General features: G+C 34.8%; 7 protein-coding genes across 8 annotated transcripts in view; 4 read left to right on the top strand and 3 right to left on the bottom strand.

Moving 5' to 3' along the window:
* Positions 1–704: 704 nt before the first annotated feature.
* Positions 705–5,544, top strand: LOC144351929 (histamine N-methyltransferase-like). Its single transcript, XM_085500156.1, has 5 exons — positions 705–837; positions 1,955–2,095; positions 2,636–2,828; positions 4,212–4,529; positions 4,751–5,544. Exons 3-5 carry the CDS (start codon positions 2,642–2,644, stop codon positions 5,098–5,100), a joined length of 855 nt encoding a protein of 284 aa, XP_085356282.1. The 5' UTR covers positions 705–837; positions 1,955–2,095; positions 2,636–2,641; the 3' UTR covers positions 5,101–5,544.
* An 18,763-nt stretch (positions 5,545–24,307) lies between these two features.
* Positions 24,308–34,879, bottom strand: LOC100375321 (derlin-1-like). Its single transcript, XM_002734672.4, has 7 exons — positions 34,327–34,879; positions 30,193–30,304; positions 29,828–29,892; positions 29,264–29,290; positions 28,133–28,281; positions 25,823–25,933; positions 24,308–25,657 (listed from the first exon to the last, which is right to left on the bottom strand). Exons 1-7 carry the CDS (start codon positions 34,480–34,482, stop codon positions 25,510–25,512), a joined length of 768 nt encoding a protein of 255 aa, XP_002734718.1. The 5' UTR covers positions 34,483–34,879; the 3' UTR covers positions 24,308–25,509.
* Positions 34,852–52,903, top strand: LOC100374316 (TBC1 domain family member 31-like). Its single transcript, XM_078009190.2, has 23 exons — positions 34,852–34,907; positions 35,029–35,238; positions 35,805–35,960; positions 36,562–36,677; positions 36,874–37,052; positions 40,338–40,486; positions 40,671–40,830; positions 41,556–41,756; positions 42,245–42,424; positions 42,786–42,868; positions 43,179–43,325; positions 43,874–44,007; positions 44,279–44,412; positions 46,030–46,209; positions 47,081–47,260; positions 47,904–48,109; positions 48,579–48,807; positions 49,197–49,337; positions 49,633–49,749; positions 50,636–50,713; positions 50,984–51,137; positions 51,559–51,705; positions 52,088–52,903. Exons 2-23 carry the CDS (start codon positions 35,162–35,164, stop codon positions 52,231–52,233), a joined length of 3,294 nt encoding a protein of 1,097 aa, XP_077865316.1. The 5' UTR covers positions 34,852–34,907; positions 35,029–35,161; the 3' UTR covers positions 52,234–52,903.
* LOC102807690 (uncharacterized) lies at positions 52,831–66,902 on the bottom strand. Its single transcript, XM_078009191.2, has 17 exons — positions 66,839–66,902; positions 66,055–66,186; positions 65,706–65,767; positions 64,451–64,525; positions 63,103–63,170; positions 62,356–62,439; positions 61,124–61,204; positions 57,178–57,224; positions 57,004–57,073; positions 56,581–56,623; positions 56,395–56,461; positions 55,675–55,741; positions 55,019–55,111; positions 54,482–54,549; positions 54,290–54,348; positions 53,934–53,962; positions 52,831–53,001 (listed from the first exon to the last, which is right to left on the bottom strand). Exons 2-17 carry the CDS (start codon positions 66,161–66,163, stop codon positions 52,968–52,970), a joined length of 1,056 nt encoding a protein of 351 aa, XP_077865317.2. The 5' UTR covers positions 66,164–66,186; positions 66,839–66,902; the 3' UTR covers positions 52,831–52,967.
* A 33-nt stretch (positions 66,903–66,935) lies between these two features.
* LOC100374470 (alanine--tRNA ligase, cytoplasmic-like) lies at positions 66,936–115,982 on the top strand. Its single transcript, XM_085500155.1, has 21 exons — positions 66,936–67,007; positions 68,708–68,863; positions 69,596–69,784; positions 70,068–70,213; positions 72,810–73,001; positions 75,467–75,611; positions 98,750–98,895; positions 100,264–100,372; positions 101,034–101,181; positions 102,152–102,276; positions 107,330–107,480; positions 108,334–108,503; positions 109,217–109,345; positions 110,687–110,824; positions 111,274–111,414; positions 111,631–111,743; positions 113,179–113,287; positions 113,478–113,603; positions 114,190–114,309; positions 114,926–115,126; positions 115,526–115,982. The coding sequence occupies exons 2-21, from the start codon at positions 68,717–68,719 to the stop codon at positions 115,697–115,699; spliced, it is 2,919 nt and encodes a 972-aa protein (XP_085356281.1). The 5' UTR covers positions 66,936–67,007; positions 68,708–68,716; the 3' UTR covers positions 115,700–115,982.
* Positions 115,983–118,966: 2,984 nt separating this feature from the next.
* LOC100374624 (N-acetylglucosamine-1-phosphodiester alpha-N-acetylglucosaminidase-like) lies at positions 118,967–135,192 on the top strand. The gene is made up of 9 exons (XM_085500784.1): positions 118,967–119,088; positions 120,552–121,040; positions 122,233–122,372; positions 123,719–123,827; positions 124,521–124,649; positions 124,975–125,180; positions 130,548–130,721; positions 131,210–131,344; positions 132,560–135,192. Exons 1-9 carry the CDS (start codon positions 119,003–119,005, stop codon positions 132,850–132,852), a joined length of 1,761 nt encoding a protein of 586 aa, XP_085356910.1. The 5' UTR covers positions 118,967–119,002; the 3' UTR covers positions 132,853–135,192.
* A 5,958-nt stretch (positions 135,193–141,150) lies between these two features.
* Positions 141,151–144,179, bottom strand: part of LOC146741865 (protein C19orf12 homolog) — a 7,355-nt gene continuing 4,326 nt past the window's right edge. Inside the window, exons 2-3 of one of the 2 annotated variants that reach the window (XM_085500153.1) lie at positions 143,925–144,106; positions 141,151–142,887 (exon numbers count right to left, since the gene is read on the bottom strand). In XM_085500153.1, the coding sequence (XP_085356279.1) occupies positions 142,628–142,887; positions 143,925–144,084 (420 nt within the window). In that variant the 5' untranslated portion in view covers positions 144,085–144,106 and the 3' untranslated portion in view covers positions 141,151–142,627. The remainder of the gene's footprint in view (positions 142,888–143,924; positions 144,107–144,179) is intronic. The other variant, XM_085500154.1, reaches the window with a different exon arrangement.

The raw sequence follows: 144,179 nt of genomic DNA, 5'->3' as shown, positions 1-144,179 counted from the left end.
TTCGACAAATTTAAGCAACACCCAACGATTTTTAAAATTACTGAAAATAATTACAATATAAATATAAAAAAATAAAGAATTGTTGCTGTATACGCACGCTAGAAAATACTTGCCATTCACCATGGCGACAACCCCTATGAAATAGTAATCCCAAAACCACGCGCCCGTCAATCAAGTGCTGCTTCTTGCTATATTTGTAGTATGAAAGCTATATACTAGTATATGTGGTTGCGGAATATGCCCATGCTTTTCAAAAAGCGTGTATTATAATTTGTCTGTCGCGCATTTTTACATATTAATTAGATGTAATACATTTAACGTTTGTAGCGGGCAAACATGTTACACATTAAAAAACATTGAATAGGTAAAATGTTATTTCTATTTTAATTGTTCATGTACACATATTTCATTCACTGATCTGGTCGTGTATTGTAATAACGTTGTCAGTCATTTAATGTTCGTTGTTAAGGTTTTTTTTTACTTTTTTTACTTATTTGATTATAATTAGTCTGCATTGATTTTAGATAAGGTATAGTAGCCATACTTTTCATTGGTGCAAATGTGTGCTATGGAAACAAGGTAATGATGACTATTCAAGTTAATGACCTGTTTAAGTACCATTGTTAGATACAAGGGTCAAACAGCCAGGTGACTCGTAAATAGGTCGGATTTGTTGTCAGAATCACCCTATCGTCCTTGAAGCTGTTTACAAAATATCAGGGTTGAGCATATGTTCATGAAGCTTATCGTTTATATGTGATGTTTATATTTAATCAACATATATTAAGTGATTGTCTATGTGGAGAAGATAACAAAGTGTGGTAATATTGAATGCTGGTGAGTGATATCCGACTAAGACTCAGCTTGAATATGCTTATTGTGTGTACCCATTTTGTATTGAAACTTTTGTTCATCTAGAAATCAGACCTCGTGCATTTCCAACGAGTGTCTCGAGACACGTTGCTATGAATGGGTCAATCAACCCAGTTCTGTAAAATTGTTTTTTGTGTGGAACTACTTGTGGAAATCTGGATTAGTTCATAATAAGTTATTAATTAATTACGTTCAATACTTTTGATCAGAAATTGCTATCAAGCATGTTGTTTTCTCTCCTACATTGACAGTTGTAAAAATTACAGTCACAAAATGTGGCAGTACATCAATCTTTAATTCATACTCCTGGCAGGTCAACAACCCATTGCTACGATTTATTAAATGTATGTACCACATATTACATTGTCAATCAATCAAAGTCCAAATTTGTTCTACGCCTTGTTTAGTCATCTCTTAAGAACAAATAGGTCTACCATATATACAAATTTTACAAGTGTAACGATTGTACTAGTTCTATGCGAACATTCTTCATGTCAATCATCTATTTCTGGCCTACATTTCTTGTCTACACATGCAAAATTTCACTTTACGTACTTTTTTCAATCTAATCACATTCTTGTTAACAATTCATTGATACAATCCATAAAATCTTAACAATTTTTAATCCAAGTAAAACTCAGTGTACCCATTTTTACTCTGAACAGAAAATAACTTTGTTTGTTTGTTTGTTTGTTTACGAAGGCGCCATTTTTTTATTACATCACCCATGACATCGTGTGATTCCATCAGCCATTATCCTTTTGCATCATGTTTGTCAATTTTTTTTTTAATTTCAAACCACAATTTACTTGCCACAACTGCTCAGACAGACTGTTGAAATGTCGTTCAGTCTACAGAATTCTACATATATTTGCCAAAATATTTGCAACCATTTAAATAGAAACATTCCCGCTTTTCTTCAATTTTTTTTTCGAAATCATGTAGTCTAACCCAGTTTTCATATGGGGAAGTCCTAATGGGACAAAGTTCAATCCAAATTTCTTGTGTCCTCGATATTGAATGTTATCGGTCTAATCGAGATAATTGTTGCCAAAACTTTTATGATTTTGTTTTAAAACAGAAACTCAGCCCAGCAGTTGCAAGGGAAACCCAGAGTGTAAAATAACCAAGAATTGGAAAGAATAGCCAAGGGTGTTTGCATTTCAGATCCAACACATATTGTATATATACAATTTGTACCACAAGAAATACGTTCATAGAGGTAACTTTTCAAAAAAATATTATGTAGATTCAGCTCAATCACGCTAATCGATTCAACAGATCAATGTATATTGTCACTATTGCAGGATAACCTGCTCTCTACCAACCATCTCCAAACCCTACCCCCTAACACTTCCAAATACATTGATTAACTATTTTTTCAAACAAAACATGTAATATTTTTCTAAATATTGTAGCAACCAGCCAATATAATAGTGTGACACTTCTCTCCTGATTACATTCACATACATAATTTCGTCGTCTTTTCATTTCCATGGATCACTACTTCCCCAAATCTCAATTGCACAGGTCTTTGAATATTACTGTGAAATTATTAACTTCTATTATACAACCAGTAGTTGCAGCAAACACAACTTGAACAAATTGTCAACTAAAATTTGTCACATTAAACAATTGCCGTGTGTCTTATGATTAAAAGCACATTTCAGTCACAATTGTAATCTGAAAATTAAGTCATTAGTCCTTATCTCGCCTTTTTGTTTTACTTTTCAATTTTGACTAATTTTATTTGTAAATTAAGGTAACCATGAAAGAGGCTGTAAAAACACTTACCCACTATCCAGAATATTACCATACTTGCTACGATGAAGTGAAAAAACGTGGATTCAAAGTTGACGGTGAGCAGTGGGCTAGTGACGCCAAGAAAGTTGTTCAAAGGTTGAATTTAGATCCAACACACGAACTGAATGTGATAACTGTTGGGTGTGGAAGTGGTAAGTTTTTTAGTCCCCGTTCGGACGAAGTCCGAAAACGGGGACTTATAATTCGGTCTCCGTCCGTGCGTCCGTCCGGAGTCGTATCTCAGAATCCCTTGGACCGATTCCGTTCATTCTTTGCATGTGCCCAGTACTTTATCTGGGACATATGCACATGCAGTGGTTTAGCGATTCGATTCAAAATGGCCGACTGACAGCCATCTTGTTTTTTGAAAATGTTGTATTTTGGACATGCTTTGTCAGTTTTCATTCAAATTTAGTACATCGATCATACATGTTAGGATACATGTCCCCGACAGTCCATGAGTTCCTGAGTCCGTCCGTCCGTCCGTTCGTGCGTCAGTCTGTCAATAGTAATATTTCAGAATCCTGTGGGTTGATTCTATTCATTCTTTGCATGTGCCTAGTACCTTATGTGGGACATATGGACATGCAGTGGTTTAGCGATTCGATTCAAAATGGCCGACTGGCAGCCATCTTGTTTTTTGAAAATGTTGTATTTTGGACATGCTTTGTCAGTTGTCATTTAAACTTGGTACATAGATTATACATGTTAGGTTACATGTCCATGACAATTTATTTCGCAATTGGATCAAAGATGGTCGACTGGCAGGCATCTTGTTTTTTTTATGCGGTATCTTGGAAGTGCTCTGTCAGTTTTCATTCAAATTTGGCACATACATGTACTTTATACATGTTAGGATGCATGTCCATGACAATTTGTTTCAAAATCTGGTCAAGGATGGCCGATTGACAGCAATCTGACTTTTTGGCCTTACTACTATATTTCCACAATTTATGTACCATTTTCATTCATATTTGGCACATATATCATACATATCAGTGTGTTTTATTATCAGATCAAAGATGGCCAAATAACGGCTGTTTTTATTTTCGGCAATATTACTACTACACGGAACACGTGTTTTGATGTAATTAAACAATCTGTTGTATATGCCACTTGGAACTCAAGTTTCAAGGACACGCTCGCGACAACCCCCCCCCCCCGCTTTAATATGACAAGCACAAAATTTAACGGGGACTGTGTCATTTTCAATGACTTGTTTTATATGAATCGTTAAAACAAAATGAAGTAAATAGTTATCTTGTTGAACAGAAAAAGTCGTTCCACCTGTTCACAAATTGATGTGCTCTCTGGGCAAATGCCCACAAATACCAACGATGAATCAGCATCTATCATAACTTCTGTGCAAGTGCAGAAGCACAATATGACGTCTTTAACCACTGACGTCAATACACAAATATATTACCAGCCAGTCTGATTGGCTGATAGGGCTATGAAGTATAATATTAAATATCGAATACCAATAATTATACACAGGATATCACTGCAATATGAACATGTATTCAATTGTATAGGTACTGTGGATAAGCCAATCATAGACATCTTGTTGACTATGTACTCAAGTATCAGATTCATAGCTATTGACCCTGCTGTAGAAGAACTGAATAAGTTCAAACAACTGGTGAAAGATAATGAAGATCAATGGAAGAATGTAGTTTTTGATTTCCATACTACCACAATTGAAGAGTATTTAGAAGTAAATGGAACGCAAACGTTTGGTTTCATTGTTATGTCGCATTCTGCTTATCACTTCAAAGATGTTGAAACAACTGTAGTAGACTTGTATAAGCGTCTGGTGAAGGGAGGAATGCTGTTTTCAAAGATGGTTGATGGTATGAGACTGCGATTGTTTTTCTTTGTAATCAGACACAAATTTATATTTACATGATGTAAATGTATATTTAGTTTACCTTATATATATGTCATACTTCTCTAATATTTCAAAAAGATTAGAACAACAAATCAAGGCATGATGGTCACGGAATGCTTTCTATAACTTTTTGTATGATGCATTTTAACATTATGTCTCTCTATGCTTTTTTTTTCGCAACAGGCGAATGGGAAAAGTTTTACCTGAAAGTTGGAGAGTATTTCACTGATCCAGAGTATAATTTCATTGGAGTTCACTTCGTAGAGGATGTCATCAAACACTATATTCCAAATGCTAGATATGAAACTAAAAACAGGGAATATATAATGGACGTGACTGATTGTTTTGACGAAGAATCTCAAGCTGGTGCACTCTTGATTGACTTTATAACACTCATCTACAAGTTTCGAGAAACCTGCAAACCCCAAATAAAAAAGAAATTATTAGAATATCTGGCTGAGTGTTGTCAGAAAGAAGGTGATAAGCTGTTATTGACTGGTGAAGAACGAGATTTAGTCATCTTCAAAGATTGATTTTGTAATCTTTAATTTGTAGCTTCTAAATAAAACCTGGCTATACTATGAGGTTATTACTCAGTACGCCGTGCATCAAACTTCGCTGGGCGTTGGTCGATACTCCAGCTCTATTGTCTTTGTGCATACTTTAAGGTATCCTCATAATAACCTTATTATTATACATATTTTCCTTTTTTGAATTCGCATTTCCATATATGATGAAAATACCTGTAAAATACCGCAAAATTACAGCACGCTGTAACTTATGGCGTTACAATGATAGATGTATAATAATACTATACAATACTAGTTTTATACTTCATGTTATTTTTTATGCAGTATGTTTCTTTAAACATTTGTTTGTTTTACCAATGTACTAATACTCCCGTAATTGATGTACCATTATACTTAGTTATAGTTATATTATCCTCGCTTTAATCAATTAAAATATCGTTTTTAAAATCTGGAGTTGGAGAGATATATCTGAGCATACTCGCCATGACTTGAATACCACTTATCACAGTGCATCGATTGTGAGTTGTCATAACTCGGACATGAACTAGTCACTGCACAAGAACACCCCAATGATTTTAGTACAACCTGGAATTCTGCATAAAATGCAATTTAAACTAAAATTCCCAGTGGACTGACGACTGGACAATCTGGATCTGAATGGTTAGAGTGACTTTTAGGGTTGGGTATGTCTTGGAGATAAGCTGGGCATGTACAAGGGGCGTTCAAACAGTAATGCCCCTGACCCATTTTCCATAGCAGGAGATTAATGAAACCTGGCACAGTTATTATTCTTTCTCTACATAGGAACCACCCAAAGTTATGCATTTCTCCCATTGTATGATGCAGCTCTGGACATAGTTTTTGTAGAACATCCCAGGTTGGTCCTCCAACCACGTCGTAACTTCAGAAATCCATAGCTTCTCTAAATTTCATCAAAAGTGAAGCGTAATAGGCTCCTGTAATTGTGGTGCCCTTTGCCAGGAAATCTGTCATCACTACTCCGTCCTGGACCCAGAAGACTGTGAGCATGACCTTGCCAGCGGAGGGCTGCACCATTGTCTTCTTTAGAGGTGGTGGGTCAAAGTGCTTCCACTTCATTGACTGGTCTTTGGTCTCTTGATCATAGTGATGGACCCAAGTTTCATACTGTGTAATCATCTTTTTGAAAAACTTTGACTCATCTTCGTGGTACATCTCCAAATTCATCCTGTGTGAGGTGTGAGCAGCCTGGGAATCCATCTGGCAAACACCTTATGTATATGCAAATCATGAATGATAGTTTCCACAGACCCTGTACTAATCTTGACCTCTTGGGCTATTGGCGAACAGTAATGCGTCGATCTTCCTGAACGGCTGCCTCAACTTGACGGACAGATGCCTCATCAATGACAGAAGAGGGATGGCCAGCTCTGGGAGCCGTTTCCATCGACTTCCGGCTATGTTTGAATTCACGACGCCAGTATCATATGAAAGGGCATATTCACCGTCAGTTTCTTTCACTTCATCCAAAGTGTGCATCCTTTCAAATACAAAAAACTGATCACTGTGCGACACTCAACTGGTTCCATTTCACACCTGACTCAGTTCAAACACCTATAAATCAGAAACCACAATTAGTTCAGATCTGTTTTTTGCAAAATAACCCACAGAGATGTAAATCATTACACATGCAAAATTTCATCTAGATCAGACAACTGGGAGTGGGTCAGAGACTTACTTATTGAACGCCCCTCGTATTATGGAATCCACTTTACCTTCCATTCAGTAATAAGGAACACATGGACTATGTTGATGTGCTACAAAACTATGATGTTTGCCTACCATAAGAAGGAGAGGCACAAAGTCGCACACAGTGGGAAACTCCCGGTATTACACATCAATTTAGCCTTTCCCATTTTCAGTACCTCAAATGTAGCGTTTATGTTTAAATTGGTAATAACCTTGTGACTTTCAAACTTCTAGGGTCATCACATTTTGTGTTCTACGATACAAACCACATAAAATATAATTTAATATATAATATAATTCTTACTACTCTTGTTCGAATGAGAATAAAAAATGAGAACTATTTGTTTAAATAAACTATTGTTTTTGTTCAACATCGTCCTTCATAACGTGTCAGATATGAGATATGAGACCAAGTTTTATTTGTCTGTCCACTTGCAACATGTTAACTTAATATGGGACTTTTTTTTATACCTTAACACTATGGGGAGCCTAGTTTTTACACATTTTTTCAGCTAACCCGAGTGGGACTCTATAAGTGTCTGTCTGAACATAAAGTTTCCATAGCTTGGTTGTTCATAAAATTAGTACCATGTAGCCTTTGATTGTTTTGAATATTTGTATCCTTCGAGTGGTAGCTGAAATAATATAGATATTTGTCCAAGTAATTATTCCAAAGCAGTACAAACACTAAGACAAGAATGATTTGTTGTCTGTCACACTAAATTATTGTTTTCCTGATCATATCAACTGTCACACCAACAGTTGTCCAACTAATGTATTCTGCATTATTATACATGTCGAAAATACACCAACCAACAACTGAATAATGTTCATCCTGCTGGGTATTTAAAATGCCATATTCTGTTTAAATATTGTTAAATGAGTGTAAAGTGAGTCATTCGACACATGGAAATGGCTTGAGTACACACTTTATGTCCACGAGACTCAGCCATTTGGTTGACATCCATCGCCAGTATTTACTATGCCATGTATCCATCTCCTGATCGATGTTTTACAACTACCATTTATCAGCTCCTGTTCTAACATAGAGGACTGAATCCACACCAACACTTCTTCAATGTCAGAAATATTGTGGCACAAGAAACAGATTCAAATATTACTAAATATAGTAATTAACCTAATAGTATATGGTGAAATCATATAATCAAACATAGAACTTATTTGTTATATTTGGTGAAGGATGCACACAATGATGCACTAGAACTGATCATATAGTCGACATCATTAATTAGTGACACTGTCACAGGCAATGCGTGTGCCACCCTCAAGCTTATAACTTCTATTCTGATTATAATTAATAGCCTTATTCTCATGTAAATTGGTTTTGGCTGCAAAACTTTATTTGTTCATATTTGTGTATAGTGATTTAACATTTTAATCTTTGTTAATGCATATAGTTTTGTATTTTGAGGGTCAGAATGTTATTGTAAATGGATCTTTTTATGAAGAACCCTAAAGTGTGTTAAAGAACATTTGGAAAGTTTGCCAGCCAGAGACAGAAAATCGTATTATCTTGTAAACTACATTTTATCTGTTGACATTCGATGGAAATGTGCGCGTTCCTGCAGCCTATTGGGCGTTACCCGATCATTGCTGCTTGCAGCTATTGTTGCCACTTGAGGTGACCCAGTTAAATGTGGACGCATGCAGAATATGCACCTATAAATGTTAGACATTTTAAAACTTGTAAATGAAATATTACAGATTAAATTAATATGGTAAGATGATATTTCTACTTTTATTGATTGCCTTACATTTTTGTCTCACTGATCGAACCTTGATTCCAGTCTTCAGTCAGTGTTTAATGTTTGTTACTGTTTTGATTTTGATTTTGATTTGATTATAATTAGTCTACATGGATTTTCCGATTAGTTATAGTAGCCGTACTTTTCATATATGTTATGAAAACATGGTTATGTTGACTATTCAAATGACTATTCAAAAAACATTGTTAATTACAAGGATCCAACAGACTTAGTACTGAGGATTTGTTATCTGCATACAACGATATCATGCCCAGAGTTGTGGAGAAAACATGTGAAATCAAGCACATTTGTCATAAAGCAATTTTGTATGTAGTATCTGGGGATTGTTTATTTGAAGTGGATACAAAGTGTGGTAATGTATACTGGTGGGTGATACCCAACTGTTAATATGAGGTTATTACGAGGATACCTCAAAGTATGCACGAAGACAGTACAGTGGCAGTACCGACTGACGCGCAGCGACGGCGTACTGTCTTTGTGCATACTTTGAGATATCATCGTAATAACCTTATTATTATACATCTTTTCCTTCCAAGGATGCATCATGGGAATGCCGAAATCCAAAATGTTTAAAACAGAATCAGCGAACTTCTCTGTGTGGAGTCCGAACAAACTCTGGTGGCAGCCATGTTTGTTTTTATTATTAGAGGACACTTACGCGGGTAATCATTCCATATTCGCAATTCGCATTTCCTTAAATGGTAGAATGAAAATACCCCGTAAAATACCGCAAAATTACAGCACGCTGTAACTTATGCCGTTACGGTGACAGATGTATAATAATATGTTTTAATATTCTTAAATATATATTAATATATTCATCTTGATCCAATCATTCAAAAATACGCTAGTATAATTCCAGCATTATGTTCCAACAGTCAATTAATTTGTAAACTAGGTGACTGTTTGTTGAAACCTTGAGTATTTTACACCTTTTTATTTGTGCTGTGAAACCTGGTGGTCTAATAGATATCGCATATATTGTATAAAGTTTATTGACACAAAACTTACTAAAAGCACTATAAATTTGATCCTTTTGACCACCGTGTTTGTTAGTGGTGATATGTTGCTTAAATCCTCGTGCATAAAGTTTGGTGTCATTGTTGGGACGAATCATATGGTAGTCATTCGTTTATTTTATTGTATAATTGCATCAACAAACTGGAGATTAGGACAAACTGTCAAATGGTGAAGACGATGCACATGTTTTGTCAAACACCAATAATGTTCTGTTTTATTTATTACAACAAAACAAACAATTAGACTTTTGAAATTAACGCCATCTGAGGTGCATCTGGTGGCTATTCGTTTATTTGATTTCCATTACAACAATAGACTGAGAAGTTAGAAGTGACTGAGTGAATTATGATATACACAAAATGTTCAACCCGGAAATTAAATTTAATTCTAAATTTCTTTTTCGCAGCAAGTCTATTATGAAAATTTCGTCCAAACCACAAAGACAATAGATACTATGTAAACGTGGGGAAAAGGAAACAGTGCGTTTTATGCTAATTAGTCAGAAGTGTAGAAAATAACATCATTGGATCATACTGTGATTACGATTGTAATAATATTTTTTTTCTGTTGTATATTATGATAGTAACATTCCCCTGTATGTTGAGAGGGCTCTGTCTGCTCTGAATCATCCAGTATAATTGTGATTGATACATTGAATTCAGGTTATTCCAGTGTACTATTGATATCGTGAACTAACAATTGAAACATCTTTTACGATATTACTGTGTATTTAATTGTTTGCGAGCAAGTCTGATATTTTAATAATCCACATAGCAGGCATCGGCTGGCTTGTTTCAATATTGCAATTGAAAATGTGTTAAATAACCCACAACGAATACTAAGATTGGGTGTGAGACACAGTAGTTAAGTACGAAGCTCGGATGAAATTGCATTAAAGCACTGGAGTGTTCTTATGTAGTGTACTAAGCCATCTCACATATAGATATCATTCCAACTACACTCGGTCATTAGTCAATGTCATGTGGGAATGGAATACTGGTTTGGTGTATACTGTAATCTCCAAGTACATCAGATGCTAAGTCAGATCCACTAGAAAGGTTCCCCTGTTGACATAAAAACACCAATGACCTGAGGTTGGATAGTATGTATTCTAAGCTACTGTCCCCACCAGTTGGAATGCCACTGCATTGAGTTGGGTTACTTCTACATTGTGAAAACAACCCTGTGAACACCGAGCAGAGAAGTCCTTGAAATGTGTACGTCATTCCTTCTTTTTACCCCCCCCCCTCCCCCAATTGGTTGGCTGTTTGAGTGCGTAGGTATGTGTGTTTAGGTATGCATCTCATTGTTTGACACGTTGTGTGGTAATAATAATTTTATTAACACTTACACATTCCCGGAGGGATTGGCAATGGTTACAAAAGTTTAAAAGGGAATAAAAGGTTACAAAACAGAAAATAGATAAGAAAAAAAAAAAAAAAAAAAAAAAAAAAAAAAACAATCTAAGCTAATACATTACAGATAATAGCTAGTATAAAATTATGATACTACGATAGATAGAAAACGAAAAGCAAAACTCAAATAGTGAGAGAAGGTTGTCACTGGGGTTGCTGTCTTATTTTAAAACACTTCTTTAGGTACTTTGCTACGGGGAGTGTTAGGCCACTGTTGTTTAGCAAGTCTATGAATTGAGTCTTTAGCGGCAAATTTTTAAAGTTTTGGATTTTGGTTTTTGCTATTTCGAATAGGACATTTCTTTCGGGGGTATATCTTTTACATGACATCATGAGGTGATACTCATCTTCTACTTCATTTTTATCACAAAGGTTGCATAATCTATTAGCAAGGGGTATTCCTTTGTGTCTGCCAGTCTCAATTTTCAAGTTATGGTCACTGAGGCGGAATTTAGTTAAATTTTCGCGCATATCAATGTTTTTACAGGGTAACAAGGTATGTTTCGAAAGCAAAATTGTTTTTTAATTCTCTGTATGTTCTTAATTTATTTTTTTCATTTTGTTTTGATCGATTGTCATTATGTAATTCACTTTTCCAAGTTGATATGAATGATGTTTGTATATTTTTGTTGATTTGTCCTAATTCCCTTGCAGTTAGAGTTTCATCGCTGTTGATCAGATAAGAATGGTTGATGTTATTTAAAAGGGAATCTATATTGGTGTACCATTTAATGTTAATTTCTTTATTTTCTTGGAAAGCTAGTTTTAGTAATGGATTTGACGAGTTCTTTATACGATTAAAATATTTTATCATTTGTTTTTCGATAAAAGTCTCCAATGGGTAACGTCCAAGTTCGCCGTATAAACCCATTGTTGTAGTGTTTTTGGATGTACCCAAAAGAAAACGAAGATAATTTATATGTACATCTTCAATTGGTGATTTTAGTGAAATTTCATCTCCCCATACATCACTAACCTACTAAACACTTAACACCATGGAATGTGGTTTAAAGAATGTGCTTGGAATGGTCAAAAGCTATCCACTATTATAGTGTTGACCATGGTCAAGTCTCATTTTTAAGATAATAATAGTTGATGTTAGACCATGGTCACGTTTGTCAAGGAAGTCTGTTAGCATTGCCTCGGGATGTTTGCCAGAGTGCATGTTATCAGAACACTTGATTCCTTTCACTCTGGAATTACTGTGATGGGGAACCAATTGTAAGATAAAGTGTGGGAGTCCGCCAAAATGACATGGCTTCGTCCTGGTCATATCTGTGTCGATGACGAGATCGTGTACGAGGTTGATGTCAGTGATTGATACTCACATTTTGATATCCAAGTCATGGCGTGTATGTTCAGTTATACCTCTCCAACTCCAGATTTATAGCGAGGATGTGAAATTTAATGGTGCATCAATCAAGAGAGTAGTTGTACATTGGTATTGCATTAACAAAATTAAACTTTTAAAGAAACATATTGCCTAAAACATAACAACATGAAATAAAACATTCTGGGGATTTCTTGTTAAGCTACAACAGCGACAAAATAACGATTACCCAATCAATCTTTGAAGATGACTAAATCCCTTTCATCGGCACTGAATAATATCTTATCCCCTTCTTTCCGACAACACTCAACCAGATATTCTAATAATTTCTTTTTTATTTCAGGTTTGCAAGTTTCTCGAAACTTGTAGATGACAGTTGTGGAGTCAATCATGTATGCACCAGCTTGGGATTCTTCGTCAAAAGAATCAACCATGTCCACCGTATATTCCCTCTTTTTAGTCTCATATCTAGCATTTGGAATACGGCGTTTGATGACATCCTCTATAAAGTGAGTTCCAATGAAGTTATACATTGGATCAGTGAAATACTCTCCAACTTTCAGTAAAAACTTTTCCCATCCGCCTGGTGAGAAAAATGTGCTTAATGAGTCATAATGCTAAATAGCATCAAAAAAAGTGAAAGAAAGCATTCCGTGAACCTTATGTTTTATTTTACAACTTTATCGACATGCTTCGGAAATATGGGGTATACTAAATGTAACCTGGTGTAAAAGTAAATTGATGTCTAATTACAAAGAAAAGCAAACGCTGTCACATACCGTCAATCATCTTGGTAAAAAGCATTCCTCCCTTCACCAGACGGTTATACAAGTCAACTACAGTTGTTTCAACATCTTTGAAGTGATAAGCAGAATGTGACATAACAATGAAACCAAACGTTTGCGTTCCATTTACTTCTAAATACTCTTCAATTGTGGTAGTATGAAAATCAAAAACTACATTTTTCCATTCATCTTTATTATCTTTCACCAGTTGTTTGAACTTATTCAGTTCTTCTACAACAGGGTCAATAGCTATGAATCTGATACTTGAGTACATAGTCAATAAGATGTCTATGATTGGCTTATCCACGGTACCTATAAAATTGAATGTTTATTACTATTACTGTGATATCCTGTGTATTACAGTTAGTAGTTATAATTAGATCATATATGTCATCTCAGCTCAGATTCATCTCTGTAAATTATTATTTTACGTGATAATGCAATTCTTCACCTATATTTAAATTGTTGTGTTACTAATGTAATGAGGTTGTTTAACTATTTATATAAGAAACTCACCACTTCCACAACCAACAGACATTACATTCAGTCCCTGTGTTGGATCTAAATTCAATCTTTGGACAACCTTCTTGACATCACTAGCCCACTGCTCACCGTCAACGTTGAATCCACGTTTTTTCATTTCGTCATAGCAAGTATAATAATATACTGGATAGTGGGCAACTGTTTTTACAGCCTCTTTCATGGTTACCTTAATGTAAAACAAAAAAAGCTAAAAAAAAATTGACTAATGACTCAATTTACAACTGGCTCTGTTCTGGTATTCTCCATATTAAATGTAAAAACAAACTTCTAATCGCAACTTTTGCCTGCTTAGTATGGGTTAACAATTTTCTTGTGAAATTGGGATTGAAGGTGGTAGTGATCTGAATGAGCCAAGAATTCATGTATGTGAATATAACCAGGGAAGAGGTGTCACGTGATTATATTGGTTTGTTGCTATACAAAAAATATTTTCCAAAATTTACTTAATCCAGGAGGATGAGTATGAAGATGTGTAGACGGCACTTTATCCTGTAATAGTGACAATATACACTGATATGTTGAATCGATTTGCGTGATTGAACTGAACTGATCTATACAATTTTGTTTTGAAAAGTTGCCACTATGAACATATTTCTGATGGTAAATTATTTTATATATACAATATGTGCTGAAGATGTTTTTTGAAATGCAAACACCCTTAGTTAGTCTTGCCAATTGTACGTCACTAAAGTTGTTTGAAAACCTGGCTTGCTCTTACAACTGATGGACTGAGTTTCTGTTCTAAACGAGAATGAAAGTTGGCGACAATCATCTGTCTTTGGCCTTGAGGTGTTGTCGCTCGGAAACTCAAGAGCGTTAATATTCACTGAAATTATTATGAGTGCTTTTTGATTTGTTGAAAATTATCCTAAATTTTAAAATGTTTACACTATATTTAATTAGTGGTAGTAATTGCTCAACCAGTATAATTATGATCAAATAGTTTGGCATATATCACTGACAACGAAAGACGCCCACCATAAAGTTTCTTGTTAAATAATGAAGTAGAAGTAGAGTTGCCTAAAATACACACTTAAAGAGAGAACGTTTATAACGTTTATTGTGTTTGGAGAGAACCCAAATTGATTCTGAGTAAAAGTATTGAAAGTATATACTAAGTGAAGGACCTACCGGGCATACTTTGATTTCTTCATAAAAATATACTCGATTTCACTTTTTTTTTAAATAGCTCTGAGAACGTTATTGTTATGCAGATAACAAATCCTCAATATTGGCGAGTCGTTTATGACTTTTTGACTCTTGTATCTTGCAATGTTATTTGAACGGAGCATTAATTTTAATAGGTAACATAATCTTGTTTCCATAGCATATATTTACACCAATGAAATGTGTGGCTACAATACCTAATTGGAAAATATATGCAGACTAATTATAATCAAATAAGTGAAAACATTAACAACAAATATTACACGACTGACTGAAGACTGAAAAGCATTTTACAATTCACGTCTGAGTCAAAGCAGGGTTGAATCAGAGAGACAAAACTGTGGAAAACAAGACAACCACTAAAGGTTAATAATAACAATATTTAATTAAAGTGTAATATTTCATTCACAAGTCAAATAGAGTGTCTAAAATACAATTTATAGGTGCAAACAAGCGCCTACCCATGAGTCTTTGCGTTTTAACTTGTGTTGTTATCGTCGCTTGGAACTCAATTCCTGCGCGTGCGCAGGTGACGACCCGCCCACTTTAAGCTGCATATTGCCACTAACAAATACGTAGGTAGGACAAACGGTTTTAATTTATAACATTTCTGGTCGGTGTTGTGCCAAAAGAGTGTAACCTACTAGAGGCTTCAACAAATAGTAACCTAGTTTACAAATGTGCGGTTGATTGACTCAGCAAAATACTGCTGGAAGTTTACTAGCAATTTTTGAAATAATGGGAGCAAAGACATCAAATATAGAATGGATATATACTAAATATATTAATGCTAGCTAAATAGTCAGGTATCATCAACCCAGATCGAATATTACCACACTTTGTTATCAATTTCAAATATACTAACATTTAATATAAGTTGATCAAATATGAATATGCTCGATTTTACTTACTCTGGGATTTTTTTAAACAGCTCCGAGGACGATAGGGTTATTCCGACAACAAATCCGCCCTATTTACGAGTCGTCTGAAACTGTTTGGCTCTTGTATGTAACAACGGTATTTAAATAAGGCATTAATTTGAATAGTCAACATATTTGCACCAATGAAAAGTGTGTCTATTATGCCTAATCTGAAAATCTATGCAGACTAATTATAAGCAAATTAGACAAAACAGTGACCACAAACTTAAACGACTGACTGAAGATTGAAATAACAATATTTAATTAAAGTGTAATATTTCATTCACAAGTCAAATAGAATGTCGAAAATACAATTTATATGTGCAAACAAGTGACAACATAAAAAATGAGTTGGCATATTCCCCATCCGCCCACATTCAGCTGGGGAACTATAAGTGGTAAATATAGCTGCAAGCTGCACTGATTGGTTTGCAGCCAATAGGCTGTATGGGCACACACACACGAACAAACTGTCATAAAAACACACAGCCATGTATGTAGTTTTCATGTTTCAATAAACAGTTATCTTTTCTGAAATTAATCAAAACAGCGCCCACAAACATTAAACGACTGACTGAAGACTGAAAAGCGTATTACAAGGCACTTCAATATGAGGTCAGATCAGCGAGACAAAAATATGAAGGCAACCAATAAAATTAGAAATATATATATTTGTATAAACCGTAATATTTCATTTACAAGTCAACACAAATGTCTAGGTGTCATATTATTCATCCACCCACATTCAGCAAGGTCACAACAAGTGGTAAATACAGCTGCAAGCTGCACTGATTGGTTTGCAGCCAATAGGCTGTAAGGACACACACACACCAACAAACTGTCACCAAAATGAAATCACAAACAGCCATGTATGTGGTTTTTATGTTTCAATAAAAAATATCTTTTCTGTCAAAATGTGTGTTGTAGTTAGAAAATAAATAATATGATTTTCTGAATAATACACGTCATTTAATGGCGAAAATTTATTAGGTAAGCCATGTACATTGCCAATGGAAACTCCCTATACATAGAAACCGAATGGTATGTGGTGCATGAAAACGAAATTGAGTTTAATTAAACTTGAATTAAAATGCAAGCTTGTATAGGAACGCGCTTTAATCAAATTCGTATCGTAACTATATTAAAAGTTAATTAAACAACATTAAAAATTAATCCAATGTGTGTCACAAAAATGGTATGACTTGAAGGTATGATAATGTTCTGTACAATGGATATTAACTATTAGTCATTTTTTCTGCCGTATCACAACCATGGTAGTTCATTTGGTTATTTCCATAGCAATTACAATTGTTATCATCTTGTTACAAATCTTATGGATGTTTAACTATATTCCTTACACACCAACTAAATAAGCAGTTGAGCTGGTGGTTTTTTTTTAAGAAGTGAAAAATACATTTTTTCACTAACATGACACAAATATTAGCTACAAATTGGAAAAATGTCACAACTTTTACCTACAAACTAATTATCAACACAATTGAGCTGGTACGCTTCAAGGAGAAGACAAATAAATTTATTTTTTAACTAAAAATAACAATATTTGCTGAAAATTCTTAGATATTAATTGTTACAAACTAAACATGGAACATATAAAAGAAATCGAAAAAGTAATAAAGAGGCATTAGAAGAACAATGGACAATCACCTATATGAATAGCTTTGCTCTGTTATCTGTGATGACAATGGAGCTAATAAACGGATATAGCTTCAAAACACTTGCCTGACACCAATATCAACACAAAGTAACATCAAGTGAGATTGAAGCAAAAATGTGTATGTACTATTCAGTATAGTATGATAGTATGGATAGTATGTAGTCAAGGTAACAGATTGTTTTCTGTTGTGCATCTATAAATTATTGCTGCATTCAATCATCGTGAATGTGTTACATTTAGGCAAACACAATACAATTATTGTACATTTATTTTAAAAATACAAATTGACAGCAAAATCATAGAACTATTTTAATTTATTGCGTTGATAAGATTACTAATTAAATGAAGCACTCATAAGAATCAAATGCTCACAAGTTTCATAATTGTTGCTGTAAATACAAGGTGACGTTAATGAACCACAATAATTTGTTTGTTTTTTCATACATTCTACAAAAATTATATCAGGTTGAATGATTTTTATGAGAAAACAAATATTTAATCTTCAGAAAATCCAAGACGAAGACAAAATCATGTGACTGAATCTTTGGTGATTGTATATACAAATTATCATGGTTATCGATTGAGAAACACATTTTGTTAGAAATCAATGATGTTCAAAACTGATGACTGATTGAAATTGTGTTTGTTTTCTCAATTTGATCAGCTAAAGCAATGGTAAGAGACACATGCTCCAATTCACGGTAAATTTTCCACAAATACAAGATGGTGGCCAAAATGTGTGACTAATCAAAATAATCTTATTTTTTATGCAAAACCTTGTTAATACATGTTATATACAAAACATCACGCCGATGTTTGAATCTATCATGAAAAACAAATGCTCAAACATTTTGTAATTTTAAAAAAAAATAGAAGCCTGTAATGTGAATGACCCGAGTTATTATACGTATATTAGATGAATGTGTTCAGTGGTTCTGAACCACATCATTTATCCCAGATTTTATTTTCCCTATCGTGGGATTCTTTCCTATTCTATTCTATTCTAGAAAGTCATGACATGTCATTGCATAAAATCACTGATAAAAAGAATGCTGATCTTGTGTATATTGCAATCCCATAGTACTTCAGATGCTAGGTTAGCTCTATTTGATACGTTCCCTTGTTGATGAAATAGCGGCATTGAGTTGGACTATCTCCTGTCAAACCTGTGAACACCAGAGGTACCGTGCAAGGAAGTCCTTGAAGTTTGTATGCTATTCCTTCGACTTACCCCAACATAGGTTGGCTGTGTGAGTGCCTAGGTTTGTGTAGGTATGCATCCCTGACACCAAGAGCCATCATGTAGTTGTTAATTGACACATGTTCTGATCAAGTGTGTGGTAAACCACTTAACACTTGGGTCAAAGGGTGTGCTAAGCATGAGATTAATTTGACAGGTAACTGACTATCAACTATAATAGTACTGGACCATGGCCAAGTCGCATTAATAAGTAAATGGCAGTTGATGATCAACCATGATCACGTTTGCCTTGGAGGTCTGTTATACTGAATTGCCTCCACCTGGAACCCCTGGTAATGGTCGGAAGACTGAAATTACCTAGGGAATGCAAGCTATAAAGGTTCTAATCTCATACATGCTGATCAGAATGATTGATTCCTTCCACTGTGCCACGACTGTGGAGGGGATACCAAGTCTGGGAGTCTGCCAAGATGACATGGCTTCCTCCTCGTTATATCTGTGCTAATAACGAGATCTTGGATGGGGTTGATGTCAGTGATGAATACACACAATAATGCACTGTCGTGTCCAAGTCACAGCGTGTATGTTCAGTTCTACACACCTAACTCTAGATTTTAAAAACGTTATTTTAATCGTTAGACGTGGGGAAACTAAGTATTATGTTTTACCAATTGCAAGAGTAGTAATCCATTGTAGAGAATAAACAAAACAATTTTTTTTAAATACTGCTTAACCATAATATAAAACATAAAATAAACATATTATTATACATCTGTCACCGTCAAGTTACAGTGTGCCATAATTTTGTGGTATTGCACTGGGTATTTGCATTCTAGCATATTAGGAAATGATTACGCTAATAATGAAAACAACCACAGTTATTTGTCAGGACCAACACAAAGAAGTACACTGAGTCTGTTATAGTATTGTTACTGGTGATTTATTCTGAAGCTACCAAAGCTACAAATTAAAGATTACAAAATCAATCTTTGAAGATGACTAAATCTCTTTCATCAGTACTTAAAATAATATTTTATCGCCTTCTTTCCGACAACACTCAACCAGATATTCTAATAATTTCTTGGGTAAGGCTAATTGAAGAATCAAGAATCAACGAATCAAGAATCAACGAAGAATACAGACAATACTCACAATGACTGTAAATGCACGTTCCATTCTATAATTGACCTTAGCCCTTATGTCTTCAATGTACCAAGTTCAACCCAAATCTGTCACAACAGATCAGATTCTGGTATAGTAAATATGTTCGATTTTGAAGGCTTAAAATTGCTGCCATTCAGCTGTCTTGAATCAAATCATTAAACAATGTTTGATGTGTGAAGATTGAATTTAGGCAGAGGGTTCTCAAAACCTGCCTATTCACATACATGTAGTTCATACTCATCATAGACTCCGGTCAGTCAAAATGACTATTTTGAACTGTAGGCATTAATCTGTGATTCAGCCAATGACAGAGAAATAAATCTAGGTCAGGGGAAGACCATGACCTCAAGATTTGTCCTCACGTCACGAACCACGAGACCAAGGCCATGAGGCGTAACCATTAGCCAGAGTCTATGGTGGCTATGAACTAAGTGAATAGGAGGGTTCTGCCAAAATTCACTACGTTCAATTACCCACCATAGACTCCAGTCAGTCAAAATGACTATTTTGAACTGTAGGCAGAGTCAGACGCCGATAGGTGGCGGGTTTCTGAGTAAACAGAAAGTGAGGAAAAGTGTGTCTTAGTCCGGGATAATGCTCTCCAGTAATAGACTACCACCTAGTTAAGACCAATACAGAAAATGGTGTCTTGCCTTGCCTGTGCCATCCACGGAGCAAGAGCCAAAGGCTGCCACGGTGACGGGGGTCGGTGTGCTCGAGAATGCTAGACCCCTAACCCCACTTCTGGGGTCACAAGCTTTAAATATAGGCAGAAACAGTTCTGCATGAGGGCATAGGCCTAAAGCGAGACTTGGTAATTCCAGGGGGTGCTGAAGATAGAATTCTGTCTGCAAAATTGCTGAGACTGACTTATCGTCTATGCGGTCGTTCGGGCTGGGTCAGCAACCAAAGTCTGACCTGCTACGACGAGAGCCATCCTGAAGAGACCCTCCTCAATAGATTGAGTATCTCTTAGCTAGTAGTTGATAAAGACGTTCTGCATTCTCCAGAAACCTGCCCTCAATAAATATTCGAGGGGAGCGCCTGACGGTAGTGCTAGTGAGTTAGCAATCGCACGGACCCCATGCGCTTGTACTTGCAGGAATCCACCTGGAGTTGGAAGTTTGGATGACTGGCCTGTCTTGCTTGCCTTGGCCGTAACACAAAAACATGTGCTTGGCACCCCGTCTCAAATCCCTAGTACGGTTTTTGTAGCAACTTTTGTGCTCGAACCGGGCAGAGAAGCAATTCCTCCTGATTCTCCAGGCCGACAATGTTTGACAGCCGGGGGATGATGATCAGCTATGGATCGTGTCCTGGGATTTGGTTCTTGGCAAGAACCTGATTTGTGTCTTTAGCATACAACTTGATTGTCCATAAAGGAAGTACATCCGTTCGAGAAGGACAATGCCCCCAGTTCTGATCGATGCCTACCTGAGGCGAGGCCAGTAGGAAGACTGTTTTCCACGTAAAAAATTTGATTGGTGCTGATTGGAGAGACTCAAAGGATGGTCTGCTTAGAGCTGACAACACAATCGACAAATCCCAGTTGGACGGTTCCCTTGTTCGGGGTCTTGGCCTCTGATTATGGCAGCAAACAGTCTCCTTATAATAGGACAATCAGCTAGTCTTGATCCCAAAGCATTGTCAATGGTGGGGAACAAGGCCTACCTGTAGCCAACTACCGCTGCATAGGACAAACCCACTTTGTCAACTTGTGGACAAAGGGGTCTGCTACCTGGCCAACAGAGGGATGGCATGGACCAATCTCCCTTTCGCTGTACCAATTGGTGTACACTTGCCATTTCGAGTCGTAAGCTGCTTTGGTGGAATCCCTATTCGCCCTGGCCAAAATGTTGGCAGCCCGCTCAGACAAGGCTTTCGTCTGTGTGAGTCTACTGAGAGCCTCTATGCGTGTAAATGATACACTGCTGGGCTCTTTGGTAGTGCGCCGTCTGGTTGGGACAGCAGGTCCAGTAAGCCCAGAAGCACTACTGGTGTTTCGACTAGCATTTCCAACAGAAGTGGAAACCAGGTATTGGTTGGCCAATTGGGTGCGATCAGTGTCAATATGCAGGTGTGGACCTGTCGAAGATTTTTCTGGTACCCAGTGAACTAGCGGGAAGGGAGGAAAGGTGTACGCATCTATGTGGGTCCACGGGATCGACAAGGCATCCCTGGCCCAGGCTCCTAAAGTCGGCAGGAGTGTTACGTACGTCAGGATTTTGGTGTTCCGGGGTGTGGCAAACAGGTCTATGTTTGGACCGTCTCACAGCCAAAACAGCCTGGAGGCTACCCACTGGGGTATCTGCCACTTCGTGTTCTGGAGACGGAGACACCTTGAAGGGCGTCTCCCAGACTGTTCCTCACCCCTGGAAGGTGGTGTGCGGTTAGCTCCACATTGTATTCCAGGCACCAAATGAGAATTTGCTCTGCTAGGACTGACACCAATGGGGAACGCGTCGATGTAGGAGGCCACCGCTGTGTTGTCTGTGCGGAGCAGGACTCTGCGGTCTCGAACTATGGGTAGAAAATGTGTTAAGTGCACTGCTTTCAGTTCGAGCCAGTTGATATAGCGGTCCCGAATCCAATGCGGGACCATATACCTTGGGCTTGTTCGTCCAATAGATGCGCTCCCTAGCCTTTGAAGGAGGCATCTGTTACTAGAGTCATGGCTGTGGTAAGTGGGTCCAAGGGGACCCCCTGCCTGAGGTAGGCCATTGACGACCACCTGGTCAGGGCTTCCTTCGCTTGGTCCAAGAGAAAACTCGCCTGTCAAGTTACCGTAGGTGTGCACGAGGCGGCTGCATAACGCCTGTGTCATGCATTTTGGCGAAACGTAGGGAGCTGTGCATAAGCCGAAAAAGGAGCACCTGAGATTCAAATACTTGGCCCACCTGGGCAAATCAAATGAGATGGCAACTCGCCGGTGCATTGGTATGTGCAGGTAGGTCTCGCGTAAGTCTAGTGAGGCTAGCCAGTCGAGACAGTGGATGGATAAAGAACGTTGCATGGCATCTCCATGCAGAAGCGATCGAGGAGCACGTATGTACTGATTCAGTCCAGAACTGGACGTCTGCAACCTGTAGATTTGGTACTACGAACACATTTGAGTAGAAGCCTGGACTTAATGCCGGCTGATCTACCTTGTGTATGGCACCCTTTTCTAGCAAACTGTCTACTTCCTGTCTGATTGTTTACGCCTTGCGGAAGTCCCCTGGCAGTGCTCCCAATGGGAGATGGAGATTTCAGCGGTATCCTGTAACCGTATGTCACCACCTGGAAAGTCCAGGGATCGGTCACCCACTGCCTCCAAACCGGAATACACAGGCGCAATCTGTGTGCGACAGGGATATGTGATCATGGGTTCGGCAGTTGTATGACGTGGGTGCTCTCTCCGCCCATGAGGAAAGTCCCCACAAGGCCTGAAGTAGACAATAAGTTGTGAGCTGGCTTCTCGCCGAATGTATGCCCCCCCCACTCCCCTGTTGCAGAGATAAGCTTCAAAAATGCTTACCCCGCTGCCGGGGTGGACGACCGCCCAAGGAGGATGTGGAGCCACCACCACCACCACCACGCTGGGGGCCCACTGCTGCTGCTGCTACTACTCCTCCCTCCCTCCCTCCCTCCCTCCCGCGGAAGGGTATGAGCCCCGAACCCTGCATGTAGTCACGACAAAAATAGCATTCAGATGCAGGATCCATGATGGTAAATTCTGATTATAACCACTGTACAGTTGCTTCAAAAATTGATGAGACAAAGAACAGCGGTGAGCCTCTTGTGCTGTCATTACATCTATCCATTTCTAAATACATTGGTAAAACATAAAAATGAACACGACATGCATGAGGGGAACGAATTACAGATGAAAGCTGACACAAAGAAAACAAATGCAGCGGTCAAATTTGCGTTGATGAGTTTTTTTCTTTGTTGTAAAAATTTACACACAAAAAGGGGCGACACAGGGGTGAAAAATAAGAAAAATCCTAGCAGCCATGCCGCTGTGTTAGCGACAGCAACCCAAGCTAAAACTCAAACAGAAAAAAAAAGCAGGCTTCCAGGCTGGACCGCAAAGTTTCATCCTGCATGGCGCGGAGAAAGAAACAGAGTGACGTATTTGGCCAAATGGCTATGCCTCATGGCCTCGGTCACGTGGTTCATGACGCAAGGGAAAATCTTGAGGTCATGGGGCTTCCCCTGACCTAGATTTATTTCTCAGTCATTGGCTGAATAGCAGATTAATTCCTACATTTCAAAATAGTCATTTTTACTGACCGGAGTCTATAGTGGGTAATTTTGACTGTCCAAGCTCGAGCAAGATACTGCTTGAAACAATTGAGCATGCATACAAGCAAAAACACACAATCCACAAAGCCCTGTTTTTGGAATAATGTCGAACAGGGAATAATATACAAGCTGACAGATTCAAATTCACTGAATACATAAGCAATGTGTTTACAATAACAATGAAATAATTAAAATCTGAGAATGTTTAATATCATCTATGGCAAAAAAAATACATAAACTTCTTTTATTAAATAATATGCAATGTATGTATCACACTAACTCGCTCACTCACATGATGTTACAAACTATATTATCATACAAGGTACTGTGAACAGTTATCAATTTTTGTGATATGATCATTTTAGGGTATTCATGGGGATGCAATTTCTAGAAAGCCGCCATGACCCCGACCTCCCACCAAGATTCCTAACATTTGATTTGCAGTTTACTGTTTTCTGATGACTCAAGTGAAGCACAGGTGTATTGTGGGCATTATCAACACAATGAAAATTGTTACAATTTAAAATGAACTCTTTTAGACTCGACTGGAAATTACACATTAGATCAAAACTTGGTTATTAAATGTCTTACATAGATCTGGCAACCCATTATTTTAACTTTGATTTAGAGCAGCAAGAAGGGGATGGGAGAATAGTGGGCGGCTACCTGAGAAAATATAATATAAAAGACAAAATAGAAAAAAAATACATGGAGATAATAAAATAGATTCCAAATTAAAAGAAGAACATTGTACAAAAGTGATACAGCTTGGAACAGTAGGAATCGAATGTCCTAACCCAACTGAAAAAACAAATATGGCCACTGTAATATAATATTTCATGATGGCTGATCATTATAGTGAATTTCTATTTACAATATTAAACTAAACAGATGCACACTCCAGGATACAAATCAATGGTAAAAAGAAACTCATCAATACCCTCACACTCCTCTTTATTGCATCCATTTAGAAAAATATTACTATTCTTAACAAGTACCGGTAGTTAACGAACCAAGCAAAGCAGGCATTAAATCTTGTGTCACACTGCTGAATTCAAATGACTCAAACTTGTTACAAGTCAACTACCTTTCAACTGTGAAAAAACAATTCAATTTCACTATTTTGATATTCTGAATCTTTCACTAAAACGAGTTCTATTGTAATTTTACAGAAAGATTTAATTTAGCAGATTTTACATAATGTGAGTTGATGACTTCACAAAATGTACAAAGAACAAATAAATTGAAAAATACATTTTAAATCAGTCCGTCCTTTCTTTTGCTTTCACACGCATACATGAAAAGTCACTGACTGGGTTTTAGGTTCCCAGTGAATAGCTACAAAATATTGTGAATTTCCATGACTTTTATAAGTCAATTACAGACTGTACTACATTCCACCAAGGGCATTGCCTTGACCCCAGTTATGGCGTCCCCCGCCGCCACCACCACCATTGTCATCATCAGGACGCCTTCGACTCGACGGTGCCATGCCAAATCCAGAGACACCACCACGGCGGTTTGGGAAGTACTTGTATCTGAAGAAAGAAGTAGGGACTTTTAGTTTTGATGTGAGAAAACAAGTGATCTGATGTCTAGCAATATTAGAAGTTACAAAAAATTGTTGAATGTTATGGACTGATACTCTGTGGCCCTTTGCAATTAAACTAAGTTTGTATAGCTGAAAGGCACAATTAACTTACAAAATTTGTGGAGTACTTAGAAAAGTTCTTCCGCCAAAATCTTGTGGGTACTTGAACATCAAAAAGAAATACAAGTGACCAACCACGATACCAATCAATTCACTCACTCCTCTGTAACAAATATATAGATATAAATTGTTATTCCACTGATGTAGAACATATATTTGCATTTTGCTCAGTGTTACTATACAACTTTTCTTTGAGTATGAAAAAAATTAGTCCTTCATTGCAGCCTCTGTAAACTATGATTATTGGCATTCAGCTTAGACAGGCCTCACTGCAGCAGTTTCAGTTTTTGCAGAAAAAAAAACAATGTGACCAGTGGTTTAGATGATATTTCCACAAAAGAAACATGAATGTGAAGTTGGGATCTGAATAAGATGCTGAAATTTACACGTGATTGTATAATCTGGATGTAAATTTGGGTTCTCAAACTGAGCCAGGGGTCTGAATCTAAGGTTTGAATTTTTATCTGATGCTGGAATCTGAATCTGGGGCTGGAGCTAGGATCTGGATCTGAATCTAGGGCTACAGTTGGAATCTGAATCTGAGGTAGGAATCTGAATATAACTGGAGCTGGCATCAGAATATAGAGCTACAGTAGGATCTGAATCTAAATCTGAGGTTGGAATCTGAACACAGGACACGAGTCTGAATAGGTTATAATTTCCAATAAAATATTCCACATGAAGATATTTACACCAATACAGTAACCAGGCAACACAAAATCAATTAGCTGGTAAAGTATTAATACTTAATTTGATTTTTGGAACATATAAATCATGTACATAGAGTTTACACTTATCAGTCATAATCAGATTTCATAAAGGAGAATGTGAAATGAGTTCTGTGCAGCTGTATTTTATAGAACAAAACTTTATTAAATAAAAAACGAAATTACAATGTACATGTATTGAGAAGCAACTCACTGTAAGTAGATACTGTAAAATACTTTATTTTCGCTTGGAATTAATTTTCGCTATTTTCACTGAAGGAATGATTCAGTGAAAATAAAATCAGCGAATATAACTTTTTTCTTATATTTTACATTCAACTCATCAAAAATCAGTGAACATAAATTCCATACAAAACACACAAAAAGTATTTTGAGAGAAAATTAATTCCAGCTAAAATTATTTTACAGTAGTACATGTACTATCATGTGTATGTACTGGCAATGCATTTGTTATTCACTGTTTTTTAATTTGACTATTTTTGCTGATAACTTTGCTAAATTAAATCCATATGAACATGTTATTCATTATATGAATAACAACAGAACTCATAGTCTCCCTGCCAAGTTCTTAAACTTAAACCCAGGTGAAATTGCTGAAAAATAGTTAAATTAAATGCCAGTAAAAATAGTTTTACAGTACCATATTACCAATGTGTGGAAAGGATAACATTGTCACAACTAGGGAGAATTTCAATGAATACCGTAGATCATCAATACGGAAATTTTGAAAAGTGGCTCATACTTTCTATCAACATTCTTTTATGTATAAGGATGTATAATTACCATATTCATGCAGATTACTGAGAACTATTCCTTGGTCTACATGATTTTCCTAATTTTTTTTTCTGGTTAATAATATTAATAAGGAATCTACAACACACATAATATTGTGGCTAATGTTTTTCTTTGAATACTCTATTTTCAAGATCAAAAATTGCTGATAAAAAGTTTTTGTTTCCTGATCCGTAAAATGGAAATGATTGTCTGGGAATTACCAAAACAATGCCACATGTAATTTACATAACTACCCAACTGTTCCTAAAGTATCAAAACTGTTTTTTTGAAAAGACTGCCAAAAACAAACTAATCTTTTCAGGGCAATGAAACAACGAAATACATCACTTTTTTTTAGAGCTGAATATCAAATGCATTGGATACAGATAATTTGAATGAATACTGTAAAATACTTAATTTTCGCTAATTTCGCTGAAGGAATGGTACAGTGAAAACAAATTAAGCGAATATACCTTTTTTCCTATATTTTATATTCAACTCGTCAGAAATCAGTGAAAATAAATCCTATACAAAACACCCAAAAAGTATTTTCTGCTAAAATTGATTCCAGCTAAAATGAAGTATTTCACAGTATCATTGAATTGAGTGTTGGTAGTAGCATCAATAAATGAAATCAAATTGTGATATGACAACAGCAGCTCAATATAAACTCTAATGAGCAAGACATTTCTGTTGCCAGTCACTAGTAAATATTCAGTCAGAAAATAGTACTTTCAATACTTGAGTCAAATCAAAAACACTGTGCGAAATTGATATAAAAACAATGTTGGAATACTTACGCTCCTCTAATAATCATATTAAAAGCCACCAACACCCATGGCAAGTACATGGCTTTAAACTGCGTACCAAACCAGAACTGTACAATCATATCTCTGTTGAGTTGACACCATACATACAGCACACTCAGAATCATCGGATCCATTAGAATCTGAAAATGAATATTAAAATATTAAACACATGAACATATTTCAGTATGTATTGCAATGTATGAAGGACCTTATTTTTAACCTTTTTATCGCCAGACTTTCTGACCCAAATTTTTCTGCACTTTTTTCCTTATATTCTCTAATATTTCTGGAAATGAACCCTAATTTTGGAGCCAACGAACAAAATTTAAGTGAATTTTTGATTTTCACTCAAAAAAATTGGCTATTTTTGACCAAATCTTCTGAAGGAAAATGCAGACTATAAACAGACTATTTTGTGAATTTGTGATGAAAAGAGAGAACTGAAGGTGAAAAGGTTAACAAAAGTTTGAAATTAGGCAGAGAGAGAATAAAACTAACATTTTAGAGAATTATTTTAATATAATGCTTCACATACACCTTACATATGAGAATACATACTGTAAAATGTTTCAATTTCTTTCCCAGAAATATTCACGATTTCAGCATTTTGTTGCATTCAAAGAGCCAAAACTACTGTAGAATACTATTATTTTAGTTGGAATAATTTTGATGAAAAGACTTTGGGTGTTTCGTATTGGAAGTTATTTTCACTGATTTTTGACAAGTTGAATGTAAAATATAGGAAAAAAGGTATATTCGCTGGATTTTATTTTCACTGAATCACTCACTGAATGCGAAAATAGCAAAAAATTCATAGCAAAAAGTATTTTACAGTACACTCTGTGCTGTAGAACGCCAGAAAAATTTGTGAATTTTACTGATTCACGAATATTTGTTTTTCACAAAATTAAGCAGCTTACATATACTGAGCTCTCCTGTAATGGTGTTATGTGCCACAAGATCATATTGATATATCAAAAGTACATAAGCATTAGGTGTAGTCAAAATGGTAAAATAAACAATAAGTCAATGGTGGAGCAGGGAAGGCTATCTGTTCTTTTTGATGTTTTGAATAGTTCCTCAGTCAACATATTACAAACAGATAGAGATAATACTACTTACCATCAAAGGGGCAATAAAGCCTATTATCTAATGGTCATGTAATTGAGGAAAATATTTTGCAATTTATCATTGTAGGTATGACACTGAAGCTTTGATACCTAGTAAATACAGACAGTCAAACATGTCTACAGAGAACCATGTAAACTGATACATCGTAGCAAACACATACTGAAATTGGCACAAATTGGTTACCAATATATGCCATATCCCACATATGGTTTATTTGATATGGTGGTAGTAATAATAATTTCATCACAGAGCCATATGAATTCAGGAATGATTTTACAATGAATTTACGGTAGGTCGTTATCTGATACAGCAGTGCCCTGAGGGAAATCTATATTATTATAATACAAACTAGTGTTACGGTATTCATCAACAGTTAATGCATCGCCTGTTGATGTCTCTTTTCCAATTGATTTGGTCAAATGTATGTCAGTTTTCAGCTACGTGTTAACCTGGTATCAAATCTGCAAGATATTTCATATTCCACAACCTGGCATTGCTGAATACTATACAGGATCCTGGCTACAGGGCTTTCTACTCATTTCTATAAAAGGATACGACAAGACAGATCCAGTTGAAAAGAAGCATAAATAAATAATCAGCTGGTTTCCCATCAAATATTCCTAGAGAAAAAGAACAAAAATATTGAAGAATGATTTGAATAATGAACCAGCAAAAAAACAAAAGATCAAGTTTGATTACACAAGTGGATTGCCATCAAGGTAGAGATCCTTATGAAATGGGTTCCTAACCACTTTGGTGATGGTATTTACTGTTATAAACACAAGGATCACTACTCTTCGGAACCGCCTTGTATTGTATGCAATTTTGGTTTTACAATAGTGATGTATTAACAATTTTAATTGCTGCTACAAAAAATTTAAAAAACACAAAAAGAAACAATATTTATAAATATAAATTACCTGTTTCAAGTCTTACTGAGTAGTTATAGAGAAAGTACAAATTGATAAGATAATGAAACCCTGTCTGTGGCATTATAGGATAGTAAAATAACGATGTTATTGGTCTCCATATCTGTAAGAAATATTAAACATACTGTGTTAGATTAGACATGATTACAATAGTAAATGCAGTCTAAACAAAACATTTGGTGTATAATTAAGACAGGCTTTAACTTCTAAGCCTAACTGACAGACACACTGAATGCAATGCACCTTCCAAACGCCATTGTCAAATCGTCACATTCTGTTAACAAATATACAGGACATCTAGTGTACAGTTTGGCTATTACTGAATTATTGATATTTGATTTGTAACGGCTATATTGGTAGTACCACCTGTACCGGTATGTATTTTTGAAAGAATTCAGTTTGTGTGGACATGTGCATAATAAACATAAACATAATAACATTTTTAAAAATGCAAAACATTATACACTTTTAGAATAATTAAGGACAAGGACAAAATGGGCCTGAACATGAAATGTTTTATTTTTTTTGTCTTGCAACTTTTGGATTGTATTGCGATTTGCACGACTTTTCAATTATTTCACCCTTGCATACTCTAATCTTATATAAATTCGTAATGGGCACAGATCTAGAAGCAGTACCTACACACGAATTGGTGACGTCATAAAATACATGACCTTCAATCGGGGTCGTTTCCTCGGTATATACGAATTGGTATATACAAATTACAATAAAGATACTTAAGACATTACACATAAGGTAAAACAAATCACGTGACAATATAATGATAATAACGGTAATAAATCCTAGCTTAACAGTTGAACAGAACGCTCATACAGTCAGTCGGGTGACGCCAAGGGTCACGAACTGTGTTGCAAAATGGCCGTGTGGTTGAAACTGGGTCATGGCGTTACGGGTGAGGAAGACATCATTAAACACTCAAAATCACAATAAAACGGGGAACTGGTTGCATATTACGGCGTAGCCAACATGGGAAATAAAAAAACGCCCAATACAAACGACATGGGTTCGAATCACACTAGATACACACTCACCAGAACCGAAGCAATCAGAAACCAGCAATCGTTTTGGCTTTTCCGTTCAACTCATCGGAACACTGGAGTAGTTAGAAAAATGAACACCACTTAACGACCAACGTCGTGGCGTGGTACACAAGCGTGCCATCAAAATAAAACAAAATTAGCTTGAAAAGACAGTGGGTTCGAGTCCCGCTCAGAGCTACCGTAAAAACGTAAATCAAATAAACTGAAATCTCTCAAACCGTAAACAAGTAAACAAAGAACGTCGCAAAAAAATAATAAACCTCACAAAACTCCACCATACAAAACTGAATGAATAAATAATAAAATAACTAACGTCTTAAACTGGACGACGCGCAATTTGTTCAACAGTTTCCAGATTGTGACAAGAGATAAACAAGACCCAAGTCAAGGTAAGTTTTGTTAAAGTGTCGATGGCGTTCCCTATATTACGAAAACAATTCAGGCAACAGACGAATATCTTCTGTGGTGTTGTGGAATTTATACCGTGTCTGCGGAATTGTTGATTGAGGGTTCGAAGCCAGCAGTTAACATTTTGTTAGAAAGTTTCACAATTAAATCAAATATCCAATGATACCAGTATATTTATTTCATTATTTTAACAACTTGCAATGGTGGAAGTTGGTCAAACACGAGTTCTTACACCTAAATAAGTATCAAATATTTGTCGACACATTTATTCTCTCAACCTTGTAGAGGTGGAAATTAATTAAACAACAGGTATTTACTCACAAATATAATGGTCAATATTTGTCCATACATTCATTCTGTCAATTTAAGAACTTGTAATTGTTGGAATTAATCAAATGAGAGTTGTCTACACCAAAATAAGTTTCAAATACTTGTCCACACATTTATTCTCTCAATTTAACAACTTGTAATGGTGTAAAATAATTAAACGAGAGTTGTCTACACCAAAATAAGTCTAAAATATTTGTCCGCACATTTATTCTCTCAATTTAACAACTTGTAATGGTGTAAAATAATTAAACGAGAGCTGTCTACACCAAAATAAGTCTAAAATATTTGTCCGCACATTTATTCTCTCAATTTAACAACTTGTAATGGTGTAAAATAATTAAACGAGAGCTGTAGACACCAAAATAAGTCTAAAATATTTGTCCATACATTTATTCTCTCACGTTAACAACTTGTAATGGTGTAAAATAATTAAACGAGAGTTGTCTACACCAAAATAAGTCTAAAATATTTGTCCGCATATTTATTCTCTCAATTTAACAACTTGTAATGGTGTAAAATAATTAAACGAGAGTTGTCTACACCAAAATAAGTCTAAAATATTTGTCCGCACATTTATTCTCTCAATTTAACAACTTGTAATGGTGTAAAATAATTAAACGAGAGCTGTCTACACCAAAATAAGTCTAAAATATTTGTCCATACATTTATTCTCTCACGTTAACAACTTGTAATGGTGTAAAATAATTAAACGAGAGTTGTCTACACCAAAATAAGTCTAAAATATTTGTCCACACATTTATTCTCTCAATTTAACAACTTGTAATGGTGTAAAATAATTAAACGATAGCTGTCTACACCAAAATAAGTCTAAAATATTTGTCCGTACATTTATTCTCTCAATTTAACAACTTGTAATTGTGGGAATTAATCAAACGAGAGCTGTCTACACCAAAATAAGTCTAATTGAGCAAATTATAAACAGGAACGTGTCTTGGCATTAGGGTTAGGGTCGGGCCAGGTATGGGTAACGGAATTATTAACAGGAACGTGTCTTGACATTAGGGTTAGGGTCGGGTCAGGTCAGGTATGGGCAACGCAAATGGCAAACACCCAATTGGCAAGATGTACACTAACGGGTTATGGCATGCATATAGTTTACACAAGTAAAAACACAAAATTGGCAATTTTTTGGACAATTGTAACTCAATAATAGAAATATGTTGTATTTCTATATATATACACACTATATAGTCTTATCAAATGCAAACACATCCAGTTAATCCATTGTGGTCTTGTGGGTCAGTTCTTTACATAGTGATCAGGAGGACCTGGGTTCAATTCCCTTGCCTGCCCATCTTTTTCTCGCAAACACCATTTGGCAATAAAGCTAAATATGACAACAAATTATTTAATTTGCATGACCACCCACATAGCTCAGTTGATTTGTACTATGTCAGCAATGTGAGCGATCGCTGGTTCGAATCCAGTATGTTTAGTTAGATTTTTGAATGCTAGTGAAGACAGTGCTCCTATGAATAGGACTTAAATCCTAACTCCTGTGTGAAGACACTCGTGGTACAGTGGACAAGACAGTGCGCTGGGAACTCAAAGATCGCAAGTTCGAATCACGGATTGGACAATCCTACAAAAGACATGAAAGACGTTAAAAACATAAACAGCGGATTCAAAAACTCAAGTCAGGAAAACAGAACACAAGAATACTACCCCACATGGAAGCCAGTCGAAGTCGTCGAAGAACGAACACAGTTGACAGCTGTAGGTCACGTGTAACAACAGACACGAGGAGCATGGCTGCTCTCCAAATGGGTCCCTTCTTTTGTATTGACCCCCTAAGGATTGCTAATCCCCCTTTCTAACTCTTCCCCCAAAAATAATATATCGCCCCTTTTAAAATGTATTGAGCCACAAATTAATGAATATTCATGAGCACAGAAACTGCTACGTCATGAATAAATTAGCATAATTTTAAAAAATTTGCATAAAGTGTAGGTACTCCTTCTGGAGCTCTGCCTCGTAATGATAATAAAAAGACAATATCTGAATAACTAACAATTAATGGATATTATTACAAAGGAATGTTAAATACTAGTACTATACGACATAAACACTATGCAGTATGCCTCGGACATGATTGCATTCAGGCAGCCATGATTATTATAGCATGATTCAGCATAACCATAAAGCTACAGATTCTCATTATAGCTCCATGGCACAACACTCTCTCTATCAAATGGTAATATAATTTGCACGGCACAGTCCATATATCGCTGGATAAACATCACGTGACATACATTTCGCAATATAAACTCAAATCATGCACGTAAATAATAAAATTTATATTTACCTGGAAATTGTAGACAACAAAATGAAAATTGAGAATTAGGTACATGGGATTTAAAAGTCCAAACTTAGCCAGGAGCGGAAGAACAACAGAGCCGGAGAACCAGTACCGTGTCATCTGCGGTATCCCGCGGTACCAATCGCCAATATCGTTCGACATGGTGATTATTTAGGATTGGGACTGATTCCCACCGAAAGCCCTTTACTGTAGCTTTGCTTTAGCGGCTATAACTCTGTGTCAAACCTACGCAATATTACAGAAACCACAAATTGTTCAAGCCGTAAACCTGACGTGGCACAAAGACGCAGAAACTAATGTTAACTTCCGGTTAGCCTCATTTCCGGGGTCGTTATTATTAGGGTTTGCGATTTAGAAAAAAAAAATAACGAGAACAATGCTTTTCCGAATCTTTCAGAGCAACCTAGTTTTTTCAGGACAATATTTAACGTCATCAAATTAAAATTTCGACGATATAACAGTACATCTGCTTTTCTTATGGTTGGCCTCGTTTTCGAATTTGTGACCTTTCCCGTCGTGCATCTGTGTGACCCTGGCGGCATTTTGAAACGGAAGTTTATGCCGAGGTACGTAAATAAAGTTACATGCTTGAAAGTAAGTTTTTTTTCTTCAAATAACTAACTCGACCCGACGATTTATGCATGGCAACAGCACACCTAATTATTCATACGCTTCTTATGTCCGCAGATTAAGCTCAACACTTCCACGACTCAGATTGAACGACCAACTTCAAAATTGACACGTTTGAAACAAGTCCTGATCTGTACTGTTTTGATCACAGCTTTGTTTTGCGACAGTCGTCGGTATTTGGTCTGAGAAAATGCAGTCGCTCGACGTTAATAAGAAAGATTCCGGCAAAATATGGCATCGTAAGCCGATTCCTTCAGGTGACAATGGGTGAGTGTTTGCTTTTTTTGTTGCTGTGTTATTAAAACTGTTGGCAGTAATAATGACAGCCAAGCTGTCTGGATTATTGACATAATTGATTAATTCTCTTGTTTTTCGTGTTCTTGTATATCATGTATTAAATATACAGAAGGTCTCTTAGATTCGGTATATTTCTTGTGGCATTCTTATATGAGAATATAAATGCCTTTCAATTACACTGCAGTGCTGTAATATTTCAAACATATAGATATTACATGTGTCATTTTTGCAGAAATATTTCTTCGCCATCCAACATGGCCAACACACTTTGGTATTACTATTAGGCAGTGAGGTTATGGGTTTCAACTGCTTGATGACTGTACAACTACTTGCTCATATCATATAAACTGTTATTTTTCTGGGAATTTTTTTTTATTCAGCATTCTGTTTTCTAATGTGTCAGTTCAGATATGGGTCCAAGTTCAGATCATGCCCATTTACTTTTGTGTCTACATGTACTTGAAACCTGTTAACTTAATATGCAACAGTAACTTTAGAGAGTATACTAAAAAACAAAACAATTTTCTTCATTTCAGGTTAATGGTAGAAATCCAACATGACACTTCAAGTGCATTTTCTCTTCAAAATCGCTATGTTAGGTTTTTACACGCAGCTTTTGACAGCACAGGAGATCGATTTGTTGCTGGAGACCACCAAGGCAACATCTACGTATTTGATCTTCTTAGAAACAGGTGAGATATTATTTAATATCTACATGTAGACTATATTAATATTAATTAAGGTAATTCGCTACCATAAAAACCCAGTAAATTATCAAAAATTGTTGTATAATGATTCACATGCTGGTACCTGCAAGTCATTCATATTTAAATCTTTCATGGAGTAAAAAAAGGGAGGTGTTTTTTCAAAAAACAAAATGCAAAACATTTCCTTATTCCATGAATAACTTTTACTAGTATTCAATTTTCGTGATAGCCATATGCAGCCATCATAACACTACATATCAATTTTTTTTAGTATAGGTCATCGAACACAATTTTGAGATACAATGGAATGTTTCTGCCATACAAGCCACTACTCAAAACATTTTTGATCAATTTTCGTGGATGTTTTGTAGAAAACTTAGTTTGGTGGCCAGGTATATTCATTTCAGACTTTTGAACAATACAGTAACCCAACCCCTTTTGCTGGATTTCAAGGATTTCTGAGTATGTTTTTTAATGGTAGCAGTCTTTAAATCCATAAATCCATGTTTTCAAGAACTAATAAAGTTGTACATCATATAAAGTTTTTAAGCTCTTTTGACTTTGTCATTTCTGTTAACCCGAATAGATTTCAGCTTGTTCAGAAAACTGGTACAGCATGTACAGCACTTGCATTCACGCTGCGAAGACGAACAGAGTTTCTAGTCGCTCTCTCAGATTGTTCACTGAAATGTTACGATACAGGTAAGTACATGCGTATTTAATAAAATATTTATCCTATGGAGTCAATTTCATTTTAACATCAATATGCTACCAGCATGTAAAAGTGTAGTTAATTGTTGTTTATGCATCGTCGAAATATGTATTAGATTTCTATAACTGGTTTTCTTCATTCGCAAACATTTTGTATACAGTACATGTATATATAATTTCTTTCTAGACACCAGGGAGTTGGTGAGCTGGATGAAAGGTCATACCACTCCAATCCACACAATATCTATCCATGCCTCTGGTCGTTATGCTCTTACAACATCCAATGATATAGCCCAACTATGGGATCTAGATACGTTTGAACGGAAGAGAAAATTAAATGTTCGCCAATCAGTGGGAATTCTGAAGGTACGTGACTTGATTGTCAATATCATTTCAGTGGGGATACCGATAAATTGCAGTAGAAGTAATCTATATAATTATAACACATCTACTCATCGCGTTTAAATCCAGCAGATTTGATGTATCAGGGATATTCACTAGGTTCACTGGGTTTTGAAGGAAACAATATATTGTATAATTTGTTAAACTTGATTATTCACTTGGTTTTAATTTAGTAGCAAAAATACTGCTATCAGCAAAATAGGCTGGATTAAAAAACAGCTAATCCTGTTTTATTGTTTTAAAAAACCAAATAGAAATTGCTTCTACAGGCTGGTACCCATTCTTTTTTGAATGTGACCCACACAGTCCAGTTTTTCAACTTGGATGCCATCATCTGCATGAAAATCCTTGAAAGCTGAATATTCTTGTCACCAATGAAAGATAAATATGAGTCATTCAATATATTTCTCTACAGGTATTCTTGTATACAATGATCATTGAAACATTGAAAAATTAAAATTCCTACGCTCACCAACCAGATACAATTTTTTTTGATAATATGAATATGTTAAAGCAAACCTAAATGCAGCCTTAATTTATAGTATAGTTGTGTATATTCTAAACTGTATTCGAAATAATATTGCAGTGGTTTAATTTTGTTTTAATAATAACTGTAGCTTGGATAGGCATTTGAAGTGCTTGCAATTAAACACCATGGAGGCCATTCATGGAGGGGAGTAAATAACGAACGAACATATTTAACATCCGGGTACTTTTCAAAGCTATGACGTTTTAGTATCTGATTGCATTCGTATACGCCATTGTACATAGCCGTTCATGCTGCCAAGCATTGTGTACTATTAGTATAAACTCGATTTTTATATGCACAATGTGCTTTTTAAAACTTGGGTTAGAGCATTATGTGTTTGAACCACAGTATTCTGAGAGTGGAAGCCCAATTGCGTTAAAGTACCGTACTTCCCCGATCGTAAGCCCCTCCCGAGTATGAAGCCCATCCTTCTATTTTCACTAGGTATTTATCGAGTTGAGGGCATTCCTGATTATAAGCCCAGGGTGTTTTTACTGGGCGTTGACGATATTCTTTAAAATATGCGTGTAAAAAGTGTGTCTCATTTCATAATAATCGTGATTGGCATGGTACATGTAGTTTGGTTCGTGCTTTTATGAGAAAACTCGCATTAATTTCAAAGTGTATGGCGAACGTACACAACGTTCGCATCCTTTCTATTCTGTCATTTACTCAGGATGAACCCCGATGTAGCAATACTGGAGTAATCCATATATCTTTGGGTCGTAGCTTTCGAAAAGACAAAAATGTGCTCGTTAAGTCGTGTACCTGGTTATTTGGCATGGTTTACTTTGAAACTATCATGAAAGGCCTTGGGTTTGAATGATGTGACATGTTGGTGACCGTGAAAGGTGTTTAAATTCTTCCTCCACACTCAGTTTACCCATGCTTACTATTAACCGTCATTTACTTTTCGGAAATTGCGAATCACCTGTTTTGAGGGGAGGCAATCATCGTTTTTTCATTGCAATTAGTGCTACAGATGGCATTTTAACATTGCGGTAATTCCCTTCCGCATTGCGTTAAAAAATCATCGTCAATAATCAGAAAATTTCATCATTACGACACATCATTTTGATTGGTTAATGAAAGACATGACCTGTTAGGTCAAAGAAAGTTGTTTCAGGTCAAATCGTGCTGAAAAACCTCATGGTGGAAAATTGCTTTGCGTCAAGAGTTTGCCTATGATCGAAAACATACCAAAACGAAAATAATGATAAATGTCTTAGACTGTTTCTCCACAGACCCTACCTATTATTTCATTAATTCAGACGGTATGTAAATCGTATTGTAATAAAATGTGTGTGTTTTTATGAACATGTTTGTTTCTTCATTGTAAGTGTCGTGGAAATCAATGACGCATTTTTTTTTTTCAAAAATAAGTATTATTTTTCTGAGCCCAGTGATGTGAACGAATAATTTTTTTGGATAATTTTTCGTTGTTAGCAAGATGGTTACAGTGTCTAACCCCAAAACAAAATACTCTTTTCTGAGTTGGTCCTCGAGTAAAAGCTCATCCTTTACTTTTCCTTTACGTGTTCATGCCTCCAGGCTTATGATCAGGGAAGTACGGTATACTGTGAAGATTCAGTTCAGTCCAGTGTGAGTGATGAGAGTGACAATTGTCCCATGATTTGCCAGTGCAGCCCTGTGAATACATGGACGAAAATGTTTCCACCACCACCCTACGAACTCAAGATTGCATACTTCAGCATCCAGACTTTAAAATAATTTGCACGCACAGTGCAGTACTAGAAACAGCATTCATTAGACAGTTAGAAAAAAAAAATGCCTGTCTCGATCAATCGCACACCCATAATGTATGTATGTTGATACGCTTGTAAGATAACGTTAACGAAAAAGTCGAAATAACCTAGACTGGAAGTCAATTCACCAGTCCAGCCAACTATGGCTCCCTAAGTTGTTTATATTTAATCAGATACTATTTCGTCATCATGCTTTGTTACCTTTCTCGTTTATACCTCATGAGGGCGTTTTTTATGGCAAGATGGCGCAAACGGAAGTCCTTCGCAGGTTGATTGTTTCTCATATTTAAATTATAACTCTGAAGATAATCATTTTTTTTTTTTTTTCAAATTTATAATCAATATACATAACTTGATAAATACAAACACCAAATTAGGCTTTATTCAGTTCCTTTAAGTTGGAAGAAAAACATGGACACGCGTAGCTGTTCACAATTGCATTTCTATCAGTATTTAGTACCTTTCTCAGCACAAGTTCAACTATTTTGTTTTACTAGTGTGAAGACACTTTTGCAACATTTGAAAATAGACAAAAAAAATTGTTCAAAATTATGCTACGTATCTGGGTCTCATTCCTAAACCCCTACAGCACTCACTGGGTTTCATTTTAGCAGTTTTTATTTCACAAAAGATATTTACTAGGATTCAAATTCACTGGTTTGTGAAGAAAACAACGCATACAACACAGTTTTAATATACATTTGTACAAGCAAGAAAATAAAACCCAGCAATTAAGTATATAATAAATAGTTAGCAATATTTGGTAATAATTTTTCTAAGTAACTGTTCAAAATATCTATGTAGCAATTAAAAATTTACACAATATTATGTTTATATTTGTTTTGAATCATTTCTACCTATCACTTGTTTCCATGGTTATTACACTGTACACTTTTATTGACTTTCTCTTTACAAGTGACAGTCAATCAAGTTTTTTTTTGTTAATTTCTCTAGGTGTTTTTCTTACCTTTAAGTAATACCATCATGACATGCTTTAAAGATGATTCTATCTTTGCTTGGGAATCAGACACATTACAGTGTAAATATCAGCTGACTATACCAGCAGGACAAAAACCAGCGTATAAATCGTTTGCAACTCCAAAGTAAGTGTCATACTGTAAACAAATATACCGGTACTGTAAACATTTAGAACATCCTTCTAAATTCTTTTTCATTATTCCATTGGATAAGATTTTTCGTGAACTGAATTAACGATATTTACTATGTAGTCTAAAGAAAAGTAGGTTTGATTTTGATTCCAGCGTTCTCTTAATTTTATTTCTGCAGAGATGGTAGATTGTTGGTGGCCGGTGGAAAATCACGATTCATACACATATGGGCTTTAGACACTAGAAGACTACTTAGGATAATAGAGTTACCAAATAAAGTCAAAGTTGTCAAACAATTGGAGTTTTTACCAGAAAGCTTTGATGGTGGATCAAGTCAGGTAAGATGGAATTGCATAGAGTGCAGCACATGATGTCTGTCGTCAAGTTGATTGCAGTGGATGTATGTTTAGTGTTTTTTGATGGATTGTGTTCTAGTATATAATACAACCAATCATTATTTCAGAGGTAGTAAATAATTAAAAAAATGATGTAACTGCTGCTGACTCTCCCCTCCCCTCAAACAAAGAAGCCGCCAGTTCCCTCTTTTCACAAATTCACAAAATACTGGGTAGTCCCGTGCACTTTGGTTGACTTTGGAAGATTGGGACAAAAATTGAGTTGTTTGAGTAAAAACTGAAAATTGACTCAAAGTTTGTCTGTTGGCTTCAAAGTTAGGGCTCATTTCCCGAAATATTGTAAAAATATTTAAAAAATGTTAGCGCGAGAAAGTCTGGTTCCACTTTGTATGTTGTATTATATATGTCCATGTTTAGTGTTGTTCTCTTACTGCGATTTTTATGCTTGCCATTTAAAATTTTGTACAAAGTATGAAAACTATGAATGGTGGGTTTTAGTGAGGATATATTGCATTGATAATTGACCATATTAATCATATCTGTACCCTTGACAGAGTTTTTTTTCAGTATATTTTTGATATTTCTTCATTTTTTAGAAAAATATTTCCAAGGCATATTTATTCACAATATTTGTACTGCATGCTGGTGTTATATAGCTGTCCTTGAATTTAAATAACATCTTACTGACTATTAATTACTACTTCCAGGTTGTCGGTGTACTCAGTCAAGATGGCATCATGAGATTCGTCAATGTGAATACCTGTAAGCTACTGTTTGACATCGGTACACTAGATGATAGGATACATCACGTAACTGTGAGCTCACATGGTAGATTTATCGTAGCCGTCACTGAGAGTGGAAAAACGAATATATACAGTGCACAAGCCCTGACTGCTGAACTGAATAAGGTAATTAATAAATGGCATTTAAAGTCCTTCATCAATTCATCTGGCCACATATGCATTGTTCAAATTTCCCAAGATTTCTTGAATCGCATATATTGCATAATATTATTTTGATTTCTTCTTATAGTTTTTTAATCCGGTCATCGCCCTGTTCTCCCCAGAGAAATAGCAAAGAGTATCAGCTAATTTGCATAACAATGTGCTATGTTAATCACCTCTATTTTATTCATTGTTATGCTGTTATTTTTTGTTTATTCAAAATTAAATAGTTGGGAATCCTTAATGCCCAGGGGAGAACACTGAATCAAATTTGTCCACTTTGACTAAATTGGTGGATATTACAAAAAATTGCATAAATTTGCCTTGCCCATATTTTTAAAACCACCCACTTTTGCAAAATCACGTCCAAATTATAACTCAATGTTCAATTAACAGTTGACCAAACTTTATGTTTTTTTTGTACGTTGTTTTAACTTCTTGTCTCATTTCAGCCTCCCCCACCATTGGTGAAAGCCATGTCCTGTAAAGATAAGTCAGCGGATTTGTCAAGATCCCGAATGTTGCGATCAGTCACACCTAAAGATACTGTAACTGTGACAACAAAAGACAAAAAAAAAACACGAATGATTGAACCGGGCATGAAAGTCAGAACCCCAACATTTGAAGATGAGGTGATAAATTTATTTATTATTCATTCTCAATATTAACTACTATAGTCAAGAGACCCAACATTAGGACACTAGTTTAACTGTAGTAGATTTGTAGGGATTTTCAAATCAAAATCAAATTGTTTACTGTAAAATACTTTATTTTAGCTGAAATTAATTTTCGCTGAAAAGACATTTTGGGTGTTTTGTACGGAATTTATTTTCACTGATTTTTGACGAGTTGAATGTAAACTATAGAAATAAACGTATATTCACTGGATTTTATTTTCATTGAATCATTCCTTCAGCGAAAATAAAGTATTTTACAGTATGACATGATCTTACGTGGGAGACTTGTACATCATTATTGCTTAACTCTCTACAGACTTGCGAGTTGCCTGAAGGTCTCAATATGGATAGACTTATATCAATACTGAAAGGTTACGGTGAATACCCATCCAAATATAGGTAATGGATTCCTTTTATACTTGACTTATTTATTTTCATTATAATTCTTACATACAATGTGCAGTATATAACTTTAATGTATTTATCTACATCTGCATCATTAGATCTTGTTCTGACCAATAGTATCACAGGACACAGATCAAACTCATTTGGAAAGCATTGAAACAGAAATAAATGTTGTTACCATCCTTTTTCTCTGCAGGTTATTGGAAAACTGATAGAGTAGTGACAATCAAGTAACCATTAAGACCTATAAGAAATCAATTAGAGGTCATTGTAAAATAATTGTTGAACACTTTTGTTCTTGTAGGATGTTTATTTGGAGATCTCTGTTAAGGCTTCCTGAAAACCATGCAGCATACAGTAGTCTCACTGATAAAGGTACTCACATAGCCTGGGCAAACGTACATGAACAGTATCCAATTAAGAGTAGAAAACTGCTGCGCGTACTTCAACGGTATGTATTCAGTCTTATTGATAAAGGTATTCACATAATATGCAGGAACACTATCCTAATACAGCAAGCACCAAAATAAGCTGATTATGAAAGCCGCTATCTGCCTGTCAATAACCCTTGCAACATTATATTATTCATAGGGACATTGATAGCAGTGTTTGTTTTAACTTCGACACTTTCAATTCGATAAGTTTGTGCTCCTGCATACAACCATTTTCAAATGGGATTTATGGAATCTGGATTCAAAATGAAGTCATATTTTGAGCGATAATGATAGTGAATTATTGAATCCTACAAGGGTGCTACATACAAACTCAGTGAATTATAGTACAGTTTTTGAGCTACCCCATCAAATATGGTGGGACTTGTGGATGAGTATTGCCAATTTCAAACTGAAATCAAAATCATAACAAAATTATGAAATCATAATATTATATTCCTCTATTAGAAGCACACCTGATAGAATTACATACATAATACAATACATAAAGAAGATCTAAAGCATGATTGGATTTTATTAATAATAAATGTTTGTGTTTTAATTACAGGACTCTTTCTGGTCTTGCTCACTGGTCGGCCATCTTTGGCGAGACGGATTATCTCCCCCTGTTGGGTTTTCCTTTTATCAAGCTATTTCAAAATAATCAGCTTGTCTGCTTTGAAGTTATTGCTACTATACTGTGTAAGTGTACTGCCACTAACATTCAAATGTGTCTCATGTAATTATGTAGCCTCAAATTGTTTTAAATACGTTATGGCAAACTAAAAACTATTTATCTATCTAAAATTGATTCCTGATTTCCCGTAGTGTTAAACCCTAGTTTGGCAGCCATTTTGAATTGGAAATTGATCAAAATATGTGCAGTTGAGGTTCATAATACATAAACTGCTTAGTGTTAATTGATGTACAGCTTATTTCTATTTATTAATATATGTTTTGTGTTTTATTGTAGTAAATTGGTGTCAACATTGGTTTGAATTTTTCCCAAATCCACCGATTAATGTCCTATCAATGGTAGAGAATGTACTTGCATATCATGATAAAGAATTGTTACAGCATTTTATTCGATATAATGTCACCACACAGGTAGGTAAATCACATTGAGAGTATGCATGCATATAAGAATTTATAGAGATATATTCTTATGAGTTAGGCTGTGTATAATTATTCTTTGAATCATGTTTCAATTCTTTGGACCATGTTTCAATTCTTTGGACCATGTTTTAATTCTTTGGACCATGTTTCAGTGGTTTGGACCATGTTTCAGTGGTTTGGACAATGTTTCAATTCTTTGGACCATGTTTCAGTGGTTTGGACCATGTTTCAGTGGTTTGGACCATGTTTCAATTCTTTGGACCATGTTTCAATTCTTTGGACCATGTTTCAATTCTTTGGACCATGTTTCAGTGTTTTAGCCCATGTTTTAATTCTTTGGACCATGTTTCAATTCTTTGGACCATGTTTCAGTGTTTTAGCCCATGTTTTAATTCTTTGGACCATGTTTCAATTCTTTGGACCATGTTTCAGTGGTTTGGACCATGTTTCAGTGGTTTGGACCATGTTTCAGTGGTTTGGACCATGTTTCAATTCTTTGGACCATGTTTCAGTGGTTTGGACAATGTTTCAATTCTTTGGACCATGTTTCAGTGGTTTGGACCATGTTTCAGTGGTTTGGACAATGTTTCAATTCTTTGGACCATGTTTCAGTGGTTTGGACCATGTTTCAGTGGTTTGGACCATGTTTCAATTCTTTGGACCATGTTTTAATTCTTTGGACCATGTTTCAATTCTTTGGACCATGTTTCAATTCTTTGGACCATGTTTCAATTCTTTGGACCATGTTTCAATTCTTTGGACCATGTTTCAGTGTTTTAGCCCATGTTTTAATTCTTTGGACCATGTTTCAGTGGTTTAGACCATGTTTCAATTCTTTGGACCATGTTTCAATTCTTTGGACCATGTTTCAATTCTTTGGACCATGTTTCAATTCTTTGGACCATGTTTCGGTGTTTTAGCCCATGTTTTAATTCTTTGGACCATGTTTCAATTCTTTGGACCATGTTTCAGTGTTTTAGCCCATGTTTTAATTCTTTGGACCATGTTTCAGTGGTTTGGACCATGTTTCAGTGGTTTGGACCATGTTTCAGTGGTTTGGACCATGTTTCAGTGGTTTGGACCATGTTTCAATTCTTTGGACCATGTTTCAGTGGTTTGGACAATGTTTCAATTCTTTGGACCATGTTTCAGTGGTTTGGACCATGTTTCAGTGGTTTGGACAATGTTTCAATTCTTTGGACCATGTTTCAGTGGTTTGGACCATGTTTCAGTGGTTTGGACAATGTTTTAATTCTTTGGACCATGTTTCAGTGGTTTGGACCATGTTTCAGTGGTTTGGACCATGTTTCAGTGGTTTGGACCATGTTTCAGTGCTTTGGACCATGTTTCAGTGGTTTGGACAATGCTTCAATTCTTTGGACCATGTTTTAGATCACATAACATTCCATGTATTCACCAAGTCAATGAATGTTTTGTCATTTTGATATTATATCTATAGTGAGGTTGAGTCGTGTGATTGGTGGTTGAATATCATGTGACTTGGGTTCATGTTGGTGTATGTACATAATATATTACAATCAAATACAAAATAGAGACAGATTTTGTGCTCTGAAAATAAATTTATCATATCGTCACATTTCCTTATAGATTTATGCGTGGCCGTTGATGGAGACTCTGTTTTCTGAAGTTTTAACAAAAGATGAATGGTTAAAGCTATGGGACAATGTATTTTCAAATCATCCGTCCTTTTTCCTGATTACAATAGTTTCATACTGTATTTGTTCAAGACAACCATTACTCCAGTGTATTGATAAAGAAGACTTTGAGGTAAGTTAATTATACCCTCCCCCCTCTCTCTCAGAATGCCCCTTTGTGTTGTTCATTATATCAGTGTTGGCGGATAAGTACTTGTGCAAACACAACAATGATGTTAGGCTCCACTGGTCACATGGTTTTGAGTGAAGAAGACCATGTTGGCAACTTTCAATGGATTAAATTCACCTGTGAACCAGGGAAGAGCAGTTAAACTGTTACACATAGTGGATATACTTCATAAAAACATTGATTGGCTGGCCATCACTCTTTAGATCTGCTTCATGATTTGTTTTTTTTCAAGCTGACAAGCTGATAATACTTGCATGTACATCATTTAATGTTATGAATTTAACTTGTACTAATATTGGAAGATTGCATGCAGTAATCCTAAACATTGACACAATGTCACATTGTCTTTGCATTCAAAAATATTACATTATAAAATAGACTTGTGCAATGAAAACCATTATACATTGTGATATTATCCAGTGTTTACCCTTTAACCTTTCAAGCATTGTGGCCATGGTACTCGTCTCATAAGTTTGAGGCCAAGTTTTTCAGTGCTAGTTCATACTATAAACTGTGACATTACCCTTCCAGAAAAGTTCCCCAATCTGATCTTTCATGATCAGTGTTCCCCCAGCAAAACTTCAAATTTGCATAACACTAGGATATGTTAATGACAGTTATTGTATTAATTGTTTTGCAAATTTGGTGCAATTGTTCATCAACAATTTTACAGTTAGGAACCCCTACTCTATAATGCCCTGGGGAGAACCCTGTGGATTTATATCTACTGTATATCCAAGTTAAATAAGTTTTATAATTAAAATAGTATTTTCATTAATCTTAGTAGTTGTATGACATTCATTTTTTTTTTCAGTATTTCTTTCACCATCGTAACTCAGTAGATATTGGCGCTGTCATCAAAGAAGCGTATCATCTTCAAGACACTACACCAGACGATGTACACCCAGTGAGGATGTTGGACGATTTCAAACCGCTTACTAAAGGACAATATCCGGTGTTCAATAAATATCCTAAATTTATTGTGGATTACCAGGTAAGAATCAGTCAATGATTTATGATGGTTCAGCATTGTATAAGGGAATAGGGGCATCCTTCGACTTATGTGTGAAACATTTACCAGGAATTCATGGACATTCTTTCATAGGATTGTGGTAGCATTTTTAGTTTATCAAATATTTACTGTCATCACAATGTGTCATGTTGAATGTTGGTTCTGTATGTAAAATACATTGTTTACATGAAATTCGAACACCCACTGCATAACGACTAGGTCATCTTAATATTTAGTCTGCACGAAGACATGGAAAAATGTACCATGTAATCTCATAGGAAAACACCATATCCACTTTGATAGGTTTGATTATGTCATGTTTGTCGATTATTCTTAAAAAATGTGTTAGTATATTGAATGCAAGTTTGATTCAAATATCAATATAAATGGTTAAGAAATAGGGTCTAGGAGATTAGAGGAACATATGTTATTAGAATTTTTATAAAATGGTCTGAATTGTGAGAATAATAATTAGATCTTGTGGATCTTGATTTGTGAAGTGATAGGGGAGTGATCACTCTTCTCAAATGGCATTTCTGAGAAACATGATTCACAATTATCGTATTGTCATATGGAAAGTTGTAAGTAATAGATGTGTTATAACAAAAATGTGTAAATTTAACAGGCACAGGAACGTGAACGGATACGACAAGATGAAATGGAGTACTTGAGACAGCGACAGGCAGCGATGGAATTGAAGAAAGAGACAGAGAAGAGACAACAAGAGGAGACAGCGTGGTATCGTCAACAAGAACTGATCAAGGATGCAGAGGAAGAAAGGAGGAAGTTGCTGATGGAAGAGGAACAGAAGCTTGTGGATCAAAGAGTCAGGTCAGTTTTGCATGATGGGAAAGATTCATCTGTCCATTCATTTGTTGTGATTCTACCAAGAGGCTGTAAATTTGAGCTTGATGAAATGCATAATTTTTTTTTTTTTTATGAAATGCATAATTTGAATTGGAAGCATCTGTGTAACAAGCTCTCAATCTGAGTTTTATGTCAATGAATGTAAAACAAAATGGTGGCGCCCCACTGCGCCATTTTGAAACACCAGTACACTTTTGTTTTGCATGGCCTAATAGTAGTGAGGCGATGCACAATTATAAGAGTTTCAGCTGGTGGGGATGAAATTATATTAGTTTTGATGCTATCCTAGTTTTTATACAAATTACAAAGTTTTGGATGATTTGAGGTCAAAGCTGTAGGATGAATTGCCAGCACATTCCTTACAAATTATAGCTACCGGGTATGAAGCATTTATGGTCGTTTCCATGGTTACTCATTAAATATTTATCTTCAGATTAAATGCAATGAAAAGAGAACTACGTATCAAAGAAATGCAACTGATAGACGCCGCTAGAAGGAAGTTCGTACATCACGAAAAACAACAGAGAGAGACAGAATTAAAAAGGCTTGATGAAGAGTTGGCTAGGAAGGTTATGCTTAGAGAACAAGAGACAAAGTCAGCAATGGAAGACGTGGATATTAAAAACATGGAATTGTATGCACAGAAGAAAATGTTAGAACAGGTAACATCTTTTTTTTTATAACACTACAACCATCACTGAATACTGTTAGTTTTCTTATTAAGCTGGGCTTGAACATCAAAATCGACTTCTACCTCAAATGTGTGCCACCGACTGGATGGAGAGGCCAAATCAACTAACATTCACAAACATATATGTATTTTTGAAACAATTTTGATCAAATTTGAAGCCATTGGGCACTATCTGGTTCAAAACTTATTCAAATTAATTATTCAAAATCTTGGTATTCAAAGGTTTATGTCCACTTGTGACTGACATTGTGTTTGATATTGCCTAGTTATCTTTTCTTTATAATGCTATTATGATAGGATGATGGTCACATAGTCCAGATTTGAATCAAAATAAGTTTTCTCCCCTCCTTGTCTATTCAGGAGCTGGCTAGAATCCAGTCTGAAGCAGATTATCATAGAAGAGTTGACTATGATGCCAAAAGGAAACAGCATGAACTTGAAGAGAGAGCACAACAGAGAGTAATGGATCAGGAAAGAGAAACAGAACATGATCTCAGAAAGGTAAGATTCTACTTATGTAAAAGTAGCAAACCTGGATATTTGGTGCTAAACCCATGTCTACTTGTATGTCAGCCGGGGAATTGAGAAAGTTTGACTTGGCCAATTAATCAGGATAATAATATGCAGTTTTTTTGAACTTGGCTTATCAAGAATTTGGATGGTACATGTACCAGTGGTATATTAAAATGTTTATTATTTCATGAGAAACACTGGCAAGGAGTAAGACCTTAGTTCTAACATCTTTCCCAGACATTTTCCTGTACTGAAAATTGTGTTTAATGCTGACTCCCTACAGGGCGTCCAGAGAACCGTAGCTCAAGCTGAACAATTACACAGCGATGCACAAATGCGAAAGGAAACTGAAGTCAGAGGTCGACTGGATGATATTGAGAGAGAACTTAAATCAGTTGAGGTGAGCGGCCAGCCAATGCATGTTTATAATGATTGAGATTTATTTTCAAAACTCAACTCCATACGAGTATGGATATGAAGAGGTTGTGTTTAAACTCAGGTTCAAATCAAATTGAAGATACATTATGTTTGTCATACTTTTATTATTATGAGTTAATAACATCAAAATACTGAAAATAAAAAAATTAAAAATTGGGGACACCCGAGGATTCTTTAAGGTATGAAATATCATAGATAATGGTCAAAATTGTCATTTTTACACTTGTTTCTATAATATTAAATTTATTCATTCAAGTCTCAGAATTATGCTCAGTGACATAAGATGATAAAGTTGAATATTATTATTAATATGTAATCTAACATTGTGAAATCATTTCAAAAAATTAATTTAGTGAGTTTCCAGGGTGCTAGTTTTCCGTTATATACATCATCTCCCCATAACGCATTGCACATTTGTGCAAAATTGGCTCAAACTGCTAGAAAATAGAGTTCAGTTATAGAGAATTCAGGCAATATATTAATGTCACTTTCATTGAAATTTCCACTGTGTCCAAACTTTTCTACACAATGTAAATCTATTATTATTTTTAAACTTCTGGTGTGTCTAATTATGTGGTGAAACCGTGTGACAAAACACACTTTCTGAAATCAAAATTAACCTGTGGAGAAGCACTATCGAAAAGTGTCATCCATCTTGCTATTGTATACAACAATCTTAACGTCCTAGATATTATGACATCAAAGGTTAGTAAGACACGAAATGATGAGAAATATGCTGAGAAAATTCAAATAATATTTATCAGAACAATCATGCGACTTTTGACCAATGATAATGACCGTCTCATACTTGAGAAATATTAATATTGAATATCATGTACATGTTTCAGTTGGCGCGTCACAATGATCAAAACAGACAAATGGAAGAAGAAATTCAGGATTTAATGCGAAGACTTGAAGAGGGGAAGGTGAGTGCTAACTATTTAGGATATATCAACTACCGGTGTACAATTATATCGTTATTGTTGAAGTGATTTACTGTAGTATTCAAAACCGTGTTTAGCATTAATAACCAAGTCAACGTAGAAATTGGATGTGAAGGGAAAATTCAGTGGGAAACACAATATCAGTATTTCACCGTACGACTTTCTTACGATTGACACAAGGGAGGATCATGAAATAAATTAGACAATGCTCCATGGCAGTTTATGGTATTTCACTGCTTTGTATATTATTAGTTGGAAACAGCAATGGATGAGCAAGAACAATACAACAAATTTAAAGCGCTGTCTGAAGTGGCGGAGAGAAGACGATTACAGTTGTTACAAGAAGAAGCCACACTTGCTAGAGAACATGCCGAAGAACTGAGGAATTCAATGGATGCATCTTTTGGTGAGTCTTGCATTTCTCATAGACACCATCTTGTATGCAAGACACCATCTTTTAATGAAAGACACAAACAATGAATGTATGACAGGGGGACTAAAATGGGCTTTCAAAAAGAGACAATTTTGATACATGTACGACTTTTTGATATGGGTCTTATAGAACATATACTGATTCAGCACATGTTACATTGTTACAAACAAAAATTTTAGTATATGCCACGCGATGATTATGACACAGGGATCACCACCCTTTAATAGATAAAATCATCATGAATCAACCAGCATAAAGAAATTCAGGCAAATTTTGTTTTGTTTTTTGAGATTGTATATTATGTGCATCTGAGCTTCATTCCATTATGGTTGATACTACCGTTACATCTTGACATTAAAACCCATCCTGATTTCATGTCGTTATTTCATTACAGAGCGTCTAAGAGATATCAGAACACAACACGTGGAGAACAGTGTGACAAGTCCGTTACTACCAGAAAATGTCAGAACAAACGGCATCACATCAACTGACAATACATGTTTGAATAATTTGAGTTCTTCACCGGATAGCGATGTTCCATGTGAGTTGTACAGCTGATTACTTTAAGGTCTTGCATTTTTCAAACACATTGTTTGCCCAGTCAAACCTGTGTAATTTGACAACAGATACTTTAAGATGGACTATAAATAAATATATGCTCATTTGTCTTGATTTACACAGGTTTATTTGACCAAACTTGAATTAAAATGTGATCTTTATATAAAGATAGTCACTAACAGATGACGATGGTGATGTTTTATTTCAGAACTACGTTTAATATCAATTTCTTTTTTTGCCAGATTGCAACCTGAAAACTTTCCCAATTTTATTAATTCTATTTCTTGTTTACAAAATCAAAAGGTGCATGTATTTTTTGTTATTTTCCCAAAAGTAATGTTTTTCTCTGATCTATGTACTTTCAGTTACATTGGATCGTGGACGAAAGACTTTTGAAAGACGAGAACAGGAACTGCTGAGAGAGGTTAGAGACATGCGAAGAAAACTTGCTTCAGAGAGCAGAAGAGCTAAACCGCCACCTGATTATATTTCTGATGATGATGAAGAATAAATAACATTACATAGCCTTGGATTGCAGTGATGTGAGAATAGTCAAATCCTTCAATCAGTGAAAATAAGGACTTATCATGTTTACTTTGTTGAAGTGCATATCAACAAGAAATTGACAATACAAATAAGTCAAAAATGTTTGTTTTGGTGTGATTTAATAAAAGTACATGAATATTTTAAATTGTGATTTGGTAAAGCTCATTTTTAACAGAGCAAGTTCATATGCTTCTTATTGAGCAAATACAGTATTTTTCTTTTTTCATTTGCACTGCCAGTTAACTGATACAACTACGCAACTCTTTCCAGTTAAGGTTTTCCAGTGTATAAAAACATCTATATAATTGTGTTATGATTCCATCCTGTCATCTTTTCTTCAAGCTCTTTTTAATGACCTGTGTCTAAACATTTTCATTGCCATTTCTTTTGAATAAACTTGTATTTTAAAAGTTGATAAAAAAGAAATCAAAAAATTATGTATAGCTGTATTTTATGACTAAAAGTCAACATTTGTTCTTCCACTTTTATACAGTAATCTTAATATTTGATAATTATACTTATTCAAATTTGTAAATTGATCATTCAATAATCAAAAATAATATTTTTTATAGAAATTGTTCTTTATTATGGAACTATAACTCTACAAAAGAATAAAATATCAATATCTTTTCAAATCAGTTGTTGAGTGTAACTTGTGTACAGGACATAGATGTGTTGTAACATCATTTCAGTTTTCCTCTATGCTCTATGTGGATCTGATAAAGATGCGGATCTGTAATGGTAAAGGAATTAACACAATGAGAATGTACAGATATGAAATTCTTAAGCTCTTTTGTCATGCACTGTAAAATAATATGAGGTTGTTACAAGAATACCTTACAGTATGCATGAAGACAGTACGGCTGGAGTATTGACCTGTCTGAGTGCATACTTTGAGGTATTCTCGTAATAACCTTATTATTATACATCTTTTCCTTCCAAGGATACATTATGGAAATGCCGAAATTCAAAAAGTTTAGAACAGAATCAGCGAACTTCTTTGTGTCGAGTCTGGTCAAACCCTGATGGCAGCCATATTTGTTTTTATTATTAGAGGAAGCTTATGCGCGTAATCATTCCATATTTGGAATTCGCATTTCCTAATGTGGTAGGATGAAAATACTGCAAAATTATGGCACGCTGTAACTTATGGCGTTACGGTGACGGATGTATAATAATTATTATTACAACTACGAACAAAATACATGTATCAAGACTGTTGTACATGCTGACTGGGAACGTTTATGTACACACTCCAAGGATTCTGCATTGTTTGTTGTGTTGGCATCAACAACAGTAGACACTGCACAATATATTGGTTTTAAAGTGTGTGAAGTTGGAAAGTGTGATGCCAGCAAAATCAGACCGGTAAATAGATTGCAAAGACAGTATTGATAACTTGTGTATAGTACATGTCTCTAGACTCTACTGTACATGCAATTGACATGTTTTTCTGTTAGATATTACCACTTTTACAACATTTAAAGGGTGGTGGGGGTGGTGGTGGTGGTCGCGCAGCTTTTATTCAAATTTGTGAACAAACAATGTATTTTACCAGCATTGTGTATGTCATAATGAGTCCCATACAACGACCACAGACACCACCCTTCAATGGATACTATGATTGTAGAGGTTTTGAACATCAACAGTGTTCTAAATACTTACAATACAGGTCTTCTTGGCTGATAACTTAACTGAAATAGATATTAAATAAAGTATTTATTATTCTCCACTAGAAATGTAAAGCATATGTACTACCGGGGGTACTAATACTATACATGCTCTATTAAAAGCGCATCACCAATTGAAGATCACCAACTAAAAATCAGATTTGTTGTCTATTAATTCATCAAAATAATACTTATTTTGACCATAGAACACTTGTGCCTATTCAAATGTGGTACATCTATAATGATGGATCATTCCATTATCTGTTCTGCTCAAGTCTAATGACCGATTTGTTTTTGATGTGACATTGTGATTGCTCACAGGTAATTTTATGTATGCTGATGGTTACTCACATGTATTTGCCTTCTAGAAGGATCCCAATGTCCACTTTGAGATAATGGTGTGCTAAAACCTGCAAGTATTAATCAAATCAAATAACATCAATAAAATTCTACAAATTTCGTCTGATTTTGGACCTGTGCGAACAATAATACATGTTTTAATGATCTGTAAAAGTTCCGCTGCTGCTGTATTGAGGAACTTACCCTGTTGTGTTGGTGTGACATTTTGAGAATTTGTGGGAGTCCTGAATCCACTACTCTGGTTAGTCCCTCTAACAGAATAAAGATTATAGAGATAAGTTTTCACATTTTTCCAAATGTTATTGTAATTTTGTAACATTTTTGGCTTGCCTGCAATGAAGTGAAGGTAAAATAGTGGCGAAATATCTGTTGTGCATGTTTGTCGTTTTTTGTCGTAAATTATTCTTGTGGGCGTGATAACGGCAACATTATTCAGATGATTGCTATTAAACTTGCTTATATATATTCATTTGAATATTACGTATGACCTAAGGTTAGTAATTTTGACACAAGTTTACACACAGTATGAAATGTTTTTTTGCGGAAAAAATTAAAAAAAATTAATTCCCATAGGAATCCATGTTCAAACATTACTCCACTAAGATCCCCAAATAATTCATAATAACCCTAAGCATCCATCGTATCATTACATTTGATTTTTTAACCATATGTACGGTAACTAATTGAAATTTTGAAAGAATTTGTGTTTATCACACTTACTGGCTTGCAGGACTGACTGACATAGGTGAAGTTTTATAGCTTAATCTGTTTGGAGTATACATTTCATGTCTTCCTGGAGTCACATTACTTTGCCTGTAAGGAAGTCATGTATACTAATATTCTTAAGTGTTCAAATATTGATTTTCAAATGAGTAAAATACCATCAATTGCAATGCACAGTCCCTGTTTGGTATTGGCAGTAGTCTCCTTCAATGTTCCCTACAAGTCACATGTAGATACACATGTATACCAAAGGGCTGCATGCATCAACTGTTGGCCAACACTGAACAGAATCAGTCATTATATTCCAGAGAAACTAGTGCGGATACTACAACAAAAACAAAGTGGTCGCTAGTCAGCCATTTTTGTTCAAATTACCCTGTTTGCAAATTTGATTACCAATATTGCTGCTAGTCAGCCATATTTGAATCTAGAGAAAATCAATGTGGATATGTAAGTCGTATCATACATATTTTTTTGTGTGAAAGTTTGAAATAGATCGTCAAAGCCTGAGAAATTGCTCTGGACTACAGACAGACTGAACTCAAATGAGAGTTAAACTTGTACACTAAAAATACACTATATAAAGAGTATAGTGATGCTGGATGGGCGAAGATAATATTCCATGTAAACGCTAAGGTATATATACCACTCACCTTACAGCATGACCAGTTGGAGTTTTTTGTAATGACGTACCCCCCATGAGAGGAGTAGGTGGTGTACCTGTGAACAAATTTAGGTTTAGTAAATATACTATGTATATATATATATAGTTATCTCGATAAGTTTGACATGAATGGTTAAACTATGAACTTTCGCTTAGAACAAAAAGTTTTGATCAGTTTTAAAGGCCATGCTCAGAATTTTTATTTTTGATTTGTAAGAAAATAAGGGGGCACGTGCCTTCTGTTGGCAGTGCAATATCTTGTTCACACATGCACAAATTGACTTTCTTAATGTTTCTCTGAGTGACATAAAAAATAAATTGCACCATTACAAAAAATAAGCTATGAGTAAAAGAGCTGCGTTATGAAAGTAATACAAGTCAAAATGGTAATTAGTAATTTGCAAATCTTTTTTCTAATGAAATTGTGACCTGGTGGTGGTTTGTAAATTTTAAATAACGTTAGACTGTAAATCAATAGAAAAACTAAAATGATGTTATTGTGAGGATCAACTGCTACTAAACTAGATACCCAATTAATGATTTTATGAGTCCTGGGAAAATATATAAGATGAAATGATATGCACCCCTCATCCTATGAATTAATAGGACTGAGTAAAATTTTGTTAAGATAATTGATAGATTAGGTAATCAATTAAAAAATACAGGGCTTGAAATTCACATCGATATTTACAGTAACGAATAAACTTACCCATTTTACCATCAACAGGTGGTGTTCTCATTGTAATTCTACCTGGACCTTTGGGAGTGCAAGTTTGCTGAAAATATATCAATAATTGTAATTTATTAAGGGTAAGATAGTTATACTATGACCATTAAGGATTTCATATTACAGAAAAGTAGCAATGGTCTGATTGTTAATTATTATATTACTCACATCATACTGTGATGCTCCAGCATCTCCACTTCCATTTTGTGGTCTTCAGAAGGAAGAAAACGGAAGAATAATGAAATTGAGGGTAATACTTTCTGTCAAAATACCTAGGTTCTGAGAAATCTACATCGTAATTATGTATAGTTTTGTCAATTAACAAGCACTTTTCGAATCTCAATCAGGAAAGTGTTGCATGACCATATTGGGAAGTTACTATGTAGACGAAACCTATTGCTATGTAATGTTTAGCAAAACTACCCGTACCAGTCTGTAAATTCTGTTTTTCGAGACTGAACTCAAATCACTGCAGGTCAATCATGAAATTAATGAAGTGTTACCTCTAAGAATGTTCTCAATTTAAAGATGTTTAATTTCATAGCAAAGTGATTCAAACTTTGGATGAGCAGGAAATAAGTGTATACTTACGTATTTGGATGACTTCCTCTGGATAGGTTATATGGAGAAGAATGTCCATGTTTAAGTGGAGGTGTCTTTGCTGCATTGGGAATTACAAAAATTAATGTAAAAAAAAAAGGTACAAAAAGGAAATGTGACCAAAATGCTGAAATGTAAATTAAAAGAACATCAGAATACACTTACCAGGATGATTCTGGTGAGCAGGACTGTGTATTCTGCCTGGTGGAGCTCTTTGAAAAAATTTTAACAAAATAAAATGTCATTAAAGTAAGAATATTCGCCTGACACCAACATTGTAGATCATTCCATTATTGCGCTAGACAAATATGACATGCAGTTTTTCAAAACAATTAATATACATTCGTTAATGAATACATAAACACATTTCTTAGACATATTCAAGGCAAGCATAGTAATATACATATTTCTTTGAACCTATAGCATGTATTGCATATTAGGCAACATTGAAACTTACTTTCACACTAACACTTCAGTATGTATCATAATTTACTGAAAATGAACGTTCAGATCAAGCCACATTTTGTACCAAATATTGCTGAAATAAAGATTTTTCTGGAACTCTCATTTGCATCACCCACATTAATTAACTAGTGAAGAATAATATTACTTCAAATATTTACAATGTAGATACATAATAAAATCCACCAGTCACATTTCTCAGGTTGTGTTTTTGGTTATGAGAAACATGTAAAATCAAAGAAAGCTTAGAAAGAACTCCCATGTGCTGAGAGTATTGGAGACACATTAAATATAATTCGAAATTACTTAGCTGAAAACTAATTATGCAAATCAGAAAATTAATATGACCAGATTTGAGTGTAAAACTAATGAGGTCTGCGCAATGTAACAGAAAATCTATGTCTCCAAATTTAATTGAAATGTGATTAGAACCAAAAAATTATGAATTATTATGCTTATTAGGGAATTAATATGAACAGATTTTTACCCCAAACTAATTAGGTTTGTACATTGTCCTAGAGCATCTTTGTACTAAGTTTCATTGAAATGGAATAATTAGTACCGTGAAAACTCCAAAATTTCGACCCCTCTAAAAATTCGTCCGCCTATTTATTTGCCGGGTTCGGTGTTTTATTTACCTCCAAATTTTCGACTCCACTAAGAATTGCCGACTCATTCTTATTCGAAAATTGCGACCAGTTTTAGTTTTCCCCCAAACGAAAAAAAAACCGATGTGAGCGTTCAAACGGGACCTTCCTCGAAGGCATGAATCCGGGTTTCTGATTGACTGAGAGATTTTTATTTTATTGGTAACGAAAATATATTCTAAATAAACGAAGTTTCAAATAAAAACGAACACAAAAATCTCGGCATGCTGTGTTTCTGAATTGTTGATTATTACTGTACTCAGTAGTGATTATAATAATGTACACAAAATAAATTTGTTGAATGGTTATGAAATACAAATAAAAGTCAACTTAGTTTCATCGTAAGCGAATGATTCCGGTCTCGTATAAACGTTTGATGCTGTAGGATATCCGCCATGTTCTCTTAGGTCAAATAGGTCAAATCGCTAATTAACCAATCAAAAAGCTGGATGATGCCAACGTGTTCAAATTACCATAGCTTATTTAAATATGTTAATGTTATTGAACGCAATGCGGAAGAGATTGGTGTTGTAGTACGATATTTTGGCTTGGATTTTGATGCGAAAATGGCATGATTTTTTTTTAAATAAAAAAATTAGTTGTTTTTAAAAAATAAACTGGTCATCTGAAGAATAATTTAACATTGTTCACAGTGATAACAGCTCATTCTCGAAAGGAAGCTTACCCGCTCACGCTAGTCACGATAAAAATCATACACGTGTACTCTTGAATAGACAGACGTCAATGACCACGGTAAAACTTACTCTATTTTAGCCGGCAGGATTGATTGAAATGTCCAAAAAATGACGCCAAAATACACCTTAAAAGTCCCATTTTATTTTCTTAAATCCCATTTTATTTTTTAATCCAAGGGCGAATTTACGGCAGAATTTGGTCCCTCAAATAAGGGACACGTGAGCTTTGATTCTAACCGGATACATTGCACTGGGTCGGGGAGATAGTTTGCTAAACTTCCATGTATCTTTTGTCCAATGGGTACCTGTACTTCGAACATTCGCAAGTTTTCCTAGGTAGTGCGAGACAGCTTTGTCTTTTGACCTATTAGTTTTGTGCTGACCTCTTCTCCGCGTCTTGATGTTTTGTTTTGCTTGTCATAATACTCACTGATTGATGACTTTGTTTAGATTTTGAGTTACAACTCGGCCACGACCTTTGCTTTTACCGTGAAACATGAGGAAGTTTACGTCAATTGACGGACATTGCATTTTTTAAAAACTAATGAAGCACACTGTCTATCATCTCCATTTTTTCATTTGCTGATTTCTATTCTGAAAAATTCGACCGTCCGAAAATGCACCTTAATTTTGACTCTAAAAACACGTCACATTTCTAACACCAATTATTTAAAACCGGTCGAAATTTTGGAGTTTTTACGGTGCTTTAGATATCAGTGTGAAAGCTTAAAATTGGTTAATTATGCAAATTAGGTAATTAATATGTACAGATTTTAACCCACAATTATTCAGGTCTGTCTATTGTCCTACAGCATCCATGTACATTCATTGATATGTGATGTATAGTACCTGAGATATCAGTGTGAAAGTTGGTTAATTATGCAAATTAGGTGATTAATATGCACAAATATTTACCGGAAACTAATTGGGTCTGCATAATTCTAGATTCATTGAAATGTGATGATTAGTACTTTAGATATCAGTAGAAAAGCTGAAAATTAATTATGCAAATTAGGTAATTAATATGCACAATTATTTACCCTAAAACTAATCAGGTCTCTGCATAGTCCTAAAGGATCTATGTACCAAGTTTCATTGAAATGCGATGATTAGTACTTGAGATACCCGTGGAAAAGCTGAAAATTAACTAATTATGCAAATTAGGTGATTAATATGCACAAATATTTATCGAAAACAATCAATCTCTGCATAGTCCTTGAGTATGTAAGTACCAAGTTTCATTGAAATGTAATGCTAACTACTTATATCAAATGCTGAAAATTAATTAATTATGCAAATTAGGTAATTAATATGTACTGATATTACCATAAAAACTATCAGGTCTGTGCAGTGTCGTATGACATCTATGTACCAAGTTTCATTGAAATGTGATGATTAGTACTTGAGATATCAGTGGAAAAACCGAAAATTGACTAATCATTATGCAAATTAGGTAATTAGTATCCACGGATTATTACCAAAAACTAATCAAAACCTAGCATTAGTTCAGAGCATCTATGTACCAAGTTTCATCAAAATCCAATGAGTGGTTGTTTAGATATCAGTGGAACAGTCATGGAACCACTAAAAAATAGCTAATTATCATGCAAATTAGGTAATTAATATGCACGGATTTTTACCAAAAATTAATCAAATCTGCGCATATGTTCAGAGCATCTATGTACCAAGTTTCATCAAAATCCAATGAGTGGTTCTTTAGATATCAGTGGAACAGTCATAGAACAGCTAAAAAATAGCTAATTATCATGCAAATTAGGTAATTAACGAGCATGGATTTTTACCAAAACCTAATCAAATCTGCGCATTGGCCCAGAGCATCTATGCACCAAGTTTCATCAAAAACCGATGTATGGTTCTTGAGATAGCAGTGGAACAGTCGGACACACATACACACATACACACATACACACATACACACATACACACATACAGACACACTAACTGCAAAGACTCCCATTTTGTGCTTCGCACATGGGAGTCAAAAACACATCATTCATGTAATACTTTAGATGAAATCGAGTGCATTCACTGTAAGAGCACCATTTAACTTGTATCGCTTTTGTACAGTTGATATTGTTGTGTGAATGGAATACAATGACGTGAACAATGGCACTGTTGTCGTCTCCCGGGGAAAGCTTGACCTGTGTCACATGATCAAAACTGGTTGCTATTCGCAGGGAGCAGAATATGGCTTATACCCTGGAATCAACCAAACAGAGTAATGACAGATGGAATATTTGGATCTATTATCTTTTAAAGAAAAATACATTTTAAATTCCATCTCACCTATTTGCTGACTTGTTTCCTGGTGAACCACCTAACAGTCTTCGTAAATTAGCATTTTCTTCTTTGAGTATTAAAACTTCTCTGGGAAGAAAAAAAAGAAAAAGTTGTGATACATGACAAGAATTACTTTCAGATCTACATCAGTGCAATGAATAGATGTACTATAGTCCACTCTGATTATCAGGACAACAGCAAAGCAGATATTTCTTGCCCTGCTGTCACTCAGATTGTCAGGACAACAGCAAAGCAGCTACTTTTTGCCCTGTTGTCACCCAGATTATTAGGACAACAGCAGAGCAGCTACTTTTTTCCCTGTTGTTTCTCAGATTATCAGGACAACAGCAGAGCAGTTATTTTTTGCCCTGCTGTCACTCAGATTATCAGAACAGCAGAGCAGTTATTTTTTGCCCTGCTGTCACTCAGATTATCAGGACAACAGCAGAGCAATTATTTCTTGCCCTGCTGTCAATCAGATTATCAGGACAACAGCAAAGCAGTTATTTCTTGCCCTGCTGTTGCTTAGATTATTGGGACAACAGCAGAGCAGTTATTTCTTGCTCTGCTGTCAATCAGATTATCAGGACAACAGCAGAGCAATTATTTCTTGCCCTGCTGTCAATCAGATTATCAGGACAACAGCAAAGCAGTTATTTCTTGCCCTGCTGTTGCTTAGATTATCGGGACAACAGCAGAGCAGTTATTTCTTGCCCTGCTATCTCTCAGATTATCAGAACAACACCAACAGGTGCATGTTCCACTTCTACACTGTTGAACTGTTGTAGTTGTTACATTTATAAAAGTACACATGTTACATAATTGGTATTTCAAAGGTTTCAAACAAACATAAGTGGAGAAAACATCAAACAATTGTATTTTTATAGCTCTATGTCAAAATGCTGATCTTCAAGAGGAGAATATTTCATTGAAATACCCTTGGGCCTAACTGGACAGTGTGAATTTGAGATATAAGCAGAATTGTGCAAAACAAATCCCATAAATTGCAGATTTTCATCTGCATTTCATTTTCATGCCAGTTGGTATCTTACATTGGATAGCAAAAAAGATCAACTATATTCCATAGTATAAATATGAGCAGACAAATTTGATCTAACAAAATGGCTGCCAGTTGGCCATCCATAAACTTTCAGATTGTGTCAGGAGCTAAAAAGATTAATAAAAATAAAATATCTAGGGTTTTTTGAGGGAAAAATACATCTTGATTACAATCACACCTGCTAGCTAACTTGTTTCCTGGGGAACCACCTCCTAAAAGTCTTCGTAAATTAGCATTTTCTTCTTTGAGAATTAAAATTTCTCTGGGAAGGAGAAACAAAAGACATAATGATATATTAAAATCAGATACACTTCATGAATTATCAGTTTCCATTGTGAATCTTATAAAGCTTTAAGTTTAAACTTTTCAAAGACTAAAAAAAAAAAGATTAATTCATTGTCCCACAGAGGCAGATTTGAAATGGGATTCATGCAGACAGTTGAATGATTATTGAAAATGTCCATCATTCAACAAAACACAATGGAATTTAAAATCATGTGTGTATGTGTTAAGCTTCTAATAGGCCAAATAGAATAATATTTTATAGAAGACTACAATAACAAGTCTCATATTCTCACATTTTAGACCATTTCATGGATTTTTCATGACCAATCACAGGTCATTTGCATGGCTGAAGTGTCAAAAATGGTGTTTTCAACAGTTGGAATAGTAAAAAAAGGCCATCATTAATTCCTCAGACAAACATGTACATGTGCTACTGCATATAATCAGTTACTGTGAAATTTTTTTATTTTCGCTGAAGGAATGATTCAGGGAAAATAAAATCCAGCGAATATACCTTTTTCCTATATTTTACATTCAACTTGTCAAAAATCAGTGAAAATAAATTCCATACAAAACACCCCAAAATCTTTTCAGTAAAACTTAATTCTAGCTAAAATGAAGTATTTTACAGTATTTATACCTTTCTAAATCTTCCCATTGTTCTGTCTTCTTCCTGGCTTCTTCTATTAGGGCTTTCTGTTTATTATTCTGTCAGAGATAACTCAATATTATTCACATAGAATAGTTTTAATGCCTTAATTCCACCAGGAATGACATGAACAAACTATTAAAAGAAGGCTTGTATATACAGTGTTTCAAAGATCAAAGTCTTATTATCTATTTACTGGTACAAGAAATAAGATTTGAGCAAGCCATTGATAATATAAGTTCCTTCTCTCCATCTACTAATATGACAAATGGTCAGAATGTATATGCCCCTTTTTGTAAAAGTGTATCAATTCTAACACTGTTAACAGGAAAGAGTCACTTAACATGTACAAATGTAGAATATCTATGTTGGAAAATGTAAAGAAAAATGACTACCAGATGGCCTTATTGGATTGGATTTTGACAATTTTGTTGGTGTTCTAGAACACAATCGTCTGTGATTTGACCATCTGGGATAGGATTGCAGGAAAAATCAACTTGCATCTTTGTACTTGGTGATTGCATTCTCAAGTTAGAAGCAAAAATGCCCCAAAATAAGTATTTTTGTCAGACAAAATGGCTGTCAATTTAAAAAAAAATCAAAGAATCTTCCAAGGCATATTGCAATGTTCCAAAGGAAATAAATAGAAAGTTTGCAGTTTTCATGATCAGTTTATTTTGGTACCCGCTGTAAAGTGTGCAGCACAACCTGCTTTCCTGTAATCTACCCAAACTTTAGTGATTTACCCTGCAATAACTGTATAATAAGTGCATTAATTTTATTACCTTCTCTTTCATGTGAGTGATTAATCTTTGTCTGTGATTTTTTTGAAAGTCCATGACCTTGTAGAGAAAAAATGAAAATGACACTAGTTGCTGATATCGCTAAAAGTAGACCAATAATGTATATAATTAAATTGTAGTATATCGCAGCGATAAACAGTCAAACCTATCGGTACTTGAAGAAATTTTCCATTTTCGACAGGTGGTTTTATATGGAGGTTGATATGTTATGAATAACAACATGACAATAACTTCTCAGTTAAGGGCAATTTGTCACCAGATACTTGAAGGTTAAGAATAAAAAACTATATGCTTGTTTGTCTTGATTAAATTCAAAATGTCAGTTTAGAGACTAGTTCTAAACACTAAACATGTAATCATCTGCCATCATTTTGGCTTTTTTGACCAACTTGTGCCCAAAGATAGTCACTATGGCTGCTTTGGTCATTAACACAGGTTTGACTATAGTATGGTGTGATATGGAATATATCTTATAATTAAAAAGTATAACATAGTTTGATTACAAATGTTTTTGAAAATTGGAGAAAGGCTAATACTTGGTTTAGTTGACTTTGCTGTTTTTTTATTATGTCAGCTGGATCCTTGAAAAAAATTTCCACATCTGGTTTCATCTGCAAAAAAACAACACATGCTATTGAAAACTTGACATGACAACTCATCATACATGTAGGAATCACAACAGTCAACAGTATTTGAAGTATATCATTTATTTGCATATGTATAAAATTATGAGTGATGAATTTATTGTAGAGTGTCATAGACATAGAGGATGATCATGTAAATTGTCTATGGTTCAATTCGCCATATATCAGATGATTTTGCTTTTTTCATAAAAACTTGTAATTTGTATTAATACATGTACTTAAAACTCTTAATGTTAATGTAATTGTTGTACACAAAAACTACTTGACATGTATGAAAATGTTTCTGCTGACTGTAATTTGGTATACTAGATAACATACGGGAAAGATGGTTACAGCAAAGGTGGCAGAACTAAATGCCCTATACAGAATAGGACAATCATACATGCCATCTTTATTAACTTTTTGATGTTTTTTAAGCAGAATAAAATACATATGACATATTCAAATTAGGTGTAAAATAATAAATACTGTAAAATCTGTATTAAAAGCTGCGGCTTTTATTAAAATGGTACAATGCAACAGAGGGAATGTGGCTTCTACTAGAGCATCTACACATATGAGAAATGGTGTATTTTTGGTACTCAATTGTTCAAAAAGAATGGGTGCGGCTTCTATTAGGAATGTGGCTTCTAATACAGATTTTACATCGTGCCGTAATTTTACGATACTGCACTGGGTATTTGCATCCTACCATATTAGGAACACGAATTCCAAATATGGAAGATTACGCACGTAAGCATCCTCTAATAATACAAACAAAAATGGCAGCCCACAGTTCACTAAATCTGTTCTAAACGTTTTGGATTTCAGCTTTCCCATGATGTATTCCTGGGAGGAAAAGATGTATAGTAATACGGTTATTATGGGGATACTGCAAAGTATGCACTAAGACAGTACATGGTCACATCAACCTTCGCTGCAAGTCGGCTAAAGCTCTCGCTGTACTGTCTTTGTGCATACCAGGTATTTTGCGACATCCTCATAATAACCTATTAGTAACCATCTGCATTGAAATTATATTCTCCTTAGGATTTTGATTGCTGTAATAAGTTATATTGAATATGAAAAATCACAAAAAAGACAACAACAAACGAACATGTAAAATGTAATGTTAAATAACAATAATTTTATCATGTTAGCAATTTACCTGAGAAGACAGAGCAATTGATGAACAGGGATTTCCACACATCATGCACTTATTCCTTGTTCCTTTTGTACAAAAAACAAAACAAAAGCAGATGAACATACATTATGATAAACCTTTTCAAACACTTTCACAAACATATGACAAGAATAAGATTAGGTCGTCCCTTTGTACTAATTTTTAATCAAATCATGTAAAAAATATTATCGCATCGGAAACCCAGCATGTGTGATCTTTGAACAAAATACATCAGGATTTTAATTTGTGGACCACAATACAAAATAGTATAATTCAAGTAAAATAAACATTGTGATGCAGATAGAGACTAGGATAACTGTTAAATTATACATACCTTCTTTAACACACGTTTCACAATACATATGACCACAGTTAGTTAAAAAGAATTTTCTACCATCTCCAGGCTGATGAAAACATGTATTACAGTGTACCCAATCAGCCATAACTTTCACCAGATACTCAGTACCTGCAATGTTCATTAATATCTTTAACGATGTAAAAAGTTGTTTTTTTATAGCCAACTTTTTTGATTTGCAGAGTTATGAGCAGTTTATATTGACCGATGCAATAACATAGGAACATTTTAATGATGATGTCATTGCGCACGGCGCTATAGGATTGTTTTTTTGGATTCAATCGCCATTGAAATATATAAATATCGATAAAATAGAAGGGAACAGGTTTGTTGTGTCGATAGTAGCATGTTCAGCTCACTGTAGAAGTAAATCTATTTTACCTTCACTAAACTATTAGACAGGCAATTTTATTCTGATATCAGCATAGTACATGTATATATCTCAGACTACTCTATTCAACTACTATTCTCCGTCTAATCTTCCATTTAAAAAAATAATTAAGCCACGAAAGTCTGAATAAATGCAGGTATCAACGTATACCGGGTCATATTGCTACACGGTATCCGTTTCGATAGTAGGAGAAATCATAGCCAGCGGAACGGCATTAAGCATTATGGAACTGAAAAAATACTATGCGATCACTGATTATTACGAATCGTCAATTGAGAAACATTTTCCGGTCATGAAAAAACAATCTCCTACAATTCATATTGTGATAAATAACACTGAATATCGAAAATGACTTAAATAATAATGTTTTACCTAAATTTCTACTCAGAATGAAGCAGAATACACTTTCAACCTGCCGCCATTTTAGAACCGTACCGACGAAACTTTTTGAAGTCTCATACACTGCGAGACGAGACTTCGCGATTTCGCGACAGGGGCCATTTTGCTGTCAGATTCTCACGTGTGTTGTGTTATTTCACCGGTAAGTGACATATTTCATCATTTAGAGGCAACCCCGCCTACTCTAAAAATAGAATCCAGTCTCTCCCGACTAGCTAATCAGGTTCTGAGTGCACAATCCACTACCCCGATCGTCTCGATTTAGTTCAAGGTGTGTATAATCGTTTTATAATTTTTCAATGGGTTGCATCATTCGGCTAGTATTTAAACATACTCAGAACGTGTATTGTAATAGGAATCTCACGTAGTAGAGGGAACACCCAGGTTTCGCACTAAAACGTATGCGAATTGCGTTAAGGTAGGCTTAAAGTTGTGGATATATAAAGTTACTGAGCTGTGGTTTTGTGGGTCCCTGCAGGTTCTTATGTTAGCAGTTAAGGTATTACGTAACGGCCATGGTCAGCTGGTGCGTGTATAATCAATACCCATTTACTACACGTCGCCGTATTGTTCATACATCAGCAAACTCAGTCACTGCCTATAACCCTGTCAGTGGCAAAACCACAACTTATTAAAACAATATTTTAAGAGGCAATGAATGTGAATATATTTTACTATTTTTCAGAATTCTTAAAGGGCTATGGGTTTAATAAGTTGTCTTATTTGATATGGGACTCATAGCAACATAATTATGTGCGATATTTCATCTTCAACAATATACTGTAAAATTTTCGTTCGTAATTGATTTTCGCTGAAGGAATGATTCAGTGAAAATAAAATTCAGGGAATATACCTGTTTTCCTATATTTTACATTCAACTTTTCCAAAATCAGTAAAAATAAATTTCATACAAAACACCCAAAAAGTCTTTTCAGCGAAAATTAATTCAAGCTAAAATAAAGTATTTTACAGTAGTACGATTTATATTAAAGTAAAAAAATGTTGTTTCGGCAGTAAACATATCGGTATATGTTTGACGACATGTTGGAAAACACTATGTGCATCTAACATGAATTTGAAAGGCATGTGCAGCAGCATTTTCCTATTCTAATCAAAAGTATACTGCTATTTTTACTGCGAAACAATGTTTTATTTTTCTTATTATTAATCATACCATATCGTTTTTTTCAATATAAGTAAGTATTATAAAAAAAGTTATTTAAGGCACAGTGGTCGTCACACCACACATGTGCAAGGTATGGATCTCATAAGAACAAAGATGGCAAGCACACACTGAGACATTACTAAGTAACTAACTAATTTCTTTGGTGATTGAAAGGTATCGAAGGAGTCATCGACGGTAGTGCAAGTCACGGCAAGGTCAAAACACATACTCGCGATTTCCATCGGAAGAACGCATTAGATTGTGGGAATACACAAATGTTACACATGCTCGACTTGATGACTATAAACGCCCTTCAAACATCGTCAAAAAAACACTCAAAGTTGTCTTTAATACAAGGATAACAAATTAAAACTGTATAGAAAATTCAAAACAAGATTCAGCGTAGAAAAATTACAAACTGTGTTTCAAAAACTTTAGATCAGTTACTGACCAGACTGTTAATTGAATTGGGCATACCAGATCATCTACCCTGGTATAATTATTTGACTCTCTATTCAGTTATACAGTTTTATAATTAGACTGTATTTTACATATGTTGTATATGGGACCAATCTAGTATGACTTAATACCGATAAGCTTTAAATTCCGTGTTGGGAGAATATTACCAATAAGTACTTTTTTGATAAATCAAATAATCTAGTTATATTTCTTTTCAGGTTTTAAAGATGGATCTCACTGGGAAGGGTATTCGTCAAGGATTCATTGACTTCTTTAGGAATAAAAAAGGTTTAGAGCATGAATTTGTTCCGTCTAACTCTGTTGTCCCATTAGACGATCCTACACTATTATTTACCAATGCTGGCATGAATCAGGTAAGTCATTGTCTGAACAACATTGTGAAATGAAAAACTTTATTAGTTTTCGGTCTCTAATAATTTGTGCACTCAATGTATTTTTTTTAAAAAACTGGTTACTGGTATTACTGTCATCGTCATATTGTCCTGAACAGCAAAATAACAACAGCAACTGGTTTGCTATGCACGTCTGGAGATCGTTAGAACAAAGTTATCAAAATAAAATGTATGTACTGACACAGTACGAAATGTCAGAGCACAGGCGCTGGTGTGTCTTATGCGTGGCATAAAGCCTGTAAATGAATGCATTTCGACAAACAGCGTACTCTTGTAAAAGTGGTTGGAACTAACCAGTTCCAATCATGTAATGATTTTAAGACGTGCATAAGAAACCAGTCAGCAACTTAGCTGGCAATGTTGTTGTTTTGGTGTTCAGGATAATATGGCGATGACAGTAAATTATTTTTTTAATTTGCGATGTTCAAAAATTTGTTATATATTTTGCACTGAACATCTTCTGTCCATATTCTGGCTGATGTAGAAGAACTGTATCTAATGCATACTTGGGTGGATTTCTTTCAAATTACTTACTTACATCATAGACCTTAGGTCTACGCTTACATAGATGAATCTCCAGAGCCTGTATCAGACTAAGCCATTTCATGTCTTGACTGATTTCATCCACCTAGTACATTTCATAACACAGCTACATTCCTTGCACGGTAATATTCTTTTTTTTCTTGATTACAGTTCAAACCAATCTTCCAAGGGGTAGTGGACCCCAACAGTGATATGGCCAAATGGGTGCGTGTGGCCAACAGTCAGAAATGTATCCGTGCCGGTGGAAAACACAACGACTTGGATGATGTCGGTAAGGATGTCTATCATCACACGTTCTTTGAAATGCTGGGTAATTGGTCGTTTGGAGACTACTTCAAAGTAAGTAATTGTTAAATTATATACAGATATCATATCTGCCACTATCACCATGGCAACAACTTATAGAATACAGTGCTAGAATTCATTAAAGAGTGGTGTTCGCTGTGAGTGCGATGAAATTTAGCGTAAATGAATAAACACATTGGATATCTACGTGTGTATGTTGCTGCCCATACCATACTTGTACAGTAATATAAAGACCATCTTTAAATCTACTGGAAATTTGATTCCACATATGCAAGTATTATTATAATTTAAAATCCCTGAATGTGTTTTTGTATAGAAAGAAGTCTGTGAAATGGCGTGGGAGTTGTTAACAGACGTCTGGAAGCTTCCAAAGGAGAGACTGTATGTGACATATTTTGGTGGCGATGAAAAAATGGGATTAGGTCCGGATGAGGAATGCAAACAAATATGGATTGATATTGGGTAAGTTGAATACCGTAAACCAATTTAATTTTATAAAACATAAAGTTAGTCATAATTTTGTACTCTTGAATGCAATTGAACCAAATTCTTATCAATGACAAGTGATCCTGTAGTTCACAGTGTGTTTTAAAGGTCGTAGTTTACTATGGGTTGGTAAAACACAGGGATGTTTCAAAAAATCAAGGATTCTGTACTTCTATCGCGGGTATTTATTGCCGATCAGATTTTTCGTAGATTTATCAGTTCTTATCTTTTGTAACCATTTTTATTACTTTAAAAATATGAAAGTCGAAAAACGGTTACTGTTATTGCTCTATTAGTATATGTGTGGTGTGCTTATTTTGATACTTAAAGGTGCTTCTCTTTCAAAAATAAGGAATATTTCAATTATTCATTATTCAGCAAATGTTTTTTGTTTTGTTTATATGTGCTTTTATCAAAAGATAAGCTTCTAATAGAGCAAATATGGTAGATGTTATTAGTGCTGTTGTTATATGCGTATGTTTATTTCGCTACTGTGAGATCAGATTTAATTCAACTCAACAATGAGGGCGCTGTTATAAAAGCTGCTATGTTCTATTATAATAGTACCGTTAAAATCCTATTATAAACCGCGGTTTATATTACAATGTATCAAATAAAAAATTGGGATCAACAGCTCAAGTTCAGGGTGCGGTTTATATTAGGTACATATTACAATCACTAAATGGGCGTGGTCACTTGCACAAAACAAACAATACACCGTACAATCTTTTGAATATAAGCTAACTCCAATTTAGATGTCAGGGAAGAGTGATAAGTGTCACGTCACAAAAAAACTGTTCACATGAAAAAAAAATACTCGGTATATTTAATGTAATATGCATTTTTTTTTTTTCGTAACAGAAAGTATATTCTGACAGGAGTTTCAAATAAAAACAAACATTAATGCATTGCTTAGTAGAAAATGATCATGGTACGGCCCTAAAAAAGTACGGTACCGTGGATACAGTAACGCAATCCGGCCATGCTTCGGCTCACAAGTCAATAACTTACTTGTTTTCTAACTGTTGAAATTGTTGATTATTACTCAGTAGTGATTATAACAACGCACGAAAAATAAATTCGTTGAATTGTTATCAAATGCAAGTAAAATTCAACTTACTGTAGTTTCACCGTAAGCGAATTATTTTGGTCACATTTATATGATCGATGCGACATCCGCCATGTAGTTTGAATGCACACAAGACATTACTTGACTGGGTAGGTCAAGTCGCTGATTAACCAATCAAAATGCTGGATGGTGCTCAAGTGTTCAAATTACCTTAGTTCATTTAAATATGTTAATGACAGGTCACCGACTTCATGGTGAACGAAACCCGGAAGCGATTTACCGATAATGTAGTGCGATCTTTTGGCTTTGATTTCCATGGGAAAACGACACAACCTTTTTTTTAAATCAAGAAATTAGTTGTTTTCGAAAGATGAACTGAGTATCGAAAAAGAATTTAACAGTTTTTCAGTGAGAACAGCTCATTGTCGAAAACTTGCGACACACGGACGTATTCATAAGGAGTATTGACAAAAGTTGTCACAAGACAAAAGCAGTTTCACTGCATGTTTGACATCCTAACACTACTTAACAATAAAGAGGTGTGAATATTTTTAGGCACGTTGTCGAAACAACTGAATAGGATTAGGAACAACGTACCAGCTAGTTGAAACAAAGTCGGTCACGGTCTTGTTGAATTGGGGGTGCGGTTAGTAATAGGTACTTTTCATGTTTTCAATTTTTGTTGAGAACTCTTTAACACTGAAGCCGAAATCGGGGGTGCGGTTACTATTCGGTATGCGGTTTATAATAGGCTTTTAACGGTAGTTTTTATTTCAAGAACCAGCTCATAACAAAAAATAAAAGTTAGTAAAGAGCCCAAAAACAAAACAGAAATTAAAAACAGGGTTTTGTAAAAATATCAGTAAAGACCTTTTTCTAGTAGTTGCTTCTACAATTAAACCATTCTCACTAGAAGTCAATCTTGTGTAAAAATCAATGTAGAACACTTAATAATTTAGGAACACCATTTACAATTTTAGTTTCAGAAATACTGACTGACATAAAATATAACGTCAAAATCATTGTTATAAGCAACACGCACAGCATTCAGCTTTGAAAAATATTACCCATAAATGTGAACATTACATTGTACAAAAAGTTTTATTGAAATTGCATACCAAATAGTTGGCATAAAAATATTTCATTTGACGCTTTATGTCACAACTATTAGTCACCTGTTTATTCTTTTTTTATAAATATTCTTGAGGGCTTGCGTGCAAGCTGCTGTGGAACGCCGATTGATGAGCCGGTGAAAACAGCTAAAGTCAAGGAAACAGCACAAACTCAACTTTGAAGTAATCCTGAGCAACCAAGCACATGTAGGGGTAATCTTGTTACACTGTTCAGGAGAGTCTCAACAACCATCCCAAAGTACAGTTTTCTGAGTTTTCAGCCTTTGCTTCCACTGTGATGGTTGCCCTGGCGATGCAAATGCTTGGATGTCTGCCACCGAGAATACATGAAAATCTCATTATGTAATCCTAATTTTGATTTCTCGTCCAGATTACCTCCTGAAAGAGTTCTTCCTTTTAGCATGAGGGATAATTTTTGGGAGATGGGTGACGTTGGTCCATGCGGCCCTTGTTCGGAGATACACTTTGATCGGATAGGTGGACGCGATGCTACACATCTAGTTAATATGGATGATCCGAATGTCTTAGAACTCTGGAATCTTGTTTTTATGCAATTCAACAGGTATGTGGTGTATTAAAGAAAAAGTTCTATTGTCCATTGCTATATTTATGCTAAAGTCATCTTTTGTCAACTTTTGTCAAAAAATAAACCTGTATATTTTTTTACATAAATTCTGAAAAGTTTGTAAAATTATACAAAATATTGCACTGTTATTTGGATAAATACATTTATAATTTTCAATTCAATTAATATTTTTTTTCTATACATTTGTGGAAATATTGTCTCATGGACAGTTAGTTTTTTCACATTTTTCACATTTTCGTTGAAATTATAATTTTTCTTTAATTTTCCCAAAATGTAATGTTTTTTTTTTTAAACCAAGAATTTGTTTGTTTCAAAATATGAGTATTCTAAGTCTGTCTTTTTCAAGGTTTTTACTTTTACCACTTACTGTAAGAACAACTGCACAATAATATAGAACATCTCAATTTTTTTTTTAATAAATTTTTAAAAAGCAGTGGTTGTCGCACTGCGTTCAGTACAATATGGGACTCATATCGATGTACACAGTACAAATAAATTGTTTGTTTACAAGAAATTCGAACACGCGCTACACAACCTCAACACTTTAATATTATATTTAATAAGAGGTACATTACCTGGGGTTTGCAACGTGCATAGTACTGTATGGTGACATCATGTCAAGATCCCATTCAAGTCTCATCTCGTAGATAGCGAGACTGGTGCTACGACCTTCTGACATGACATAGGCGGTTTGTAATAAAACAATAAAACATGTATTACCACATTCATGGTGAAAAAATGTAATACATTGAAAATGTACAGAAAATATAGTTATCGTAATCCGTCATATCGTGAGCAGTTATTTTGATCCACCTGGACATCCCAGTATCCTAGTTACCTCGGGCATGCGTATTCGATTTTTTCTGAGTTGTAACGCTTATGCGAGATTGAAACGGGATCTTGGTATCATGTCACCATAGTTGCAAACCCCAAGTAATGTACCTCTGATTTAATATAACTTTGTCAGTGCACTCCTTGTGCTCATATGTCTCAATGGTCAACAATATATTCCTTATATTAAAATTGCTCTAAGGCTACACCGATTTAATTTTATGGATGACATCCACGCGCGCATTAGTTTTCGCCTGTTCTCAAAAAAAAAAAAAAAAAAAAAAAATCTCCGACGACGAGTCTCCACAGATCGGTTTTCTGTCCGGAACTTGCCGACTCACATTGTCGCAAAGCGCCGACTTGTCCTAAAACTCGTTTTGGACTACCTCAAAACCAAACTCCGCACAGTTAGATGCGCGTTACGTAAAGCGAAAAGACCCATGGGAAAGAGATTGCCTCAAAACATGCAAATTTTGCCATAAATGATCCAACATAGCGACCACACCACCAAAATGCGTGAGCATAAAAGTTCAGAGGTGAAACGGAAGGATTGTTGTAGACTGGTACGCAATTGACGTTAGCCAGGGAGACGTTTACACAGCTATACGAAAGGTCGGTAGCGGCAAGCGAGTTTCGCCCAGACAACTTTAAGAACATATTGACATGTCCAGAGTGGCTGTCCCGCGTTTCTTCTGCAACGATGAGAGAAATGGGAGAGGAGTGGAGGTGTATGGTGGCCTAAAAGTCGGTCAGGCGACAAATCATTTCGGTTGCTTTGTCCGCATTGAAGTCGACAAAACTGCAACGAAAGCAGCAGAAGCTCCTTGGCCGAAGTCCCCTTACGGGGTGAAGAAAAGTTTCTTATTATTTTTTTTTCATTTTCTGATTCAGATAATTTGCTTGCACACACATTCAGTAATATTTTGATCATATGACCCATTTTCATCAAGATACATGTACATAATTTTCTGCATCCAAATTTGTGTTGACTCTCTGTTGGTGTTTTTTTTCAATATCGAGCCTCTTATAATTTGTTACATAGTTGAAGTAGTTCTAGAGCATTTGTGTCTACACTTAGTCTATCTGAAGTGTCACTTTAAAAGCTGTAGTTTGAATGTCAAAGAAGTTAATTTCCAGGTTGCTGTTGACAAACTTGTTGTTCATTTTTAATTATTTTTTTTTTTCAATACAACACAGTAAGTTTTTCTTTATTATTGAGTTGATGTGTATGCCTTTGGCAAAGCTAACATCTGCCTTATCCTCTTGCCTTTTCAAAATCAAAGGTGATGACAGTAATACAGTACGAAATGTGTACATCAACATGTGCCTCCTACAAATAAAGACTTGTTTTGTTTTTTGATACACTGTGGTTAAATTCGTAATAATAGCTCCGTAGTCCTGTGGTTTTAGCAGCATTTTTTTTTTTGACCGAATTTTTTTTTTTTCGTCCTCTCGCATTAGTTTTGGGGTCTTCAGAGGATGTCATCCATAAAATTAAATCAGTGTGGCCTAAATTAAAAAAAAAAATACTATTCTGCCTTCGTGCTTTAAAATAAATTTTTGGAAACGCAAATTTTGAAAATTGTACCATATTTTTTTTCTCTCAACAGAGAGCCTGATGGCTCGATACGACCATTACCGAAAAAAAACATTGACTGTGGAATGGGACTAGAGAGGGTAATCTCGGTTTTACAGGGGAAAATGTCAAATTATGACACTGATATTTTCACACCGTTTTTTGATGCCATACACAAGGTAATTGGAAAAGTTGATTTGTTATTACTGGAAAATGTTGTACCTTATGCTAGGTTCATAGGTCACCATGATTCAATAACCATATATGGAATCAACTGTCGGTGTCCGAAGGTAAATAGATGACATTGTTCACTGCTTTTATTGGATGTCATGCTTTCCAAAAAAAAAAAAAATTGTACATGTATGTGCAGAGCTTTTCATCTAGGTAATTATCCGTCCCATGTTCCTCATCAACTTTTTATATAAAAGACTATTTAAAAACAAACTTTCCAGTAGTCTTTTTTTTTATTGACTATTTAAACAATAATATGCTCTCCGGTGGCTCAACATGCCAAGCACATTATGGAGTGTGCTTGAGTTCATTATGAGCCACCAGGGAGTACATTATTGTTATTATTTTGTTGCATTGGCAATGCCAGTGAATTTCCACACGTTAAAACTAAGATAATTTGGAAGAAACGACCGAAAACATTCAACAGAATCGCGTCTACATTATATGGGCCTTGTAATCTGTATACTGTATGTAACGTCAAAGCGTTCACGCAACGATTCCCATTCACACTCGCAAGCACAATACAGTGTGCAACGGTCATTTCAACATAACACGTATACAGAAAATAGACAAACTTGGAACTCCCTATCCTACTTGCTTGCGAGCTGGAGCGTAAAATTTCTGCAGCAAGTCAGCGAGCTCAGGAAGATCTTCAAAATTGGCAGCGCATGCCCCTTGTGTTCAAGCCTTACTAGGGAGAAAACATGTACTCCCCATTTAGTCTGCTGTGAAGTATTTTTTTCATTTCTTGCATTTTCGAGCATGTTTAACTTGGATTCGTCGCCATAGATAAAACGGGCCATCGTGTTTGCCTTTGGTGAGCTATGTTTGTTTACGCGTTGGGCGTCAGTACCAGGTGTTTCTCGCGAAGTTGGGATTGGCCAGACGACAATTTGTGTTTGTTGTTATGGCGGGATTGACATTTTTCATGTAAACTAAAAACAAATAATAATTTTTCATATAGCTCAGAGTTATTCATTGTCAGTTTTGATTTTAATCATTTTCACCCCATAATTTCCCTTATTATTAAATGCTCGTCTTTTTATTCGTTTTCCGAACTCAACATTCTATTCCTATGCATGGTACAGGGCCTTGATGCTCAATAATGGGATACATTATTGGGAATAATACTGTGGAATACTTTACTTTCGCTGGAATTAATTTTCGCTGAAAAGGCTTTTTGGGCATTTTGTATGGAATTTATTTTCACTGATTTTTTATGAGTTTAATGTGAAATATAGGAAAAAAAGTATATTTGCTGGATTTTATTTTCACGGAATCATCCCTTCAGCGAAAATAGCGAAAATAAATTCCAAGCGAAAATAAAGTATTGTACAGTATGTGACAATGATGTCATAAAATTCGCTGAAATTATTAATGCTATAATATAATGTGAATTTGAACGTCAAAACAAAGGTCATAGCATTGTAATGATGTCAAATATCGCGTGGGATTCAACAAACACAATATTTTGTTTATATTTCTATGCTTAATAAATGAAATGTTCCCCTCTCAAAAATAACATTGAGCTATAAAAAACAATATTCAAGTTCAAAATCAAATCGTTGATTTTTGGGGCAGATGTTCAGTCCACCACACCTTTCATGCCATACGCAAGATCTCACAATGAACAGAGAATCACACTTCTTTGTTACCACCTTCAGTGGCCTTATGTTTTATTTCATGTTAATAACTTCTATAATTCTATAAATGATAATTTTCTTTAACTTTAGTTAATGTTTTTGTCATTTTTAGTGAAAAAAATATTATATATGTGGGTACATTGTGGTTTATTTCACGATATTACTTTCAATTCTGACTTTAGTGAATATTGCAGTTGTCATGATATTTTCAACTTTTTACTGGAATCTGCCTGCCTGATTGTATTAATATTTGCATTGTTCAATTTAAGATGATTTTCAATCCAACTTCTTCCATACTTATATGTACAGTATGCATTGTAAAACAGCGGAGCTATATCAGCCAACAGATGGCTTGTTTAAAGATTTGCTTTTGTTTTCTCAAACATTTGCCAATATGATATCAAATTTTCGCATATCTTGTATCCAACTTTGTTTTTCTGATTCTTCTGTGCTTCAGCCGAAACCCAGCAGAAAGGGACATCACCGCGTACAGCTATTTGCATTATCAACTTTGCAGAAATTATTTTAATCAATCCCATCTTTCGATAGGCTGGTTCACAGTAACTGTTTCCAATATCACCAAACTCTTTCTCCATAACCCATGCAACTGGCTGATGGTTTCGATCAAAAACCGCCAAGGAAGGACAATACTTAAGCCGTTTTGCATACGCTGGCGTAGGAGCTGGAGGGTGAAACCATCGTTCCTCCAAAATTGCAGCATGCTCGGGAGTCAGGTGGCCCATCGTGAAACCATCAGGGAGGGGAGATTGTGCCAATGCTCTGATTATATAACCAACTTTAAGAAGCATTGTAGCTCCTTCATAAAGAAATATTGGGACTTTCTGAAAGCCTTGTGCAACACACGTTTCCATGACAACATCTCTGTTGTAATATGGTACAGCATTGATAAACACCTTTTCTTGTTCCCAGTCAATGAGTCCGTCAGATCTCAACAGTGTTTTAAGTCTCTCATTGTCTTTAGAGAATACAAAGTACTCTTTCGTTATCGGTGGGTATCGATATTCCTTCATCACAATTACAACGGTTGTACTTTGCTGGACGTTTTCAGTGTCGATATACACGTCGATAATTGGCCATTTGTTCTGTGTTAAAACACTATTTTTTATAAGCCAATACTGTGCGTAGCAGTCTGGTGTCCATTTCTTTAGATGCGTTATCAGCTTGGGTAAGCTATCTCTTGTGACTTGAATCGCCATTTTACTACAGAAATGAGACAAGGGAAAAGGAATTAATGTTAAAATAATTATTTTGATTCCAACTATTGTGTGCATAGCTCTTACAGCAGTTCTGGGAATTATTCGGACAGTTTGCAATATATCTTGCAACTTTGCAAAACACTTGGGTCTTTGTCCAATCTAGACTGGATGGTGCCATTGTATTGGCACGCCCACAATTGGGATCATTCCATTATCTTGCTAGATGCGGGTAAAACGCTGTTTTTTTCAAAACGACACAAGTTGGTTACCATATACTGACAGGTTATATGTTGTATATGCATTCAAAATGTTATTTTAAATTGTTATAACCATCTGAGTCCACCTGACATAGCGAAATTTACAAAACAACTCCCGAGTGTTGAGTAACCCCAGGTATTAATGAACTCGTCGTTGGTGGGAAGGCTCAAAGTAAAGTTTCTTAGCAGTGGATGCACTGCAGTTTCGTGACAGTTTTGAGCCAAACTAAAAGTTGTTTTTACATTACTGGTGCATTATGTATCAAATCCAGATTTCATACTGAGGTGGGAGAGCACGTCAGGGATAAACGAACAGAAAACTTGATTATAACGGTTTAATGGACAAATTTAAGCAACACCCAACTTGCAATTTTTAAAATTACTGAAAATAATTACAATATAAATATAAAAAATAAAGAATGGTTGTTGTATACGCACGCTAGATAATACTTGCAATTCAACATGCCGACGACCCCTATGAAATAGTAATTCAAAACCACGCGCCCGTCAATCAAGTGGCGCCAACAAGTCCAGATTGGGCAAAGACCAAAGTGTTTTGCAAAGTTGCAAGTCTGAATAATTCTCAGAACGGCTGTAATGGGAGCCTCTTAATTTACTTTGTATGCCATCAGATTTTGTTGAAATCTGTATTAACTACCTAATTTGCATAATTATTTACTTGTTTTTATTTTTTGAGGTTCTTTCAAATTAACATGAATGATCTTGAAAAATTAACATCACATATGCCCTATTAACTAACATACTTAAACTGGACAGCACCACTTTCACGCTTATTTGCATAATATTTATACAGTCACCCCTCGCTAAGTCGCAGGTGTCGGGATCCAAGCAAAAAGCGCAACTTATCAGGGGTCGCGACTTATTGAGGGGCTTCGTGAAAAATTTGAATTTTTAGGAGCCATCCAACTACCCGCGACTTAGCCGTAATCCCGACTTACTCAGACGTGACTTAGCGAGTGGTCACTGTATCAATATATATCATATATTTGTATGGTTACAGAACTATAACAAGAAAGAAAACTAAATTCTCGGACTATTAATGTTTCGATATTTTTGTTCAACACTGATATATATATTTGTACCGTTAAAGTCCTAATATAAACCGCGGTTTATTACAATGTATCAATTTGAAAATTGGGATCAAAAGCTCAAGTTCGGGGTGCGGTTTCTATTACGTACATATTGCAATCACTAAATGGGCGTGGTCATTTTTTGCCCACAACACTTGCACAAAACAAACAATACACCGTACAATCTCTTGAATAGGCGTCAGGGAAGAGTGAAAGGCCTTACTTTGGTTCTAAAATAGGCGTTACGAAATGTTGAAAAATTACAGTCAATCAAAAAAACTGTACACATGATAAAAAAATACTGGACATGGTCAATTGAGTTGCCAATAACTTGCGTGTCGGACTATACCATTTAGGTGTGGGGGGAGGTGGCTGCGGGAATGGGTGGTTGAGTGTTCAAAGAAGGGGAGGAGCTAGCTTGCGTTAATCACTGCTGTTCACACTTACTCAAGTACTAATCATTTACTTTTATCTCTCTTTCAGGGCAAACGCTTGCAAAAAAAATATGTTTATTGAGACAAATAATGTGTGTGATTATGTGTCATTTTTTTTACGGTATATCCCTTCTTGGAGGATGTATTGGCCCTGAAAAGGGCCGTTTTGTTTGGGTTTTTTTTTTTTTTAAATGCCATACCGAAATGGTTTTAGTTTAGAATGCCGTATCGAAATGGTTTTAATTTAGAATGCCGTACCGAAATGGTTTTAGTTTAGAATGCCGTATCGAAATGGTTTTAATTTAGAATGCCGTACCGAAATGGTTTTAGTTTAGAATGCCGTATCGAAATGGTTTTAATTTAGAACGCCGTATCGAAATGGTTTTAATTTAGAACGCCGTATCGAAATGGTTTTAGTTTAGAACGCCGTATCGAAATGGTTTTAATTTAGAACGCCATATCGAAATGGTTTTAATTTAGAACGCCGTATCGAAATGGTTTTAATTTAGAACGCCGTATCGAATTTGGTTTTAATTTAGAACGCCGTATCGAAATGGTTTTAATTTAGAACGCCGTACCGAAATGGTTTTAATTTAGAACGCCGTATCGGAATGGTTTTAATTTAGAACGCCGTATCGAATTTGGTTTTAATTTAGGGGGTACTGTTCCGAAATATGGCGTAAAATGTTCGTGACTGCCTCGTCGTCAGTTCTTCCATACCGCTCCCTCCACATGAACTCGTCCAAATACCCAGGCAACATGCTTTTCGACACTCCGTTCATTCTCTTCAGCTTTGATGCTTGCACTTGTTTATTAATGTCTTTGGCGGAATTTTTCCGTGAAAATAACTTGCCTTTTCGGTATGATTGAAAAAAAAATGAATGTAACAAAGAATGCAACACCTCCAACAAAGAACATAACACCTCAAACAATGCTTGCTTGCCGCCCAGCGCCCTGCTTCGCACTTAATTTCACACTACTTATGGCGTTAAAATGACGGGCTCATTCATCTCTGACTACGTTTGGTGAGCCACAATCGAGGAATTGTACATTTACCCAAAGATACTAGAAAAGTGTTTTTGATTCATCTTACATCTTGGTTTTTATACATGCATATGCATTGAGTTTATTTATATTTCCATTTCTTATGTTGTGTGTTGCGTATTGATGACATCCGGTAGAGGTCAGTGACCGCGTCCTGTGACCCGCAAGTGATCCTTTGTCGTTGGTAATTAACATAAAATGGCGTGCTTTTTGTAAGTCTGCGACCACCACTGTCGTCCTAGATATTCGACTTTTTTTCTCTTATGGTGAGATAATAACACCAACGAATTGTTTCCCTCTACATTGTGTAAGTTAGATGTGTGTTTGTGTACCACTACTGCTTTTCATAGGTTTCACTGATCGCGTCTCGTGATCTTTTGTCGTTGGTAATTAACATAAAATGGCGGGCTTTTTGTAAGTCTGCGTCCACTACTGTCGCCCTGGGAATTCGACTTTTTTCAGATGCGTGTTTGTGTACCACAACTGCTTTCCTTGGGCTTCGGTTTCCCTCTGAATTAAATTGTGTAAGTTAAATAGTTAAATATGTGTTTGTGTACCACTACTGCTTTCCTTAGGCTTCAGTTATTATTTCCTATCTCTGATCTTTATTTTTAAACCTAAAAGCAGCCTATCTCTGATCTTTATTTTTAAACCTAGAAGCAGCCTATCTCTGATCTTTATTTTTAAACCTAAAAGCAGCCTGTAAAATAAAACAAAGACAGCATGTTACTAATTGGCCTGTCACTCAACCACATCATGCTAACTAGTTGACCTGTCAATCAACCACATCATGCTAACTATCCCGCAGCCACCTCCCCCACACCTAAATGGTATAGTCCGACACGCAAGTTATTGGCAACTCAATTGACCACATCCAAAATACTCAGTATATTTAATGTAATATGCATTGATTTTTTTTAATTTTCTTGGTAACGAAAAGTATATTCTAACAGAAGTTTCAAATAAAAACAAACACAAATGCACTGCTTTAGTAGCAAATGATCACGGAACGGTAGCGCCATGCTGTGGTTCACAAGTGAATAACTTACTTGTTTTCGAAGTGTTTAAATTGGTGATTATTATTCAGTAGTGATTACAATAACGCACAAAAAATAAATCCGTTGAATTGTTATGAAATGCAAGTAAAATTAAACTTAGTTTCACCGTAAACGAGTGATTTCAGTCACATGTAAACGGTCGATACGATATCCGCCATGTTTTTGAATGCACTCGTGACGTTTTATTGGCCGAATAGGTCATGTCGCTAATTAACCAATCAAAATGCTGGATGGTGCCCACGTGTCTAAATTACATAGCTCGTTTAAATATGTTAATGAAAGTTCAGCGACCTCATGGTGAACACGGAAGAGATTTACCGATAATATAGTGCGATCTCTTGGCTTTGATTTCCATGGGAAAACGGCATGATTTTTTTTTTTAAATCAAGAAATTATTTGTTTTCGAAAGATAAACTGTGCATTGAAGAAGAATTTAACACTTTTACGGTGATAACAGCTCATTGTCGAAAACTTACGAAACACAGACGTATTCAGAAAGAGTATTGACAGAGGTTGCCGCCAGAACAAAAGCAGTTTCATTGCGTGTCTGACATGCACCGCTGAACAATAAATAGGTGTGACTATTTTTAGGCACGTTGTCGAAACAAATGAATAGGATTAGGAACAATGCCGTTTTGGACCAGCTGGTTGAAACAATGAAGTCAGTCACGGTCTTGTTGAATTGGGGGCGCGGTTAGTAATAGGTACTTTTCAAGTTTTCAATTTTTGTTAAGAACTCTTCAACCCCGAAGCCGGAATTGGGGGTGCGGTTACTATTACGTATGCGGTTTATATTAGGACTTTAACGGTACTATGTGACAGTTTGTGCAGGAATAATGGCATGTTTTTGAGAAGAATGTCTATAAGACATGGTTAAGAGTTCATGACATGTTGGTATATTTAGTACTGTTTTAAGTGATTTGTCACTGACATTAGCAGTTTATCTAACTTATCTGAAAAGCGTACACGTATAGTTAGTATGTAAATCTTGAAGCGAATATATCAAAAAGTATACCAAAATGTCATTCACATTGTAGTCCAGGCCTGTTGATTTCTTTTAATAGAGAGAAACATAAAGATATAGTCTGCCCTGAATTAAACCCCCCTTCCCTCAAAGAGTTATTCAGCCTGCAATATGTGCCTGAATTCTACCCCCTCACACAGTGATATGCTAATTGTATGTCCCCAATAGGTGTAGTTATTCTGTTCCCAATATGAATTATATCCCTCCCCGCTAACAGATTTTCTGCTCTCAATATGTGATGTGAATTAACCCCCCCCCCCACAGGATATGAATAATAATTTCCTTGTAAAAAGATATTTTGGCACCATTGTGTCGTGTATTATAACCCCTTACATATATTCTGCTATAAATGAATAAAACAATGCATACAACTACAATTTTTCTAACTGTTCAGCCAACTGGAAATTATGTCCTCAAAAATTAGGCACCAATGTTTTTGTAAGATATTTACATCAATCAAGGGCTTTTGGTAGACTGCTTACCCACTGTTGTTTCAATCCAAAAACTTGTTTGTATTCAAAATTAATTATGATTAAAAATTAATTATGCATATTCATAAATACAGGTAAAATTTAACTTAGTTTCATCATAAGCAAACTATTTTAATTGCATGCAAATGCTTGATGCGATACAGTATCCGCCATGTTAGTTGACATAATAGTTAATGAATCACAATGGATGGTGGATGCCGGATGGTACCAACGTGTTGAAATAACCGTAGATCATTTAAAGGGTTCGGTGACCTCACTAAATGGAAAAGACCTGTAGATCATTTAAGGTAGCGAGACTATTATTTGTGTTGAAAATTACGATTTTCACATTTATTTATTAATTGATGAAATGCACCATAAACTTTCATATGATAAAGTCAATATAACATAGAATGTCATGTAAGTTGGTTAAAATATAGATTTTCTGAAGGGAAGCAAGGCAGCCTCAGTAGTGTTTTCCAAAATCAACAACACAGGTTTAATCTGTGTGCCTATAAGTTTCAAAGATAAACTCAAGACAAAGCAATGTTAGGATGTGTTATCAGTAGCTATCTGACACACAATGAGTGTTTCCAAACATTTGAGTGGTTTGTCTCCGCCCCTGTTTGTTTCACAGATTAGTCATTTGCATATGAATGTGTCAGACACAAGGTCACACAGCCACTGAAAAAAAAATCATTGATTTTGGTGTTTTCATATGCCGAATTTATCCAATTATAGCTATCCCATTCTTTTATTTTTTTGGTTTCCAATAGCCTTACACATGTGGATGCCCCTGCACATGTTAAAACAGACCTTGATGGGAAAACAAATTGATTGTGTCGATAAACAAGCTTGAAAATCTTTGCTGTTACTTTATGGACGTTTTCTAGGAGTTTATGTTTTTCAAAATACAAGGTCTTTAACAAAAAATAACGTATACTTATTGTCGTCGGATTAACACCAAATTTTCACAGCTTTAAGGTGACAATGAGAGGAACTTGAATGTGTCCAGACAAACTATTTCATCGATTATTTACAAACGAGTTGTGGTTTGAGTTGGGGGCAATGCGACTACCGGTAAAACAGTAATTGAAATTCAGGACACTATTTTTTAAAACGCGTTGCTTGAATAAAACTAACCAGACACATTCAATTTACCAGACTATTGAACAACTAGGAAAAGTGAAAAAAATACTTCTTATCGCCAGCATAAATGCGTAATTATTTTTTTTACCGAAAAAGTAATTTTTCACCTTTGATTGAGTAACGCGTCGTAGATTGCAGATACGGGCATGCAAAATACACTTGTGAAAAGCTTGAAGTCCGGCGATTCTAAAAATATATACTTTCCCGGGTCTATTTGTAGTCATTTAGTCACAATTAGAAGATGAAAACAAGTGTGCAAATAATAGTCCCGCTACCTTAAATCAATGAGGGTTCAGTGTGACCTCACTGAAGGGAAAAGACGGAAGAGATTTACTGATTATGCAGTACAATCTTTTGGCATTGATTTGGGGGGAAAACTTTTTTTTTTTTAATCAAGAAATTCGTAGTTTTCGAAAGATAAACTGAAGGATAAAAGAAAGATTTAACCCTTTTTATAGTGATAACATCTCATGGTTGAAATAAGTACTGTAAAAGGATTAATTATTCACTGGGTTTTAATTTTGCTTATTTGGCTGACTGGAAAATGCGCTAAATTAAAACCCAGTGAATATGTAAGATTTAGCATAGAACACATTATCTAAATGATAAAACCGTGAATTTAAATCCCACTGAATATGCCCGAAATGGTAAATCAGCGAAATTTGAACCCAGCGAAAATTAGTCATTTTACAGTATATCCATTCACTCTATAGGACCAGTGTCTACAAAAAACCAAGAAAAGGCACCAGAAAAATTGAAATGTTCAAAAAATGATGCATAATTTAGAGTATTTATGGTATACATACCTGTGATCAGTAGTATTTTGTGAGAGCTACACTAACATCTACCATTCACTATCAACTCTACACTGCCCGGACCTTGTACCGTTCTTATTTACATGATTTAATAAGATTATTGAACTTTGTACTACCAATGTATAAGAACAACTTGATACCTTGCTGTACAATAAATACCTGCAGCGTTGGATACTTTGGCATAATTTAATTTTACATTACAGCTGACAGAGCAAAGCTGGTCATATAGTTGATTGTCAGTGTTGTCCGTTCGTCAAAAATTACATTTCCATCTTCTCCTTGAAACATACCAGCTCAATTGGTTTGATGATGTCGTCAATTCTCTGTTTCTGGCAAATATTTTTGCCGTTTTTGGTGAAAAAAATGCTTTTTTTGACTTCTTCTTAAAAACTGCGACCAGAGTACTCCAATTGGTTTAAAAACTTAATATATATTTACCTTATAAAAACCTCTATTTGATGCTAAACCAGCGGAGCTATTTCAACCATCAGGTTGCTTATTTAAATATTTGTTAGAGCCAGATTAGATCCGTTTCAATCGCGTCGCCTGATATTAGAATTGTCAACAATCTTGCAGACAAAGCAGTGTGTTTAATTAAATTTTATTTTGCCAGAATATTTTCATATCAGTCAAAAAATCGTAAAATGTTGCACAAAAAAAAATAAGCATTTATAAATTACTTGAAATGACTACAATTCTGGTGTGGACCATACAGTAGTTCATTCAAACTTGTCTATTTTTTTGTCCCGTTGAAAATTGACATGCAGATATGTAACCTAAAATTTTGAAAGTTTTAGATGAAATATTACCGGTATACAGTTTAAGGCCTTGTCTTTGATCGTGAAAGATTATCGTCTCCCAACTGGCTCATCTTGAATGTTCCGGCAAAGCGCTCCACTATCACCTTGAAGTATTTCGTTAGGACTACATGTATGTGTATGTGACAATGCCCTCAAAGTTTAGAATCAGTTTACCAACGGCCAATCATATTGCTTCTTTCTTCAACGCGCTTGGCCAAGCTATCAAATTTCTCGAGCGGAGCTAAGTCACAAGATGCGCACCACTCTGCGCGAGCTGCTGTGAAACGAAAAGCTGTTGAAAATAGCTAAAATTGAGAAAACAGCACAAACTTAATTTTGAAGTAATCCTAAAGAACCAAATTTAAATATGTTGCATATGCAGGGGTAATTTTGTGTGTCAACAACCATCCCAAAGTACTGTTTTATGAGAGTTTTTGGCCTTTGTTTTCACCATAATGGTTGCCAGGTGGTGAAAATGCCCGTCCCAAGAATAAATGTTGCTACGCACAGTGGAAGCTATGTTGATTTGGATGTCGAGACAATACAGCGACGATATCCATACATCATGCAACTCACAGATAGCCATACCAAAGCTATTTAAGCTACTTAGTTCTTAGTCTGATGTGTTCTTTTTTAGTCGCACTGGAAATTATAAATCATTATGTTATTATGCCTTACCGGCCTTGCGACCATCGAGCGTGGTAATAATGTTGTCGTCTCTGTTGAGTATTATAGAAGAGTAGGTGTTATACCTCAAAGCTCATGATGTCACTGCAACATATATCGACCACGACCCCGCTTGTCAGATTGCTTTGAAATTTTGCATAAATGTTGACATGGATTACACCCAGACTTATTGTTTTCATGGCACCATATGCAAGTGTCTATTTTTAGTGCATTTTATAAAATTTGTTTTGCTCATTTTTGTGTGTTTTCGACTTTTTCTCTGAAACCACCTGTCACATTGCTTTGAAATTCATAATGTAGACACAATGACTAATGACTGGTTCTCTCTCAAGTTTGTTCATTTGGTGAAGATATCTCCATTTTTGTGAAACTTATGATTTTATTACCTTGCCCGTACCATCAAAGATGGAAGGGAAAGGTATATTAAGGGAAACAATTTGTCCGGCATTGTCGTCTTTGTCATCATCGTTGTTGTCGTTAATAATTGTTATTGTGTGCATAATAACTTTACTAATTCTATTCCAAACTTCATCAAACTTGGTCACCTTATTCAACAGTATAAAGTCTTCCCTGATTTTGAACAACAGATCTCTTGTATGAAAATATCATGCAAAAATTGAGAAAATCTGATAAAATATTTTGACTGTTTCTACTTGACTGATCACTGGTGATACGCATCAAGGGTCACTGATCTCAGTGGAAATATGCATTGTTGTATGTGTTCAATGAAGCAAATCATTTATCTTGTAATAATATCGTTGGTAATGTATCTTCCAAATCCCATGGGAATACTATATTGGGTTTCAAAACCAACTCATGGAGAGATTTTTTGCTCAGTCTGATACACATTTGCAAACCTACCAATAAAATCTTTACAGAAAACAAGATGTCGGAAAATCAATATAAGCACTCCTATGAACTGGGTGCCAAACTTTGATCAAGATCTGAAGCTAATAGAAAATTTGTTTAGTTCAAAGTTATCAAATCAAAAACAATACATAAAAAGCAAAACGTTGCATCCACATTTTGAAAAGAAAATTGTACTAAAATATATGTATTCTGTATTTGACAAACAGTTCATTCGACAAATGAAAATTCACAGGAATTTGTTTCAGCTATTAGAACAGACTGATAGTTTTTATAATACTAATTTAAAAACACACTTCAAAAACAAAGATTGCAGTGTTTGAAGATGTAGATTCTTACGAGGCAACAGTACTGTTGACTTCTCTCTCCTCTGGACACCAACTATCTATTTAAGTTGATTTGCATACAAAGCAGAGCTTGCAACATGATAGCTATTCATAGAGGTTTTTTTTTTTACTTTTCATATAATACCACAATGAATATAATAAGGCAGTTCATATTTGTCTCAGTGAATCATTAATTTTTGACATACACCTGTACAAAATACTTGGACAAAAGCCAGCTAAGATTTTCTGCTATCTTGCATGTTTTATGAATCTATTCACGTCTAAATGAGCACTTGCGATGAGGCATTTGTTTTTATACTAAAATATCTGAATTACTTTGAATAAAGCTGGAAAATATGTCCCTTAAAATAATTAAACAAATTAGGCACCAATGTTTTTGTAAGATATTTACATCTATCAAGGATATTCGGTAGACTGATTCCCCACTGTTGGTTCAACCCCAAAACTTGTTTGTATTGAAAATTAATTATGACAATGCATATTTATATTGAAACAAACTATGATAAAGGGAATAATATTATATAACAAAGGGCAAGGTCACCAGAGTTCAACTATGTTTTGTTATTATATTTTTGGATTTTTTCACCTCCCATACGTTATATATGGGCTATGTATAATGCATGGACTCCAGTAGACAACTTTATCAGTTGGAAGCTAGGCTTTCTCAGTACACATTGTCTTGGAAAATAAACTGGATGGGCCAATGTTTTCCAGAAATTCTCAAGTTCAGGTCAAGGTCATTTCAAGGTTTATATGTTTGCTGATTTTATATGGGTGATTTGAGTGAGGGTTGGAGGGACCAAAACACCTGAAAATCTTCAAGGTCGGGTCAGGGTCATCTCAGGGTCCCAGGTCAGGGTCAGCTCAAGGTCACATGTTGGATGTTTGTTGCAGGAGGGCACTCCTCCATCAAGGTCTTTCAGTGAAAGGTCAAGGTCATGTGTCACATTTTGGAGATATCTGGATAATGTGATTATTGCTGCCACTGCTCTCTGCAATTGTCACAGTGGAGCTCTACCAACTGCAAGGTCGCTTGTATAAATATATCATGCAACACATATATACATGACTGTCTTATTCAAGATGGTCAAATTGCAGCTATGATATTTAAAACGCATCAAAATCAAGCATTTCTGCCATTCCTTAACCCGATCATAGTCGTGTTTGGTACATACATTGAACAGAGTGGGACCCTAATGCATTCATTTATTTATTTTTTGCAACAAATGCTGTATGTTGGGACATATTTCTGACTTGCCTGGACCAATCAAACATTCATTTAAACTTTATACCTTGCACAAATGCATATATACTCGTCTGGCTGAATGGCAGCCATTTTATTCTTAAAAATGAATCAAAATCAAGGATTTTTATGATTCTCAAACCAGATCTTAGTTGTGAATTGACAGATTTTATTGAAACAATCAATATTGAACATTATGGAACCTTGATGCATGTCATTTTGTTTTCAGATTTCAGATCAGATTCAAAATGGCCGACTGGTGGCCATGTGCACCTCTATCTTCTGTCCAACTTGTGTTTAAAATAAGTCCTTTACCGTATTGCTTGTTCTTTGGTTTTTTAAAAATTGGCTTTTGTTTTCTCAAACATCAACCAAGATGTTACAAGGTCTTCACATATCTTGTATCCACGTTTGTTTTTTTGGTTCTTCTGCGCCTCAGCTGGAACCCAGGCAAAAGGAACATCATTACGTTCAGCAATTTGCAATTGCAACTTTGTTACAACTATTTTTAAGAATCCCATCTTTCGGTAGGCTGGTTCACAGTAACCGTTTCCAATATCGCCAAACTCTTTCTCTAGAACCCATGTAATTGGTTTATGGTGTTTATCAAAAACTGCCAAAGAAGGACAGTATTTCAGCCTTTTTGCAAAAACTGGCGTAGGAGATTGAGGGTGGATCCACCGTTCTTCCAGCAATGCTGCATGCTCTGGAGATAGGTGGCCGATTGTAAAACCATCTGGTAGACGGGGTGATTGTGCAAACTTCTTAGTTTTATGACTGGTTACAAGAATCATTGTAACTCCATCATAGCGGTATAACTTCTGGAAGCCCTGTGCAGCGCACGTTTCCATGACAACATCTCGATTGTAATATGGTACAGCATTGAAAAACACCTTTTTTTGTTCCCAGTCAATGAGTCCGTCAGATCTCAACATTGTTTTAAGTCTCTCATTGTCTTTAGAGAAAGCAAAGTATTCTCTCGTCATTGGTGGGTGACGAAAATCCATCATCTCAATTACAACGCTTGTACATTGCTGAACATCTTCAGTATCGATAAACACGTCAATAATTGGCCATTTGTTCTGTGTTGAAACACTATTTTTGATAACCCAATACTGTGCGAAGCAGTCTGGTGTCCATTGCTTGAGTTGCGTAATAAGTTCTGGTAAGCTATCTCTTGGGACTGGAATTGCCATTTTACTACAGAAGTAGATGAGCAGAAAAGAAATATTTATACAATGTACATTGCCTAAGAATCTTTTTCGATTGTAAAATGCGCCTTTTTGATCAGCAATGTTCAGTGTCCTGTTTTGACCACCTTGTACATCAATACATACATTACCGTAAAAACTCGATTAATTCGCGGTCCCTATTAATTCGCGCACCCATTTTATTTTCGAACGCTAATTTTTAAATGTATCCTTTTAATTCGCGGCGTTCTAAAACATGTTTAAAATTGTATCATATTAATTCGCGGGCCAGAATAAAGTGGATAACTCAGAATATATTGCATGAAGACATTAAAAATATACATTTTGTTTGAGTTTTTATGTTATCAGTACTTGGTGTAGCCGCAATCGCAGATGATCTTGGGCAAGATTATTACTTAGTCGATAAATATCCATCGGTCAGCACATCGATTACGAATTACCGTGATGGAAAGCTTAGTACAGGGCTTTTCGTCGCTGGTCCACAGGGTTGCACCGACCATGTGTCCGCCATTTTAGAAAATGATTTTATTCTATGACGTCATTTAAGTAAACCGCCCTATGGTGCGTAAATTGACGTTTTTGATTGGTCGGGTGATTGACCTCGTGTCACATTTTCATTATATCGGATTCGGTAAAAAACACAAAGTTAAGCGGTCATGTACGTTCTATAAATCTAACCTTGCACACATAATTTTGTACTGACGTGTTTTTGTCCAAAAAAGACGTTCCCTTTCATTTAACCCCCAGTTAACTCTTCGCGTTCATGGTATTTGTGAGAGTTGAACGATTTTTTGAACAAATGACAAGTAACTATATTGATTTGCGTCAAGCTGGGTGGCCCGAATTTAAATATCAGTGCATGAACTCTGGAGGTCATTGCCCAATGCCGCACGTAATTCAAACGCGTGGTTATTAGAGTTCAGTCAAAATGTACGTGAATAATGCGATCGAAGTGCGCTGCCCAGAGTTTATTATATTATAGTAAAATTTAATTTGACGTATGGTATGTTTATGTTTGCGTAATTATTACGAATGCAACGCATTATCAAGTCGGTGATATTGAAATATTCACAAACCCAATACCCCGAGTCAGTGCCCTAACAATAGTAAAAAAAAATAATTATCATGAAAGCAATACATTACGAAGTTGAAATATTCAGAGCCGGTACAATATTGTAAACAAATTTGCGTAATTAGAAAAGCAGTGCACTAAGTAAACGACGTTGATATATTCAAGGCCAGTACAGAGTTACCGTCGGATATAATAACAATTTTACTAGATTGACGCGTGGGGCACGAAAGAAAAAAGTTGCTAAGGTAACGCGCCAGTTCAGTGCGTGACTTGGAGGTCAAACTTCGGTCAACACACACTTGATGTAAGCACACAGGGAGCCCAGGTACTATTATCAACTGTATGCACTCCCTATGAGGGGGGGGGGGGTATCGGCTGGTATCTAGTGTAAGAAATTATTTCTTACACTAGATACCCGCCGATACCCCCCCCCCCCCCCCCCCCCCCCCCCGCTCATAGTTCCTGGGCTCCCTGTGGTCAGCATCGCCGCGCAGCAAGTTTCGCAAAGAAGTACTTCAAGTTCATTTGCGTCCCAAAATGATGTCGCTAATCACTCAGTTGTCGCAGCGTGTGTTGTGTCATGTCCATGATGCACCCCGTTTCGACTTCGGTTTGCTTTTCCTTCTTAGTGCATGTTCTTGTACACGTAAAATGCGACCTCTCACCAATGTATTAAAACACTTTGAATTTATACTTTGCATGATTATATTTGGTCAACGCGAAACATTATTTTTTCTAAACATTTTCTGAGACCATTTTTATCAACGCAGGGTTATTTTTTCAGACAAGATGGGCTTCGTAATATCTGCCATAACATCGCCCGGGCGATCTTTTGGTCCACATTTTCTTAAAAAAATCGAATCCTCCATAAGATCGCCCAGGGCGGGGTAACAGCCGAATCCGGTAGATGAAAGTGCTTGACAAAAAAAACAAAACAATTATGTAAACAATGAACACATGGCTACAAAAATGCAATCAACAGGGCAGAAGACCACCTTATCCGAAGCAACACTGAAATGGCAGAAATTATTGCCGATCTGCTTTTAAACGACGACGACGACGAAGATGGTGATTGGTTAGACGACTTCACTGCCGACGACCTGTCGAACAATTAATAATTTGTGTCTGACGGTACTGCCTAGAAAAATAAAAAAAGGCAGTGCAGCCAGACGGCTACTTTGTAGCCACGTGTTCATTGTTTGTTTGTGTACTGAGTGACCTTTGCCATTTGACGCTCCCATTTCAAGTGTAACATGGTGCGTGGTCCTTGACGCAGTGCGTGTTCTCTGCCCGACTATACGACATGAATGTTGCTAGCCACGAGTCTCAGAGGCACTAAAACAACGTCCTGTAATCGTGTTCATTGGAAAACAAAACAAATCACTAATAAATTTATGAAAACAGCTCCTTTTTGAATCGATCTAAAAGTACTCTTTTAATTCGCGCACCAAAAACCAATAATTTCCGTTTTTACGCTATTAATTCGCGCACTTGAAAAAATAATTATTTTTACTACCGCGAATTAATCGAGTTTTTACGGTACTACAAAGTACACCAGCAGTACCATGCTTCCACTATCATGATGTCATCCTTCATTTGACTGACCTGATATCTTGTTCATATTGAATACATATAGAAAACTACATACTGTAAAATGACTAATTTTCACTGGGTTTAAATTTCACTGATTTAGCATTTCAGGCATATTCATTGGGTTTTAAATTCACGGTTTTATCATTCAGATATTGTGTTCTACGCCCAATTTTACATATTCACTGGGTTTTAATTTATCCCATTTTCCAGTCAGCGAAATAAGCAGAATTAAAACTCAGTGAATAATTAATCCGTTTACAGTATACTGTGAAATACTTTATTTTAGCTGGAATTAATTTTCGCTGAAAAGGCATTTTGGGTGTTTTGTATGGAATTTAATTTCCCTGTTTTTTGACGAGTTGAATGTGAAATATAGGGAAAAAAGTATATTCGCTGGATTTTATTTTCACAGAATCATCCTTTCAGCGAAAATAGCGAAAATAAATTCCAAGCGAAAATAAAGTATTCTACAGTATATGGGTTAAAGTTCATATACTTGTTAAGTTGTACAGTTGTAAATAAAACAAAAAAAATAACTTTTTTAACAATTTGACAATTTGACAATTTTAACAAGTTCCTGCATTTATTAAATAAATATTCTTGAGAGGAAATGTGATGACTTGTTGCTGTACTGTTTGTTTTTGTCGCTGACAGATTAAGGTAGCGAGAAGGGTTTTGTGACGTTTTTAAATAAAACATTCTCTGTCTGTTGTCTCGTTCAGAACAGTAATTTAGGTTATATATATCAAAAGACTAAGTATAGAGGTACAAGTTCGCACAAACTGGACAGTCATTGTTTACATAATTATCACGTGACATCAAAAATGGCGAACCTTGTAAAAATGACTAAGTACGGGATTGCGAGAGCACACTGCGGAATTTCCTGGTGAAATTTACGTCATGCATTGTCCGTAATCAAGTCCATTGAAATGCGTCTCCGATAATCAAAAGAGCTATTATTCCGATTTCTATGCAGGTTTGTTTTTTTGTCCTTAAATTATTTCATACTTGGCACCTTTAACAGACTATTATTCTGTGACAAAGCATTTTCTTTAAAAACCCAGACATATTTCGCACCATCATTATCTTTTGAACGATAACTGCGAGTTTGAATGTCCTAGTCCGAACGCACTTGATTTGGCGGCGGTCCCAATGAGTCGTACTCGATCAAAACTTCAACTCGAGAAAAACGCGAAAAACAGTTTTGGTTAATAAAACACTGTAGATTTGCTGCATTATTATAAATATACACTAAAAATGGCTAAACATATTAACCACTGATATCATAGAACTCATAAAGAGTGTCAGATAATGAATAATTTCAAGCTCGAGCGTGAAAAATGAAGAAAACTGCTGGCATTTGAGTCCGTACTCAGGAACGTTCGGGTTTTCCATTGTTATGCAAACGAACAACGAACGATAATCCTCTGACAAACATTACTGTCCCACTGTACATGCTGACAGTTTACAAACAAGCTAATCCTTCAAGTGTCTCTGATAAGACATCTAATAAAACGGTTTTCATGGTGAAACAAAATGGCCGATGTTTGAAAAAAATTGCTGTGTCAGAGTGCGACACTGAGTGGCAGATTTTTCTTTGCCTCGTCTGTCAACGCTTTCTTTCTTTTCTTCGCCATTGCGTTAGAAAAAAAATGTATTAGTAAAATAGAATATTGACTTGGATAATAAAACGATTTAAAAGAAAGTTGTGCAAAGTTACAGTACTCCTTTCGTACAACCTCCCGCCCGCTTCCGCTTTCCAATCACCTTTTTCTCTCGCCTTTGCGACCGCTTGTTGAATTCGACCGGACAATTCCCGCTTTAATTTCGACCGCGCAAACCCTGAAATATCACCGCCCACCTGCTCGCTCGCGCGCATTTAAAATTCGGACTAACAGAATAATTTTCGAGGTTCACATTGTCTTATAATTGTCTTTCTGTTTTTATAGATGTTGAACAGCTGACAAAAGTTCAAATACTTTTTGTTTTAACTATCTATAATTATATGCACGCAACCTGACCCTTTGACCTCGATTTGGCCTGGACTGAATATTTTATTTTAAACAATATTCTGACGTGAAATACAAAATGTATTTCAACACAAGTACGACATGGTTGTCTGGGGTTTCTTTCCTGATTGTTGAGTCTTCGCAATGTGTTTTGTATAACTATTGTTGTTTCCCCCCGATGCTGAAGGACCGTAAATCTAAATGGCAGTTACATGCATGGGCTGAGTGAAAGAAAATATTTCTAAGCCTAAAATAAAACCTAATATTACACCTCTTTGTGTATTTGTTAATTTTACATATGTTTGTCATGACAGTATGTTTGTAAATATCTAGAAAAATCTCGTCTTTCGTTGATAATTTCGATTGTTTGTTTGGAATGTCGATCGCCGTTGGTTTCTCCATACTCAGGCTGAGTTTAGGAAGAGCGTCGATCAACACCGTGACAATCAGCCGAGAGAAGACAAACATTGACCGTAATTCATGGGGATCATGTCCGTAATTTGTGAGCTGAAACCCCAAATAATTAAACAAGTATTATTATTTTAATATATATTTTATTTTACATCGCAAAACTAAACCATGCAAAAACAGAGCTAGAGTTGTTCGCGGTGAATCAACCGCATTGAAGACAATGCAACTTCAACTAGCCATTTCTTATCTTGAAATAAAAAAAATAAAAATTCGAAGAGCATCGGGGAAAATATTAATAATCATCCTTATCAATCGCTTGCTTTATTTTATTCGAATCTATGAAATTCACGATTTTTTTTTACATTTGTTGGCAACTTCCGCGCTAAAAAAGTTATGGCTATAACTAAATTTGACACGTTTTTCTTTTAAGCCCAATAAATTATTCATACATGTCAAGCTCTGTTCGATTCTTTCAGGGCATATGGCCGTTTTTAGTCGAAAATATTTGTTGTGGGAACACTTTTATGGTACGTATACGGTATAGACCGAACTCGTTCAATGATCGTGACTTAATTTTAAAAATTCAATGTCAAATTTTACCAGACGTGGACCGATGTAGATTCGGTGTCGTTATTTTTGGAATTAATCACTAACATTTCCTCGTTTCTCTGCTCTCTCAAAAGGAGTTACCTAGGCTTTTTTCACGTAACTGTCTCATTAAAAAAAAAAATTACATCTAGAACAAGCACCCAAAACACGTAACAAGAGGTCCCAGTTCAGTTGCTTTCACGATACAGGTGTAATACAACTATTAGATTTGAAGTGTCGTTCAGAATGTAATAATAGTTAATACTAGTTGTATGTTCACACTTTACTATCAAAACCACCATTTCGACCACCCATGTGCCAGTGATCAGTGTTTGGGCGAGCGGTCAATGTTTTCAATGAGCGAGCGAGCGAAAACAAAACGCGATTAAAATGCGGTCGGTTTCCGGTCGGACAAGACCGCGTGGTCGGAAATTAAGCGATAAGCGGTCGATGTAAAAGCGGAAGGTTGGGCGAAATGAGTACTGTATGACCATGTTTCTCGGTCGAAGTCTCGACTGACAATAATGCTGACAATGGACGTTAGATAAACACGCATTGTTTGCAACTGGAAGCTTATCACCCGTTATATCACAATCGTCAACAACAGAGTATACAGATAAGATGTTATCATTTAAACCCTTTCAAAGATAAACATTATGCCAATATCCACGAAACGGCAGTTGTAGTCTTTTCTGCTAGTGTTTTAAAACACTAATTTGAGCAACGTTATTTCGCAATTTCGATCTTTTGTAAACCTGGGGTGATGTATCAAAGTCTAAAGTAACCGTTTTATCAATTTGTGAAAAATCAAGAAAAAAGTGAAAATTTCCCTTCTCGCTACCTTAAACCTTTCATCACCAGTTTCCTCCATTCATCACAAAATAGTCCTGTTTATAGTCTGCACTTTCCTTCAGAAGATTGAGCCAAAAATAGCCAAATATTTTGAGTAAAAACTGAATATTGACTCAAATTTTGTTTGTTGTCTCAAAAATTAGTGTTAATTTCCAGAAATATTGAAGAATATAGGAAACAAAGTGCAGAAATTAGTTGGGAAAGAAGTCTGGTGGTGAAAAGGTTAAGGCAGTTTTAATGTGTACATGCATGTAGTTTGTGATAACAATTAAATATACTTTTCACACAGATTTAATTACAACCTGTCAGAATATGTATATCTAATATACAACATGACTACCAAAAAAGTCCAAACTGTGAAACTAATCTCCCATATTCCTAAAAATACATATGTACAGGACTTTGTTTCCACACAAAAATTGAACCAGTTATAAAATAGAAAAAGCATAAACTACAGTGACAAATTTTGATGAATTATGAATTTAATACATACCTGCGGTGAGTGATATTTTGTGAGACTTACACCTGTGACTCTTTTACAACTGACTGTCCCGGTCTCAGCATGTACAACTTATCTTTTCAAGATCTAATGAATGCACATGTGTTCTTGACCTGTGAACTTAAAATGTGATCTTTCAACTTTAGGTTTACATCTAATCTTTCGCAGTGTTCTGATTCATTCATTGACTATTTGGCGTCTACAAATGTTGACAGAGTAGTTTTAAGATAATAATGTTTTATTGCATCTTTAGAAATAACATTTCTATCAGTTTACAGCAATAAAGTGTAATATGAAATAAAATATAAAAAATGAAAATTTAAAATGTAAAACGATCATGAGTCCGTGCAGTCTTTCCTAATAGTAAAAATATAAATATTCTCCAATCTGTCTTCTATCTATAAGATAAAATATTACTATGGTTACACCGGAAATGAACAACAGGGATCACTATAGAGGAGGAGGGTCAGGAAGGGTATTCAATGCCACTTTTAATAAAAATCTGAAATCAGCGATCATATTCTACCTTAATGCCCCACTCTTTATCTACTTTTATAGGGCTTTCAAGTCTCCAACAGTTAAATGGCATAATTTCATTCGCTTGAAAGCCTCCACAGAATGAATGGGGGGAAAATGGAGTTAGCAGGCAATGTTAAAAATGACTTGACCGTTGCCATGGAATTTCAATAATTTTCTGTTCTGCAGGGCACTGGTGTGAGAGAATACCAAGGTAAGGTTGGTAGTGAAGATACCGATGGTATTGATATGGCATACAGAGTTGTTGCAGATCACATACGAACACTGACGATAGCTATATCTGACGGTGGAAGACCAGATAATGTTGGAAGAGGGTAAATGTGGGATTCATTTATTATTCTTATATAAAATTAAGAATTATGTATTTTCATAGCTGCGAGAGTGTCTCCTTTATGAAAATGGAAACTTTGCAGCTTATAACAGCTAGCTGCAAGGATATTGCACTAAAAGTAACTCTTCCCACTTTGCATAAACTTAGCAAAAAGTTGAAAATTACTTTTCAGACACCTTGATAGAAATGGATTGTACATGGATTGTGTTTATCATACAGACTAATCTAATTTTTGGATTTAAAATAATGGCAGCATCTTCATCAGGTTATTATACTGAAGAAATTGTTCTAAAACCTGCTGTATCGTGATTGTATATTCATCAAGCTGGGAATAAATGTTGGACTGATTTCATAGTGCAGTGTTCTGAAATCAACATGACTGCATATGAACCTCGTATGTCTCATCATTGTCATGTGACTTTGCAAGAATCCTGTGTTGCTATAAAGTCATGTGACTTTGCAAGAAACCTGTGTTCCTGTAAAGTCATGTGAATTTGCAAGAAACCTGTGTTCCTGTAAAGTCATGTGACTTTGTAAGAAGCCGTTTTGCTGTAAAGTCATGTGACTTTGCAAGAAACCTGTGTAGCTATAAATCAGTAACTTGACCACAACTCTTTGCAGAAAAGCCTGATTTTTGATAAGGATGTATTCCAAAGTTCTTTCCTTTTCTCTTGTGGAGCTTTTGTTAGATTACCTCCTTATCAACCAGGTCTAATATATTTAGAGAATTCAACATTACTACAGTTAAATCTTAGAACTTGCCTTGCTCAAGTAATCTAGGGATTATGTTATGTCGGAAGTTATAATTTTGCTCATACACCATTGCAGCATGAGTAAGACTTACAACTCTCATACAAATTCAGAATGAAAAGGACCTAGAACAAAAAGGCAATACTGTAAAATACTTATTTCCGCTGAAGAAAATGATTCAGTGAAAATAAAATCCAGCGAATATACTTGTTTTCCCATATTTTAAATTCAACTTGGAGAAAATCAGTGAAAATACATTACATACGAAACATCCGAAAAGTCTTTTCAGTGAAAATTAATTCCAGCTTAAATAAAGTATTTTACAGTACAAAAAAAAAATTTTAAATTTATTTAGTGGAGAAAAATAAATGAGATTATTCCAATTTTCCATTAAAATCCACCGTCAATCTAAATTCCTATGCACAAAGATCTCAATTCATTGCTAACCTGGATATCTTACAAATACATTACAATGTAACTGTTGTATCTGCTATATGACACAAATTACAAGACAAAACCTTTCATATCATACATACTTGTATGCAACATTAGATTATTATAATACAATTATTGATTGGTGATATTTTTCCTTTAAATTCAGGTATGTGTTGAGACGAGTGTTACGTCGTGGTGTGAGATATGCTACTGAGAAACTGAATGCACCCAGTGGTTTCTTTGCTAGTCTGGTGCAGGTGGTCCTGGACACACTGGTGAGTTGAAACAATGTTTATAGCATGTTTGTAATAATGATCACTATTTGATACTAAAACAACTACGTAAAATACTTTATTTCCGCTTGGAATTTATTTTCGCTGAAGGGCTGATTCAGTGAAAATAAAATCCAGCGAGTATACCTTTTTTCCTATATTTCATATTCAACTCATCAAAAATCAGTGAAAATAAATTCCATACAAAACATCCTAAAAAACTGTTCAGCGAAAATTAATTCCAGCGAAAATAAAGTAGTTTACAGTAGTAGTAGTCCTCATCATGTGGTTATATGTTGTTTTCTGGTATCAGAAAGTCTTAAATAATTTAACATCTTTCCACTAAAATATGTGATTTTAAAATTGAACATAATATATGTTTAAATAATCAACATGCTAATTAATGCTCATTTTTTACCATAATTCTGAAGAATCAGTAAAAACTTTTGGATTTACATTAAACATTGCATTACACTAAACAATGGCGGATAAAAAAAAAAAGGATTATGTGATTTAAAGAATGCTTGAAAAAACAACGAATCTACGTGCCATTAATTGGATTCAATCCTGTGCAAACCCAACTTTTTGACAAGATTAAAAAATATTATCAATAATTATCAAGATATGATTTAAATGTTGCTTTACCGTATTATTTTTTTTTCAGGGAGATGCATTCCCCGGCATTAAGAAAGACCCTCAATTAGTGATAGATATCATCAATGAAGAAGAAGCTCAATTTCTGAAGACTTTAAACCGAGGTCATAGAGTTCTACAGAGAACAATAAATAAATTGGAAACCAAGGTTCTGCCAGGTATGAAATATATATCAATAATTAATTCTTCCCGAGTCATCAGAGGCACTGTTTCTAAATGATTGTATAGCAGGTAATACTCTGAACTGTATTTATATGCAAAATTTACATTAAATTTGCCACATTTTACGATGTTGGTCTTGGTTGCTATGGTGAAACATTTGGTACATCTCAATGATATTTTGACTTTTCAAAATAATATTATTCATACAACATTTGATTGATTATGACAAAAATTCAGCTATAATATGAGGTTATTCTGAGGATACCTCAAAGTATGCACGAAGACAGTACAGCGGAAGTATCAACCGACGTGCAGTGAAGGTCGATGCAACGGCGTACTGTCTAAGTGCATACTTTGAGGTATCCTCAGAATAACCTTATTATTAGTCCCCATTCGGACGCAGTCCGAAAACGGGAACTTATGTTTTGACCCTTGTGCGTCTGTGCTTCCGTGCGTGTGTGCGTGCGTCCGGACCTGTATCTTAGAAATGCCTGGACGAATCTTTATCAATCTTCACACATACATCATACATGATATTATACATATGCACAATTTGTTTCACGATCTGATTCAAGATGGCCGAATGACGGCCATTTTTGTGCTAAAAAATCATCAAAATCAAGCATTTCTCGACATTAGACATTATGGAACCTTGATGCAAATAATTTTGTTTTTCAGATAAGATTCAAAATGGCTGACTGGCGGCCATTTTGTTTTAATGAATGTGGTTCTTGTGCCATATCTCTGACTTGCTTTGACTGATTATGTTCAAATTTGAAATATTCATTATACATCATGTCATAGATATATTGGTTTGACGATCCTATTCAAAATGACCGAATGGTGGCTATTTTTGTGCTAAAAAATTATCAAATATCAAGCATTCCTGGCATTTATGGATGGATTTCGTTCAAACTTGGTACATACATTAGACATTGTTATAATAAGACAATTTTAATTACACAGGTAAAGCTGCCTGGTTGCTATATGATACATATGGTTTCCCAGTTGACCTGACACAACTCATGGCTGAAGAAAACGGTCTTAACATTGATATGGGTGAATATGAGGAAGAAAGAAAAAAAGCTCAGGTTTGTCATCAGTGTGTCATTTCCGCAACTGTTTCACAAATAGTATGGCCCAATAACACTTGCGATAAAAACCATATATACAGACGCACATTATTATTGTATATGCTTGAACCCAACATGGCTGACTGGTGGCCATGTTTTTAGCAATTTGTGGTTTGAAACCTTATCAGATTGTTTGAAACTCAAACCCAACACAAATTTTATTAGTCCCCGTTCAGGCGCAGCCTGAAAAGGGGACTTTATAATTCAGGTTATGTCCATTTTTCCGTCTCCAACATTTTCTCAGAAATTCTACAGCAGATATCAGTGAAACTTGGCAGGTTGATGAAAAAGTCTCTGCTGAGTATGCACGTAATTTTTTTTCCAGATCTGAAAATCCCAAGTGGGTCTTTTTCACGATTTCATCAAAAATTACCTCTCCCGGCAACATTGACAGAACGTCTGCGCATGCTCAGAATAAATTAATTACTGTAAAATACTTTATTTTTGCTTGCAACATTTTTTTGCTATTTTCGCTGAAGGAATGTTTCAGTTAAAATAAAATCCAGCGAATATACCCTTTTCTTATATTTTACAGTCAACTTGTCAAAAATCAATGAAAATAAATTCAATACAAAACACCCAGAAAAAGTCTTTTCAGCGAATGATAATCCAGCTGAAATAAAATATTTTACAGTAGATTAGATCTGTGAGTAACGCTGCTATTACTACGGCACGTGATTTCTCCATTGCGTGCAATTTATTATAGTACTGTTTATACATGTATTCTGTTCGGCTCAGTGGTCTCATTCACTAGTTACTAGAAGAACTAGTAACTTTATTTGATTTCAAGAACTTCAAGAAGGCGGCATAAGAAACGTGTTTGCAAAGGTAAGTTCTCCAGTTTCAGCAAAATTGAATGTTTATTGGGGTACGATTGGTGTACATTCCGTGACGTACGGACGTGAATATTATGATGATTGCCAGCTTTATATTCTTGTGAAAAGCCAAAAAAGCAAACAATTGTCTCCAATCTACGAAACTAGTTCGTAAACTGTCAAATTATTGTACATGGGGACATAGCTTTCAACTAAATCGATATCCGGTCTTTTGCTTGTGTCGCGATTTCCGAAATATCCACAACTCGGGGGGGGGGGGGGTCCCTGTATCGATCAATTTATTCATTATATAATAGTAGGTTGCCTATGATTATATTCGTATTTTTTATGTTGTGAGCATTAAACTGTTAGTTGAAATGAAGATTTTGCCGATCTCCTGCGATTCAACATGGCGGATGTACAGTGACAACACGTGTATGGACGGTCGGTCGAGTAGTCTGCAACGGACCATGAAATCGCCCGGCGTTTTTTCGGCAGTTTTCTTTTTAATATTTTGGATATTTCATTCACTCCTGACGCCTAAAAGAGTCTAATTTATATTGTACTGTAGTCATCGACACCTATTCAAGAGTATGATGTTTATTGTGAATAGCCTGAATGAGTAAGCTTCGTTTCGACAATGAGCTGTGTTATTTCTGTGAACAATGTTTAATTATTCTTTGAATGCTCAGTTTTTTTTTTAAACAACTAATTTTTGGATTAAAAAAAAAATCATGACGTTTTCCCAGTCAAAATAGCATAAAGATCTTGCTACAACATCGGTGAATCTCTACAGTACCGCGTTGCGTTCACCACGAGGTCACTGAACCGTCATTAACATATTTAAATGAGCCACGTGTAAATGGAAACATGGCGGATATTGAATCGTATCGAGCATTTACATTCGACCGAAATCATTCGTTTACGATGAAACTAAGTTGAATATTACTTCAAATTCATAAAAATTCAACGAATTAATTTTTTGTGCGTTATTATAATCATTACTGAATAATAATCAACAATTGCAATACTTCGAAAACAAGTAAGTTATTCACTTGCGAAACACAGAATGACCAGATTGTGCTACCGTGATCATTTGCTACCGGTACTAAACACTAAGCAATGTATTCGTGTTTGTATTTATTCGAAACTTCTTTTAGAACATACTTTACTTTTCGTTATCAACAAAATTATAAAAAAAATAATGCATATTACATTATGTGATTTTTTTGGGGGGGGGGGGGATTCAATTCCAACATTTCGCGGTGCCTATAAACCAAAGGCCTTTCACTCTTCTCTGAGTGTGACACCTAAACCAGAGGTTTTATGGTTTATAAACTGGCACTAAATGAAAAGGCCGTTGAACCTTATTCAAATTTATAAATACATGTTATTATGTATTTCATTATGAAAACTGACTAAATTAAATGTGATCTTATTTTAAATTGTTTGAACAGAATGATTTATATCGGTAATGACGTTTTCATCCGATATTAATTGTGCAATTGTTAAAATGCCTACCTACACATTTATATTTTTTGTTTCTGAAATAGACTTTTGTAAAAAAAAATTTAAAAATCATGCTTGATTAAAATTCAAAAAAAAAAGATGTAGCCATGTAGCCCCTTTCTGTTATCTGTTTCCAACTTCTTCCAAAGTAAAACTGGCAAAGGCATGTAATTGCCATACAATCATCATTTGTGGAAAAACTTGTATGTTATTGAAAATCTTTATTATTTGAAATGGCGTAATGGATCAAAATATTCTCAAACAATCGGTCTTCTGGTGGCACTACACTGCGCATTTATGCACAGTCAGTATCCCAATGCGCGATCTCAGCTTACTAAGTGATGATGGTGGTTGAAATGGAAAACTGAATACAAAAATCCAGGAACATCTCAAACGAATTTCCGTCTGCTGTGAATGCATGTTTCGTTGCATCAAATAAATAACCCAATTTTATGACAGAAGCTTGTGATCTTGTGCCATACAGGGTCAAGTGATTGAGCAATAAAAAATGTGGTTTTATGTATCAGGTTATTGAATGTATCCAAAAACATGGTACCAATGATCTGAAATTTCAGGAGTGCTCGCTGAAGGTTTATCAATCTTGCGTATTGTCTTGTTCTTTTTCAATCCTGCATTTCAGTTACTAGAATTTATACTAAAAAAAATAGTTTCTGTTTTTCTTCTAATAACTCGGCCACTCTCAAAAACAAATATTTTTCCATGGTCGAAATGCAAGAAGAATACAAAACTACTGTGATTGCATAGCGATACCTGTAGGGCCATTGTCAATTAGTTCGCCTGATCAACACAGCGTTATACATAGGGCTGATATTGAATCACGGAGAGTAAAATCTTGTGATACTAATCTCTAGAACCACTCAGATTGGTTCATATGTCTTATGAACCCACATGTGTATATCTTGGACAATACTCATTTTAAACTTTTTTTTTTTTTTTTACAGTGGTGCTGTGAACTGCTTCAATTTCGCAAGGCAATTTTTTCTGGGTTCCTACAACATGGAGTGTCAGGGACTTTATTGAAATGTTGTACACAAATTTCATAAAATCCTGAATATATCTAGAAGTGAAAATTAAATGGTTTACAGTATTTTATACCCATTAATAATGATTGAAATGCAATAATATCACTGCACTAAAAAGACTTCGAACAATTATTGTTACTTCTCCATTGAAGGTTATGAGCAGACCAACCTTTATCACTACTGGTTTTCTTAATTATTACATGTACTTGCTCTGAAAACATAGCTTTTACAATTGTTTAAATTAACAGATGTTGTTCTATGTACAATGAATACATTTTAAATAATAAACCTTACTGTGTTAACAAATTGTATTTGACAACATGAGAATGAATCTGATGCCCAGTGGTGATGTTGAAACAAACCCAGGTCCTGGTAATATACTAAGACCTGATTAACAAAGAAGTCATGTACATCAAGGTTCACTCAGATTTATGAATGCAGTTTCTTGAGCAAGTATACATGTATGACAAATAGTTTTGTTGCACTTGTGTACTCTGAGATTCTGAACATGGGTCAGTGGAAGTTTTTAGTTGTCAGTACAAAACTAGATTATGGGAAATCACTTGATGATGAGTTGTACCCACAAAGAGTACATATTTATTCACCTGTTTGCAGATGTTCCTTGTACTACCTGTATTTTATAATCAAATAACGGGGACTGTGACATTTCATGTCTTGTTTTTAATTAACCGAGCATTTTACGTTTGTGTATTTTGCCACTGAAAAGTTAGTTATCGAAGACAGCACAGCAATGGTGTTTATCCATTGCATCGCAATGCTATCAGCACGGTGATTGTTCAGCGAAACGAAAAATGTATAATTAGTCAGTGAAAAAAAATGCGTAAACAAAAAATATTTAACAGTACACCACTGGAAGATGCCAGGATAGAAGTTGTCAACATGTTGCGAGATAAGAGTGAAAAAGTCTACTTATCATTTACAACTGTATGTTTTTTGTATTCCGCTTGCATGCTGGAAGCGTCTACGTCTTGTCTGTTTTTTTTGTAGTTTGCGAGACTAGTTAAAAGCGCTTGAGGTAAGTTAAACAGGGTCGCGGACAGGGAGTAACACATCGCCGCAACTTGGGCCAGCATCTCATTTGCATATAACATCAACAGTGACTTGTCAATCAAGAGCAACATAAACAAAATTTCAGGACTTTTAATCACATACGCGTGCTTCGGTTCCCTATATTTAAAATCAATTTTGAGTATGTTCCCGCATTGACAATGCTCCGAAATGTTAACACTATCTAGCCAAGACTGTCTGGGTAAGAAAAAGCCCACGAACCTGCATCTATACCTTAAGAAAAGTAGAAAAAAAATTTGAACAAAACAAATCAAAATGATATCAAATTATTTTGTGTTAATTAAAAATCAAATTTTATAGGGAAACTTAAACAGTAAAATATAAACAGATGCAAATGCAGGTTTTGTGTTTTGGAAGTAAGCATTTACTTAACAGTACGAGGAATTAATATATTGAGTACTGTAGAATACTTTATTTTAGCAGAAAAAACTTTTTGATTGTTTTGTATGGAGTTTATTTTCACTGATTCTTGATGAGTTGAAGGTAAAACATAGGAAAAAAGATATATTCACTGAATTTTATTCCTGATGAAAATAAAAGTAAATTTGTTTGCAGCTGTTATCCCAAGGTAAAGGATCTGGTGTGGATGATACAATAGGACTGGACGTACATGCCATCAGTGAGCTGCAAGATACAAGAAAGGTCTCTGCCACGGATGATTCACCAAAATATAGCTATACATATGATGAACAGAACTCCAAATACGGTAAGATAGCAATTTATCAACTATTGTAATGTACAACTCCGCATAATGTGTTAGCAAGATTGATGAGTGTTTAGGTTCCAAAATAAATTTATCTTGGGACAGGAAATGAGAAAATACCATTGACTTCCCATTTTAGACAAGTGTGCACACTGTAATGTCACATGGTAGAACACCAAAACAAGGATAAAATAAGTTTAAATATAAATTCATGGTAACAATAGCATCAACAAAGTTGTACATCAACAATGGATATGCTGTTGCTATGACGCAAACATTCAGCAATAAAATGCAACTTTTATGTACTGTATTAGAAGTACTTTATTTTCACTTGTCTTTGTTGGGACTTTCTGTTTCAATATCTATAAGGTCACCATGTCTGTAATGTCTAAAATGGGTTGTTGATAACCATGCGTTTATTCAGCGGTTCTATCACACTCAACTACAATGTCAGATTTTGCATTATTCTTGTGTTGCAACTGTAAACAACTCAGACTAATCTATCATTTAATGTTGTCTCAATTCTCTATAGAAACCTAAAAAAAAACAAAAAAAAAACATCCCAAACAGATTCATTAGCGTTTTGGTGTAGAAAGCCCTGATGAGAAAATTAAGTATACATGTATAACAATATATTCTGTGTATCTATATCACAAATAGGGTCCTCTAATATCGGGGGGTCTGGAAAGCAGAATTTTGGGTTAACGCAATCCCTCGTATATCAACTGATAGTTAATGAATTTCATTGGTCAGTTCCTGACTCAACAAGATATTAGAATAATCACACACTGTACTGAAAAAAACAGTTAGTAGTTATTTTAGAGTTTATTTTGTTTAATTTTTGTATTTTTTGTAGTATTCAATGCGATAGTTGCTACGGTGATAGCACTGAGGAAAGACAAGCAGTTTGTGAGTGAAGTGGACAATGGGGACGAGTGCGGTATGTTGTTAGATAAGACGTGTTTCTATGCTGAACAAGGTGGTCAAATATGGGATGAAGGATTCATGGAAAAAGAAAATAATCCAGTGAGTGATAATTTAAACCTCTCTTTGAATTGTCTGGAGAATGTCCAATATGGATGCGAGTGCGAGTGAATCCTACCTTGGGGGCGCTTTGTCTATCATTGATTGCAAGATTGTTTGGCTGATCTGAATTATGATTGGTGTTCCCAGTAAATTACCCGTACATCGTATCCATATAAAGCCAGATTCTCCTGATGCTTAGCGTTCAGTTGCAGATTCTACAAAGTCACCGCCCAGAATGTACCTGTAAATTTGATGTGATCGCAATTGTACAAGAAATGTTGGCACCCATGCATGTTGTTATGGTATGAACACTGGTTGCCATAGCAATAAACTACCTACTGTAAAATACTTTATTTTCACTTGGAGTTAATTTTCGCTATTTTCACTGAAAGAATGATTCAGTGAAAATAAAATCCAGCGAATATACCTTTTTTCCTATATTTTTACATTCAACTTGCCAGAATTCAGTGAAAATAAATTCCAAACAAAACACCCAAAAAATCTTATCAGCGAAAATTAATTCCAGCTGAAATAAAGTATTTTACAGTAATCCAACTCTGTCACCATGGCACCATCTTATAATGAAGGCAAATATTTATAACTTTTGTTTGGGATGGCGTGTGAGTTGTCCTTCAATATGCCAGTTGCATCTAGGAAACAGTTGTCAAGGTGCACAGTCTCATATGTTTGTTTTCATCGTTTCTTTACCGTAGGATATTGAATTCAAAGTGACCAACGTCCAAGTTAAAGGTGGCTACATTTTACATATCGGTAAATTATCTGCTGTGGACAGCGAAGGAAAACTAAAAGTTGGTGATAAAATGAAACTTTATATTGATGAAGTAAGTACTGTTTCTATGGCGATAAAATGAAACTTTATATTGATGAAGTAAGTACTGTTTCTATGGCGATAAAATTAAACTTTATATTGATGAAGTAAGTACTGTTTCTATGGTGATAAAATGAAACTTTATATTGATGAAGTACATTGTAAGTACTGTTTCTATGGTGATAAAATGAAACTTTATATTGATAAAGTAAGTACTGTTTCTATGGTGATAAAATGAAACTTTATATTGATGAAGTAAGTACTGTTTCTATGGTGATAAAATGAAACTTTATATTGATGAAGTAAGTACTGTTTCTATGGTGATAAAATGAAACTTTATATTGATGAAGTAAGTACTGTTTCTATGGCGATAAAATGAAACTTTATATTGATGAAGTGAGTACTGTTTCTATGAATTTGTAAACAAAATTTGATATTAATTAACTTGGTTCCTGTCTCTCTCCCAATTCTAATGTTGTTTGGTTTCCATGACAAAGAAAATGCTTAATTCTTCTCTGAAACCAATAGAACATTCATGAGTTAGAAGAACCTGACCTTGTGATGGAGGCCTATTCAGTTTTTAGTGTCTGTTTTGGATATATTTTTATATATATCTATAATATAAATTTTATAATTTTTTTTTTTAATTTTAAGACAGAATGATTTTCTGTCTGCTATGTTACATACATACATTCCAATTTTGACTCAAATCTGAGATTAAAACTGACGATGTTGATTTCAGTCCTTCAAGACAGTTTGCTGCATTTTTTCTCTAATTTTTAATAGATTTTAAATTCATTGTCTCGCAGAGATTTTATCTTGTCTCATCAGTGTTTATGAATGAAAAAAGTTTTACCTTTAATTTCCTTATGCCTTACAATAAATGTTTGGTACAAACAACAAGCAGGTTTTTAGTAATTTAAAATCTGTGCCCAGAACTGCATATTTATGATGACTAGAAATACAATATACTGTAAAATACTTTATTTTAGCTGGAATTAATTTTTGCTGAAAAGATTTTTTGAGTGTTTCGTATGGAAATTATTTTCACTGATTTTTGTGAGTTGCATGTAAAATATAGAAAAAAAGGGATATTCGCTGGAATTTATTTTCACTAAATCACTCCTTCAGTGAAAATAGTGAAAATTAATTCCAAGTGAAAATCAAGTATTTTACAATACCATTAGCACATACAATATAGTCAGCCCCAAGGTACACTGTATCCAATCAACTTAAAGATCCCCAAACTAGACAGTTTATTGTGCAATGTCGGTCACATCAATTAGGACACGAACATACTTATTCAGAGGTATCATTTGACCTTTGACATTGATTACATTTGTGTTAATTTCAGGCTCGTCGTCGACCTATCATGAGTAACCATACTGGTACCCATATGCTGAACTACGCCTTGAGAAAAGTTCTTGGAGAGGCTGATCAGAAAGGTTCCTTAGTAGCACCAGACAAGCTACGATTCGATTTTACTGCCAAGGTACGTCTTTCCAGCTCATTTCACATATCTTCTCTCTGATATTATGATCTTCGGTATTTGGCCTTCTGCATGAGATGTTTCTCACATAAAGTTTACGGGGAATCTCAAGCTTGGTTTCCACAATGGCTGCTTTATAGGAGCAATGATTTTCAAAATGACATAGGTAATAGACCTTTCAATGCATTGTTTTTTTATGTGAAATTGAAACACTCGCTGCGTGATGACCACTGCCTTTTATGTGAAGAAAAAAATTGGTCAAGAATCTCATCCACTTTTGTGACCTTCCACAGATTATCGCTCATGCAATTCAAAATTAGTAGTTGGAACAAAATTGAAAACCATTCAGTTTGATTTATAATTATTAAATACATGTATAGAGAAAAGGAATATCATAACATTGTCTTATTTGTCTGCTTTTTCATCTTAACTGTACTTTATTACTGATGCAGGGTGCCATGACAACGGAGCAAGTGCAATCAGCAGAGCAAATCACTAATGAAATGGTGCAGAAATCGCAACCAGTCTATGCTAAAAATTCCCCCTTAGCCGTTGCCAAGGCGATCCAGGGATTGCGTGCAGTCTTTGATGAGGTGAATATTTGTTTGATTTTGTAGAAAAAATGGTTTGCCTCAAATCAAGTTTGTATTTGTTTAAATAATTCATACTGCTATCATTGTGCAAAGAATAACTGTGGAATGACATCAAATAAAATATGTTACTTAGCAATGAATTCCCAATTTGATGTCCAGACATCCAAATGTTGACTGTGCCAGTCAATAAAATTCAATATTTTAACTGTATTTCAGGTGTACCCCGATCCAGTACGAGTCATATCTATAGGTATACCAGTTGAAGATATGGAAGCTGATCCATCCGGTCCAGCTGGAGCAACAACTTCCATCGAATTCTGTGGTGGAACGTAGGTTAAATTCATTCATTCTATCATTAATTTAGTTTGAAGTCTGCAAGAAAAAGATACTATTGAAGAATTTACAAGTTCTTATTAGTTTTGGTACAAATCTGTTCATAGTAATAAGCTTAATTTGCATTTTAAGCATTCTTGTTCCACAGCTATCACATTGATTGTACAGTAACCAATTTCATATGAAACTTTATTACTTTCTGTAGGACTGATTAATTTGTAGTACATGTGTGTGCACTTTACATTGCTTGTTTGTATACTACTGTAAATGCATTAATTATTCGCTAGTTTTTAATTTTGTTATTTTTGCTGATAAGTAAAATCCACTAATTTAAAAATAAATCCATGTGAACATGAAGAATAACAATAGAACATTGTTTCCCTGCCAAGATGGTGACATTGCTCAAAATATCAAAATAATTGAATTAAATGCCAGTGAAAATAAATGGTTTTACAGTACAGTACAGTATTTCTTAGTATGAACTGTATCTGCTGAGTTGTTGGATAATTGACTAAGGCAATCTGCGTTGTGTCGTCACAGGAAGCGCTGTCCCAGTGTCATATGACGCCTTACTAGCCGATTTTGGCTAAAATAGCGCTCCGCCGCCTCTTTACACTAGTGTTTATACACGGAACTTGATACTTCTTTTTCCTATTTAAGTTGCTTTTTAATCGCGTATTGTAGTGAAATATTGTTTAGTGGGTGAAATATTAATGTCATAAATAATTCAATCTTCGAAACAACAGAAACTAACACATAATAACGATAATAAAATTTGTGTTTGAAGTTCGAAAGTACCTGCGTAATTTCCGGTTTCAACTAGTTCGAAAATAGAACGTCCTTGAACGCGATAAAATCACGCGTAGTACGCCTTCCGAAACAGACACTAGCAGCGTAAACTTATTGCTAATTTGGGCCCAGTTTGTTCTTACATGTTTTCTAAGTTTTATTTATCATTATTTAGTAAAAATGCCCCTTAAACGATTTAATATATCCGTAAAATACGTGGCAATCGACGGCTGACTTCGAAAAGTTTGAAATTTCGAACAAACTCCCGGCACACCTTGCGCGATATGCGTCAGATCGGTGTAGAAGACGCCGACCTGCAGCGTCAATGAGGCAATCTGATTAAAATCCGATGTAGGTATGAGGCTCCAAATTTTTTTTTTCTTTTTTTTCTTTTTCTTTATATAACCCTTTATGTTATATTTATTTGTATTTTAGTTTGAATATGTAGATTTTTTGGTTTTTACTTGTCGTTAATCAGTTCTTAGAAAATCGTGTCCCAGTCGTTTATAATATAAAGGGTTATAAAAAATAAAAAAATTGGAGCCTCATACCTACATCGGTTTTTAATCAGATTGTTGACTAAGGTAGCTCTGACAGTCATTCAGGATTATTGTAGTTACTATGTTATCTCTATTTTGGCAGCCATCTTCTAAATAGTGGTCACATCGGTCCATTTGTCATTGTAACAGAAGAGGCCATAGCGAAAGGAATACGACGTATTGTAGCCATCACTGGTGATGACGCACAAAAGGTGAGTCAAGCATTTACGATGTGTACACACTGGTTGTAATTAAAATAACGTAAGGATGATTAATTTATAACTGATAATTTGTGACGATGTGTGTTCAAAGAAATATTAAAAGCAAAATGACATCAAAATGTTTTTTTAGAGTTCTTTGCTAATTTAGTCAACTTTTATTGCATGTACTTATTTTCTTTAGGCAATAAATCGTGCTGATATGCTTGAAGAAGAAATAGACAAGCTGACACAGAAAATAAAAGACAATAGTACGAAGCAGGTGTATATGCCAAAAGAACTTAGTAAAGAAATTGTGTCAATTGGTGATGTAAGTATTTTTGTAATGGGAGTATAAACCAAGTGGCAACATCCTGCTTTCAATTTTTTTTTTTTTTTTTTACTATCCCTGTAACATTTTAAACATGACTTGTGGTTTGATGATTGTGGCACATTGTCCGCCATTTTTAATTGTCATCCTGAATTTCTGATTTGGTAATTTGAGGGAATTTGTGAGGACAGAATCTTGTGCAAGTTGCTGTGACTTCATGCATTAAGTACACTTGTGAAAATTCATGAGTGAAAATTCATGAGTAAAAATTCTTTTGTGAAATTAAAGTTGAATTTCAGTATGTTAATGTGATGCTTGTTTAACTATCTGTTCTGTGTCATTTGCAGTGTAAAAGTCTCTTAGTTGCTATGGTTACAAATGTATGGGTAACAGAGTAACCCTAAATCTTATGAATTTAAAAAAAATACGCAACGGAAAATGCCCTCCAATGACCGTTGGGGGCACCAAACCTGATATATTAACAGATATACGAATGGAGAATCTGTTTTGTCATTTGTGCATATCGTGAAAAATGATTGTGAACCTGTTTGTTGAGTTGATTGAATGCATTTCTGATGTTTGACAGGATCTGAATGTAGCAATTGTGCCGCAATGGAGAAAAGATGGGATGAGAAAAAAATTAAAAGATTTGAAGAAAATTATGGACGACTTGGACAAAGCCAGAAAAGCAGCCATAATACAAAATGTATGTAACATACGAGTTAGTTTTACCATTGAATAGTGAGTGTTCTACAAATTTATACTATTCTTGGTCATGTGACCATTGTCAAGGCCATATGTTTATATACTGGATGTGAACATATAACTGTACATAACTTCAAACCTTACTAAGACTCTGGAGCTGACAAAGAGGTGAAGTTCTTTCTGAACTATTGGCCAAAGAAGTGGTTGGAACCCACAATATCAATCCCAGCAGTTAGATTCTATCGATTGAATTACAGAATTATTGAATCATTGAATCATGGTAAATACATACATACATTAGAATGAGCAAAAGTCATCTTTTATCATCATTTACAAAATAAAATCCACATCATTTTTTCCAAAAAAGACTAGCCAATCAGGAATTATGTTCATTAGGTCCAAAATTATTAAAAAAAAAAATTTAGCACATAAAAATATGTTAATTGTAGGGCTAACCTTTTTATCGTTTTGGCGGGAAATAGTATGAAGTTCACAAAGTGTTAATACATTGTCCGTTGAAAGCCTTCTCAGATGAGAAAAAAATGATATCAGTCTGCAACGTGTTAAAACAAGAATTTGTTGTTAGTTATTTAAAATTTCATTTCTCATAATATCAGGTGAAAGAGATGACCAAGAAGTTGATAGAAGAGAAACCGAACCAACCATTAGTTGTCATGACACTAGATGCAGATTCCAACTCTAAAGCGTTAGATGCTGCGTTGAAAGAATACCGTAACTTATCACCGCAGACTGCTGCTATGTTGTTTAGTGTGGATCGAGAAAACAGGAAAATTATATGTCTCTGCCATGTGCCCCAGGTAAGGAGAATTATCTGTGTTGCCAGGACAACATCTTGCCTCTTGGAAACTAAAGCCAACCTCTGTCATGTCATAATTTCTTTTCGTTGCTCTCACAAATAAAAAATGGGCAAATGTATTTACTTTAATATAAGTGAACTTAGTGGTTCAAAGAATGGATAACACTAACCAAATGTAGCAGATAATAAACCAGACTGTAGCTAAGTTTGTGCTATAGATTTATTACGAGATAGAACTGGGTTGATGCAACATATCTCCAATCCAATTCAAAGAACAGCTGAAGTAAATTACACGTATTTTGACCAGTAGTAGCTATGGAAACAAACATGACTTTACTGTGAACAGGACTGATCAAAATAACCCGTGTTGTAAATGTTCTCTCAATGTTTTTCCATGTAGGAAGGAATTGCTAAAGGTCTGAAAGCCGGGGAGTGGGTCAGGCACGTATCAAGCTCACTGAATGGCAAAGGAGGTGGCAAAGACTCGTCTGCACAGGCATCCGGTGATAATATTAATGGCTTGGATGAAGCGAGTAAACTTGCAAAAGAGTTTGCGGAACTGAAACTGAAATAATGGCTGCTTACAATTCACAGAGGATGAAGCTTTGTTCCCGTAATACTTAACACTTCCTGTCAATCAAAGTATATCAAAAAACAACTTTCATGTGAATAATGATAATGCTTCATTTTTGAGATGAAATAAAACTAACAGTAATTAACTATCACAATGTAAGAAAATATTCTCAGAAACTTTAAAGTAATTCCAATTTATTCATATTACCCAGTAATATTACTGGTACTGTCACATTAAAGTGAAAGTTTGAGACATAAAAATTAATAAAATATATGTAAATTAATATCTAAATTGTTTTTTACAAGTCATTCACATGTATGTTACACGTTTGTCGGTCTGTCCGTCCGTCCGTCCGTCCGTCCGTCCGTCCGTCCGTCTGTCCGTCTGTCTGTCTGTCTGTCCGTCTGTCTGTCCGTCTGTTTGTTGGTGATCATTCTGTGGCAGTGTCTTTGGACAAAATAAATCTGAGTGAAAATTTTTAACACATCTCATTCTACTCTGCTTGATATGTATCCAGATATACTATTTTTTTTTTGAGTCACTAGTGGTTCCACTAGTTGAACACCTTGGATTACACCAAATTTCCAAATGACAAAATATTTCGACACATACCAAGCATTCAAATGTCTATAAATCATTCAACTTCACCAAGTCTTGGAGTTTATTGAACATTCAAGTTGATCAAATGTTCAAGCCTGACAAGGAAGTTTATAAAGTAATTTTCTGAAGTTGGTTCAATGTAAGTAATGTCAGGCCTAGCAGAAAGCCTTTCAGTCTGTAGACTTGACTGTATGTCTGTGTGTGTACTGTGACAATCACATTTTTGGCTTTTCGAAAGCTACTGCTCAAAGAAATATGGATTACTTTAGTATTGCAACAACGGGGTTCATCCTGAGTTAATGACATAATAGAAAGGATGTGAACCATGTTATGTCTGTTCGCCATGCACTCTGAAATTAATGCGAGTTTTCTCATAAGAGCACGAACCAAACTACCAAACCAATCACGAAAAAACAAAATGAAAATAAAGAAATTGATCTCTACTATAGAGGGCCTCAATCACAATTCAAAGGTTTGATATACTGTATATCACACGTGATGTGTGAAGACACTATTCATAAGTATTACCAGTATTGACTGCGACGAGAGCATTCAGGTATCCTACAACAAACCATTAAATGTTATGTGATAATATTCTAGCCGTAATTTCATTTCAGACCACAAAATTCGTAAACAATACAAACTAATTATGTGTCCTTATTTTAAAATTCAAATGCACACAGTAAAGTGAATTAGCCAATCGTGTCTCCTCCCCCGGCTTTCCGCGGTGAGTTGAAAATTTTGACGTCAGACCGCGATCAAGATTGAATAACAAGTTTTGTAAAAAACAAAAAAAAACGCAGCAGTGATTATCGGTAAAAAAAAAAATGTTATTTGCACCAGGACTGTGTACCCAATCAAATGGTTTATCATAAGCTATGTTGTTTATATATTACTTCCTAAAATTAAAAAAAAAAAAAAAATGTGTATCTGATTCAAGTGTGATACGAAATGCCCAAACATGACAAATTGCTGTTACTTGACAGAAATATAGTAATTAAAAAAATTAATCATTTCAAATTAAACCGTATCACCATGGTTACTAAAAAGCACTTTTTTTTTTGATAGAAGTTTACTGTCATGTCACGAGGTAACAGACATTGACTAACTTGGAAACAAAACAACACTGGAACGAAACGACACTCCTCTAATATAAGCCCCGACTATAACAAAATTGGAGGGGAATTTAAACCCCAAAAGCATGTAAAATTAGTATACTTTTATATTTAAAAAAAATAATCTATTTTTATGAAACTGGGCCTAAAAAGAAATATCATAACTGCTCATTTTTAAGCGATGCCATATTATCCGGACCATTGATTTTATCTGTTTATAAGATACCCTACTTAACAGTAATGTCAGTAGTACAGGTGATTTTGAATTATTCCGCAAACTTAGGACAGAGTTGTTAATGGTGCTAGATCTAGAGGTCGGGGAAGTGGTGTCACTGTCATGTTAAAAAGTAAACTGGGTGAATTATATCTCGAACTATTCCTCCGAAAGTGGGTGTCATCCGAGTTCTGTTAGACAATTTTAAAGGGCCATAGTCGTCGCGCCACGCATGCGCGAGATGGGTCTCATATAAAGAAAGATGGCGACTTTGACTGTTGCGCAGAACAACGAGTACAAACTGAGACGTTTCCAAGCTTTATTTGGGTAATTTTTAGGTGATTGGAAGGTATCAATGTAGTCACTGGCGGTATTCAGTGCAAGTCACGTCCAGGTCAACCCACATACTTGTGATTTTCATTTGAAGAACGCATTGGATTGTGGGAAAATCAACACACATGCGCAGCGCAACGACCACCGCACTTTAACTCCTGAGTATGCGTAGCCGACAACGTAGTTTACCATAGCAATCACCACATTCCAACTCCAGCCAAATAACAATGATAATATCAGAACCAGAAATAATTATGATCAACTTCTAAATCTAGTGTAGACAAATTTTGCAGGATTTAATTGAAATGTGTCTGGAAGACAGGATTTTGAAGGGGGGAGGCTTCACCTGCGCATGCGTCAGATGGCCATAGTGTGTTAACTGTTGCGTTTTTAGCGTGTGTTGTTATCATCGATTAAGACTCAATTCCCCCGCGCACGGGGTGACAACCCTCTCGCTTTAAGTAGTATTAGAACGGTAGGTGACTCCGTGGGAAAATATATGAAATGAAAACAAATCAATTAACACGGCAAATGAATGTTTTGAGTATATCTTATGATTCTGCGTGTTATATAATGAAACTCTGAATAGAAGAATTACAAATTCAGGTGAAGACAAAATAGCTTATGCTATACATATTATTATGTATGAAACATATTCAGCAACACACATTTTAATCTTAAGCTGTTTTCCATCTTTTTTATTCATTTTAATTTTCATTATTTTCATCCTCTGTGTTAATATTCTATTCTAATCTATTCTATTCTCCCTGGCGTGTTACTACTCCTAAAACAAGAATTTAGGATTTTGGCCTTATTAAGTAACTTCATTTTTGCTATTGTCATATCCTGACATATAAGCGTGAGTAGACCCTCGCCGGCTGAACGGTACCAGAGCTCACTGTTGGGTTTGGAGCACCGCGGAGGGCGCAACTGGCGCGACCTCGTGCCACCGCTGTCGTGCGAATAGTCTCTGCAAAAAACGAAGGCAAAGATCAAATGCAATACGCGAGGGCACTGTTCGTGTAGAAGAATGATTATAAGATGGCTGCCCCCATTGTGGGAGCAATTAATGTTGTTTTCTGGTGTTTGTTTGTCCTTTTAACAGTGCTATGTGAGGAATACTCGGCGTAAGTGCTATTGTTTAATGACTGATATATCAAATGACCGACGAGATGAATTGGTATTATACAGCGTTGTAAAATGCTGAGTTGTGCTATCAACATAGTGAAATTTTATTACATGATCCGTGGTATCTGTTTATACTTACCGGTAGTTTTCTCATGGAAGTCCATGGTTTTGTGAATAGTCCAATTCTATTCCAATATTACCGAACATTGTGATTACTGATCGAACATTTTTATTTGTTGATCTAAAAACCAAGCCCGTAAAAAAAAATTAAAATATAATCTGACAAGTCGACTGTGTGTCAGAACAGCGTGAGGGTTTCAATCTGATACCGGACGATGAATATTTCTTGTTCAGTCAAGGGTCTGTATGAACAAATTTAATGAATACATGATAATCAATTTTTTTTTTATTTTGAGAGAGAGAGAGAGAGAGAACACAATATGGATTGTGTTAATGTACATAGAGCGACTGTTGTTTTACAGCTCCAGTGTTCTAGTTTAATGTTCAGAATATTATTACGGCAAAGCTTCACTTTAAAATGATCGTGGAACCACAGAATAATGACCAAGATTCTTCTCAAACTAATTATAAGATTTATTTTATAAATGAAGGCAAAACAATTTTCATTCATTCATTTATGGACTTTTTGCTTTGTATTCGCTTAGAGGTATTCTTCTATAAATAGAACCAATATGGTATTCATATCATATGCATATTAACATAGGCTATATTGCAATTCTAAATCATTATGAATTGTGGGATAGTTTTGACTGAATTGAATGTGTTTGAACACAACTCCGCCAATGCTCATGCAGCCTGACAATTCAACAACGCACTAAAATTCGGAATTGCGATAAGGTCTTCGCTGCATTAATATGCTTAGCAATAGTCGCTTACATTTTGAGTGAGAAAATTATTACCATATTTAAGCCGACAATGAATTCTAATAAACTTCATACAGTTTAATTGGCCACTCAGTAAAAGTGAAATGAATCACTACATGCAAAAATACAGATCTACAGTTATCAGTTGTGAGCATTCTATTATTCCTGAATTTACAATTCGGTATAAATGTGTTCTCTTGAGAAAGTGCACAAATTAGTGATGTGCAAATGAAATGAAAAACGCATGTATTTTATTTCAATTTACAATTTTATGTTCATCAGACTTTTAATTGTTTTGTTTAATATCCGGATGTTGTGGTCTTGTACCATAGCGTCACCCGCCATATGTAAATGGTTCGCACTGGATGTGCATCCCAGTAAAGATAGCATATTACAATGACGTTGTTGCTACTTTGCATGTACATATATCTTATATATGTGTGAGTAACAATGGTTTTAAGGTTTTAAGGGGATGGGTACACCCTAAACTTCCTCTTAAATTCCCCACCGAAATAAATAACTTGAATTTTATGAGAGGCATTTTTATTAATTGTCTTGTTTCTTTGATTCCTTTCCAGACTATTCGAGAATGATTACCTCACCCCCTATCCTTCAGGACAGCATGGACCGAAACATTCCCATCGGGTTACACGATACTGCCAAGGAGTCTGGTACGGGGACGTAACACATGAAAGTTACCCATCTCATAGTAATCCTCAACTAGAACTACCTCTTGTTGAATATAAAAGATATATAAAAACTTTGCAAATCACGGATAATTTATCTAAAGATATCGTTGGACATGTTAGTATTATAAATAACCCTATTAGGACAATCTCAGTGCTAGAACCGAAACATTCAAATGGATGCACAGAAGAGATGCGAGAGACCGTTCGAGAGACGGCTAAGCAGAAAAACTGTCTCGTGGCGATAAATGCTGGATTTTTCAATACCCATACAGGGTCGTGTCTGGGTAATGTCGTTAGCGATGGTAGACTCGTACTCGACTCTCAAGGAATACAGAATGCACATTTTGGAATCCGAGAAGATGGCAGTTTGTTTTTCGGGTAAGTTTTGTTGCATAGATTCCATCTATAGACAAATATACATGGCACAAAGATTTTACGTCATGTTTTTTTAAAACACTGTAAGTGATTATGTTTGTAAATGACACATTTTCATGAATTTTGTGCGAGTTTTTTCACAATCATCATTCAATCTCTAAAATAAAACATTTTTTTCTCCCAACCAGTCTTGTTCTGCAGTGGTTCATAGGGATTACTATATGCTTCAATACTTTAAAACTTTAATGAAATGTTTTTAGTTATTATCTGGTCACGCCATTGTGCAATGTTAATTGGAGTGGTTAACAGATGATTGATAATGTCCAGAAGAAAACAGTTTCACATCAATAAAATCAAAGCAAATACAAATTTTATTTTTTAATTTTGTTTTGTTGCTATGTTGCTATTTCTGTAAATATTTTATTTTAGCTGAAATTAATTTTTTCTGAAAATATAGGAAAAATTCTTTATTACCTGGATTCTATTCTCATAGATTTCCTTCAGTGAAAATAGCAATAATAAATTTGATGCAAAAATAAACTCCTTTAATTTAGTTTATCTTTTTTTTTGTGAATAGCAATGCAATAACTAAAATATATTTATTGCAAAATACCATATTTATACTATAAACATGTGTGTTTATTGTTTTTGTTAATTGAGTAAGCTGTGACTAGAGTCATATATAGAAGATTTGTACCATCTGTTATTTTGATTCAGTAAATACAACAGATGCTACTACCGGTAGTCATGTGATATGTCATGTGACACACTAGCAGTTTGTAGTCCTCAGATTTGGTGAGCTTGTGAATGAATACGTTGAAACAATAAAAAAGACGTGATAAGAGATTGAGAGCATTTCTTCTAATAATCTATTTGGATGTGCTTGCTGAGTGATGGTTGCAGTAAAATTCACCCATAAACACATGGGATACATTCAGCACTGTCTTAGTGGTCAAAGGTCAGAGATATTACTGTAATCACTCTATTAGTTGGACCAGCTAGATTTTGTTGAGATTATTTATTATTTTCTCATAACCATTCAACCACCAACTTTGATGTTCATTTTTGTTGGCAAAAAATATAAACCAGATACATGTAGACTATTTAGTCTTTCAGTGTTTGTTTCCATGTTTCACAAAATTATGTGCTAAAAAATCATATTACATCTGAGTAAATTCTACTACTTTTTTTGCAGTTATTTATCTGAGAGTGATTTAGTAGATAAAACAAATCCATTTGTTCAGTTAGTTGGTGGTGTGGTATGGCTTGTTAGAAATGGACAAAGCTACGTGAATACAAGTAGATATATAGAATGTGGTGATACAGAGGAAACAGGTGAGTTTAATAATTAGACTATTCTTATTGGCTGTCATGTGACTTGTTGTTGGTTAGTTTTAGAAGTTGATCTATCAATATTGAGTGGTTGTTACTGACTATTCTGCTGAAGTCAGTTTATGCAGGAAGGCCACCACAAAACTGTGATTCGCAATTTTGAATTAAATTGTAATTGCGTTTTTTCAGAATCTTGTATATACATCTATTTGACTCAGTTTTTGCCGTTTAATTTAAAACATGTCATAACTTTCATAATTGTCTATAAATATAAAAATATATGTATGTTTATTTGCTGGTGTCATGTTAATAGAAGAGGTGGAATATTCATTTGGTTTATTTTTTGCTCCAAAATACAATGTATTCTAGACTATGAGTTGTTTTAATTTATTTTTTAAACAGCGCAAAAAGAAATATCATTTTGTTTCTCACATATTTATTTTCAGATTTTTGCCATAAAACAGCTTTTAATTACTTTTCAGCCTAAATAACTGAAATTATTATACATCTGACATTGGAAACAATATAATTCAACCATTTGTGAAACCCTATATAATTATGTTCAAAACCATTCAAGAATCTAGATGTATTGGTTTGGCTCGATATTTAACAATGGCTTACAGGATGTGCTTGTGAAATGAATCTCGGCCAGTTTTGCCATTTGATGTTCAGCCTAAGGTAGTATTTGAACCACTATGCTACCAGTGACCGGTTTATACTGAATCATTAACATATTACTTTCTTACCATAGAATCATTTCTGTAATTGACGTCAGCAATCGTGCTAGAATAGAACAAATGCAGTATACATGTATATGATTGTGACGTTTTTGGGACTACATTATTGCATGCGTCAGAATACATACTTTTGTAATGGTGTTATGTCACCTGATCACCCGAGTGTATTGATATGTAAAAAGTAGTGTCGTTGGTGTAACTGAAAATGTGTTCTTGAGTCAACACATCACAATGGTAAAATTGTGAAACATTTATTTAAACAATAATGAACCCCCCCCCCCCCACACAGTGCCATATTGGATGAGTAGAAGAGTCTCTGGCAAGATAATGCGTGAAGTGAAACTGAACATTTTATTGTGTCCAGACCCTTCTTCAAATTCAATATGATGCTGTGAAAGATCCATTATTGTTGTTGTAATTCACCACCATCAGAATTGAACAAATTTAGTTAGATTTGGGGACTTTTTCTTGAAATTGAATTTACTTGCGAATATAGGTTTACATTATTGTGTGATAATATAAAACCATGACATCATAAAAACCTCAAATTCTGATAATGGTGATTTATAATCTTCAGTAGCTTTGTAAGGGTCTGTGTGTTTTGTTCTTCAGGCACAGTAGATGAATTCATTCGTGTTGTTGCGGCGAGAATGGCTGTCGGGCATGACAAAGATGGCAGAGTGGTACTGATTCAGGTAGATGGTGAAACATGGAAAAAAGGGTGAGTTCTTCATGAAAGTTAGTCTCTATTGATAGAATTTTTAAAAATACTTTTTGTGAAATAAAAAGTAGTTTTTATTCTTTGGTTTGAATAGTTTTCTAGATGTTGCCCAGATCAAATGTTTTTTAAATATGGCAAAAATGCAGAAACAACTGATTTGACATATTAAAAAATTTGGGAAATTTTCCAAGCTAGAAGTGTATAAAAAATGGCATTTGATATACTGTTAATGATAATCATGACTTATTTTAGACTAAATAGAAAATTTCAACTACATAGGGATGTTATTGACTGATGGGATATCCAATGTGCAAAAAATTATAATATGTATTTATAACTAATTTGAGTGATGGTCATCGAATAGAGACTGTCAGAGAGAAAAATACTAAATATTAAAAATAAGATCATGTTCTGTTCTACCATTTAATACCTGTAGTATAATAACATAGTGTCATAAATGTAACTACCTCTCAGTATAAAGTTTAATTTATTTTAATTTCAACAACTTGAAGGAGTACACAGGACATGAATGAAAAAAATTACAAGTTACATATTGTGTTCACACATGCACAAACCCACAAAAAATGATTAGAAAAAAAAAAAAAAATTTATTCATTTTAAAAATTTCATGAAATGAAATGTATAATATTGTTTTTTCTCTTGGACTAATGGCTTAAAAATATTCCTCTTCAGAGCCAACTTAGACGAGTTTGCTGCTTTCCTGATAGATTTGGGAATCATAAATGCAATCAACCTTGATGGCGGTGGATCAGCTACTTACGTGGTGAATGGAACCACTATCAACTACCCTACAGATAAATGGTAAGGAGTATGGATGTAAAATTATGAATTTCAATAGTTTTCATGTTTTTAAAAATAAAATGTGGGGTCTCAATTGTAATTATGGTGAGTTTTGTATCACAAGCCATTATTCAACACTGAGGGCGCTATCACCAGATATGATGTCTGAATCAGTGTTTGAAATTACTACCCACCCGCATGTACAGAGGCACGAAATCTACGGAGAACCACTGTTAGATGTATTTTTTCATTCATGTCCTGTGTGTTCCTTAAAGTAGTTGAAATTAAAATATATGATTGAAAAATAGCTGATTCATTCCTACAATGTTACATTCTTGTTTACCAGTGCTGGAAGTGATATGTATCGATGTGACCGGCCGGTTTCCACTGTCCTGTGTGTTCATGAACCTGAATGCAACCCACAGAATTGTAGTAACCATGGTGACTGTGTATTGGGAACATGCAACTGCCATGAGTATTGGAGTGGTACAAGTTGTGATACCCTGCAGTGTGGAACATCAAATTGTGGTCTCTATGGCAACTGCACAGAAGGTGATATCTCATTTCATTGTTTTGATAATGTTTTATTATTATTTACGAAAACTCAGTTTTGTACACATAAGTTATTGTTTATTTGGAATAGATTCATTTAATGATAACTCACCTATTGCTAACATACCTAACACTAACATATATAATGCTAACACACCTAATGTTACCACACCTAATGTTACCACACATAATGTTAACGCATCTAATGTTAACACATCTATTGTTAACACATCTATTAACACATCTAATGTTAACACAGCTAATGTTAACAACCTAATGTTAACACACCTAATGTTAACACACCTAATGTTAACACATAATGTTAACACACTTAATGTTAACATACCTAATGCTAACACACCTAATGCTAACACACCTAATGCTAACACACCTAATGCTAACACACCTAATGCTAACACACCTAATGCTAACACACCTAATGCTAACACACCTAATGCTGACACACCTAACGTTGACACACCTAATGCTAACACACCTAATGCTAACACACCTAATGCTAACACATCTAATGCTAACACACCTAACGTTGACACATCTAATGCTAACACATCTAATGCTAACACATCTAATGCTAACACATCTAATGCTAACACACCTAATGCTGACACATCTAATGCTAACACACCTAATGCTAACACACCTAATGCTAACACACCTAATGTTAACACATCTAATGCTAACACACCTAATGCTTACACACCTAACGTTGACACATATAATCCTAACACACCAAATGTTAACACAACTAATGCTAACACTCCTAATGTTAACACACCTAATGCTAACACTCCTAATGTTAACACACCTAATGCTAACACACATAATGCTAACACACATAATGCTAACACACCTAATGCTAACACACCTAACGTTGACACATCTAATGCTAACACACATAACGTTAATACATCTAATGCTAACACACCTAATGCTAACACACCTAATGTTAACACATCTAATGCTAACACACCTAATGCTAACACACCTAATGTTAACACATCTAATGCTAACACATCTAATGCTAACACACCTAACGTTTAAACATCTAATGCTAACACACCTAATGTTAACACATCTAATGCTAACACTCCTAATGTTAACACACCTAATGCTAACACTCCTAATGTTAACACACCTAATGCTAACACACCTAATGCTAACACACCTAATGCTAACACACATAATGCTAACACACCTAATGCTAACACACCTAACGTTGACACACCTAATGCTAACACACATAACGTTATTACATCTAATGCTAACACACCTAATGCTAACACACCTAATGTTAACACATCTAATGCTAACACTCCTAATGTTAACACTCCTAATGTTAACTCCTAATGTTAACACTCCTAATGTTAACTCCTAATGTTAACACTCCTAATGTTAACACACCTCATGCTAACACACCTAATGCTAACACACCTAATGCTAACACACCTAATGCTAACACACCTAATGCTAACACACCTAACGTTGACACACCTAATGCTAACACACAACGTTATTACATCTAATGCTAACACACCTAATGCTAACACACCTAATGTTAACACATCTAATGCTAACACTCCTAATGTTAACACTCCTAATGTTAACACTCCTAATGTTAACTCCTAATGTTAACACTCCTAATGTTAACTCCTAATGTTAACACTCCTAATGTTAACACACCTCATGCTAACACACCTCATGCTAACACACCTCATGCTAACACACCTAATGCTAACACACCTAATGCTAACACACCTAACGTTTACACATCTAATGCTAACACACCTAATGTTAACACATCTAATGCTAACACACCTAATGCTAACACACCTAACGTTGACACACCTAATGCTAACACACCTAATGTTAACACATCTAATGCAAACATACCTAACGTTGACACATCTAATGTTAACACACCTAACATTGACACACCTAATGCTAACACACCTAACGTTGACACACCTAATGCTAACACACCTAATGTTAACACATCTAATGCAAACATACCTAACGTTGACACATCTAATGTTAACACATCTAATGTTAACACACCTAATGTTGACACATCTAATGCTAACACACCTAATGCTAACACACCTAATGCTAACACACCTAATGTTAACACATCTAATGCTAACACACCTAATGCTTACACACCTAACGTTGACACATATAATCCTAACACACCAAATGTTAACACAACTAATGCTAACACTCCTAATGTTAACACACCTAATGCTAACACTCCTAACGTTGACACATCTAATGCTAACACACATAACGTTAATACATCTAATGCTAACACACCTAATGCTAACACACCTAATGTTAACACATTTAATGCTAACACACCTAATGCTAACACACCTAATGTTAACACATCTAATGCTAACACATCTAATGCTAACACACCTAACGTTTAAACATCTAATGCTAACACACCTAATGTTAACACATCTAATGCTAACACTCCTAATGTTAACACACCTAATGCTAACACTCCTAATGTTAACACACCTAATGCTAACACACCTAATGCTAACACACCTAATGCTAACACACCTAATGCTAACACACCTAATGCTAACACACCTAACGTTGACACACCTAATGCTAACACACATAACGTTATTACATCTAATGCTAACACACCTAATGCTAACACACCTAATGTTAACACACCTAATGTTAACACATCTAATGCTAACACTCCTAATGTTAACACTCCTAATGTTAACTCCTAATGTTAACACTCCTAATGTTAACACACCTCATGCTAACACACCTCATGCTAACACACCTAATGCTAACACACCTAATGCTAACACACCTAATGCTAACACACCTAACGTTGACACACCTAATGCTAACACACATAACGTTATTACATCTAATGCTAACACACCTAATGCTAACACACCTAATGTTAACACATCTAATGCTAACACTCCTAATGTTAACACTCCTAATGTTAACTCCTAATGTTAACACTCCTAATGTTAACTCCTAATGTTAACACTCCTAATGTTAACACACCTCATGCTAACACACCTAATGCTAACACACCTAATGCTAACACACCTAATGCTAACACACCTAACGTTTACACACCTAATGTTAACACACCTAATGTTAACACATCTAATGCTAACACATCTAATGCTAACACACCTAATGCTAACACACCTAACGTTGACACACCTAATGCTAACACACCTAATGTTAACACATCTAATGCAAACATACCTAACGTTGACACATCTAATGTTAACACACCTAACATTGACACATCTAATGCTAACACACCTAACGTTGACACATCTAATGCTAACACACCTAATGTTGACACATCTAATGTTAACACACCTAATGTTGACACATCTAATGTTAACACACCTAACATTGACACATATAATGCTAACACACCTAACGTTAATACACCTATTGCTACCACATCTAATGCTAACACACCTAACGTTAATACATCTAATGCTAACACACCTAACGTTAATACATCTAATGCTAACATACCTAACGTTAATACACCTAATGCTAACACACCTAACGTTAATACACCTAATGCTAACACACCTAATGTTAATACACCTAATGCTAACACACCTAACGTTAATACATCTAATGCTAACACACCTAACGTTAACACATCTAATGCTAACATACCTAACGTTGACACATCTAATGCTAACACACCTAACATTGACACATCTAATGCTAACACACCTAACGTTGACACATCTAATGCTAACACCTATAGTTGACACATCTAATGCTAACACACCTAACATTGACACCTCTAATGCTAACATACCTAATGTTAACACACATAATGCTAACAGACCTAACGTTGACACATCTAATGCTAACACACCTAACATTGACACATCTAATGCTAACATACCTAACACTAACACATCTAATGCTAACACACCTAACGGTAACACATCTAATGCTAACACACCTAACGTTGACACATCTAATGCTAACACACCTAATGCTAACACATCTAATGCTAACACACCTAATATTAACACATCTAATGCTAACACACCTAACGTTAACACATCTAATGCTAACACATCTAATGCTAACATACCTAATGTTAACACATCTAATGCTAACATACCTAACACTAACACATCTAACATTGACACATCTAATGCTAACACACCTAACGTTGACACATCTAATGCTAACACCTATAGTTGACACATCTAATGCTAACACACCTAACGTTGACACATCTAATGTTAACAGACCTAACATTGACATCTCTAATGCTAACATACCTAATGTTAACACACATAATGCTAACAGACCTAACGTTGACACATCTAATGCTAACACACCTAACATTGACACACCTAATGCTAACATACCTAACACTAACACATCTTATGCTAACACACCTAATGTTAACACATCTAATGCTAACACCTCCAATGCTAACACACCTAATGTTAACACATCTAATGCTAACACCTATAGTTGACACATCTAATGCTAACACACCTAATGCTAACACATCTAATGCTAACACGCCTAATGCTAACACATATAATGCTAACACACCTAATGTTAACACATCTAATGCTAACATACCTAATGTTAACACATCTAATGCTAACATACCTAACACTAACACATCTAATGCTAACACATATAATGCTAACACACCTAACATTGACACATCTAATGCTAACACACCTAATGTTAACGCATCTAATGCTAACACACCTAATGTTAACATGTCTAATGCTAACACACCTAACGTTAACACATCTAATGCTAGCATACCTAACATTGACACCTCTAATGCTAACATACCTATCATTGACACATCTAATGCTAACATACCTATCATTGACACATCTAATGCTAACAGACCTAATGTTAACACATCTAATGCTAACACCTATAGTTGACACATCTAATGCTGACACGCCTAATGCTAACACGCCTAATGCTAACATACCCAACGTTAACACATCTAATGCTAACACACCTAATGTTAACACATCTAATGCTAACAGACCTAATGTTAACACTTCTAATGTTAACACACCTAACGTTGACACATCTAATGCTAACACGCCTAACTTTGACACATCTAATGCTAACACGCCTAACGTTGACACATCTAATGCTAACACGCCTAATGCTAACATACCCAACGTTAACATACCCAACGTTAACACATCTAATGCTAACACACCTAATGCTAACACTTCTAATGTTAACACACCTAACATTGACACATCTAATGCTAACACATCTAACATTAACACACCAATGATTTTGTTTTTTTATGAAATGACTTTTTAGATGGATGTATATGTGATCCAGGTTGGACTGGCTCTAGCTGTGAGGAACGGTGTCCTATAGGAACATATGGCGACAAGTGCATTGGGGAATGTAGATGCAAGCATGGTATCTGTGATACTACAACTGGACAGTGTTTTTGTGATTCTGGGTATTCAGGAGACAGCTGTGAACAATGTAAGTATGACTGTAGTAAGTAAAACTGTAACTGTTATTTCCAAATTGACCATTCACTGGGAACAGCATCCAAATTATAAATTCAGAGTAATTTGAAAAAATTGAATATGCTGGTCTATACTACTGTAAAATACTTTATTTTTGCTTGGAATTAATTTTCGCTATTTTTACTGAAGGAATAATTCAGTGAAAATAAAATCCAGCTAAAATACCTTTTTTCCTATATTTTACATTCAACTCGTCAAAAATCAGTGAAAATAAATTCCATACAAAACACCCAAAAAGTCTTTCCAGCTGAAATAAATAAATTATTTCACAGTATCCATTTAACTATCAGTGATGCATGAAAACATAATTTGCAGGGAAAACAAAATTTTCAACTCGATGATGAAATTTTCGCATGGTTACCTGTCCAATTTATATATCTAAATGACCATTTTTTGGTTTTCTGTGTTTTCCACTTTCTCATCTGTTTTTTTTGTTTGTAGTATGCCCATATGGTTTCTATGGCAACAGTTGTAAATATCCATGTACATGTTATGATAGTTCCTGTACTTGTCACCCTGTCACTGGTAATTGTAATATTTCATATTTGGAAAATTACAACTATGATCTCTTTCAAGGTGAGTATCAAAACAACAAACAAACAAACCTGGTTTCTGATTTGTATCAGGAAAAAGTATGCCCTCTATGGCAGAGATAACAACAGTGTCCAATAGGTCACAGCTTGAGGTCACTAATGTAAGTTCTATTCAACTTCGAAATCAGTAAATACAAAAAAACCATCAGAGGTTTCTGACATATTCATTACCGGTACCTTAAAAACAGCCTAGATGCATCAATTTTGAAAAAATATTTTAGCTGAAATATATTTACTAAACTGTGTCAATTATCCCCAGTTTGTGGGGGTTATGGATTGGGCGTGGCTCTGCCATCTGTGGGTGGATTGTTGTGCATGATATAATAATCTATGACAAAACCAAATTATTATAAGAATATACATGTATTATATACCAATTTCCTGACATGTAATAAAATGGACGTGATATACTATTGGCTATTGATCCATACACCGTGTTGTGTTGAGGGACGGTGATCCATATCCGAAGCACATCTCCAATGCACATAAAACAAAACTTGCATTTTTTTATTGTTGTTGCATTTATTTCTCAACTATTGAAATATGACCGTAGACACACCTCTGTCGTTTTATACATAAGTGCATGTGCTACTAATAGAGCAAATACTGTATGCTTGCCGAAGCATGTTAAACAAAATTTGATCACTAATTAAACTGATATTAGCAGATGTTACTATGTCTATTATTATATTATTGTTTTTCACACAAAAGATTGAAACCTTCGGCCCTGACCATACAGAATATTTATTAGTATGACCAATATCATGAATCAGCTGTGACAAAGTGCATGGAATAAGTAAAGGTCATACTTGGGTCAAAGGTCAAAACAAAGGTCATCATTTGTAGGTCTGAATATAGTGCACCCTAATATTTGCAGGTTTTTACATTTAATTCAGTTTATCATCTTTTAATAATAGCTAAAATTAGAAATTAGTTCTATTGCACTAAAAATAAAAACAATTAAATTGGTCTTTTAGTCAGGGTGGTCGTCGGGTTTTGTTTGTGTCTTGCCTTAAAGCCTGGTGGTTGTCGTGCAGCGCATGTTCGAATTTCATGTAAATAAACAATGTATTTTACACGCGTTGTATACGTTGCTATGAGTCTCATATCGAACAGGACGTGGCACGACGACTGCCGCCCTTTAATTTTATAATTTTTTAATAATCTAGGAATGAAATTATTTTTGTTTCATTCCCAGCATCTCACTGTATTGCAAATGACATCATAGAAGAGCAGCATTTGGTGGAGTTTGTGCCACTACAAAAAAACTATTACTTCATTGGATTATGTATCAGTGTCACCATAGCGATTATCAGTATAGTGTGTAACTTTTTGATCCTGTGCTACAGATGTCAGTGCGCCTGCAGCACACGACCCACTCCGCTTTATCACCGCATACGTGCCGACATAATGGACAATTCTGAGGATGATTCCGAGGAGATAATGATGAACGATCTAAGTCTGAAAATGTCTAAGACTGGAAGAGCGTGACCTGACCTGCCAAGGGTTATTTACAACTCTAGATTGCCAAAGAATAAAAATAAACTTTTATATTTAATGTTGAAGAATGAATTAGAGGTTTATATTAAACTTTTAAACTATTCTTGACAAAAGGTTTATCTGCACTTTTGCCACAAGTCTTGTCTTCTCAATGAATGGTCGCGAGAAACTAAAACTATTAAGTTATTAATACAGATTTTAACCTTTTTTTCTTTAAATTTTAAAATGGCTTCCAAGAGACCACTTTTCATTACATAATTCATAAAAGAAGTAGTTGTAGTGTATAAAATGTATCCCTTTAGTTCTCAAAAAGTTAAAGATCTTCAATACAGTTCAAGTTTCAAGGTCATGACCCATTATTTTTCGTAGAAAATCTTGTTCGCTACAAACCCAAGCATTATCGGTACTCTGAGTTTCAAAAACAGTATTTTTTGTTACTTGAAAAGTGTTTTACTTTTTATGAGGTCTATGTAATCAAAACATACAATTTTTCCTAAAACAAGGTAATGACCCCCCCCCCATTTTTCTAATAGATTGTAAAGGTATAATCTACCATTTGTACCAAAAATATGTAAATTCTCAAAAGTTATGTTAAACTGTATTGATCATCCTTAAAGCAAAAGTTGAAAATAGTAGTAATGTTTATTAATAATGAGAAAAATAGTCATTTGAAATAGTAAACTGAAGTCTAGTTGTGACAGAATAAACAAATTTGATATGGGTCCAACCAAGGTACCTGTAAAGTTAAAATTGAGTACACTAACATAATATATGCAAATAATTCACAACGTTTGTGATCGTGCTTTCTGCACCTAGTATTAAACGAGATAGTTTTTGAGTATTAAAAATGATTTTGTTTAGTTTATCACCTTTATTAAACTGTGATAACATTTATTTATGCAAACTAGCCCTGAAGCCACAATATTTGATGGTAGATGCCAAAAGTAGTCATAGATTTTAATTGAGATAACAATTAATTACTTTACTAATTAGTTTACCTAATTAAGATTATTTCTATATTGGTCCTATGGTACATATTGGTATATTGATTTTGGAATCCAGACATTACACAGGGTAATACATTCCAGTACCGTACTTGGTTTAAAAAAATAATGCTGTTTTCAAAGTTAAATCTTAGGCTGAAAAACAAGAAATACACAATATTAGAAATCATTAATATTAGAATTAAGATTGATGTACATTGGCAACAATCTTCCAATTTATTTTAATTACCTGAACTGCCATCAATAGGTGATTTTCTGTTCACTGCGATATCTCTCGTATTGCGTGGAAAGTGCGGATCGAATGATTGATTTGGCTTTGAACTTGAATTTTCTTTATTTATGTCAATGTTGAAATGTCAATTTTTCTAAAGGGAATATTGCATTGAGATACCCTTACTTCATCAAAATGTGGATAAGACATTATTATACATCTGTTACCTTAACGCCATAAGTTACAGCGTGCTGTAATTTTACGGTATTTTACACACATCCTACCACATAAGGAAATGCGAATTCCAAATATGGGATGATTACGCGCGTAAGCGTCTTCTAATAAAAACAAACAAACAAACAAACATGGCTGCCACACAAAAAAGTTTGCTGATTCTGTTCCAAACTTTTTGGATTTCGGCATTCCCATGATGTATCCTTGTAAGGAAAAGATGTATAACAATAAGATTATTACGAGGATACCTCAAAGTATGCACTCAGACAATACTCCCGCTGTACTGTTTTCGTACATACTTTGAGGTATCCTCATAATAACCTCATATTATTACCGAAAGTGTGGAAATACCCCCAAAATACTTCCGCATTTGCTGAATCTCACACAATGTAACAGAACATTCATGCATAGCACAGGATCTCGCAGTGAGCGTAAAATAGTCTATTAATATTATCAAAGTTTTAAGATTAAGTTACTATTATGAGATGTAATGAATTTTATGTCAATTTGTTTTAAATTTCTAATTTATTTTAATCTACATGGGCTTCTGCTTTTGTTTATTGTGCAATAATTTAATTAATTTAGTTTTTGCTTAAAATTTAAATCCTCGTCTTCATTTCAAGTACCATATTTGCTCTATTCGTAGGGCTTGTGCTTTTATTTAATATAAGTAAATGACAGGTGTGTCTATGGTCATACTACCGTAAGTCACATTTATTTGCGCTTCTGATAAAGCAAATATGGTATTTTCATTTGCAAGAACTTAGCTGTAGACATTGCCTGATGTAGGCATTACACCATTATGAATACATGTATTCTTTAGAAGCCTGAATGAGTAAATGATTTTTTTTAAAATAAATAAATATTTATAAATTAAATTGATTATATTATTAGTTGTGTATAATTGTGGAATTTCTGCATTATTGATGCAATTACCCTGTATGTAGATATCCCAGTTCTTGCATTCATTATTGATGCAATTACCCTGTATGTAGATATCCCAGTTCTTGCATTCATTTCCTTTACCTTCAACAATTACCTACCTTTGAATTCAAGGTTTGAGTTGAAAATTGTGGTATTGTGTCAAATAATGTTGAAAATACGATGTTTTTGACTCGCGTCCGTGCGTGCGTGCGTGCGTGTGTGCGTGTGTGTGCGTGTGCGCGCACGCATGTGTGTGTGTCCGACTGTTCCACTGCTATCTCAAGAACCATACATCGGTTTTTGATGAAACTTGGATAGATGCTCTGGGCCAATGCGCAGATTTGATTAGGTTTTGGTAAAAATCCATGCTCGTTAATTACCTAATTTGCATGATAATTAGCTAATTTTTAGCTGTTCTATGACTGTTCCACTGATATCTAAAGAACCATTTATTGGATTTTGATGAAACTTTGTACATAGATGCTCTGACCTAATGCTAGGTTTTGATTAGTTTTCGGTAATAATCCATGGATACTAATTATCAAATTTGCATAATGATTAGTCAATTTTTGGTTTTCCACTGATATTTCAAGTACTGATCATCACATTTCAATGAAACTTTGTACATAGATGTCATAGGACACTGCACAGACCTGATGGTTTTTATGGTAATATCAGTACATATTAATTACCTAATTTGCATACTTAATTAATTTTCAGCATTTGATATAAGTAGTGAGCATTACATTTCAATGAATCTTGGTACTTACATACTCAAGGACTATGCAGAGATTGATTGTTTCCAATAAATATTTGTGCATATTAATCACCTAATTTGCATAATTAGTTAATTTTCAGCTTTTCCAAGGGTATCTCAAGTACTAATCATCGCATTTCAATGAAACTTGGTACATAGATCCTTTAGGACTATGCAGAGACCTGATTAGTTTTAGGGTAAATAATTGTGCATATTAATTACCTAATTTGCATAATTAATTTTCAGCTTTTCTACTGATATCTAAAGTACTAATCATCACATTTCAATGAATCTAGAATTATGCAGAGACCCAATTAGTTTTCGGTAAATATTTGTGCATATTAATCACCTAATTTGCATAATTAACCAATTTCCAACTTTCACACTGATATCTCAGGTACTAATCATCACATATCAATGAATGTTTGTACATGGATGCTGTAGAACAATAGACAGACCTGGATAATTGTGGGTTAAAATCTGTACATATTAATTACCTAATTTGCATAATTAACCAATTTTAAGCTTTTACACTGATATCTAATGTACTAATTATTCCATTTAATGTGTCTCCAATACTCTCAGCACATGGGAGTTCTTTCTAAGCTTTCTTTGATTTAATATGAAATATCTATATTTTAATTATAAAGGTTAATTCAGGTTATTAATTATGATCTCATCGTATTACTCTATTAGTAATGCTGCGCTCACATATATGACAGAGATGTAGTCTATGGTCAAAATAAGTTGTATTTCACTGATCCAGCCATATTTAATTTTATGTGTGTTTCTATTAGAGATATTGATATAGCGCTATATGCTGCATGTTTTGGGAATACTAAAACCACCAGAAATTAGCTCGAGTATGCATAGTTTCATTCGCAAACTAGCAAAACTAGTTAATATACCTCAGCAACATCTAATTTCCATAACATTTCTGTTAAAACTTATGAAGGCTGTGAACATGACCTTCCTTCACCAATCCAATTGTCATCTATTGTTATTCAAGACAATAACACTAGGACATTGTCCTCTGACACTACAAAAGATTGATATGTCCTTTTCAAATAATAAATGCATTTGATCTTTTCCGATGTCACATGAGGCTGGCAACGTCTGTTTCAATTGTAGTGATGTCATTGATTGGCCATACTATCAGTACATAATTGTACACATACACTACGTTTACCTGACAGCATTCTATCGGAGCCGAATTACTGCTGCCACTTAACAGCAGATTATCTCCAATGCATTTACACGGTCAGGTCGAATGAGAGCCAAGTCGAATGGAACAGCCCCTCAATTACTTAGTATGAAAACAGCATGCCAGAAAGCGATTATGGTGTCGTGCTTGTGTTGTTTCTTCACATGGCATGATGCCTGTCAGAGCAACAGAGAAGATCAATGCAGACAGTTTCGACATGATGCATTTACATGGTCGGATCCATGTTGGGGCCCAATCCTGTCAGAGCTCAACCCAGAGGGTTTATTGAAGTTGGCCATTTTGCTGGCTCGAGTCGTAGGGCTCCAATAAAATGCTGTCGTGCAAATGCAGCATATACGATATAATCACTATGCCCACAAACAAAATACTGTGAAGCCATTTATTTTCACTATTGTGATGCTTTGAGCAATTTCACAGAGTTTTAACTTGACAACAAAACAATGATTATTATTGTTATTTTACATGGATTTAATTTAGCGAATTTTACATTTTCCCGAAAATATGATATTATTATGACAGAGCACCTCTGTAATTTATGTATTACTAAGTGCATGTACTATTTATAGAGAAAATATTGTTTTTATTGATTTATTTTTAAACTGGCACATTAGATAATGCTAATAAAGAGTTGTTAGGGTCGTTTTATGTGAAATATTGGTGTGAATTGCATTGAATTGTGTGAATGTTAACTACTACATGTATTATTTCAATTTTTAGATATTTGAATGTTTAGAATTGTTTGGGATTCCCACTTGATTGTTTTTATTCAATTTTATTTGCGAATACTTTTAAAATTGTGTTTAAATGTGCATGGATTCACCCAAAATATTTCACTTTAATACACACACCAAGACCCCTAGAATATCAGTGGTGAATTTAGTAAAGACCAGGCCACCCTAACTCTGTCATTACTCATGCACATATGGTTAAAGTGCCTGCCAAGTAACTGCACATTCACTTCTAATTAGAACTTAAGAATGATCTCACAATGCTACTCCATGCGATGTACTGAACTAAAATTAAGGAAGCTAGCACTCTTTTTGGTCACAATATTTAGACAATTGCACAACATTTTTATGAAAGCTCTGATCAGTATAAAAATTTATTTAAATGTGCATAAATTATTATTTATTTTTATAGGAATTTTTAATATTTGGGTTATTTAGTAAACCCTTGTTATGTATTGATCTGCTTCTATATTGTCCTAGGATATTGTAATTGTGTGCAATGAATGATGTTCTCTTTAACACTTTGTTACTGTTACCCCCCCCCCCCCCCCGTAATACCAGTAATTGTATTTTTACAATTTTATGATGGTTATAAAGGCCCAGAAATAAACCCAAATGAAGCAATACATAATATTATACAGTTACTGTAGAATACTTTATTTCCGCTTAGAATTTATTTTGAATCGATTATTTTCACTGAAAGAATGCTTCAGTGTATTAATAAAATCCAGTGAATATACTTTTTTTTTATATATTTTACATTCAACTCATCAAAAATCTGTGAAAATAAATTCCATACAAAACACCCATAAAGTCTTTTCAACAAAAAATAATTCCAGCTGAAATAAAGTATTTTAGAGCTTGAGCTATCAGTATTTTATAGATGAATTCCTAAACATGGCATTTCTCCCATGGTAATTTCATTTACCTGGTATGTGAAACACAAGAGAATGATGACATCAATTGAACTCTTGTGCAAACATTCTTTGGTCTTCTACTAGGCAGGGAGTAAATACCATTATAGTTTGCATACAAGTCAGATGAACCATGGCGGAACCAACGTACGTACACATCAGTGTTTCATACTGAGCGATTGTGATATAAATATGTTTCTTCAATCATATTTTCATGGTACAATCATCTGCATTCATGTGCGGTAACAACATTGCATCACGACATCCCTAATTTAACCCCATGATGGAATACCAATGTCAAATTTTGTCACCATTTTATAAAACAAGAATATGGAATTTTTTTCATATTTTTCGATCAAGACCAGTAACCAATGAGAAATTGTAGACATTTGGTCAAAAATTCAAAACAAAATTGCAGAAAAATACTAGAAAATGTTGCAATAAAAATGTTGGCGGGAAATATAGTGTTCAAAGAATTAAATTATTAAAATCAAAATTGACTGAATTTATTACCACCAAATTAATTGTTACATTTGACATGAAAAATTAACATATATCAAATATATATCAAGATGAAATTTTAGGGGTTTTTATTTTTTTCAGTTACAATAATGTTTTTTTTCTTTTCGTATCAGCTGACTAGATTCTATCTCAGCCATCCCCAAGGTTTTATTTTTCCATCCATGGTAATGTGCTTCCCACCCCTGTAGGAACAATCCTTCTTATGAGCAATATATGTACATATCTAATGTAAGAACAAAAATGACCAAAGATAACATGAGTGTATGCAGCAGTTTGTAATGATGACTCATATCAGCTGTTTGACCTACATTTCACATGGATGGTGTAATAACCAATGGGTAGATTATTTGAGACATGTACCAGATGTGATTTTTGTCGACAGAGAGGCCGAGGCATTCTCTTAGTCAGCAATTACATGTACTAATATTACTTCCAAACTACCAGTCTTAAGTTAACAACTGTATGCCCATAGTATTAAGAGTGGTTTACAAATTAATTGGCAAAACATCGATACTACCCTCCCCAAGGAATCAAAAAGTGCTTCCGTAACTGTTTAATTGAGAGCTTTATGTGATTTAAATCACTTAGCGCCAGTAATGAAGGAACATGTACAAAAATATACAAACTATATACATGTACATGTATATTTAAATAAAACATTTGTGTATTTTTTTTTCAAGTTAAAGGTCCTCATTTTATTCGCATTTTCTCCGTGAGTTAAGGAGTTGCACTGAATGGTAAATTGTCAACTTGGCAATGACTTCCATTAATAGCCATGACTTGGTGTCATTTATGTTTGAGTGGAGCTCACTTAGCAAATCCATCAATGGGCAGTTTTTTGGATATTCCAAATGAGCAAAGGACACTGCAAAATTAGATCAAATAACCTCTCAATATATACAGAATGTTATTTTCTCTTTGAATATAATTTCCCTTTTTTTGCTTGCAGAGAAATTCATTTTGTTATTCTCTTTAATGGTTTTCATTTATTTGACGACGTATACTGACAAAAATAAATTACATGTGTCAACATATTTTATGGTTTTCAGCAAAAATACATGACAATTTTCATTCACTATTTTGGTATAGAGAACAAATTCACTAGATTTTAAATTCATTGATTTGCAGGTAAAACACATTAATTTAACAATTTAAAACCCAGTGAATAATGATATGTGTTGCACATTATATGAATTTTTTTTAGCTCCGCTGTTGATAAAGTTGACACAGTGGAACTGTTCATATTACTGATTGTCCGTCGCCGTCGTCCGTCAACTTTACAATTTCAACTTCTTCTTCAAAACCGCCTGTCAGAATGTTTTCAAATTTGATATGCAAGTACCTTGAATGGTTCTTTCTCAGATTTGTTCATTTCATGTCAAAATCTCAAGTTCTCTAATATTGGTGAATATTTTTGTCATTTTTGGTAAAAAGTTATATTTTCGACTTCTTGTTAAAAACCGCAAGTCCAATTGCTTTGCCATTATATATATAGGTACTACATGTGGACCTCTCTTAGACTTGTTCATTTCATGATGATATCTTCAATTCTCTAATTTTAGTGAATAATTTTGTAATTTTTAGTAAAAAGTGATATTTTTGACTTCTTGTTAAAAACCGCAAGTCCGATTGCTTTGATATTACATATATAGGTACTACATGTGGACCTCTCTCAGATTTGTTCATTTCATGATGACATCTTCAATTACCTAATTTTGATGAATATTTATGTCATTTTTGGTAAAAAGTGATATTTTTGACTATTTGAAATTATTAAAGACAGTATATACATTTTTATTCACCATATGACACAGATCAAAATATTTAGATATTGATATTGTATCCTTTGCCATAAAAAACAATAATAACATGCCTTAAAACAAATACAATGTGCTATTTTCACTCTTTTGTACATGTATTTACTCTGACCCAGGTCTGATGACCCCATAATTTTTATTTCATCTTTGTAACCGTTTGTATACGTAAAAGTGAAGAAAATGGCATTATTTTTACTTTTCATGAAAATTTGACTTTAAGCTAATACATAGACATTTGAACAAAGTTGGACAGAATGACAGTTAGAAAAATAATTACAAATAGGTGATCCAACCCAGAATAATACAGTTTGGTCAAATAGTTACATTTTTATGGCAGGAATAAATTTGCAAAAATAATTTGTATCGCGGCAGCTTTATAGCTTTGTAAATAGAGCACTAATAGGATTACAAATTTGGATAGAGCGAAAATTTGAAATTTCATAAAACTAAATTTCACACCTACATACCAAAAAATAATTAATTAACCAAACGATCAATTACTATAAAAAGTATCTCTTTATGTAATGCTATATAATTTTTAAAAATAATATATTTAATCATTCATCATCTTGTGGTGTATTTACATGTAGTGATCACTTGTTTTATGTCAGTGACCATTTACAAAGGTCATCTATACTTTAAGTATGGTGATTGGATTTCAGTTGCTTAATATGTTAATGACCTTTAAGGTCTGTATTACACTACTGGTATACTAGTGTATTTTGAGATATCAACAATATCATCTGAAGTCTATAAACTGACAACTACTGGATGTAAGTTGATTGACACCACAAGCTTTGCTAACATACACAAATATTGTAGGATTGATTACTGTAATTTGAATGTACCATTCACATAAAAGGGAGACTGATTGTTTTGCTGGATGAACAAAATAAACCAATCAGGTGATGGCATGTACATTTAAATATCAGTTACTTTGTATTCACTCATCTGTTTCTATAAAGTGTAAATAAATGTAAAATTTATATAAATGTGTATACAAAGTTTGCATAAAAAGAATAATCTTCACTAACCAAAAAAGAAATGTTGTCAGCTATTACTTTCCACTATAGAATAAATGGGATTAACCTTTACACCACCAGACTTTCTCGCCCAAATATTTCTGTAATTATTTCTTATATTCTTCAATATTTCTGGAAATGAACCCTAATTTTGGAGCCAACCGAAAAAATTTGAGTCAATTTCAGTGTTTACTCAAACAATGTGGCTATTTTTGTCCCAATGTTCTGAAGGAAAGTGCAGACTATAAACGGGACTATTTTGTGAATTTGTGATGAAAAGAGGGAACTGGTGGTGAAAAGGCTAAGTAATTCAGAGTATTCAAAATAATTGATGCACAAATAGTTATATTAAAAAAAAGTAAAGCAGCCTGGCAGAAATTCAATGTTTATAAAAAAAAAAAAAAGAGTTCAGTCTAGAATTTTCATCTTAAGTTCGTCATTAAAATACTTTCTCAAGAAACAGATAATTTTTCCTCTGATTTCATCATCACCCTCTACTAATTTACTTAAATCCATGAAATCATCTAATGTGATATTTTTCCATATCCTGCTGAAATACTCTTGTAGTTGCATTCTTTGCTCCTTGTTCATATCAATGAGAATCTCCGATACCGGCCGAAATGTACCTTTTGTTGCCCACGCACCCACTGCTCCCCCAGCTGCACCTCCTGAAATCACAATCGCAAAGATAATTATATGCACAGAATTAGAATACGCTGTTGTTGGTTTCATTTTGCACCAGTTAATTTAGTCAAATAGAAATCAACATAAGAGTACTTAAATTTTTTTTTTTTACCTAGTACAATTTGGTAAACTCATGAATATTCACAGAAATATTAACCTAACACAATATATGCATGAATGGTACCCTCAGATTTGTTCACAGTCATCGTATTGGCTATGTTAGTAGTGCAATGTAAATGACATATATGATCAAATTATATTTTAATGATCTAATGAGCAATAAATGTAATTGTTGGTTTACACACATTTTTGTAAGAGAAGATACAAACTATTTCACGCCCCCCTCAGATGAAATCAACTCAAAATGGAGGCCGAAACCGTTCAAAAAACAGTTAAAATATATTTTACAAGGATTTGAGTGTCGTCCAATCAGCAACTAGTTTTGTGCATGGAAAAAAAGCATCCCAATAGCAAATCACAAGGTCTCATATTAAATATGGTCATGACTTGTGATTGGCTGTTAGGGTACCACCATTTTTTATCATTTATTTGATGGAACCTCACACAGAGAAAAAAATATCACGAATTTAAAAACATATTGTGTACTGTTTAGCTATGTCCAAACTTAATTTGAATACATTTATAAATATTTAAACAAATTTACAGTTAAAGTAATGTGGTCGTCAAACTGCATCCTATTCCGTATGGGACCCATACTGACATTCATAACGTGATAAAACACATTTGTTAACACAAAATTAGAACAAGCGCTTTGTGACGAACACCAATCCATTGGTAATCAGAGATAAGTATTTTGCCACAGTTCAATTATGAGGTACCAATGTTACACCATGAGAAGTCTGTGGTTTACAACGATCTACACAAATATATGAGTTGGTTTAATTGCATACCATTCTCAAACTACTGGAAATTGGATTAAATAAAAAGTTAAAGCATTTTGTTGACCTAGTATAAAAATTTAGTGCCAGTAATGGGGTTGTTGTTTATGTGGGATACTCACCAACTGCAATACCGACAGGTCCTCCAAATAATCCCCCAACCATAGCACCACTACCTGCTATTAAACCACCTTTTATCGATTGATGTACTGTCACTTTCATTTCTTCTTTCTTAGCTAAAAGTGCCAACAATTCTATTAAGTCATCAGCACTCACAGGCATCCTGCTTTATCTTTGAAATCTACTGAAATATATTGATTACATTTTACCTTATTTTTCATTTCAGGTTAGTTTAACGCTTTCCATATATGAAAACA

The sequence above is a fragment of the Saccoglossus kowalevskii genome, chromosome 6 (genome assembly GCF_978046115.1).
Source record: "Saccoglossus kowalevskii chromosome 6, keSacKowa6.1, whole genome shotgun sequence".
Lineage (NCBI taxonomy): Eukaryota > Metazoa > Hemichordata > Enteropneusta > Harrimaniidae > Saccoglossus > Saccoglossus kowalevskii.
The sequence above is the reverse complement of the archived record's forward strand: the minus strand, read 5'-3'. Positions and strand labels throughout refer to the sequence as shown.

What these genes read in the sequence shown, in the direction of transcription:
- LOC144351929 (XM_085500156.1), top strand. Translation starts at nt 2,642, where the DNA reads ATGAAAGAGGCTGTAAAAACACTTACCCACTATCCAGAATATTACCAT. An exon ending in AACTGTTGGGTGTGGAAGTG is followed by an intron (nt 2,829 to 4,211) that starts GTAAGTTTTTTA and finishes TCAATTGTATAG; the next exon opens with GTACTGTGGATAAGCCAATC. An exon ending in GTTTTCAAAGATGGTTGATG is followed by an intron (nt 4,530 to 4,750) that starts GTATGAGACTGC and finishes TTTTCGCAACAG; the next exon opens with GCGAATGGGAAAAGTTTTAC.
- LOC100375321 (XM_002734672.4), bottom strand. Translation starts at nt 34,482, where the DNA reads ATGTCGAACGATATTGGCGATTGGTACCGCGGGATACCGCAGATGACA. An exon ending in TTGTTGTCTACAATTTCCAG is followed by an intron (nt 30,305 to 34,326) that starts GTAAATATAAAT and finishes TATTTCTTACAG; the next exon opens with ATATGGAGACCAATAACATC. An exon ending in GCTTTATTGCCCCTTTGATG is followed by an intron (nt 28,282 to 29,263) that starts GTAAGTAGTATT and finishes ATTCATTTTCAG; the next exon opens with ATTCTAATGGATCCGATGAT.
- LOC100374316 (XM_078009190.2), top strand. Translation starts at nt 35,162, where the DNA reads ATGCAGTCGCTCGACGTTAATAAGAAAGATTCCGGCAAAATATGGCAT. An exon ending in AGTTATTGCTACTATACTGT is followed by an intron (nt 44,008 to 44,278) that starts GTAAGTGTACTG and finishes GTTTTATTGTAG; the next exon opens with TAAATTGGTGTCAACATTGG. An exon ending in CAGAACATGATCTCAGAAAG is followed by an intron (nt 49,338 to 49,632) that starts GTAAGATTCTAC and finishes GACTCCCTACAG; the next exon opens with GGCGTCCAGAGAACCGTAGC.
- LOC102807690 (XM_078009191.2), bottom strand. Translation starts at nt 66,163, where the DNA reads ATGGCTGATTGGGTACACTGTAATACATGTTTTCATCAGCCTGGAGAT. An exon ending in TGCTCACCAGAATCATCCTG is followed by an intron (nt 57,074 to 57,177) that starts GTAAGTGTATTC and finishes TTCCCAATGCAG; the next exon opens with CAAAGACACCTCCACTTAAA. An exon ending in CTTCTAGAAGGCAAATACAT is followed by an intron (nt 53,963 to 54,289) that starts GTGAGTAACCAT and finishes TATCTATTTCAG; the next exon opens with TTAAGTTATCAGCCAAGAAG.
- LOC100374470 (XM_085500155.1), top strand. Translation starts at nt 68,717, where the DNA reads ATGGATCTCACTGGGAAGGGTATTCGTCAAGGATTCATTGACTTCTTT. An exon ending in TTTTTGATGCCATACACAAG is followed by an intron (nt 75,612 to 98,749) that starts GTAATTGGAAAA and finishes TCTGTTCTGCAG; the next exon opens with GGCACTGGTGTGAGAGAATA. An exon ending in TGGAAAAAGAAAATAATCCA is followed by an intron (nt 108,504 to 109,216) that starts GTGAGTGATAAT and finishes TCTTTACCGTAG; the next exon opens with GATATTGAATTCAAAGTGAC.
- LOC100374624 (XM_085500784.1), top strand. Translation starts at nt 119,003, where the DNA reads ATGGCTGCCCCCATTGTGGGAGCAATTAATGTTGTTTTCTGGTGTTTG. An exon ending in CTATGTGAGGAATACTCGGC is followed by an intron (nt 119,089 to 120,551) that starts GTAAGTGCTATT and finishes ATTCCTTTCCAG; the next exon opens with ACTATTCGAGAATGATTACC. An exon ending in GGTGAAACATGGAAAAAAGG is followed by an intron (nt 123,828 to 124,520) that starts GTGAGTTCTTCA and finishes ATTCCTCTTCAG; the next exon opens with AGCCAACTTAGACGAGTTTG.